Source organism: Cetorhinus maximus, chromosome 9 (assembly GCF_964194155.1).
Source record: "Cetorhinus maximus chromosome 9, sCetMax3.hap1.1, whole genome shotgun sequence".
Lineage (NCBI taxonomy): Eukaryota > Metazoa > Chordata > Chondrichthyes > Lamniformes > Cetorhinidae > Cetorhinus > Cetorhinus maximus.
Window position 1 is genome coordinate 72566057 of NC_135887.1, and position 144179 is coordinate 72710235.

Genomic DNA, 144179 nt, shown 5'->3' on the forward strand with positions numbered 1-144179 from the left:
ACTCAGCAGGTTTGGCAGCATCAGCGAAGAAGAACAAAGTTGACATTTTGAGTCCTCATGACCCTTCAACAGAACTAAGTAAAAATAGGAGAGGGGTGAAATATAAGCGGGTTTAAGGTGGGGGGTGGGGGGAGAGAAGTACCCTTAATTAGCACATTCCTTTAGATAATATCACCACCTTCAACAACTCTTTGTCCTTTTGTCTGTGACATCTTTTGGTTATCTCCATCTATTATTGGCTTCTTGTCCCAACAACCCCCACCCCCCCCCCCTCCACCTTAAACCAGCATATATTTCACCCCTGTCCTATTTTTACTTAGTTCTGTTGAAGGGTCATGAGGACTCGAAACGTCAACTTTGTTCTTCTCCGCCGATGCTGCCAGACCTGCTGAGTTTTTCCAGGTATTTCTGTTTTTGTTTTGGATTTCCAGCATCCGCAGTTTTTTGTTTTTATTACATTGTTTGGCTTCTTCTGCCTAACTATAATATTTTACCCATTCTTTTGAATGGTTTATTTAAAAGCACAAATTACCCTCTTGACACCCATGTTTCTAAACTTCCCTATGTTTACCTAATTAACATTTCAAACTTACTTCTCTCCTATACATCAAAGCTTCTAGACCAGCTGGCTTTAATCCAATTAAGACACAGACACATACACACACATAACTAGAACTCTATTTTAAAATAATTTCCAATAACATTACAGATAGTATTATATCTTCTTAACATACGTGATTTCACGTGGTCAGGGTGGACGTACACCCGCACAACCAACATATAATTCAGGCCTTAGTGTTTTTGGGACCAGAGGGATGGTTCATGTAAAGCATTCTTGGACAAGCTGCACTCTAAGCCCTTGGCAGCTGAAAACACTGGTGATTAATAACTCTTCCTCTCTTCTTCCTTATCATGTTAATCCTGCTTCTCCTGTTGCTTTCACTCCTCCAAAGGTCATTCAGCCCTCTGAGCCTATTCACTGACACCCCTTGTGATCATTGCTGATGTGTATCTCAACTCCATTTACTCACCTTTGATTCATATCCATTGATACTTTACCTAACAAATATTTCTCAATCTCAGAATTAAACATTCCAATTGACCCAGATGCTGCAGCCTTCTGGGGGAGAAACTTCCAGATTTCCACCAGTCTTTATGTGAAAATGTGCTTTCTGACATCACCCCTGAATGGCCAAACTCCAAGTTAATAAGATTAAGGCCCGTTAAGGCCCGTGTTCCAGAACTTGTTCCAGAGCAAATAGTTCTTCTGTATTTAACCTATTGGATCCTTTAATCATTCTAAATAACTCAATTAGATCACCCCTCATCCTGCTAAACCCAAGGATATAAAAGTCAAGTTTTTGCAACATACTCTCATGTTATAATCCTTTTAATCTTGGCATCATTCCAGTGAATCTGTGCAATACCCCTTCCAAGGTCAATATATACTTCCTGAGGTTTGGTAACCAAAACTGAACACAGTACCCCAGATGGGATCTGATGGGCCCTAATCACTGAAACATAACTCTGCCCCTTTATATTCCAATTCTATTGCGATAAAAACCAATGTGCCAGTAGCCTTTTGGTTATATTTTGTATCTGTGCACTAACTTTTAATGATTTGTGGACCTAGGCATCCAAATCCCTTTACTCTTCAATATCTCCTAGTTGCTTGTCATTAAGAAAACATTCCAAATTGTTTTTCACAGATGTAAGTGGATAACCTCACTTCCCCATGCAGAACTCCACCTGCCATTGTTTTATCCACTCAATTAGTCTATCTAAGTTTCTTTGTAACTTTTTCCTCCCATCCACACATTTCACTGTCACATCCTGCCAGTCAAAGAGGAAACTCAGTCTCTTACCTCCACCAACCCATGTCAAGAAATTACCTGCAAGTCTCTACACTTGCATGTTTTGCCAATCTGTGCAAAACTTCATTAAGTGCCTTCTGGACGTCCATATAGACAACATCCATAGACACTCCCCTATCCACCATGTTAGTGACCTCCTCAAAAAAAATTAATCAGCTTGGCCAGACAGGAGGTGGTGGTGGTGTGTCACAGTCCTGCTGTAGCAACATGCACTTTCACATGCATGTTATCATCTGGAACTATAGATAGTGATGGGAAAGTCTCCAATATTCTTTCCATCACATGGCTGACCATGAATTTCTCCTACACTTACCACCTGCCATTGGCACATATCAGAAGGATTTGCAGCTTAATGCTTAACCTGTTTGGCTACCTTATAAATGCACCTTCCTTAGCCATCAAACCCTGGGGTGGGACTTGAACCTCGAGCTCCTTGCTCAGAGATAGGGACACTACCAACTGCACCACAAGACCTCCCTGCAAACATGAGATACCTATCACAAATCAATGCCGACTCTTTGATCAACAGGTACTTCTGTCTCTAATGATGGAGTGCAGTCATTTTCACATATCTGATGCTAAAATAGCAGTGTCAAGGGTCACACCCGAAGAATTACCACTTATCCAAGTTAAGGGAAAACTCGCGAGCTGTCTGGATCCATGGAACTGTATCCAGCCAGTCACTGCTTCAGCAGAGAAAAGGGGATGGAGAAGTGAAGGAGGGATCTGAAATAGACTAAATCTATAAAACAGATTTTACTAACATATTTGGCCAATAAATAACGATCTGTTTTATACCATTGAATGGCCCTTAGATCCAGAAAAATATATTTACTTTATTGTATATTTAAATTCAAAGCCGGACAGTTTCCCCTCCAAGTGAGTGCTATTATCAATTTGTTTCGAGATTAGGGCGCTTTTTTTGTCCTCAGATTTCACAGGTCACCGAGATGCCGTCAAACCAGGAAGTTGTGCAGATATTTTTTTTGGTTAAAAACAAGCTGAGAGCGTGATCGTCTACCCTTCAGTATACTCAACCTTTCCGCTTCCTGTCGTGCCAGCTCCGTGATATAAAATAAAAGTCAGGATTATTTCTAACAAATCTACTGCCGGGGCCCCGAGGAGTGGAGCCTGGTTTTCATGGGCGATCGAGCTATCGAATTGGGAGTGAGGGAAGGGAAGGAGCAGGAGGATTGGAGCCGATACATTGTTGCCGCTGAGTCCTTTAATCTGATACTTTGTTGCGATTTTATTTTTGGAGCCGATACATTGTTGTATCCGCATCGCCGGCCTGAATGGCGAGCGACAGTAGCCTGAGATGCACGGAAGAGCCTGCTCCAGACGGCTCTTGCGATGTCTGTGAGCCGGACGAGGCACGGCCCGCCCTCCAGGTCTGCGATGACTGCCGCCTCTCCTTCTGCCAACAACACGCCCGGGAGCACGACGCCAAACCGAGCAAGCAGCAGCACCGGCTCCGGGACTTCGAGGCGGCCAGCAAAAGCCCGGAGCCGCAAGAGCAGAAAGAGGAGGCCGCCGGAAAACAGGAAGCAGCCGAGGGAGATGGAAAGCAAGGCGAGAGGAAGAAATGTGTGGATCACGATCAGGAGATCACACTCTACTGCAAAGACGACGAGAAGATCATCTGCGTGTTGTGCGCCCTCGGCCCCCACAGACAGCACCAGCTCATTACATTAGACGAAGCCTATCTCGCCCTGAGAGTAAGTTTCACGCCAGTCCACAGGGGGTGCGATTAAAGTGAAAGCGAAAGGCTTTCCGGAGGCCCACATACGCATTTTGTTACAAAACATTCCACCCTCGCACAGTGCATTCAAACATATACCCTGTGAAAATCATAGCACCGCTTCTTCAAACCTTCCTTCCCCCATCCCTACCAAATCCTTAAAAAAAACCGAATCAAACAGCTCCGCAAGTTTCCCTCCTCTACATCCTCCACACGCCACTTACCCAACACCAACAATTTATATTCATGAGCGCCTTCAGCATAATAAAACGTCTCAAGGTGCTTCATAGGAGCATTGTAAAATAAAGTATGACACCGAGCCACATAACGTGATATTCGGTCAGATAAAAGCAAAAAACTGCGGATGCTGGAAAACTAAAACAAAAATACCTGGAAAAACTCAGCAGGTCTGACAGCATCTGCGGAGAGGAACACAGTTAACGTTTTGAGTCCGTATGACTCTTCAACAGAACTAAGGAAAAATAGGTGAAATATAAGCTGGTTTAAGGGGGGGTGGGACAAGGATGACCTAGAATTTAGAGGTGGGTTCAAAGGAGCATCTTAAAGGAGGAATGGGGGGCTTAGAGAGGGAATCCCAGAGCTTAGAGCCTTGGCAACCGTGGCCACCAGTGGTGGAATGATTAAAATTGGCAGTGGTCAAGCAGCCACAATTGGAGGAGTGTTGATATCAAAGGTTATAGAGCTGGAGGAGATAACACAGATAGGGAAGGGTGAGGCCATAGAGGGATTTGAAAACATGGATGAGAATTTTAAAATCGAAATTGTTGCTTAACTAGGAGCCAATTGCAGATCAGTGAGCAGAGAAGCGATGGAGAAACTGCACTTGGTGCAAGTAGGGACAAGCCCAGCAGAGATTTGATTGATGTCAAGTTTACACAGGGTAGAATGGGGGAAGCTGGCTGAGAATGCGTTGAAATAATCAAATCTGGAGGTAACAAAGGCATGGATGAATAACATTATGGGAAATCATCCAGCATTGTATAGAATTGAAATAAAAACAAAAAACTACTGCGGATGCTGGAATCCAAAACAAAAACAGAATTACCTGGAAAAACTCAGCAGGTCTGGTAGCATTGGCAGAGAAGAAAAGAGTTGATGTTTCGAGTCCTCATGTCCCTTCAACAGAACTGAGTAATATTAGGAGAGGGGTGAAATATAAGCTGGTTTAAGGTGGGGGGGTGGTGGGGGGAGAGAAGTTGGGGTGGGGGGGGTTGTAGGGACAAGCAAGCAGTGATAGGAACAGATAATCAAAAGATGTCACAGACAAAGGAACAAAGAGGTGTTGAAGGCGGTGATATTATCTAAGAGAATGCTAATTAAGAATGGATGGCAGGACACTCAAGGTACAGCTCTAGTGGGGGTGGGGTGGAAAGGCTGACAGGGCATTACAGTATAGATTTAAAAATAATGGAAATAGGTGGGAAAAGAAAAATCTATATAAATTATTGGAAAAAACAAAAGGGAGGGGGAAGAAAAGGAAAGGGGGTGGGGATGGAGGAGGGAGTTCAAGATCTAAAGTTGTTGAATTCCGGACTGAATATTGAATTCAACAACTTTAGATCTTGAACTCCCTCCTCCATCCCCACCCCCTTTCCGTTTCTTCCCCCTCCCTTTTGTTTTTTCCAATAATTTATATAGATTTTTCTTTTCCCACCTATTTCCATTATTTTTAAATCTATACCTGTAATGCCCTGTCAGTCTTTCCACCCCACCCCCACTAGAGCTGTACCTTGAGTGTCCTGCCATCCATTCTTAATTAGCACATTCTCTTAGATAATATCACCATCTTCAACACCTCTTTGTTCCTTTGTCTGTGACATCTTTTGAATATCTGCTCCTATCACTGCTTGCTTGTCCCTACAACCACCACCACCCCCCTAACCTCTCTCCCCCCACCCGCCCCCCCCCACCTTAAACCAGCTTATATTTCACCCCTCTCTTAATATTACTCAGTTCTGTTGAAGGGTCGTGTGGACTCGAAACGTCAACTCTTTTCTTCTCCGCCGATGCTGCCTGACCTGCTGAGTTTTTCCAGGTAATTCTGTTTTTGTTTTATATAGAATTGAGTGGTTTTGAAGAATGTTAAGCCAGACCCTGAACTATAACAATGACTTGCATTCATAAAGTGACTTTTAGGTTATAATGTGACTCAAGGCACTTCATAGAAGTTTTATAAGGAGCCAAATGAGACATTAGGGCTGGTGACTAAAAGTTTGGGGAAATAGTTTTTTTAAAGTGGATTATAAAGGGGGAAAGAGAGAGTGAAAGGTAGAGAGAATTACATTTCAAAGCTTAGGGCCTCAGCAGCTGAAGGCTGCCAGTGGTGGAGTGATGCAAATGGTGATATTCCATAGACCATAATTGGAGGAGTGCAGATATCTTGGTGCACTGTGGGGCTGGGGGAAGCTGGAGGAGGGTACAGAGATGGTGAGTGGTTAGTCCATGGGGGGGTGGATTTGAAAAAAGGGGTGAGAGCTTTAAAGTTTGTGGCATTGCCAGACCAGGAGCCAAATTAGGTTAGTAAACACAGGGGTGATGGGTGAATAGGACTTTATTCAAGTAAGGATATGCACAGCAGAGTTTTAGATAAGCTCAAGTTTACTGAGGGTGCAAGAATGGAGGCTAGCCAGGAGAGCACTGGAATAGTCAAGTCCAAAGGAGCAAAGTTATGGCTGAAGACAGCAGGCGAGTTGAGGTAGGTGCAGAGAAATGTGATGTTACTTAGCATCTTAACAGGCCACGTGAACAAATTACAGCACACTACGGCCTTTGTGATACCTTGTGTATAGCCTACTGCAGCCTGTGGTTCCTGGTATGACCCACTGCTAGTTTTTTTGTAATCCTCTTTCTATAACTTTCTATCTCTATCTATATTGAATCACAAAAAGCTAGCATACAAGTTCTGCAGGTAATAGGGAAGGCAAATGGAATGGAGTATAAAAATAGGGAAGTCTTGCTAAAACTATACAAGGCACGAGTTAGACTACACCTAGAAAACTGTGAACAGTTTTTGTCCCCTTATCTAAGGAAAGATATACTGGCATTGGAGGCAGTCCAGAGAAGGTTCACTAGATTGATCCCTGCTATGGAGGGATTTTCTTATGAGGAGAGGTTGAGTAGGTTGGGTCTGTACTCATTGGAGTTTAGAAGAATGAGAGGTGACCTTATTGAAACATAGATTCTTATTACAATCTATATTAATGACTTGGATTCAGGGATAGAAGGTACTATGGCTAAATTTGTAGATGACACCAAAATAGGTGGGAAAGTAAGATGCAATGAAGAAATAAGAAATTTACAAATGGATATGGACAGGTTAGGCGAATGGACCACAATTTGGCAGATGGAGTTGAACGTGGATAAGTGTGAGGTTATCCATTTTGATCGGAGGAATAAAAAGGCGACATCATTTAAATGGAGAGAAACTTCAGAATGCTTCGGTGCAGAAGGATCTGGGTGTCCTCGTGTATGAATAGCTGAAAGCTAGTATACATGTACAGCAGGTAATAAGGAAGGCAAATGGAATTTTGGCATTTATGGCTAAAGGAATAGAGTATAAAAATAGGGAAGTGTTGTTGCAACTGTACAATTCATTGGTGAGACCGCACCTGGAGTATTGTGCACAGTTTTGATCCCCTTACTTGAGGAAGGTTGTAGTTGCACAGGAGGTGGTTCAGAAGAGGTTCACTAGATTGATTCCAGAGATGCGGGGCTTTTTCTATGAGGAGAGATTGAGCAGTTTAGGCCTATACTCACTAGAGTTTAGAAGGATGAGAGGAGATCTAGTTGAGGTGTATAAGATGCTAAAGGAGATAGACAAAGTAGACATGGAGCGGTCGTTTCCCCTTGTGAGGCATTCTAGAATGAGAGGCCATAGTTTTAGGCTAAGGGGTGGTAGATTTAAATCAGAGATGAGGGGAAATTACTTTTCTCAAAGGGTTGTGAATCTGTGGAATTCACTACCTCAGAGTGCAGTGGATGCCAGGATGCTGAATAAATTTAAGGAGGAGATAGACAGATTTTTAATTAGTAATGGGTTGAAAGGTTATGGGGAGAGGGCGGGAAATTGGAGTTGAGGCCAATGAGATCAGCCATGATCGTAATGAATGGCGGGGCAGGCTCGAGGGGCTGAATTGCCTACTCTTGTTCCTAGTTCTTATGTTCTTATGTTCTTAGGGAGCTTGACAGGGTAGATGCTGAGAGGTTGTTTTCCATTGTGAGAGAGTCTAGGACCAGAGGGCATAATCTCAGAATAAGGGATTGCCCATTTAAAACAGAGATGAGGAGGAATTTCTTCTCTCAGAGGGTAGTCAATCTGTGGAATTCTTTACTGCAGAGGGCTATCGAGGCTGGGTCATTAAGTATATTTAAGGCTGAGATAGACAGATTTATAATCAGTAAGGGAATCAAGGGTTATGGGGAAAAGGCAGGAAAACGGAGTTGAGGATTATCAGATCAGCCATGATCTCATTGAATGGCAGAGCAGACTTGATGGGCCGAATGGCCTACTTCTGCTCTGACGTCTTATGGTCTTATATAATCCATTGCAGCATGTGTGTTAGTTGCACATTACATGTTTGGCATGCAATTTTGTGTTTAAATTTCCCAAGCCTGCAAGTTATCCTGTGTGCATTGCATTCAGTCTACTTGTCATATAAAACGCACTAAGGGAAAAGTATTGCTACATATGGAAAAAAATTACAGCTTGTAATTTATCCTGTGTACAATGCATTCAGCCTGACTCAATTACCACTTTGTGGCAGTGTTGGAGGTCGAAAGTATTGGGACAGCAGGGCCTCAATTTAATTAAGATGAACAGAATAGGTAATTTTGTGGTGAAGTTGCAGTATTATCGACTCAGCAGGCAATGCTGACTAACAAAAGCATAGCACTGCTTAAAAAGAAAGGTTTTGAGCTGTGCTAGAATCGCAAAACAATGTTTGAATTTCAAACCCTTGCTATCGACTCAGGTTCTGTCCCCATCCATTCCTGGGCCTGTTTCACATAATGTTAGTGGAAAGATCAAAACATTTTTTTTTTAGCACAAAGAGACCTCTTTCCTGTTGCTGAAATAAGGCTGTTTTGGCAGCTGATCTTAGAGTCCTATTCTCATGCCTTGTACTTTGAAGGATGGTTATAAAAATTAGGAAGTCAGATACTGAAGGAAATAAGGAGTGAGGCAAACAAAGTGGCATTTTGTAGATTGCTCCTCTGCCAAAATCCTTTCCAAACAGAGGTTGGTCAGATATTTTTATGGAATATTGTGTGTGGTGGGTGGGGGATGCTGTTGTGTATGTGGGCTTTGTGTATGTGTGTGGGGGTTTGGTGTGTGTGTGGTTGTGGTGATGGTTGGAATAGGAATATCTGTGTATTCCTCTTGAAGGTACTTCTAGGCCTCAGAGCATGTGTAACTGCTCTCGACAAGTCTCTGCCCTCGTCATCCATTCGAACACGAAAGGGCCTGTGCTGAGCATCCCATCTCAGCTGGAGTAGTGGCAGGGGCACTATTTTAGGCACCTTCGGATTACGAGAGGAAAATAGTCCAAGAGTCCTGTTCCTGCTCAGTGTTCAGTGGCCTCTGTTAGAAGTGAATGAATGAGTATGTCGGATGAGGTCAGGTCAAACTCAGTTGTGAGATCTCTTTAGTCACTGTGAAGAATCACAATAACCACATATTATTTAATTGCACCTTTTAAAAAGTGTATTGAGGTTAATGTGAACTGCTCACATCAATGTTAAACTAGTTCCATAGAAATGTTTCCAGTATGTTATCCAGTATTCCGATACTTTTAGATTTAACCTCAATTGCAGTCTCATTTATATGTAAGGATTTTCTGCTTAACAACAACAGCTTACATTAGTATAGCACCTTTAGCATGGTAAAACAGCCCAAGGTGCTAAGGAGTGTTATCAGACAAAATTTGACTCTGAGTCACATAAGAAGATATTGGGACATATTAGGAAAACTTGGCCAAAGGGATTGGTATGTCTTAAGGAGGAGAAATAGATGGAGAAGTTTAGGGAGGAATTTTCGGAGCTTGGGGCCGAGGCAGCTGAGGGCATGGCCACAAATAGTGGAGCAAGGAAAACCACGGGTACACAAGAGGCCAAAATTGGAGGAGCACAGAGATTTTGTAGGATTGTAGGAGGAGATTACAGAGATAGGGTAGGTGAAGCTGTGGAGGGATTTGGAAACAAGAATGAGAATTTTAAACTTGTCAGACCAGGACCCAATGTAGGTCAGTGAGCACAGAACAGCAACCCCATCTCCCCCAGGTAGGGTAACAACAGCATGGAATCCAGGCCCATCGTTGGTTTCATCCCTCTCCAGTGAATTGCTCAGAGATGCCAGACCAGCTGATTAAACAGCTGCCATGATCTGCTGTGGGAGGAACCAGCTGAAAGATTGTCACCTCTGCTTTCTGAGATTTTATTTATTTCTCTTTACTGTTTGACAGAGTTTTGTACTTGGGGTGGGGGTGTGAGGGTGAAGAGTGATATGTGTCTGTGCTCATAAAGCAAAGTTTTCCTATTTTTATCACCCAAGTATCAGCATCAAACACTCCTAGATCCGGTAAAATGTAAGTTAATGAAGAGTAAATGGTTGAATGGCCCACCTACAATATGTGCCATGTACTTGACCCAAATAAAAGGCACTTGGGTGAGTTATACCAGGTGACCAGAGACTTAATAACCCCAGTAACGGGTCAACATCTTGAGGGGAACAAACTGGAGGTTGAAGGTGTTATGTTTAAAACAAATAAGTTAGGGACCTAGAGAAAACAATGAACAATGTTCCCCACAGCTGGAGCTGACTGGAGGCTGACAATCACTGTATGGGCCTCAGCCACATAAATGTAATTCTGTACTCATGGTTGGACATTCGTGGAGAATGATGTCAGCTAATTGCTGATCAAAGCCAATAAATTAAAGGAGACAATTAAATTGGACGAGTTTCAATCACCTGAGGGGGTAGGAAAGTCATTTTTTCCCTCCTATTGGCCCTGGGTTTTTCATCTTTTTGCCTCTCAGATGATTACATGGCTATAAGGATGAAGGGTTGTGGGTGGAGGATGTGTAGGAACTGTTCAGACATGATGTTCCAGTCAGCATGAGTGTGGGGTAATCTTGGTGGACCAGTTGGTCATTTTCCATCCTTCATTTCCTTATGTCAGGTGAGGTGTTCTCTATGTCTGTCTACCAATCTTATAAACTGCACTAACCCAGTCAGGGAAACGGTGACACCTTGCTACAGCTTTTTGGAGAGCTAAGGATTAGGCTGAGCACTAGTGGTTCAGTCCCTGCTGCTGGTCAGTTACTAAATAACTGATAGCTTAGAACCACCATCAGAGGCTAAAACAGGGCACCAATCCTGGACAGAAAGCAAAGCACTGCAGATTCTGGAGATCCAGATTAAAAATACTGGGAACTTTATAGGTCAGGCAGCATCAGTGGAGAGAGGAAGGGTAGGGTTAACTTTCAAGCTGATGACTTGTTGCCTGTTCTGTTGAAAAGTCATCAACTAGAAACACTGGGACTCCATTTGCCTACTGATCCTGTACATCAACTGTACCTCAGTGACTGTAATATTGTCCTTTAGTGGAGAGCGGGAACCATGGTAACATCACAGTAGCCAATGCTACTACACATTGTCTTTAAAGATGCAGCATGTTGTTATTAATGTTTTTTCCACAAATTTCTGTGGGGTGGAAAAGAGTCTTTAGTGCTGATCTCAGTTACACATCTACATGCAGATTGTAACAATAATCTCTCAGTAAGTGCTTGTTAATTTATGCAGGGTATTAAAAGCTAAATAATAGCTCCTTTTTTACAGGGTAAGTAGAGTCTTGCATATGAGTCTGCTTTTCTTGGGCCTGAGCCCATTAGCTGTGAGAGTTATTCTGGACCACAAAGTACTCTCTGAACTAGATAAGTGACTGAGGACAGTGGGATTTGGCAGCCATATTCAGCGAGGCCTAGAAGTCAGTGATGCCGTATCCGAGGAAAGCATGCAGAATGGGACCTTTTTTCTAAAAGTCAAAATTTCTAACAGGGCAGTCAGCATGGACTAACACTACAGTGTAATCCTTGACCTCTGTTTTAATTGCCTTTCCTCGAGCCCGTCATGTGTGATTGAGATCACAGACACTCATGGCTTTAAATGCTGATGTAGCACCCATTTGTTAACTGTCCTCCTGTATTCAGTAGTACCTGTGATCTGTGTTTTACATCAACATGCTGAATAAAGTAGAACTCTGTACGCTTTGCAACAAATGGTTAATCTTCACCTTTTTCACTAGGATGTTAAACTGACAGAGCAGATTACCCATCTGTTATATAATCCATCCGATGTTCATCTGTAAAAAACAGATCGATGATTTAATAGAAATGTTCAAAATTATAGGGGTTTTTTAATAAAGAGGAACTGTTTCCACTGGCAGGATGGTTGGTAATCAGAGGACGCAGAATTAAGATAATTGTCAGAAGAAGCAGAGGCAAGATAAGGTGAATTTCATGCCACAGTGCATTTTGATTTGGAGCGCACAGCTTGAAAGGGTGGTGGAAGCAGATTCAATGGTGACTTTCAGAAGAAAATTGGACGTAAATTTGAAAAGGAAACATTTGCAGGTCTATGTGAAAAAGAGTAGATGGGGCCAATTGGACAGCTCTTTCAAAGAGCTGGCAAAGGCACAATGGGCTGAATGGCCACCTTCTGTGCTGTAACATTCTATAATTCTAACCCTCTGGATATGACCAATTATTTGAAAGCTTTCACTGATGCTTTAAAGGAGCGTATGTCACTGGAAAAGAATGAATAATGTGTTTCAGTACAATGTATTACATCATAGAGAAATTGAATATTCATTTACCAAACACCTTTCATGAAGACCTTTAACCCTACGTTGTTGAATAAACAGGAATTGTACACAATTAGAAGAGAGGTTGAAACTAAGTTATTAAAAAGTAAACTTCACATTATTTGGATATTTTGAGAATGAGCTGTCAATTGTATATTGTATTTAATTGTTTGCAGATGGTGAGCATTAACTGGAGATTTACATGAATCCTTACAAATAGACACAGACTCTAACTGTGGTTGTTAGGCTAAGAGATGTATGCTTATAACTCTGTAAATAATTTTTTAAAAAAAGTGTGTTAAGATTGGCTCCAGTTCCACCTTCACCACTTGGCTTCCTTGAATATAACATAGTAGCAGAGGGTGCCTAATGGTGAAGGTTGGAAGCTGAGAAAAAAATAATTATACAGAAAACCATAATACTAGTAGCCATTGTGGAAACTGGCAGTGAGCAAGTGTAAATTGTTGGGATATGATTACCCTCTAATGTTTTCAAAGTCTGGATCATATGGCCAGTGGAAGAATGAAGTAGATATCTGGACACAAGTTACATTCCTACTAAAGAGGAAAGAAGGTATGGTTTTGACCGTGTTATTTCCTACAAGAAGTAAAGTCAGAAGTAAAGTATTTGGTGAGTTGGATGCTAATCAGTTGAATAATGTTGAAGGTTTGGATCTTTTATTGAAGTTTTTGGATGAGATTTACAAGAAAGATAATCTGTTAAATGGACTTTGATAGGTTTCGGAAAATAGATTGTTATTTCATGGAAGAATATATCATGAACTTGTAACAGGTTGTATAAAAGTTTGACAAAATTCAGGTTGAGGATCCCGAAATCAGTGTTAGTGTTTAAGTTGCTGGATTGTGCAAAGGTGTCTCTATGGTTCTAGCTGGTGTTCCCTTCTCGGAGAGGGATAACCTTGTTAGATCAGATAACTGCTACCTTGTAAAGATTCCTGAGGAATTAATCTCATCCCAGTTAGTTGTACTAGGTCATCACAGAAAGATGATGCTCGATTGGGCAGGTGAACTGTTTGTGTGTTCACTAGACCAGATGTTAGCTTTGATGTGTTGGAATTAACTACTACAATGAAACACTCTAAAGTTGAGAATGTTTTAAAGGCAAATTAAACATTTTTAAAAAATACTTAAGTTTGGAAAAAACGTGTACTTAGGTTCCCATCCTTACTGGACCCAAAGAATCTGAAACTGGCCATTTTTGGTGATGTTTCACGTGCTAATCTTCCTGATGGGTATTCTGGTGCAGCTGAATTCATAATATTTATAATGACTGAAAATGGGAAATTATGTCCCTTAGTTTGAGAAGCTAAGAAATTAGAAACGGTTGTTAAAAGTACTTTTATTGTTGAAACATGGAGGCAGTTGACATGGGATTCTAAAACAAAAACAGAATTACCTGGAAAAACTCAGCAGGTCTGGCAGCATCGGTGGAGAAGAAAAGAGTCGACGTTTCGGGTCCATACGACCCTTCAACAGAACTGAAGTATAGTTAGGAGAGGGGTGAAATATAAGCTGGTTTAAGGTGGGGGGCGGGGGGCGAGAAGTTGAGGGTGGGGTGGTTGTAGGGACAAGCAAGCAGTGATAGGAGCAGATAATCAAAAGATGTCACAGACAAAAGGATCAAAGAGGTGTTGAAGGTGGTGATATTATCTAAGAAAAGTGCTAATTAAGAATGGAAGGCAGGACACTCAAGGTACAGCTCTAGTGGGGGTGGGGTGGAAAAATTGACAAGGTATTAGTTGTAGATTTAAAAATAATGGAAATAGGTGGGAAAAGAAAAATCTATATAAATTATTGAAAACAAAAAAAAAAGGGAGGGGGAGGAAACGGGGTGGGGATGGGGGGAGGGGGAGTTTAAGATCTAAAGTTGTTGAATTCAATATTCAGCCCGGAAGGCTGTAAAGTGCCTAGTCGGAAGATGAGGTGCTGTTCCTCCAGTTTGCGTTCGGCTTCATTGGAACAATGCAGCAAGCCAAGGACAGACATATGGGCAAGAGAGCAGGGTGGAGTGTTAAAATGGGAAGCGACAGGGAGGTCCGGGTCTTTCTTGCGGACAGACCGCAGGTGTTCTGCAAAGCGGTCGCCCAGTTTGCGTTTGGTCTCTCCAATGTAGAGGAGACCGCATTGGGAGCAACGAATGCAGTAGACTAAGTTAGGGGAAATGCAAGTGAAATGCTGCTTCACTTGAAAGGAGTGTTTGGGCCCTTGGACGGTGAGGAGAGAGGAAGTGAAGGGGCAGGTGTTGCATCTTCTGCGTGGGCATGGGGAGGTGCCATAGGTGGGGGTTGAGGAGTAGTGGGTAATGGAGGAGTGGACCAGGGTGTCCCGGAGGGTACGATCCCTACAGAATTCCGCCGGGGGGGGGTGAAGGGAAGATGTGTTTGGTGGTGGCATCATGCTGGAGTTGGCGGAAATGGCGTAGGATGATCCTTTGAATGCGGAGGCTGGTGGGGTGATAAGTGAGGACAAGGGCGACCCTATCATGTTTCTGGGAGGGAGGAGAAGGCGTGAGGGTGGATGCGCGGGAGATGGGCTGGACACGGTTGAGGGCCCTGTCAACGACCGTGGGTGGAAAACCTCGGTTAAGGAAGAAGGAGGACATGTCAGAGGAACTGTTTTTGAAGGTAGCGTCATCAGAACAGATGCGACTAAAGCGAAGGAACTGAGAGAATGGGATGGAGTCCTTACAGGAAGCGGGGTGTGAGGAGCTGTAGTCGAGGTAGCTGTGGGAGTCGCTAGGCTTGTAATGGATATTGGTAGACAGTCTATCATCAGAAATTGAGACAGAGAGGCCAAGGAAGGGAAGAGTAGTGTCAGAGACGGACCATGTTGAAAATGATGGAGGGGTGGAGATTGGAAGCAAAATTAATAAATTTTTCCAGGTCCCGACGAGAGCATGAAGCAGCACCGAAGTAATCATCGATGTACCGAAGAAAGAGTTGTGGGAGGGGGCCGAAGTAGGACTGGAACAAGGAATGTTCCACATACCCCATAAAGAGACAGGCATAGCTGGGGCCCATGCGGGTACCCATAGCCACACCTTTTATTTGGAGGAAGTGAGAGGAGTTAAAGGAGAAATTGTTCAGTGTGAGAACAAGTTCAGCCAGACGGAGGAGAGTAGTGGTGGATGGGGATTGTTCGGGCCTCTGTTCAAGGAAGAAGCTAAGGGTCCTCAGACCATCCTGGTGGGGGATGGAGGTGTAGAGGGATTGGACATCCATGGTGAAGAGGAAGCGGTTGGGGCCAGGGAACTGGAAATTGTTGATGTGACGTAAGGTTTGAGAGGAATCTCGGATGTAGGTGGGAAGTGACTGGACAAGGGGAGAGAGAAGGGAGTCAAGATAACGAGAAATGAGTTCCGTGAGGCAGGAACAGGCTGACACGATCGGTCTGCCAGGACAGTTCCGTTTGTGGATTTTGGGTAGGAGGTAGCAGTGGGCCGTCCAAGGTTGGGCGACTGTCAGGTTGGAAGCTGTGGGAGGAAGATCTCCAGAGGAGATGAGGTCAGTGACAGTCCTGGAAACAATGGCCTGATGTTCAGTGGTGGGGTCATGGTCCAGGGAGAGGTAGGAGGAAGTGTCTGCAAGTTGACGCTCAGCCTCCGTGAGGTAGAGGTCAGTGCGCCAGACAACAACAGCACCACCCTTGTCAGCGGGTAGCCTGTTCTTGCCCCACGGAACTCATATCTCGTTATCTTGACTCCCTTCTCTCTCCCCTTGTCCAGTTCGAGTCAGATGACGAGCCTCTGGACTTGGTCATACCTCACTTGCTGAAGCTGCAAAGGCAAGCTCGGGAACATCAGGAATGGATGTGCCGCTGCGCTTCTCAGGTTGGAGGTGTCCATCCACCTTCAGGCTGAGGTGATAGCACAATGCTAATATACTGAGGTCAACATTGGTAGGATAGCGGCAGTCATGGAGACCTTGGTCCAGGACATCGGTTCTGCACGGCTGTATGGGCTGAACTCCATCACTGACGCCATGCGAGAGCTGTGCGGGGCAGCTCGCTCTCATTCCAGCTTCCCCTCCTCCTCATGGAGTCAGGCAGGGACCCTTGGACACCCGTGGGAGGACGGTCAGCAGGTGCACACCTCGGGGCCATCTGCCCAGGTGACTCCAGGAGTGTCCAGCCGATCTGAATCCCCTCTTCCTGTGATCCCAGCAGCTCCAGTTCCACGGGCTGGGAGGGGGCCACTGCCACACAGAAGGACCCCAAAAGCAGGCCAGGGCTCTCCAAGTCTCGGCCTTCCAGAGGATGTCCATCAAGGTCATTACAGATAGGGTGTAGCAGCCTCCACCTCCGCTGTGGATGTTGGGAGAGCACCAAGACGTAGCAGCAGGATTAGGAAGATTTTAGAAGATGTCATTGCACAGCCTGGACATGGGTGTTAATCACTATTATGACATAGCCAATGGTAAAGGCTGAGTTGTTCAAATCCCAGAGGGAAACTTGAAACAACTGTCATAACCCATTTTTGCAATTTGTATGTTTCAAGATGCAGGCTTTGAAATCAGTAGTAATAAGACCACCGAGTCTCAAGAGGTTTTTTTTATAACTTTAAATCTTCTAACAATAAAACCATTTCATAGTACCCACTTTACTAGTAAGCCTTGAGAAAAATAAACCCATTGTTTCCGAGCTTCACCTGGTTAGGTATAATATTTCACCCGCTCTTTTCAATGGTCTATTTCAAAATGCAAATTGCCCCCTTTACACCTCACCTTCTATTTCCCTAAAAGTATCTAATGACCATTTCAAACCTACTTCTCTTCTGTACATCAAAGCCTCTAGACCTTTAATTAGACTTTAATCCAATTAAGACACTCACATATACACACACGTAGACACCACTAAACTCTATTTTAAAATAATTTCCAATAACATTATAAACATTATTATATCTTTTTGACATCACTTGTACATAATGTTCACTTTGTTAATAAACTCCCAAGAATGTCTCCTTGCCTCTGGCTGCTTGTTCTGATGAGTAGTGCTTGTGTCACTCAGATGTGAAACTGTGTTCCCTGCACAAGATAAGGGGAGGTGACTCATTCTAAGACCTTTTCCTTGTGCTTTGTGCAACCTTCCCAGCACACTGATGGTGCGTCTTCACTGTCACTGGTCACATCAGTCTTGCCTGCACCTCAGTTGCTGCCAGAATGTCCTGGGCTGGCTGCACAAAGTTCCGTCATTCTCTCTGTGTGCTCCCAGCATCTTTGAGGTGCGGCTGGCCAGGCACCTCATCAGCATCTGGGTCCGGTGACAATGTGGTCCTGAAGGGTTCAGCTCATGAAGAACGCCATAAGATCAGGGTAAGCTAAAGTTTCCCAGCTGCATCTCAATGATATGACCCTGTTCACAGAGTGCAAGCGAGGTGCCATCAGCCAGACAGGAGTCAGACATTCACATAAACTATGTGAGGATCTATGGAGTGTCCCCACTGCATGTCGTCGTCATCCTCCTGGAATGTAGGATGGGCATCAGCTGCATCCCCATGACAGGAACCTTATCACAGAGCACTGTCATCAGCCAGACAGGAATCAAACGTCACAGATGCAACATGAGGATTTATGGCGTCTCCCCACTGCATGTTGTCATCATCCTCCATGAATCTAGTAGCTATGAGGGCCTCCCGAGCGCATTTGCCTCATTGGCCAGTGCAACGGCCTCATTGCCATCATCCTCGCCTTCGAGGACCTCTTCACCTTTATTGCTGTCGACGACGTCCTCATCGGAGGAGATGTGCAGCTCCTCCATCTCCTCCTCAGCCAGCCCCTCTCCCTGTTGCAGTACCAGGTTGTGAAGGGCGGAGCAGGTGATGATGATGTGTGACACCCTTTGTGGACTATATTGCAGGGCTCCACCAGACCAGTCCAAGCACCGGAACCACATTTTCAACATTCTGATGGTTTGTTCTACCAAATTGCGAGTTGCAGCATGAGCCTTGTACCTTCACTCTGCTGCACTCTGAGGCCGCCGCACCAGTGTCATCAGCCATATCCTCTGTGGGTAGCCCTGTTTTCCAAGGGCCATCCCTGCAGCCTCTGGACCCTGGAAGATGTCAGGGGTCTGAGACCTGCTGAGGATGTAGGAATTGTGCACACTCTCTGGGAACCGTGTGTAGACTTGCAGGATGCATTTATGGTGGTCGCACACCAGCTGCACATTCAATGATTGGAAGCCCTTGCAGTTGACGTAGTTGACCCTGCACCAGTGGGAAACCTGAGATCTGGGCAAATCCCAGTGCTCTTGCATCCTGGCTTTACTGATCCTGGGCGAAATGCACAAAGTTGTGTGCCTTCATGAAGATGGTGATGTGATCTCAGGGATGCATTTGTGTGTGGAAGCTTGCGATATCCCACAGAGTCATCTGTGGAGTCCTGAAAGGAGCCACTGGCGTAAAAATTGAGCGCCGCGGTCACTTTCACGGCCACTGGCAGTGGATGCCCTCCATGTTCCCATAGCGTCAATTCCTTTGGCGCTGGCAAATGTGACCGACTAGTTCCCTGGACATACAGTCTTCAGTGAGACTGGTTCTCGGCCATCTGCAAGAATGAAAAGCGGTGTCTATAGACCGTGGGTTAAGCTAGGTGCCAACCAGCAACGGCTCACTGTGGCTATTCAGCGGTGTGCACATGAGCTGTAGCCGTCCCTTCTTCCTCAGTGTACAGCTCCTCCTTCTGCCCAGCCAGGCACCTCCGTTGCTCTCTTCTCCTTCATCCTCACCCTCTGTAAGCCATGAGCAATATAGCTAGTTTATCAGGCTCCGTGAGCCTGATGTTGTACTCCTGCAGGCTGAAAGGTAGAGACACGTGGGTTAGCATGGGTGTTCTAAGAACCTCTCTTGGTTAAGTCTGAAAGCCTCTTAACACATCCCAGAGAGTTCTGACCACCACTTGGTTGGCCAGAGATTAGTGCGCTGCATTGCTGCCCGAAACCCCACCCACCTCCACCAACTCCACCTGACCGATTGGCAGCAGCTTTGCCCACTGGACTGCATGCTGTGCTGTCAGCTCAGGCACAGGCATTCTGCTAACCCGCACTGCAAAGCTGAGCTGTTAGCTTGAACCATGGGGGAGACTGGACCAAACCGGAATGATGACATTACAAGGGGCTGTGAGCACCTCCACCAGTGACTGCTCCATGGCCAGCTTTAGCAAGGAGATTGTACAATGTGCCCAGTCATCCAATTGTTCTGCAGTCCACTAAAACACTCATTAGTTTTCAGTCTGTGCTTGACAGGTCAAAAGCTCTGTAGCATTTGGTGGCACTTTCATGCCTCTGTGTTGCTTGAGTGGGCAGATAAGCTAGAAGCCAGATTCCACGCATGTCAGTGTGGCTGCACCTGAACTGTAGCAACCACACAGGAATGGTCACTTTATATAAGTTTTTTCTAAAGCATGGCCATTTCCCTCCCACTCCCCATCCCACACACATGCTTGTGCAGCCCTTGCCCCCTCCAAATCTCCTCAACCACAGTGCAACCCTTGCCCCCCCCCCAACTCTTCTTAACCGCACTGCAGCCCTTGCCCCCCCAACTCTTCTCAACCGCAGTGCAGCCCTTGCCCCCCCACCAACTCTTCTTAACTGCAGTGCAGCCCTTGCCCCCCCCCCCCAACTCTTCTTAACTGCAGAGCAGCCCTTGCCCCCTCCAAATCTCCTCAACCACCAGTGCAACCCTTGCCCCCCCAACTCTTCTCAACCACAGTGCAACCCTTGCCCCCCCAACTCTTCTCAACCACAGTGCAACCCTTGCCCCCCCCAACTCTTCTCAACCGCAGTGCAGCCCTTGCCCCCTCCAACTCTCCTCAACCACAGGGCAGTCCTTGCCCTAGCACCAGTCAGCCAGCCAGGAAAATGCGACGTGCCTGTGCCCTCACCTGAGTGTATGGTGCCTCAACCTTGAAGTCCAACAGGCGGCCCGCATGAGCGCTGCGCAGTGTTACTGTGCACTCACCCCTGAGTTCCCCTCAAAGTGCAGGCGCACGCCTTATAAATGCTGTTGTGAAACACGTTGACACACAATCACGCCGACGCGCTCGGATGATCCAACTTGGGGGGGATGATTCCGGCAAACTGGGCTTATAATGATATGCGGATATATTACAATGAAGTTCCTGACATGCGGCAGCAGGAAACACAGCCCACCATTGATGGGCGGAGCAGATGATTGCAACCTGATTTCATGACCATGAAACTGATTCTTGGCCTTTCTGCCATATTGCCTGCTTATGCCCACCATGACAACCGATGCCAGCAGGCACAGAAAATTCCGCCCATAGACTTAGACTGAAACTGTGTGGTTATTGCGTTAGGAGGTATCTGCTTGTAATGAGTAAATTCGTAAACAAATATATAAATACAAAGGTGTGTGTAAAGAATAAGGATAGAAGTAGAGCCAAACGCTTGACTTTCTGGGATATAACATTAGCTGTGTGATTACAAGCTTAGACCTACATTGACGTGCCTTCTGAATTGAAAGAGAAATGGGAGGAGTGAGAGAGAGGATGGTGAGTAAGAAAAAAAATGGTGGGAGTCTGGGCCAAAGGAGGAGGAGGGAGAGAGAGAGATGGACAAGAAAGAGAATCAATGTAGGCAGGAAGAAACTAGAAAGAAGGACAGGAGAAGCATGAGACTTGCCCTAGATGCCATTGATCTATCACATGTGCAAGTGACAGCTTGGCTCAATTTATAGCACTCACACCTCTGATTCAGAAGGTTGTGGATGTAAACCTCCCTCCAGCAACTGAACTTGTAATGTACACTGACAGTGCCGTGGAGAACTGAGAGAGTGCCGCATTGACCTTTGAGTAAGATGTTAAACCCAGGCTCTGCCTGCCTGTTCAGTGGGTCTGAAAAATCCCAGGCATTAATTGAAGAAGGGTAGTGAATTCTCCTCGTGTCCTGGCCAACATACATCCCTCAAGCAATATGACCAGAACTTCTCATGGCAACAATGAAATGAATGAGATATTTTTGGCCATTATGACCCACATAATAGTAGTGACTGTGCTGCAAAGTAATGAATTGTACATGAATCACTCTGAGATCTTTGTGAGATCTGATAAAGCTCTGTGTAAATTAAGGTCCCTTTATCTGAGCTGTTCCCTTTCTGCTAATAGTAGAGATTATAGACACTTCTAACCCTGCCAATTGGATGCAACTCTATTTCAATCTCATGATGTTCCAGAAATGATAGTTTCTCAGAGTCTGTGTGAAAGGGCACTAATCAATGCTAGTACTTTTGAATTATTTTACAGGACTGCAGGACAGCCCGGAGGGCTCGTCTACAGAGGCCATATGGGTGGAGCTGAGGAATAGGAAAGGTGTGACCACACTAATAGGGTTGTATTATAGACCGCCCAATAGTCAGAGAGAATTGGAGGAGCGAATCTGTAGAGAGATAGCAGACCAATGTAAGAAACAGAAAGTTGTGATAGTAGGAGATTTTAACTTTCCACATATTGACTGGGACTCCCATACTGTAAAAGGGCTGGATGGCTTGGAGTTTGTCAAATGTGTTCAGGAAAGTTTTCTAAATCAACATATAGAGGTACCAACGAGAGAGGATGCAATACTTGATCTCCTATTAGGGAACCAGACAGGTCAGGTGACAGAAGTATGTGTAGGCGAACATTTTGGGTTCAGTGACCACAATGTCATTAGTTTTAAGCTAATTATGGATAAGGATAGGTCTGGTTCTCGAGTTGAGATTCTAAATTGGAGAAAGGCCAATTTTGTGGAAATGAGAAAGGATCTAGGAAGAGTGGATTGGCATAAGTTGTTTTCTGGCAAGGATGTGTTCAGTAAGTGGAAGGCATTCAAAGGCGAAATTTTGAGAGTGCAGAGTTTGCATGTTCCTGTCAGGATTAAAGGCAAAGTTAACAGGCATAGGGAACCTTGGTTTTCAAGGGATATTGGCGATCTGGTTAAGAAGAAGAGAGAGGTGTATAGCAGGTATAGGCAACAAGAAGCAAATGAGGTACTTGTAGAGTATAGAAAATGTAAGAAAATACTAAAAAAGGAAATCAGGAAGGCAAAAAGAAGACATGAGGTTGCTTTGGCAGATAATGTGAAGGTAAATCCGAGGGGTTTCTACAAGTATATTAAGAGTAAAAGGATAGTAAGGGACACAATTGGTCCCCTTGAAGATCAGAGTGGCCGTCTATGTGTGGAGCCTCACAAGATGGGGGAGATCTTAAACAGTTTTTTTTGCATCAGTATTTACTCAGGAAACTGGCATAGTGTATAAGGAAGGAAGGGAAACAAGCAGTAGTTTCATGGAACATATAGAGATTAAAGAAGAGGAGGTGCTTGCTGCCTTACAGCGAATAAAGGTAGATAAATTCCCCCGGGCCTGACATGATATTCCCTCGGACCTTGAGGGAGACTAGTGTAGAAATTGCAGGGGCCCTGGCAGAAATATTTAAAATGTCCTTAGCCGCGGGTAAGGTGCCGGAGGATTGGAGGGTAGCTCATGTTGTTCCGTTGTTTAAAAAAGGCTCCAAAAGTAAACCAGGTAATTACAGGCCAGTGAGCCTGACGTCAGTAGTAGGTAAATTATTGGAAGGTGTTCTGAGAGATCGGATATATAATTATTTGGACAGCCAAAGGCTGATTAAGGATAGTCAGCATGGCTTTGTGCGTGGTAGGTCGTGTTTAACGAACCTTGTAGAATTTTTCGAGGAGGTTACCAAGAAAGTAGATGAAGGAAAGGCTGTGGATGTTGTCTACATGGACTTTAATAAGGCCTTTGACAAGGTCCCACATGGGAGGTTAGTTCAGAAGGTTCAGACACTTGGTATCCATGGAGAGGTTGTAAACTGGATTCGAAATTGGCTGTGTGGGAGAAGACAGAGAGTGGTAGTGGATGATTGCTTCTCAGGCTGGAGGTCTGTGACTAGTGGTGTGCTTCAGGGATCTGTACTGGGACCATTGTTGTTTGTTGTCTATATCAATGATTTGGATGATAATGTGGTGAATTGGATCAGCAAGTTTGCTGATGACACTAAGGTTGGAGGCGTTGTGGACAGCGAGGAAGGCTTTCAAAGCTTGCAGAGAGATCCGGACTAACTGGAAAAATGGGCCAGAAAATGGCAGATGGAATTTAATGCGGAAAAGTGTGAGGTGTATATTTTGGAAGATCAAACCAAGGTAGGACATACACAGTAAATGGTAGGGCACTGAGGAGTGCGGAGGAACAAAGGGATCTGGGAGTTCAGATACATAATTCCCTGAAAGTGGCGTCACAGATAGACAAGGTTGTAAAGAAAGCTTTTGACATACTGGCCTTCATAAATCAAAGTATTGAGTAAAGGAGTTGGGATGTTATGGTGAGGTTGTATAAGACATTGGTGAGGCCAACTTTGGAGTATTGTGTGCAGTTCTGGTCACCTAACTACAGGAAGGATATCAGTAAGCTTGAGAGAGTGCAGAGAAGATTTACTAGGATGTTGCCGGGTCTTAAGGAGTTGGGTTACAGGGAAAGATTAAACAGGTTAGGACTTTATTCCTTGGAGCGTAGAAGAATGAGGGGAGATTTGATAGAAGTTTACAAAATTGTGAGGGGTATAGACAGAGTAAATGCGAGTAGGCTCTTTCCACTTAGATTAGGAGAAATAAACACGAGAGGACATGGCTTTAGGGTGAAAGGGGAAAGGTTTAGGGGGAACATTAGGGGGAACTTCTTCACTCAGAGAGTGGTGAGTGTGTGGAATGAGCTACCATCTGACGTGGTAAATGCGGGCTCACTCTTAAGTTTTAAGAATAAATTAGATAGATACATGGATGGGAGAGGTCTGGAGGGTTATGGACTAGGTGCAGGTCAATGGGACTAGCGGAATAATATTTCGGCACAGACTAGAAGGGCTAGACTGTCTCCCCTCTACATTGTCCCCTCTCTACACGCTCCCCTGGCATCACTGCTGCCTCTCTATATTCAGTCCTATATACACTGTCTCCTCTCTGCACTGTCCATGCTCTATAGAGCCTCCTCTCTACGCTATCGCCTCTGCAGACTGTGCCATCCCTACACTGCCCCCTCTCTACACTGCCCCCTCTCTATACTGTCCCCTCTCTACACTGTCCGCTCTCTACACTTTCCCCTATCTACACTGTTCCATCTCTACACTGCCCCCTCTCTACACTGCCCCCTCTCTACCGTGCTGTGCTGTAGTGTTCTATGGTTCTATGGACTACCAACACTCTCTTTTGTTAACCATTTATCAGTTCTGCACTTAATGTACGTGCTTCACAAGGATAGAAGGGAGAGAGCAAAATTATCGCAAGTACTGGCAAGAATGACTTTTCTGATTGAAGTTGGAGAGTCTTATTATCGCTGTGACAGTCTACACAGAAAGATGGTGTTTTATCACAAAAAGGGGAAGATTTTCATTGATAAAGGATAGGTTTGTGATTCACTTACACCAGGTACACAGACTCGCTTGTGTGTGCTAATGTTATGATGTCCCAAAGTGAATAAAGTGACTTCTACTAGTCTCCGTTCCTGCCCCAAACAATATTCCCTTGATCCCAAAACAAAATGATCTGGATGTGAAATTGTCTCTTTTGTTTCTGCCAGCAAGAATAGAAGAAATCACCTTTTCTCAGCTTTCCAAGGCAAAAGCTGCTACTCATCAGGAACCCACCATCTTCCTCTTGTGACAGTGGTTAGACTTTCAGACTCGATGGCCAGAATTTTCCAACCCCCTCGTTGCGGGTTCTCCTGCATTGGGGGTGGCGAGCCATTGAAATCTCCGTTCACATTGGCGGGACCGGAAGATCCTTCTGGCGTGAGGGGCTGGAAAATTTTGGCTGACGTTTCCCTCTTTTCTTCCCCTGTTCATTTTACTCAACTCCATTTAGGGAACTATTTACCATTCAAAGGCATCAACATAAACCTCACTATTTTAAATCCGTCACAATATCTTTCTCATAGAACATAAAGGGTTTGTACATTTGAAAATTAAATGGCATTGGGATGCCCCTAATGTCTTGTACCTATGATATTAAAAGCTAGCGGAAAAGCAGGGGTGTGTTTGGAGCTCTTTGTAACCTCATTCCTTTCCTCTTTCTTAGAATCGACCTCCCATTGACCTGAAGGCTGCCATGCTGGAGATGGTGGACCAGCTGAAGATGAAAAGCTCTGACCCCAATGTAAGTGCCCTCTTCTCTGTGTCAGCACCACATTCATCCTTCATAGAGATTGGCTAATGAGCCAACATGAGGTGCCATTCTTCAGGTAACACATTCAGGTGGATATCCCATAGACAATTCAAAGAAAATAAAGGAGTTCTCCTGATGTTCTGGCTAATAATCCTCCCTCAATCAACACTACCAAAAACAGTTTAACTGATCTCCTATCTTCTTGCTGTTTGTGGGATCTTGTTATGTGCAACGATTGTCTACATAGCAACACTGATAGCATTTCAATGTAATTAGTTGTATGTCAAGCAATTTGAAATGTTCTTAAAAATGTCTCTGTACGTATCGATCTTTCAAGCTTGTTCTTTATTCAAAGTCACTATATTAATAAATATAGTGAGGGAGGTTTTTTAGTCCACCTTAGCTTTTTAATCTAGAATATAGTTCACACACAACACTTCCATAACAACATCCTATCAACCTTGGCTCAGTGTTAGCACTGATACCACAGAGGTTGTAGGCCCCTGTCCAACTCCAGTGAACTGAACATATAATCTAGTTGACACTCACAGTGCAGTAGTGAAGGAATGCTGCACTGTCTGAGGTGTGGTCTTTCAGATGAGGTGTTAAACCGATGCTGCATCTGGATGTAAAAGATCCCGTGGCACTATTCGAAGCAGAGCAGAGGGATTCTCTCCTGTGTCCTGGCCAATAGTTATCCTACAATGCACATCACAAAAACAGATTATCTGGTCATCACATTGCTAATTGGGGGACCTTGCTTTGCTCAATTTGACTGCTGTGTTTCCTACATTACAATAATGATTACACTTCAAAAGTACTTTGAGATGTCCTAAGGTCATGAAACAACAACAATAACAACAGCCTATATTTACATAGCACCTTTAATGTAATAAAACATCCCAAGACACTTCACAGGAACGTCATAAAATATGACACTGAGCCCATTAGGTATTGTGTCAGATGACCAAAAGCTTGGTCAAAGAGAGAGATTTTAAGGAACATCTTAAAGGAGGAAAGTGAGGTAGAGGCGGAGAGGTACAGGAAGGGAATTCCAGAGCTTAGGCCCTAGGCAACTAAAAGTGTGGCCACAATGATGGATCGAGTAAAATTGGGATAAATGCTCAAGAATTCAGAATTAGAGCAGCACTGATATCTCAGATGGTTGTGGAGCTGGAGGAGATTACAGAGATAGGGAGGAACAAGGCCTTGGAGGGATTTGAAAACATGGATGAGAATTTAAAGTAACACAGGGGTAATAGGTGAATGGGACTTGGTGAGAGCTTAGACATGGGCGGCAGACTTTTGGATGACCTCCAGTTTACAGAGGGTAGAGTGTGGGAGACCAGTCAGAAAGATGCTATATATTGTATATATCTTATATGAATGATACATCTTTACTGATGCACACTGGGTGGAGTTGGAGCAGAAGTTAACAGTAGTGGATGCAACACATGAGTTGCTAACCAAGGCCTCATCAAATTGGTAAAGATTCACCATCATTAATCACATTATATCGGGAGTGGTCAGTGTTTTGTCTCCAAAAGAAATCTTCCCAACCACCAGATCAGTGCTTCTCAAACTATTTTCCAATGTGACCCCATTTTAATACTTGAAAATTAAAATGACCCCAGACACCAGCAAAAACAAAACAGCAATAAAACAGCATAGTAACATTCAGTGTATAATTATTAAAGTCCACATATTATAGATCAACATCTAATAATATTATAGATCAACATCTAATAATACATCTTATAAGTATGAAAATCTGTGTTTTTGAAGAACTTTATAAAATTGTACTATTTTATGCACTCATTTAAGTTTCAACCAAGTACTCCATATTCCCTGGTTACAGAAGACTCGGGGAAGCCCATTTCCCCCCTCCCCTTCACACACATTATAATCAGTCCCTCTCCCTCATCACATACACACTCCCCTCTTCCAAACCCCTTCCACCCCGCCCACATACATACGGACCCATCATCGCCCCCACTCACTCACTCAGCAGCCCCTCGACCCAAATCCCCTCCATGCCCCACTCGCACAGCAGCCCCTCTTTCTAACCCCCTTCCACCTCACACACACTCACTTGCTTACCCATCCACCCACCTACCTACCTACCCACCCTTTGCGTCTAGCTGCCAATGCTTGTGAATCGGAGTGAGGGCATTGGATGATTATTTAAATGGAAACAATGTGCATGGTTATGGGGAAAAGGCGGGAGATTGGCACTAAGTTAAAATGCTCAGAGAGCCGGTGCAGACATGATGGGCTGAGTGGCCTCCTTCTACACCGTAACAATTCCATGAGAGTCGCTATCCTGAAGCTGCTACTTGCCTTCCAAGCTCAGCCACATAACCTCTCAGATTTTCCCGCACTCAGTCAGTGACTGAGTTGCAATTTCCAGCCTCTGCGCCAATTTGGCACACAAACATCCCGACCTGCACTCCTAAAGTTAAAGGGTGTTTTGGGCTCACCATCCACCCCTTGCTGTTTAGCAGCAGGGATCCAGTGAGTCCAGGACTGCCCTACCAAAGTGTCCTCTCCAAAGTCACCATTGCTGCCTCAGAGATGGGGGTGCTCTCAACCCCAAATGTGACCTCTGCGACCCCATCAGGGGTTGCGACCCACAATTTGGGAATCCCTGATTCTGACTGTACTCCCAATGTAAATGAGACCAGAGACTCATTGAGCTACAATTCAAATTGTTGCAAGGGATAGCTCAATTTGTAACTGAGCCACATGGACCAAAAGTATCAGGCTGGATTCTGGCTATGTGCGAGATAAGCTGATCTCAGCCAGGTTGGCAGGAATCTGCAGTTAGACTCAGTCTTCATGGTGAAATGAAATTCCCCAGGATTCCCTCTGCTGGTCATTTTCCAGTGAGGCTTCTTAGAAACTACAACAAAGTGGATTGGACTTGGTTACACTGCCTCTCACAGTTGAGTAACCTGCTGAAGTCAGTGTCTAGGTTCAGACATGAAGAATTGCTGATTGGGAGAGATGTTGGTGGGCCTGGAATCAATAACCCAGCAGAAGCCAATGCCTTCATTTCAATAGTGACTACATTTCAAAGGGACTTTGTTACTTTGGTACTCTGTTTAGCAGTTCTAATAGCTCATGGGCACCCTAGTGCTGTAGATTCCCCAAGCCAGGGGAAGCACTTTTTTCAGCTTCTACTCTGTCAAGCCCCTTAAGAATTTTATATGTTTCAATTAAATCAACTATTATACTTCTAAACTCCATGGAATATAGACCTAGTCTACTCAACCTTTCCTCATAGGACAATCCCCTCATCACAAAAACCAGTCTAGTGAATCTTTGTTGCACTCCCTCTAGGGAAAGTATGTCCTTCCTTAGAGAGGAGACAAAACTGTGCGCAATACTCCAGATGTGGCCTCACCAATGTTTGGTACAATTTTACTCTTATACTCTAATCCCTTAATAACAAAAGCTTTAATACCACATAATTTATCTTCCTAATCACTTGCTGTGCCTACATGTTACTTTTCTGTGTTTCAGGTACAAGGACATCTAGGTTCTTCTGAATGCACACATTTCCCAGGCTTGTACCATTCAAAAAAATTCTACTTTTTATTTTTCCTATCAAAGTGGATACACTTCACCACATTGTTTTCCGTCTGCCACGTTTTTAACCACTCGCCCAACCTGTCCATATCCCTCTGCAGCCTCTTTGTAACTTACTCACCTCTTACTTTCCCACCCAACTTTGTATTGTCAACAAACTTGGATATATTACACCCCTCAGCTAAGTCAATATATAGATTGTGAATAGCTGAGGGCCAAGTACTGACCCTTGTGGAACTCTACTAGTTACAGCCTGCCAACCTGAAAATGTCCCATTTATTCCTACTCTCTGTTTTCTGTCCATTAACCAATCCTCAATTCATGCTGAGGTATTACCCCCTATCACATGAGTCCTAATTCTGTGCAATAATTCTTGTGCAGCATCATATTGAATGCTTTTTGGAAATTCAAACACACTACATCCACTGGTTCCCCTTTATCCATCTTACTATTTACACCCTCAAAACACTCTTACAGATTTGTCAAACATGATTTCCTTGTCATCAATTTGTGTTGACTCTGCTGAATCATAGTATGTTAGCCCTACCATGATGTTAGGCTAACTGGCCTATGGTCCCCATTTTCACCTCCTTTCTTAAATGACAGGATAATGTTTGCTACCCTCCAACCCTTAGGAGCTGTTCTAGAATCTAAGAAATTCTGGAAGATCAAAACCAATCCATTCACTATCTCTGCAACTATCTGTTTTAAAACCCCAGGATGCAGGTTGTCATATCCTGGGGATTTGTTGCCATTTAGTCCCATTAATTTCTCCAGTACTAGTTCTTTACCTATACTGATTTATTTATGTTTTCATTCTTGCTAAACCCTTTGTTCCCCATTATTTCTATTTTTCTATTATTCTCCTGTGAAGACAGATACAAAGCATTTGTTTAACATCTCTGCCATTTCCTTATTCCCCATTATAATTTCAGCTGTCCCTGCCTCTCATGGGCCTACGTTTACTTTCACTAATCTCTTCCGATTTACCTTCCTATAGAAACATTAACAATCTGTGTTTATGTCTCTTGTTAGTTTATTCTTTTCTCTTATCAATTTCTTACTCCTCCTTTGCTGAACTCTAAAATCCTTCCCATTTTCAGAATTGCTACTCTGTTTGGCAACACAGTAAGCCACATTCTTTTTATTAATTCATGGGATGTGGGTGTCGCTGGCTGGGCCAGCATTTATTGCCCATCCCTAATTGCCTTTGAGAAGTTGGTGGTGAGCTGCCTTTTTGAACCGCTGCAGTCCATGTGGTGTACACCCTCAGTGCTGTTAGGGAGGGAGTTCCAGGATTTTGACCCAGTGACTGAAGGAACGGCAGTATATTTCCAAGTCAAGACGGTGAGTGGCTTGGAAGAGAACTTCCAGGTGGTGGCGTTCCCATGTGTCTCCTGCCCTTGTCCTTCTACATGGTGTTGGTTGTGGGTTTGGAAGGTGCTGTCTAAGGAACCTTAGTGAGTTCCTGCAGTGCATCTTCTAGATGGTATACCCTGCTGCCACTGTGCACCGATGGTGGAGGGAATGACTGCGGATGCAGTGCCAATCAAGTGGGTTGCTTTGTCCTGGATGGTGTCAAGCTTCTTGAGTGTTGTTGAAGCTGCACTCATCCAGGCAAGTGGAGAGTATTCCATCACACTCCTGACCTGTGCCTTGTAGATGGTGGACAGGCTTTGGGGAGTCAGGAGGTGAGTTATTTGCAGCAGAATTCCTAGCCTCTGACCTGCTCTTATAGCCACAGTATTTATATGGCTAGTCCAGTTCAATTTCTGGTTAATGGCAATCCCCAGGATATTGATGACTTGCTTTGATGTAATATTATCTTTAATTCCTCTTGTTAACCACGGTTGGACCACTTTGCCACTTGGCCTGTGGGATGAAAACAGCTATTTGGACAAGCCACTTCAGTAAGAGAAGGGTGTTCCAGAATTATAGTAACAAGGTTGAATTTAGGACATTGGACTCTGATCAGGATCCAATTAGTTGTTATGATTTTTGTGCTTTTAGGATAGAGATTTATTTTAACAAGGTAAGTGTCTCAAATTTACATTTTAAATTGTGTTTTAGTTGTCAGTTTACTTTTCAACTTCGCATTACACATATTCCACAACAGAGCCTGAAGTCAGTAATGTTGTACCTCCTACACACTGCCCCAAGCACCATCTAGCACGCTGCCATTGTTAAGCCACTTGCTGTGCCTGTGCTCATATTAGCTTCAGGGACTATAATTTCTCACTGTAGTGTATAAAATACAAATTAATGTAGAAAATATGTCCTTTATTCCAGAAATCTCATTTATCAGATGAGCTGTATCTGGTAGAAATCTGTCACTTTTTTATTGTTTGATTATTCCTGCAATTGTCAAGCTGTGGCCTGCCAGCACTTAGGAAAGGAGCACATTCCATGTTTTGTATCCAATATTGGTATCAAGTACTTCTAAATGAGGCGTAGCACAGTTTAGATGTGGAGTAAAGCTTCCTTGACACTCATCAAATGCCCCTAGAGCAGGTATAGCATGTGTTAGATGAAAGACAAAGCTTCCTTGACACTACCCTGTTAAGTACTTACAAGTTAGTTATTATGTCATAAAATTCAAGGTGGAGCTCTTTATCTTCTCTCCTGACAATGTGCCTTAATCCCAATCCCAAAACTGAATACCTTCTTGATCCCATCACTGCGAGACTCCTCATTCCCAAGTCAGTCATTTTGTGGTCAGTGCAGGTGATGTTGTGTTACTGCTGAAGCAGTTTTGTGCTGTGGGCTTGCAGGATGGCTTTGAGACCACCCAAACTCCTGGCTTCCATTCCATCTACCTGTGCTACTAACTGTGTTTAATTGAAAGCAGGTGGTGAGCATTAACTGGGGATTTACTTGCCCCGCTATAAATAGATGTTTGTTTGTAATCTGTAACTGTGTAAATAAATCCTCATAAAACTCTGTAAAGATTAACTCTAGTTATATCCTTCACCACGTGGCTTTCTGGAATATAACATGGAAACAGTGGATAGTTGCCTAAAGATGAAGGTTGAAAGCTAAGAAAAATAAATCAGACAGAAAACTGCTATCCTAGTGGCTATTGTAGAGAAAGCAAGCATAAATTGTTGGGGTATGATTACCCTCCAATGGCCTCGGAGTCTGAACCATATAACCAGTGGAAGAAGGAAGTAGATAGGTGGTCACGGCTTACATCCCTACCAAATAGGAACGAGGTATGCCTTGGCATTGTCACTTTCTACAAGAAATAATGTCAGAAGTAAAGTATTTTGCGAGATGGATGCCTGTCAGTTGGATAGTGATGAAGGGTTGGACCTTCTATTAAGGTTCTTGGATGAAATTTATAAGAAAGATGATTTATTTAATGCCTATGAGGCATCATCAGACTTTGATGGATTTTGGAGAACAGATGGTCATTCCATGGAAAAGTGTATCATGGACTTTAACATATTTTATAAAAGATTTTTGCAATTCAATTTGGGTATCCATGGATCAGTACCAATGTTTAAATTGCTGGATTGTGCAAGGGAGTGTCATATGGACAGGCTCCTGGTTCTGATTGCTGCTCGGTTCTAAGAGAGGGACACCCTGTTAGATCAGATGTCTGTTGCCTTCAAAATGTTCCTGCCAACATCTCCTTCAGCCTTTGGAACAAATGAAACATTCTGTGTTGACATCAATGATTGCCAAATTTCAAAATGGTCCAGATACTGGACGCAGATGTCAATATAACAGAAGGATTAAAGACATTCAGAATGAGGATGAAAGCACCTTTAGCACATAGGAACATAGGAGCAGGAGTAGGCTATTTAGCCCGTTAAGCCTGCTCCACCATTCAAGTCGATCGTGGCTGATCGTCTGCCTCGATACCTTTTTTCCTGTGCTACCCCATATCTCTTGATGTCATTAGTATCCAGAAATCCATCGATCTCTGTCTTGAACATATGAACTTCTACAGTCCTCTGGAGTACAGAGTTTCAAAGAATTACTACCTTCTGAGTGAAGGAATTCCCCCTCATCTCAGTCCTAAATGGATTGCACCTTATTCTGAGACTGTGTCCCCTGATTCTAGACACCCCAGCCAGGGGAAATAACCTTTTTACATCTACCTTGTCTAGCCCCTTAAGAATTTTATAAGTTTCAATAAGATCACCTCTCATTCATCTAGTCTCTAGAGAATACAGGCCCAGTCTCTTTAATCTCTCCTCATAATACAGTCCCACCATCCCAGAAATTAGTCTGTTAAACCTTTGTTGCACTCGCTCTATGAAAAGTATATCCTCTCTTAGGTAAGGGGACCAAAACTGTACACAGCACTCCAGGTGCAGTCTAGCCAAGGTTCTATACAATTGAAGCAAGATACCTTTACTCCTGTAAATCCTCTTGCCAAAATCCCATTTGCCTTCCTAATTGCTTGCTGAACTTGCATGTTAGCTTTCAGTGACTTATGAACAAGGGCACTCAGGTTCCTTTGGACATCAACACTTCCCAATCTCTCACCATTTAAGAAATACTCTGCATCTCGTTCCTGCTACCAAAGTGGATAGCCTCACATTTATCCACATTATATTCCACCTGCTATGTTCTTACCTACTCACTAAGCCTAGATCTGGCTATTACAGTAGAAGACAGAATTGTAACAGTAATAATAGACAAATGAATCCCAGGGACGCCCAAATAACAGTTAACAGATGCTTCAGGTGTGGCTTGGCAGTTCACTGCATAATGAACTTCAAAAATGGAGAGGCCGGGTCTTCAAAATGACACATGGCACACACACTTCTAAGGAGGAGGATGAAGATGATAATGAATCCAAATGAATTGGACTGGTCACAAGGAGCTATAGTCTTGCGATGAAGCGTTCATCACAGACTCATTTAACTGTGCAGTGTTAAATGGTGCTTGCACTTTGACAATATGTGGAACAGATTAGTTAAAATATTATCTTTGTTCACTAATTAAATAGGATTGATGCAAGGTTAAGGAGTATGAAAGCACTATGACCATGTGTTGAGATCACTTAAGAGAGTTGTAATTCCATGTAAAATAGCTAGAATAAGCCATTGTGTAAGTGGTGACTTTAATGAGGTAGCTGCGATGGATCTACAGGTATGGGACAAAGGCAGCAGCTTTTTCATTCCACATTTTGTAGACCTTGTGGTCAAATTTAGGCTTTCAGCAATAATATGTACAGCAACTGCAAAAGGGTTATGAAAGACAAAATCTTGGGGAAAAGGATGGGACTTGGGGACCCAGCAAAGTCTCTGTCTGATAATGGAGGGAAATTTGCCAATGATAAGTTCAAAAACATCTGTGAAAAATTAATATCATGGTTGTGAATACCACAGCTGAAAGTCCTTTCAGTAACGGACTTTGTAAAAGGAATCATGTGGTAATTGATGAAAGGTTGCATAAAATTTTAGCTAATCAACCAGACTACAAGTTGGCAACTACCCTGGCATGGGCGGTTCATGCAAAGAATCCCCTCATGATGGTTGGAGGATATAGACCCCCTCGGTTATTTTACGGCCAAAATCCCAAATTGCCTTCTGTGCTTTGTGATGGTCCTCCTACTCTAGAAGTTGCTACACTTGGTGCCATTTTGTCTGAATGATTTGCATGCGGGGGATGAGCTTTTATCAAGGCTGAGGGCTTGGAGGAAATTTGGAGAATGCCCAGGCATTGTATCAGACCATCTGAGACAGAGGCTGGGATTTTCCGTGCCTGCCGACATCGGGCATGATCGGTGGCGTGAGCAGACAATATGGCACGATCGGTTTCATGACGACGTGAAACCAGTTCGCAATTGTCTGCTCAGCCCGTTGATGGTGGGCCGCGTTCCCCACCATCGGACGTTGGGAACCTGATTGTAATACATCAGCGAATCATTATTAGGCCTACTCGGCGGAATCCACCCCCCTCCCCCGGATCATCTGTCCACATCGGTGGGAAAACACGCCGACATGTTTCACAACTGCACAGGCAGCACCACATCACTTTTAAGGGGGGCTGACGGCAGGTCTCTACCTGCCAGATAAGCCATATGTGGGTGGCTTTTCAATGGCTGCAGGGCTAGGGCTTGCTTGGGGAAGGGGGAGAAGTGGCCCCGGGCAAAGGAAGAAGCTGCAGAGCAAGGGCCGTACTGGGGAAGGAGGGTATCCCAGGGTGTGTGGGGGAGGCACATGTCGATCTGTGCAAGTGACCTCAAGATGGTGAGGGCTGAGGGGGCAGTCTTCAGAGCAGATGAGGCCAGATGGTCATGTGAGGGTATATGTGTGAGAATGGGTGATGATGTTCCTTGAGCTGGCAGTGAGTGAGATGCCAGTGAATGTGTGATGGGCTTGAGTGTGTGAGTTTAGAGTGATGAGATGGCTGCCATACCCTGGCTGCACGGATGAGATCATTCACCCTTAATCTGCACTGGATGGTCAACCTCTTCTGCGCAGCATTGACACTGGTCACCACTGCCATCACCTACCAAGCCGGAGTAGTAATGTTGCTGCCCTTCCTGCAGCCAGAGCGGAGGTAGAGGACATCACAGTGGGCCACCACAGCATCCAAAGGGCGCGCAAGGGCTGCATTCTTGCCTTTCAGGACCATGTCTTCTTTGCTGCAGTCCTGGGCTGGAAGCACTGAGCACGGCTGTACTTTAAATGTGGTGCCTGGCGTGATGAAGCAGCGAGATGGTGGCATCACAGGTGAATCAGAGCCTGCCCACCATCAAAATGGCACGTATCCCTGGAATGCATAATTAATGTGGTAGGGGTTTGGGACGATGTGGCGTGAAAAGCCACCGTTGCGGCCGGTGGGTAAAACGTCGTTTTGCCCGCTCACTACTGCACTTAGTGCAAATCTGGGACGATTCCGTCCAGAATTTAATTCAGGAGATTTGACCCAGTATAAAATAAAGGGTCATGGGAATGGAAAGGCTCTAGGAAGTTGTTAGGTTACGATAGTATGACGGTGCTTAATAAACATGGCAATGTTAAATATTAAGGCTCATTCTTCATGATTAATGAGAATTAATCAGACTCCAAACAGCTGATAGAAGTAAACAAGGCACCCTGTACTTCATATGCTCATTTTTTTATCTCCTGGGAACAGAATGTGATAAATCAAGGGCTGTGTAGTGGTAATGGTCATGACACAGGCCAATTGCCCAGCATGGGTGCTCAGGTGGTATATATTTCAGTGTGATCCAGTGAATGGAAAGATGTGATAATTGTGGGGTGCAGGAAAAGTTACTGGCAAGTTTAAACATTGGTTGAATGTTCAGGATGATGGCCAAGAAGTGAGGCACATTGACTGGCAGTATGCGTTGAAGGAGTGGAGAGTGCGAAAGTGTATTGCAAGTAATGACAGTGGGTCCAGAAGTGACTCCTGCATGTGAAAATGATTATGCACCAGAGAAAGACCATCATATAGTGAAAGAGGGCATTCTTATATTAATAGTCCAGATAGACATAAAAATGCAAGTAAAGGCCATAACTTTAATAAATTAGATGATGAAATAAAGGCTACAAAATATTTCTGTAATAAAACTAGAAGCAGAAATCCTCATGCTGGTGAGGTTTTGGAGGCTGCCAATAAACTTGCTGATGAACTAATAAAGGAGGCAAAACATAGTTGGAGAGAGTTTGGAGTTTATTCTGAGGTATCAGATTAGGAGCAACCAGCTTTGTCACAGAGGTGGATTTGCACTGAAAAAGTCCTTGCAGTGGAAGTTATGAGGCTAGGAGTTTTGAAAAGCAACTGGGTGATACAGATGTTAATATGGTCTGTCCCACAGCTGGCAAAGTAACCCTGAAAATCTTTTATAGCTTTTGGCCACTCATTCATAGGATTGAAAATCAATCTATATAAAATCCTCATTTATGCAATGTGCTACTTTTCAGAGAGAAATGTTTCTAAAACCATCCAAAGGGGCAGCAGATCACTGAAGGTAAACTATGGAAGCTAAACAAATGCATCCGTGGCCTGAATGATGCTTCCAGTACGTGGTATCTTTTGGTTAGATCTGTTTTGCAGAAAATTGATTGTGTTCAACTAAAAATAGATCCTGCAATATTTTATTGGTATTATAAAGGAAAACTTTCAGGCATCTTCATGATGCATGTTGAAGATTTGTTATGGGTTGGTACTGTGGCATTTGAGAAATGTGTTATTAATGAGATTAGAGTGGCATTTAAAATTTGGGGTCAAGGTTTTGAGGCTTTAAAGATGTTACTTTAGATTAGGTATGGAATAACTAGATCAACAGTCTGACTTAGAGAATGTACTCCCATCCTGGTCAATTGTGAAAGATCTTCACAGAAAAGGGTTGTTACTGTATATCAGAAGAGACAGAGCAATTGTGAAGCTTGATTGGTCAGTTGCTATGGCTGTGCACTCAGACTAGGCCAGATGTTAGCTTTGATGTATTGGCATTGACTACTATAATGAAAAACACTGAATTCAAGAATGTTTAAAGGGCAAATAAAACATGATACAATTAAATCTGAAAAAAATGTGTTGCCAAATTCCCATCCTTGGGTGATCCAAAGAACATGAAACTAGTCATGTTTAGCAATGCTTCACATGATAATCTTCCTGAAGGGTATTGTAGTGCAGTTGGTTTCATTATATGTATAATGGCTGTCAAATGGTTAATGGTGTCCCTTAGCTTGGGAAGCTTAGAAATTAGAAAGGGTTGTTAAAAGTACTTTGGCTTCCCACCAGACTCAGTGTTTTAGCAGTGGACGTGGGATTCTATTTGTCAAATATTTTAAGTAAAATTCTGTAAAAGGGGTGTACTAAAGATTCTATACCATTGAATACTATGCAAATTATCGTTCATTGTGGGATAATGTACTTTCTACGAATAGTGTGGGTGGTATTCATGGAGGGAATGGGGGCCTGGAGAGCCGGCGAAACCGCCATGTCACTTCCTTTAGGGAAGTCCTGCCAAATTAAGTTCCACTCGAGCATTAACTGGGTAGCAGAGAGCCTTCCCCAGGGTCAAGGACCTCGGGAGCAGAAATTCCACTCGCAGAGAGCTGCCAGCCAGCCAATCAGAGGCTGGCAGCTCTATTGATCGGTGGCACCATCTGGGAGACAGTGCCTGCTGCCAGTAAGACATTCACCTGAGGCCCAGGATCATCTCTGGGCCCCAGACCACAGGTGAGTAATGGTGGGAGAGGAGTCGCCGGAGAGTGGGATTGGCAGCAAAGGCAGGGGTGGCTCTCAGCGGCCCACTCCCCCCGTGGATATAAGGCACTAAGAGTCTTTGAATGAGGGATTTCCCTGGAAGCCAGAAAGCAATGCCCCATGGGTTTGGTTATCCTGCTTTCTATCTGGAGAGCCGTCTACCCACTGCTGGGTTAATACCACCGGCGACAGGATGAGACCCTTAAGTGGGTATTAATTGCCGCTTAAGGGCAGCGGGGTAGGAAGGCCACCCATGGACCTTCCACCACGGACTTAATTGGGATGGAAGGCGGTGAGATCATCGCTCGCCACCCTCTCACCTGATTGAATGCCCCCCCGCCCAGGCAGAGGACATTAAATTCCATCCTGTGAGTATGGATTTACCTTGCTGACTTGAAACAAATGCTGGAGAGAAAGGAAATCTCTAAAATTAAATGGGTGGATGCAAGTCACCAACTGTTTGATTGTTTACAAAAAGAAACGCAAGTACGGGGAAATTATTAGGAGTCCGAGAGGAGGACTCTCACAATGTAATACTTTGTGCAGATTATGGAAGCTTTTGATTTAATTTGTTTTGAAGTTTTGGTTGTACACATAAAGTCCAACTTTTATTTAAAGAGAGCGATTGTGTTTAATTGTAGGCAGGTGGTGGGAATTATTTAAGGATTCACTTGAGTCCTTATAAATAGACACTGGGCAGAATTTTACATTCGGTGTGCGGGCAGGCAGGTTGGCCACATATTCAAGAACCTCATTCACGAGTGGGACAAGAGGGGTGAGTGGGCTTGCTAATGCGAGTTGTCAGTACTTTAGCTTATAAGTTACTGCTTCTTGCTTGTGTGAACAGGGCATCTTCATTTCGCTTCAGAGCTGTTTTGACAGAAATAAGAGGCTTCAGATCAGGACTCGGGAGGAGTCATACCACTAGGGGCCTTCCAGGTATCAGACAGCCTTCCCCTACCCTGGGAACAGGGATTGTGGTCTCTGCTGGAGGCACCTCCTCTGAGGAGGAAGAGAGGGTAAGAAGGGGGAGGAGACCAGGTGTCCTATTCAGCCTCCAGGGAGCCACCTGTGGGAAGACAGGCGCAGGCACAAGGGGCGCAGGGCCAACAGGAAGTCCAAGGCAGAAGGCGCCACAGAAGACGTCACTATCCTGCTGCTGCAGCTACCTCAATATGTCTGAGGTGTAATGCCAAAGGAGGCTCCGCCTCTCAAGGGAGACAGTGACCTCCATCTGTCAGATGATCGGCTCCAACAGTGTGGGTGGACACCCCAGGCCAGTGGCGCTGATGGTCACAGTGACCCCCAACTTTTATGCCTCCGTTCTTTCCAGGGTCGGTGGGGGATCTGTGTGGAGTCTCCCAATCAGCTGTCCACAGTTGTGTCAAGCTGGTGACAGACTCTCTGTTCAGGTGTGCATTGACTTTCATTCGCTACCGTGTGGACAAGACCAGCTAGGCAGAGCGAGCCAGAGGCTTTGCCATGATTGCTGGGTTCCCCTGCATCCAGGGTGCAATTGACTGCACACATGTGGCCATCAAGGTGCCAGCGGGTGAGCCCAGTGCCTTCATCAATAGGAAGGGATTCCACTCCATGAATGTGCAGATAGTGTGTGACCAGAGGACACAGATTCTGCAAGTCTGTGCAAGGTACCCAGGCAGCTCCCATGATGCTTACATCCTGAGACACTCCCAGGTGCCCAGGCTCTTCAGTGCTCCAGCCTGGCTGGATGCTTGCCTGACTGAGAAGGTGTGATGCTGGTGCGTCCTATGGTTGCTGTCCTCTGGGGTGAGCGGTGGGCCTTCAGTCTCCTCACCCCGATGAGCCTTTGGTGAGCTTGAGAGGAAGAACAAGGATATGTCATTAGTTGAAGTCATTACACTGTTACTGTACAAGCCTGGCACCCGGATCAGGGGGCCCTCGTCTTTCTATTATTAATGGGGATTCCATGTTCGAGGCTCACAACAATATACAGACAACAGTGGAATGGTTGCTATTACAGACATTCTAACCTCAGTGCACTGCATTCTTACCTCCCTGTGGCACCCCACCCTCACCGTGGCCGGTTGACCTGGGCCCATGGCGCCTCTCCAGCTCCAGGACCTCCTGCTCGTATCTACTCAAGATTAGAAGGTGGGATGGTCCTCCGCCAGTCCGTAACCTCTCTGCATTGTTATGGGATGTCCTCTCCTGAAAGGACAGAGGAGCACTGATTAGTCCACCCTGTACTTGCATTGCCATTGCAGCCTGACTAACCCCACCTGAAGAACACCTCGCAGGGCTCAGCCAATTCGTAACTCTGGAGTCGCAAGACACTCATTCTAAGCAGCCAGGGCTCACCCCCTCGCCCAGATGCTGCCTCATTGACATCTGCCACTCATACTTTAAGAACTCTTGAGGCCCGGGGGGGATGGGGGTGGTGCTCCTAACTGCTGTGCTAAGTGACCCATGACCACTCGGTACTCACCCTTCCCAATCGCAGGAGATCATTGAATCGCTTACGACACTGCGCCCATGTGCACCTCACCACATCATGGAGCTCACCCTGGATGCCACCTCCTCCCAGGCATTTTTGGTGAGGTGGGGGGGGCCTCTTCCTCCAGTCCTTGGGGACAAGTATGTCTCTGCATGCCACCACCTCCTGCAGGAGGGCAGCAAGACACTCGGAAAAACGTGGGGCTGACTGCCCTGCCGACCTGCCCTCCCGCCTGCTGTGTTCAACACTGAGGTTCTCCATAGCGACGGTCCCTCCGAGTCACTGGCAGCCTTCGCATGGCTGCCTGCGCTGTTTTTGAATCGGTCGCTGGGTCGCCATTGGCCCCGGCGGACATTGAGCCCCCGCCCCCACCTGCCCCTTCTCGCTGATGCCGCTGTTGCGTATTACACTGGGTGGGCCTTAATTGGCCCGCCCGTGTAAAATGGCGGATCGCAGGTGACAGTCGGGTCCCTGACCACCCCCGCCTGCTCCCGCCGAGCCTGCCCGACAACTGGAAAATCCTGGCCACTGATTTAAACTGTGGTTGTGGGGTTAGGAGGTGCTTGCTAGGAATCTGTAACTGTGTGAATAAATGCTAATAAAAGTGCTGCAAAGATTGGCTGCAGCTATATCCTTCATTTAGCTGGCTTTTTGGAATATAACACCTTGGCCCGAGACCCCAAAAAGGCTGCATTACTATCATGGGCAGAACCATCTCGTCCTTTGGAAGCAATTAGCCTATAAAAGGAGAAAACTTGCAGTAGAGAGAGCACTGTTGCTATATTTTTTAGTGGTTTGAAGTGCAGTTATCTTTCAGAAAGCATTGAGTCAGTGCCCCAGTTGTTATCCTGATTGTGTTGACGCGTACTGGCAGACAGCACCTCAAATTTCAACCTGTCTCCATTCATTCTTGCTTCATCAGCAGTAGGTGCTGGTGCAGTTGACTGCACCTGCATTGGTGTATTTCATTCAAATTCCGCCACCACCCACTTCAGGTTTTACTGGGCTACCTCTTGCCCTTGACACAGTTGTGTTTGACAGCAGTAAGGAACTTGGAGGCAAGCAAGGCCTTTGTATAATTATGTCATCTGAAGGCTACAGTCTGATTAACAGAAAGCGCTACAAGGCATTCAATTAAAGCTTTTCTCCCAGAAGCTGTCAACCCTGACAGCCTCTCACGGTTTGTTGCTTTTTTATTGCTGCTCTGCTCACGGTCATTCTTTCCATTCACAGTCGATGCAATAATTGTAAAATTTTCTGCTGAAGCCTTTTATCAAAAAAAATTAATATTTCAAAATATCCAGGGTCACTCTCAAAATTCAGAAAGTGGCAGAAACACATTCCCACTGAAAAATCCTTGGAATATAATGGAATCTCTGAGGATAATGAATGGGATTTGTCAGATGATGTAAGAATATTTATTGTACTGACAACAATGTCCCTCTAGTTGTTCAACCTCAGTAGAGAATGAGGTCAAAGATGGGGGTGAACCACTCAGTTTATTTCTCATTGTGAACCTCGCGGCTCTGCATCTGTATTTGGAATGCACGCCCATTGACTACATTGACCCCGCAAGTACCAATTTATTTTAACCAGAAACCAAGTTATAGAAGCCCTTATCTGCTGCACTACTGTCTGATGTTTCAGAGTTCACATTCATTGCAATACTGCCTGCTACTCCTGCCTAATAAACCACAACTCCTCACTGTTTAGTATTCCAAACCTCATTCAGTGCAATATTGTCTGATATATCAGGCGCCTCATTCAGTGCAATATTGTCTGATATATCAGGTGCCTCATTCAGAGCAATATTGTCTGATATATCAGGTGCCTCACTCAGTGCAATATTGTCTGATATATCAGGCACCTCATTCAGTGCAATATTGTCTGATATATCAGGTGCCTCACTCAGTGCAATATTGTCTGATATATCAGGCGCATCATTCAGAGCAATATTGTCTGATATATCAGGCCATTCATGAAGTGCAGTAGTGCCTAAAATAGCACACCCCTCATTCAGAGCAATAGCAGAGCTCTCAATCATTTTGCTTCTGAGGCTCCTATCCCATGTTATAAATATTTCATGGACTCCCATAACACAACATGGGTACTTTTTTCTGTGCAGAAATTAGTCAAACAATTAAACGTACGTATTTATCTTTTTTGTTTTACTTACTTAATATGATGAGGAGATTGATTGCATCATCTCCATTGCCATACTGCGAGAGTGCTGCATGAGAGGGCTTAGAAGTTAGACCCAAGTAGTGAATGACAAGCTTTTATATCCTGCTACCAGGGTGAAGGAAGTCTTTAAAAAAAAGCCTGCCATAAAAAGCCTGCTGTTGGACACACTTGTGTAACAGAATTAAGAGATGCTCCTCTTTGCAGATACTCAGTTTGGGGATTTTACTGTACTTTTGATAGAGTCTGATTAATTTAACGTGGTAAGCAATTCAGGAAACAATGTTAGATAATACACCAGTGTTGGACATTCAATAAGGTGTTTCACGAGTGTGAGAGAACCACGCAATAGTTGTGATACATGGGGCTATATTTTCGAATGAACAAAACTACCTTAATATATTAAGTCATTAAGTCTATTTATTAGATGATTTAAAACCCAATAATAACCTCACTCTCTTTAATCGATAACTGGAAATTGGATACAGTTTTATTTTTCAACTACCATCAAGTCAGAGACAAGCTAACACAGAATATAACCAGAATCAGTCCCTAAACCCCAGCATTGCTGGCACCCATTGGAGTGAGTGGATGTAAAGAGGAAGCTCTCCTTCGGTGATTCTATTGTTCTAGCCGGTTACTTATTTTCACTTGCTGCTGCTCCTTATCAAATAGATTGAGGAAATCCCCAATCCTTTTGATGCTGTTGGTGATAATCTCAATGTTCTCCCTGTTGGCTAAGTCCTGGTGTATCCCTCTCTCTCTACCAGATCACCCTGCCCCGCCAAATCTAAAGCACAATGATGACCCCTAACCCAACCCAGCTGTAATCGCTGCACTGATTGGCTTTGCATTGCCTCGAATAAATTGAACAGCCAGACTGTCCACATCTAACCCAAAAGTGCAGATTAAGCAAGATTAATGATCAGGAGCAGAGCAGATTGAGGCGATGGATAAAATAGCTATTTCCAGTCGTCCCTTTAAAAACCTAAGGGGCCACGGACTCTCTGTTGAGATCTCCTATGATACAGCACATCCCTATTACATCAGTGTAATATTGTCTGTTGTAACACATCCCTCATTTAATCCAATATTGTCTGATATAACACAACCCTCATTCAGTGCAATATTGCCTGATATAGCAAACCGCTTATTCACTCTAACATCTGGTAACGCACCCCCAATCAATGTAGTTTCATCTGAGATAGCATGCCCCTTATTCCATGTAATACTGGCTTGATTTAGAATATCACTCATTTTGTGACTGCCCTTATTCACTGCACATTGTCAGATATTCTACATCCGTCCCCTATTTCAATACTCTCTGATATATTGTATCCTCACTCATTGCCACCCTGCCTATCTCATGTGCTTTCTCACTGACCCTTTATTGGTGCAGGTAACTCAGGGACAGATGGAGGACTGCATTAAGCAGGAATTTGCTAAAATGAGGCAGCTAGTGACCGAGGAAGAGCGCAAGGCCCTTCACCTCGTGGACCTGCAGGAGGCAGTGGCTACGGCGCATGTAGCTGAGCTGATTGCTGAGATTAATGTCACCATGGAGAAGCTTACAGAGGAGATGCAGGAGATCACAAGGCAGCTGGATGCCTTCAACCAGTTGGCTCTGCTGAAACCAAAGGTAGGTGATGCCCGCTGATCTAACTGTAGCTATGTGTGCAAAGACTGAATGAGCAAAACCCGTAAGGATGGTGCTGACTACTCTTATTGGAATTAAAGCTCCCACTCCATACCAATTGCACCATACCAGCACTGACTGTAGCACCAACTGCTGCTCAGGTGAAAGGCCAGATAGAAAATCTGGATTGACACCTCAGCCTCTGTTAACACTAGAAAGAAATTATAATTAATATTTTAGAATTACACAGTTGCAGAAATAAATTATTTTGTATTTTGAACATCCTGGCTGCCAGTTAGAATTTCTCGAAGTCCATTGATCTATCATACATTTATTGAAATCCTACCAATTCTGACTTCCTTGTTTTGCCGGAATGGTGTGTGTCAAACACTTGCTAACCACCCGTGGTTGCTGCTCATCTCGGATGCAGGTATTGAGCGTAGTTGTTGCTAGGTCCCACAGAAAGCTGGAACGGCCAATGCGCTTGAATCTGCGTGCTGAAGGACTTGTGCTTGTCTCAATGGATGCTGATGATGATTATTATTATTATATCAGCATTTCATTAAATTGGGTGCAGATCACAAGGGGGTGAAATAGGTCAATGACAGTTGCGCAAATTAAGCTCAAATCGAAATGGCAGCCATTTTACACCAATCCTGATTTTAATGCTGTACAAATGCAAGTCATTTTTTCCAACAGATGGGTAGCACAAAGTCTCATGTGTAAACTTATAGAACAGCATTCAATGTGATTGTAGTCAGTCAGGTGACTCAGACTGATTCTTTGTATTGTTTCTTTGCAGGTTATTGAAGATAAACCCAGGTACAGTGATTCATGTGGTCCTCGTTTTTAATGTCGTAACATTTTACTGTGTGCAACAAGAAACACAATCACCTAGACCTCTGATTCCCACACGTGGCTATTCTGTTATACAGAGACTGACGTGGTCACAGTGTGTTCTATAAAGACTGGCATGATCACTGTGTGTTATACAGGGACTGACATGGTCACTGTGTGTTACACAGGGACTGATACGGTCACTGTGTCTTATAGAGGGACTGATATGATCACCGTGTGTTATACAGAGACTGACGTGGTCACAGTGTGTTTTGTAAAGACTGACACGGTCACCGTGTGTTATACAGAGACTGACGTGGTCACAGTGTGTTTTATAAAGACTGACATGATCACTGTGTGTTATACAGGGACTGACATGGTCACTGCGTGTTACACAGGGACTGATATGGTCACTGTGTGTTGTAGAGGGACTGACATGGTCACTGTGTTATACAGAGACTGACACAATCATTGTGTGTTATACAGGGAATGACACGGTCACTGCATGTTATACAGGGACTGACATGGTCACTGTGTTATACAGAGACTGACACAAACATTGTGTGTTATACAGGGAATGACACGGTCACTGCGTGTTATACAGAGACTGACACAATCATTGTGTGTTATACAGGGAATGACAGGGTCACTGCTTGTTATACAGGGAATGACAGGGTCACTGCATGTTATACAGGGACTACACGGTCACTGTGTGTTATACAGGGAATGACACGGTCACTGTGTGTTATGCAGGGACTGACACAGTCACTGTGTGTTATACAGGGAATAACACGGTCACTGTGTGTTATACAGGGAATGACACGGTCACGTGTGTTATACAGGGAATGACACGGTCACTGTGTGTTATACAGGGACTGACACGGTCACTGTGTGCTATACAGGGAATGACACGGTCACTGTGTGTCGTACAGGGACTGACACAGTCACTGCATGTTATACAGGGAATGACACGGTCACTGCATGTTATACAGGGAATGACACAGTCACTGCATGTTATACAGGGAATGACACGGTCACTGTGTGTTATACAGGGAATGACACGGTCACTGTGTGTTATACAGGGAATGACACCTTCACTGTGTGTTATACAGGGAATGACACGGTCACTGTGTGTTATACAGGGACTGACATGGTCACTGTGTGTTATACAGGGACTGACACGGTCACTGTGTGTTATACAGGGAATGACACGGTCACTGCGTGTTATACAGGGACTAGCGTCATCACTGTGGGGGTATATCTAACCCACAAAATGGGGCGGGTTTGGGTCAGATGGAAAGTGAAAATTATATAAATTCCAAATGTGCTACAAACTCTCCTATTTCTGTTTTAAATGGAGGTGGATCTTGTGGGGACTGGTCACCAATCGCTTATTTAAACCTTTTAATGAGGCTACTTGCCTTCTATTTTTAACCTGTGTTTGCTCTTTGACATTCAGTGAGGTCCAGATTTTTGAGAGTCCCGCTCTTTTTCTTTATGGGAACATATTTGTTCTGACTCCTCTTTAGCCCCTCATTCAATGCCTCCCACTGCTCGACACTGATTTATTTTCAAGAAGCTGTTTCCAGTCCACTTTTGCCAAATCACATCTCCGCTTAATAAAATTGAACTTTTCCAATATTAGAAAGTTTATTCTTGGTCTGTCCTTGTCCTTTTCCATAATAACTCTAAATCTAACTGAATTATGGTCACTTCCATGAAAATGCTCTCCCACTTATATCCCTTTCATCTGCCCAGATTCATTCCCAAAAATGAAGTCCAGAACTTCCCATTTTCTCTTCTTGGACTTGCTACGTAACAAGATCATAAGAGTAGGAACAGGTGTGGGCCATTTGGCCCATCAAGCCTGCTCAGCCATTCAATAAAATTATGGCTGACCTGATTGTGGCCTTAGCTCTGCTTGCCTGCCTCCCATAACCCTTGAGTCCCTATATATCAGAAATCTGTCTAATTCAGCCTTGAACATATTCAATAACCCATCCTCCACAACTCTCTCTGGAAGAGAATTCCAAAGATTAATGGCCCTCTGAGAAAAGAAATTCCTCCTCATCTCTGTTTTAAATGGGAGACCTCTTATTTTGAAACTGTGCCCCCTAGTTCTAGATTCGCCCAAGAAACATCCTCAGCAGCATACTGGCTAAAAAAGGTTTTCCTTGCATTTTAAGAATTCTGCGTTCTCTATACCTTTCACACTGATTTTATCCCAGTTAATATTAAAGTAGTTGAAAAATCCTTACTATATCACTGGCCTATTGTTTCTGAACTTCTCCCTAATTCATCTACATAAATATTTGCTCTTCTATCTCCCTCTTCTGTAGCATACTTCCAGCATATGATTGCCTTTGTTTTATTCTTCAGTTCAGCTCATAGCTTCATTTGATGATCTTTCTAGTATATCATTCCTCCACGCATGTGGTTGTTTCTTTAAACAATATAGCAAACCCTCCCTCTGCCATCTGAAAATCTTGTAACCAGGGGTAGAATTTTCCCATCGGTGAGCGGGCACCGCTCACCAATTTGTAAAATGATGCATGGTGAGGTCAGGCGGGCGTCCCAATGTCACCGCGTGTCATTCAGATTGTTAGTTCGGCGCACTCCCACCGAACTGTCAAAGACCTATTAAGGCCATTAACAAAGTAATTAAAGCTGTTAAGAATGCTGCCAGTCCAACCTTAACCTTCGCACTTTTCATGAAACCTCATCCACAGGCGGGATGAGGTTTCATGAAGGGTTTATTAATTACATAAAATTTTTTGAAAAAATTAACAGACATGTCCCAGCTCATGTGACAGCTTCACATGAGGGGACATGTCCTTAAAATTTTTTTTTTTCACCTTTATTCCATTTTTCAAAACTTAAACTAATCTGTGCCTCAGGGAGATTTCTGCGCTCTTTCTCGTGCATGTGCGAACCAGTGAGAAATTGCAGAATGTGCAATTCAGGGAATCCCCCCCCCCTGCCTGCAAAGGGAACTCTCAGCGCTTCCAGGTGTGTGTCACGCTGGGCAGGCCTTAATTGGCCTGCCCACGTAAAATGGCGGTGCGGACCCGATCGAGGGCGCCAATCGGGTTCGCGCTCGCTCCTGCCCACCCCCGCGCAAACCCCCCGACGGGAAATTTCTGCCCCAGGAATATTTAGCTGCTATTCCTACCCTTCTTTCAGCCATTGTTCAATTATAACTATGCTTTCATACTTCCAAGTGTCTATCTCTGCCCTGAACGTATCTGTCTTATTCGCTAGACTGCTTGCATTGAAGCATATATCACTAATCACGAAACAATTCCTTTGTTGTCTATTTTCTAGCCTTTATTTTCCCTGCCTTTCATACTCACTAATTTTCTAATTTTACTAATGTTTAATTATTGGGCCTGTGTCTTACAATGATCATGTGAGTCTCAATATATGTTCAATAGAGACAGACATGGGCACTAATATTTATGTATAAGCTGTTTGAACCCCTTGATTAGATTCCTGTAACCGCCTCAGAATATTTTGCAAAATTCTTGTATTAATTTGGAATATCACTATGTTCTTACCTAGCTGTGGCAATGTTGCTCTCTTGAGAGGTTTGAAAGGGTTTGCAAATGTTCATGCCTTTCTGATCTTATTCTTTCCCAAAAGGAACCTGAGCTCTTATTGCTAAAAATTCCTCATTTTCAGAGTTGATGACAAATATTCCACTTTAGTTTTCCCTTGGCTCTCACTTACCAAAATATAATCATCATGAACATCAGAGCATTTGTGTTTTCCAGAATACTCCAGGGAAGGCTGCCTCAGATTGTACTGGCATCTAGTGTGTTTTCATTTCCTCCTGTTCTCGTGAAAGCTTGCAATTATTGTTGTCTGTGATTTCATCTTTCTTTGACTGGGATCTGTCCCAAATTTCAGAGATTTCCACAATGATGTTGGGTTACGTGGAACACTGGGATTTAAAGACAGAATCAACTGTATATTTTAAGTGCAGTGTGTTCTTAAAGTAAGACTTTAACTTTATTAGCCAGCTTCATTCAGAGAAACCATTTTCATATGCCAGATATAAGTACAGACAATGATGGGTGGAACAGCGTTTGTTGTAAGATGATCTCTAGCAACAGATACAACTAGCATTAAAGCTCATTTTAAGTTTAGCAAGTTATGGTTGATGTGGTTGAGCTCTGTTCGAGGATTATGTGAGTGAGGCCTACACTATACCTTTAATCAGAGAGTGCTAAAGGTTGCACCTTGGGCTGCTTTGCTTTTTTTTAAGCCTCTGCAGTACTTTGGGATATTCTTCTCAGTTAACAGCACAAGCTATTGCTGTGGTAAATACACAGCAGCTGTGAGCACCTCACACTTGCAGTGTGCTGTTCAACTTGGGAGTATAGTTGTGTCTGTCATACATAGTGCAATTGTTATGCCTCTCATATATATACAATATATGTGTACATTTTAAATGTATGTATTGCAATTCCTCATACCTCTCTCAGTATACATTATATGTGTGCATATACTGCAATTTCTCATACCTCTCTCAGGTGTACAGCATATGTATACATTTCATTTACATGTACAGTGAGCCTCATGCCTCCAATGGGTAGATAGTAATAGTAAAACAAAAACAAAATTACCTGGAAAAACTCAGCAGGTCTGGCAGCATCGGCGGAGAAGAAAAGAGTTGACGTTTCGAGTCCTCACGACCCTTCAACAGAACTGAGTATAGTTAGGAGAGGGGTGAAATATAAGCTGGTTTAAGATGGGGGTGGGGTGGGGTGGGGTGGGGGGAGAGAGAATTTGAAGGGGGGGTGGTTGTAGGGACAAGCAAGCAGTGATAGGAGCAGATAATCAAAAGATGTCACAGACAAAAGGATCAAAGAGGTGTTGAAGGTGGTGATATTATCTAAGAAAATGTGCTAATTAAGAATGGATGGCAGGACACTCAAGGCACAGCTCTAGTGGGGGTGGGGTGGAAAGACTGACAAGGTATTAGTTGTAGATTTAAAAATAATGGAAATAGGTGGGAAAAGATTTAGATAGTAATAGTAACATTGATTAAAGGTGTTGGATTAGCTGATTCAGTGAACATGAGCAATTACCTATATTGAAGCTTAGTTTGAAAAGAATGTGTCACAAAAACAATACCTCATGTCTGAAAAATGCCAGGATAAATGGAAGACTATTCTATAATGAACTGAAGCAGATGTAGGAAGACAGTTCACTGCTGCATGAACATCCCAAGCAGGAACAAACGCCAAGTGGCAAGTAAACAAAGCCATAAAAAAGGGAGATGAAGCACTGGGGTTAATTTCTAGAGGAATCGAATTTCAAAAGAAGGGAAATAGTGTTAAACTAGTAGAGAACCTAGGTCAGGCCTCAGAGAGTACTGTGCACAATTCTGGTCTCCATATTATAAAAAGCACTGGAGAATATATACATTTATATGTATAGAAGCTCTGGAGAAAATGCAAAGAAAAACTGCAATTATGATACCAGAATACAACTATCAGGTTAGATTGAACAGGCTACACCTCTTCTTCGTGAAAGTGAAAACTAATTGATGACCTGATAGAGTCTTTAAAATTATGAAGGGGTTTGACAGGGTGGACATAGAGAAATTGGTCCCACTTATAGGCAAATCCAAATCTAGGGTCAATAATTACATGATAGTCATTAATTTATCGAGTGAAGAATTTGGAAGAAACTTCTGTACCTCGAGAGTGGTTAGAATGTGGAACTTCACAGAATCACAGAATCTCACAGTGCAGAAGAGGCCCTTCGGCCCATCAGGTCTGCACCAACATGTGAGAAACACCTGACCTACCTGCCTAATCCCATTTACCAGCACTTGGCCCATAGCCTTGAATGTTATGACATGCCAAGTGCTCATCCAGGTACTTTTTAAAGGATGTGAGGCAACCCGCCTCCACCACCCTCCCAGGCAGCGCATTCCAGACTGTCACCACCCTCTGGGTAAAAAAGTTTTTCCTCACATCCCCCCTAAATCTCCTGCCCCTCACCTTGAACTTATGTCCCCTTGTGACTGACCCTTCAACTAAGGGGAACAGCTGCTCCCTATCCACCCTGTCCATGCCCCTCATAATCTTGTACACCTCGATCAGGTCGCCCCTCAGTCTTCTCTGCTCCAATGAAAACAACCCAAGTCTATCCAACCTCTCTTCATAACTTAAATGTTTTATCCCAGGCAACATCCTGGTGTTATAACTTGCTATAACATGGAATAATTAAGGTGAATAGCATAGATGCATTTAAGAGAAAGCTACCTTAATACATGAGGGAGGAAGGAATAGAAGGATAAGTTGATCAGGTTAGATGCAGAGAAGTGGGAGGAAGCTATATGGAGCATAAACACCAGCATAACCAGTTGGGCTGAATGGCCTGTGTCTGTGCTTTAAAATTTAATGTAGTTCAATGACTTGCCTCTTGCTGCATCCTCACAGCATTACTTCGCAATGTGCAGCAACATCTGGCCTTTCAAGTCCGTGACGTACGTGCTGCTTGGTAGGAATTGTAATGCTGTCTGCTTGGTGCATGGCCCTGCTGTATTTCTAGCTGTGCCATTGCTCCCTGTCTAGTTGTGTGCAGGGCATAAAGTATATTAGGGGGAGGCGGTGGCGTAGTGGTAATGCTCTGGGGACCCGGGTTCGAATCCCATCACAGCAGATGGTGGAATTTGAATTCAATAAATATAAATATAAAATAAAAGTCTAATGATAACCATTGTTGATTGTCATAAAAACCTATCTGGTTCACTAATGAAGGAAATCTGCTGTCCTCACCCCTAACATGTGACTCCAGACCCACAGAAATGTGGTTGGCTCTTAAAAATGCCCTCTGAACAAGGGCATTTAGGGATGGGCAATAAATGCTGGCCTGGCCAGCGATGCCCATATCCCATGAATGAATTTAAAAAAATACGTTCACAGACTTTCCCACTTTTATAATGATAAAGTAATGAGGTGGAAAATCCATGTTTTATATGGATTAGCTGTTGGCTGATCTGACAGATGGGGAGAAGGTAGCATGACTGCACGTATGCATGTTCTACTGTCTAGTCCATTAGTGCCTCGCCATGTCTTTGTAGTTCCAATATTGGTGGAACCCCAGTGTCTTCAGTTGAAAGGTTTGTTTAAAGGGCTTTGTTGTGTGGCTGCTAAACCCCAATGCCAATACAGATACTGTTGACCCTGGTTCTGTGAAAATGACATGAGCGGAATTATCTCTGGGGTCAAGGTTCATGGAATTGCATTGATTTTCCTATACTTGTGTCAGCTGTGGCTCTGAGAAGGTTATGGATTCAAGCCCCACTCCAGTGACCTGAGCACAAAACCTAGGCTGACACCGCAGTGCAATACTGAGGAATAGCTGAACTGTCAGCGGCAGCATCTTTTGGATGAGGTATTAAACTAGGTCCTAAATGCCTGCTTAGGAGGACATAAAAGATCTCATGCCATTATTTCATAGAAAAGCAGGGGAGTTGGTCTCGGTGCTCAGGCCAATATTTATCCCTCAACCAGCATCACCAAAACTAATGATCTGGTCATTATTTCATTGTTGTTTGTGGGAACTAGCTGTTTGCAGATTGACTGTAAAACTTTAGAATACAAGGCTCATCACTACTGAGGGTGATAATAGTGGACAGACATTTGGCACATTGATAGAACATTCTTTGTTCACTGTTCAATGGAGGTAGTAATCCATTTAATATAATGGGCAAAGGAGCATCTGTCGAATGCATTCAGCATTCAGCGGTTTTATTGTCAATAGTAATTTCTGGCCTATTTGTTCTCCTAGCTCTGTCAAAAATATATTTTTGGAGTGGAAATGAAAAATCGCACGCTGCAGCCATTAAAACAGCCTGGAGTGTGTGAAAAGATAGCTTGGAAGAATCGGCTGAATTTTAGGCTCTCTGGGGGATGTGACTGCCTACAGTATGAGGTTTACAATCTGTTATATTCTTATTCAACATGAACATCTCTCATTTCCCAGGGGAGTATCTAGTATAAGGAATAAAACAAGTGAATTAAAAGGGCAAATTCAACTTAAGAGTATGAGGTAGTGGCTGTAACTGAAAGCTGGTTACAAACTGGGCATGACTGGGAAATAAATATTCCAAGTTATTAGGTCTTTATCTAGGCAGGGAAATTGGAAAAGGAGGGGAAGTGACATTATTGACAAGAGACGCTATTACAGATATCAGTAAGGGTTAACAGGCAGTAGAAACTCTCTAGGTAAAATTGACGAAAAGAAATAGATGCAAGACTTTGTTAAGAGATGTCCAACAGACTTCCTGATAGTAGAGATGAAGCAACAGAATACATTAATACAGAGTTTGGAGAAGCTTGTTGCAAAAAGTGGTGGAAGACTTCAATTTTCATACAGACTTGGGAAAGCAGAACATCTCGACTCCCAAAGACTGCAAATTTCTTGAGTGTTTTAGAGGGAGTTTTCTGGAACAATAAGTCCTTGAGCTAACAAGCAAGCAGGCTTGGTGTTGAGTAATGAGCCAAAATCAGACAACAATCCAACAGTTAGGGAACATCTAGCTAATAGTGATGATAAGATGATTGAATTAAATATTAAGTTTGTTAGGGAGAAGGATAAGTCATAAGCCAAAATGTCGAAGGTGGGTAAGGATATCCTTGGAAGGCTGAGACAGGGATTGACTACAGTGAACTTGGAAGAACTATTAATGGATAAAATTGATGATGAGCAATGGGAGGTATTGAAGAAAGGGATTCAAAAGAATACAAGATCTGTACATACCTCCAAAGGGCAAGATCCCTGCTTGTGTAATAAGCAACAATGGTAAACAAAGCAAGTGATAGATAATGTGAAACTAAGTAAAGTGGTTTTTTGAATGCAAAGAACAGGACAGATCTGGAGGACAAAGAGAAATATAAAGAACAGCAAAGAAATACAAAGAAAATAGTTGGAGCTGTAGAAAGGGAATCAGAGAAAAAACTTGCGAGTGATATCAAGAATAGCACCCTGTGTTTTTACAAGTATATTAATTAAAAGTAGCTGACGAAAAGTGATGTGGGCTGCTTAATAACAGGTGATGTTGTTATTGAAAATTAGGAAACGGCACACTTTTAAAAATTCTTGTTATCCATCCAAATTCCCTGGGAAGGTAGTTGCAAACCCCCTTCTTAAACTGTTGCTGTGAAATAATTACTTCTGTATAGGTCTTCACAGTAAAGGGTGTCACAGAGTTCCAGAGATATGAGAAAAACTAAGATTAAATCAAGCAGAGGAACTTACTAGATTCAATATCAGTAAAATATTGGTAAAGGAGGAAATTATGAGACTGACGATTGACAACTCTTCAGGAACTAATGGTTTCCACACCCAGAAGTAGGTGAGGAAATTGCAGATAGTTTAGTCATGATCACCCAAAATTCTCTCGATTCAGGAATTTCCCTCTTGGATTGAAAAATTGCCAATGACACTCCATTATCTAAGAATAGGAGAGAGAAAACAGGAAATTATCGACCTATTAGTGTCACGTCAGTTGTGGGAAAATTACTAGAATCTGTTATTAAGGGCAGAGTGACTGAACACTTGGAAAGAATGAGCCAGCATGGAATTGTAAAGGTTAAGTCATGTCTAACAACAGTTGATTTTTTTGAGGAAGTAACTAACATGGTAGATAAGGGAATATCTTTGGATGTTATTAATATGAACTTTCAGAAGGCATTCACTGAGATTCCACACTAGTGATTATTGGCTAAGATGAAGACATTTGGAATTGGAGACAATCTACGTGACATGGATATGGAATGGGTTAGAAGGTAGAAGTCAGACAGCCGGATATGTACTCCAATTGGCAGGATGTATCTACCAGTGTCCTCCAGCAATCTGTACTGCAGCACTATATTTTTCAATCACTTAGGTGAAGTAATAGAAAGCTGTATATCCACATTTTATGATAGTATTAAGTTGGTTGGCAGAGTAAATACTGTAAGTAAAAGGAGAAAGTTGCAATGGTGTATTGATAGATTGAGTGAATGAGAAAAGCGGTGACAGATGGAGTTCAATGTGGAGAAGTATGAGTCTTCCGATTTGATCCTAAGAAAGATAGATCAGAGTGTTTTCTAAATGGTGAGAAGCTAGGAATTATGGAAGATCAGAGAGATTTAGTGGCCCATGTACATAAATCACTGAAGCTAGTGAACAGGTCATTCACTCATTCATGTGTTCTCTGCCCAAAGTCAGGTCCTGGACTCATCATCTGCTGATCCTTTATTCTGAGCTGTTTTCTTGCCAGCTTTTGTCAATATTGGTTTGCTATTGCCTTCTGCTCTCAGGGGCAGGGCAAGTCCCAAGTCCACTTCAGCCAGAACGGGAATTGAATCTGCACTGTTGACGTTATTCTGAACCACAAGCTAGCCATCTAGCCAACTGAGCTAACACGCCCCTTGTGAACAGGTACAGAAAATAATTTTAAAAGCTAATGAAATGGTGGCCTTCATTTCAAGGGGGCTGGAAACAATGGATGTATGTTATTCTGCAGTTGTTCAAGGCTCTAGTTAGACAGCATCTGGAGTACTTTATTCAGACCTGGGCACCGGATCTTGGGAAACATCTTGGTAGGGATACATCACACATTCAACAGAATTATGTCAAAGTTTAAAGAGTTAAATTAGGAGAATAGGTTAGAAAAACTTGCCTTATATTCCGTCAAGTTTGGAAGGTTGTAGGGTGATCTAATATAGATGTTTAAAGTGACTAAGTTGATTGTGCAGACCCAGCTGTAAAATATTTCTTCTGAGGGATTCCAGAGCAAATAGCACATAATCTTACAATTTTTTTTATTATTTGTCCATGGGACATGGGTGTCACTGGCTAGGCCAGCATTTATTGCCCATCCCTAAATGCCCTTGTAGAGAGGGCATTTTTAAGAGTCAACCATATTGCTGTGGGTCTGGAGTCACATGTAGGCCAGACCAGGTAGGGACAGCAGATTTACTTCCCTAAAGGACATTAGTGAACCAGATGGGTTTTTATGACAATCAGCAATGGTTTCATGGTTGTCATTAGACTCTTAATTCCAGATATTTATTGAATTCAAATTCTGCCATGGTGGAATTTGAACCTGGGTCCCCAGAGCATTACCCTGGGTCTCTAGATTACCAGTCCAGTGACAATACCACTATGCCATCACCTCCCCCACCAGCCATTTAGGAGTGAAATCAGAAAGCACATTTTCATACATTTTCATTGGGCCAATTAAACTTTCAAGTCAGATCAATTAATTTTTGTTCTGTAAGGGCATCATGAGATATGGAGCAATGGCAGGTATAAGAAGTTGAGATGCAGATCAGCTATGATCTGAATGAACAAGCTGAAGGGGCTAAATGGCCTGCTCCTCCTGATCCCATGTTTGCCACTTTAATCTGGATGGGCTCTTTTTGAATTGTAACAAAGGGACTTCAACTCTGAGTACATAAACTGAAAACACAGCCAGGCACTGCACCTTGCATACAAATAGGTCAACTGTCTTCATCGTACATTACTGTCATAAAATTCTAAATAGGACAGCTTGGTGTAATTTTTTACAGGCTGTGTATGCTGCCAGCACTGTGCATGCGCAGTTATACTGTTTTACTTCACTCTGTTATGTCATTGTGAGCGACAGAGTAGGCAGTTGCCAGGATCAAAGATGGCGCTGCTCAAATCATCACGGCCGAGTTTTAGGCAGCTTGGTATATCATATTGGCTTTTTTTTTTCTTTATTTTTGGACTCTTTATATTGGATTATTTCATTATTGTAAGATGCTGCAATGTGTCTTTGGTCTTTTGGCTTTCATCCTCATTTGTCACAATTCTCCCTTTTGATTTGTTGTTTATTAAACACAACTATTCTAATAAAAACAAAAAACTACTGCGGATGCTGGAAATCCAAAACAAAAACAGAATTACCTAGAAAAACTCAGCAGGTCTGGCGGCATCGGTGGAGAAGAAAAGAGTCGACGTTTCGGGTCCACACAACCCTTCAACAGAACTGAAGTATAGTTAGGAGAGGGGTGAAATATAAGCTGGTTTAAGGTGGGGGGCGGGGGGAGAGAAGTTGAGGGTGGGGTGGTTGTAGGGACAAACAAGCAGTGATAGGAGCAGATAATCAAAAGATGTCACAGACAAAAGGATCAAAGAGGTGTTGAAGGTGGTGATATTATCTAAGAAAAGTGCTAATTAAGAATGGATGGCAGGACACTCAAGGTACAGCTCTAGTGGGGGTGGGGTGGAAAGATTGACAAGGTATTAGTTGTAGATTTAAAAATAATGGAAATAGGTGGGAAAAGAAAAATCTATATAAATTATTTAAAAAAAACAAGAGGGAGGGGGAGGAAACGGGGTGGGGATGAGGGGAGGGGGAGTTTAAGATCTAAAGTTGTTGAATTCAATATTCAGCCCGGAAGGTTGTAAAGTGCCTAGTCGGAAGATGAGGTGCTGTTCCTCCAGTTTGCGTTGGGCTTCACTGGAACAATGCAGCAAGCCAAGGACAGACATGTGGGCAAGAGAGCAGGGTGGAGTGTTAAAATGGCAAGCGACAGGGAGGTTTGGGTCTTTCTTGCGGACAGACCGCAGGTGTTCTACAAAACGGTCGCCCTGTTTGCGTTTGGTCTCTCCAATGTAGAGGAGACCGCATTGGGAGCAACGAATGCAGTAGACTAAGTTAGGGGAAATGCAAGTGAAAAGCTGCTTCACTTGAAAGGAGTGTTTGGGCCCTTGGACGGTGAGGAGAGGGCCCAAACATTCCTTTCAAGTGAAGCAGCTTTTCACTTGCATTTCCCCTAACTTAGTCTACTGCATTCGTTGCTCCCAATGCGGTCTCCTCTACATTGGAGAGACCAAACGCAAACTGGGCGACCGTTTTGTAGAACACCTGCGGTCTGTCCGCAAGAAAGACCCAAACCTCCCTGTCGCTTGCCATTTTAACACTCCACCCTGCTCTCTTGCCCACATGTCTGTCCTTGGCTTGCTGCATTGTTCCAGTGAAGCCCAACGCAAACTGGAGGAACAGCACCTCATCTTCCGACTAGGCACTTTACAGCCTTCCGGACTGAATATTGAATTCAACAACTTTAGATCTTAAACTCCCCCTCCCGCCATCCCCACCCCGTTTCCTCCCCCTCCATTTTGTTTTTTTTTGTTTGTTTTTTCAATAATTTATATAGATTTTTCTTTTCCCACCTATTTCCATTATTTTTAAATCTACAACTAATACCTTGTCAATCTTTCCACCCCACCCCCACTAGAGCTGTACCTTGAGTGTCCTGCCATCCATTCTTAATTAGCACTTTTCTTAGATAATATCACCACCTTCAACACCTCTTTGATCCTTTTGTCTGTGACATCTTTTGATTATCTGCTCCTATCACTGCTTGTTTGTCCCTACAACCACCCCACCCTCAACTTCTCGCCCCCCGCCCCCCGCCCCCCACCTTAAACCAGCTTATATTTCACCCCTCTCGTAACTATACTTCAGTTCTGTTGAAGGGTTGTGTGGACCCGAAACGTCGACTCTTCTCCACCGATGCTGCCAGACCTGCTGAGTTTTTCCAGGTAATTCTGTTTTTGTTTTACTATTCTAATAAAGTCCATAATAGGACAAGATACCAAAGCTGGTGCAGTTTTTCAGTGTTTCTTTTTCTGTTCGCTGAATTAATACAAGTCATTGATGGACAGGGTTATGTGAAAAAAAAAGAGGAAATTTTTTGCAAATGCCCAAAATACGGTTATGTAATGGTGAAAAAGTATTGGCCAATTGTCTGGATCCAGTCTTTATAAAATCCATGAGCTACACCAATACTCCACTGAGAACTGCATTAGAAAATCAATTAGAGAACTTTTGCCCAAGTTGTGAAATGCTGAGGTGAGTTCAGAAAAGGAGATGAGCACACAGCACTTCCCAGGACACTGGCGGTGTTGGAATCAGACTGAGAATGAAGAATTGGACTGTTGGAATGAGAATGAACAAAACGGGGGCAACAAATGTGGTGACCAACACTTCTTTCTCTCTCACTCCAAGCACTGATGCATGTGCAATAGTACTGGCAGGCTGGGTACAGCAGAGTGACGTCAGTTGATTTCTGCACATGCGCGGACCAGAGCGAATGCGCAGAAGAGTATTGGCGACCATCTGTGTGGCCATTTTGCATTGGCAGGAGACAGTGTTTTTTATATTTAGGTAAATTCATCACCAGTGCATTTTTAAAACCTTAGCAGTACTGCAGTGGCAATGACAAGGATGCCATAGTGTGCTCTATGATGGGCCTGTTGGAGGCATGTGTCCCATTATGTCTGTGCTCAGCTGATATGCAACGTAATGTAAAGAGGATGCCTAGAAAGGAAGATAATTTTCTTCAGTAATGGTGGCATGGTGGACTAGCATAAAGTAAAGGCAATGTGAGGACAGTCTGGTAATCTGACAGTGAACAGCAGTATCCAGTAAAGATAGTCGCACACAAAGCTGAATGTTTACAGAATAACAACCCTTGTTACCTATAAGGCACTCTTGTTGACAGGAACACAAAAAAAAGACTACATGGGTGCTATTTATTGTTCCTGGATCTTTGGGAATCCTGCCATTTAAAAGAACCCTTAGAATTAATGTTGTTACTCCTTGGTGGCCATGGCGAGCATAACATTGTACATGCAGATTGACTTGTGTCGCTGCTGGCTCAAAAAAGATTAGTGATGGTAATCACTTTCACTCCAACTGGCTTACCCAGTTGTTCAATTCCTGCAGTATGTGTCATTGCTCAGATACTGCATTCCTGCCCAATCTTAACCTGAGAAGGCATGGCTTCTCAGTGAGGACCTGATAATATCTTGGGTTCCAATAAATTCCAGTGGCAGATTAATTGTAGATAAGTGCTCCTTCCTCTCTGCCATCTAATTACTTTGTTCCTTTGAGTAATTTAGTATCCAGCTATAGTGAATCGGACCCCTTGCATACAAACGTACATACAAATGAACGGACGAGTTAGGAGTTCTATCGGCCACTCGAGCCTGCTCTGCCATTTGATAAGGTCATGGCTGATATGATTATGGCCTCTACTTTCCTGTCTATCCCCTATACCCTTTGATTTCCTTGTCAGTCAAGAATACATCCAACTCAGCCTTAAAAATATTCAATGACCCTGCTTCCACTGCTCTCTGATGGAAAGAATTAACGACCCTCTGAAAGAAAAAACATCCCTCATCTTCGCTTTAAATAGGAGATGTTTTATTTTTAAATTGTTTCCAAATTCTAGATTCTCCCTTAAGGGAAAACATCCTTTCAGCATCCACCCTGCGAGTCCCCTCGGGATCTTATATGTTTCACTAATATCACGGCTTGTTATTCTAAACCCCAATGGATACAGGCCCAACCGGTCCAACCTTTCCTCAGAAGGTAGCCCCTTCATCCCAGGAATCAGTTGGATGAAACTTCTCTGCACTACTAATGTATTTATATCCTTTCGTAAGTAAGGAGACTAAAACTGTACACAGTACAACTGTAGCAAAACTTCCCTACTTTTATGTTCCATTCCCTTTGTAATAAACGACAACATTCCATATGCCTTCCTAATCACTTGCTGTACCTGTATACTAACTTTTTGCAACTCATGTACCAGGACATCCAGATCACTCTGTACCATAGAATTCTGCAATCTCTCTCCATTTAAATAATATACTGCTTTTCTACCTGCCAAAGTGAACAAGTTCACATTTTCCCACATTGTACTCCATCTGTCACACTTCTTCCTGCTCACTTAACCTATCTTTGCCCCTTTGCAGACTCCTTATGCCCTCTTCACAGTTTACTTTCCTACCTACCTTTGTGTCATCAGCAATTTTAGCAACCATACATTCGGTGCGTTCATCCAAATCATTGATATAGATTGTAAATCCACTACTAACATTTTTCTAATCCGAAAAAGACCCATTTATCCCTGTTCTCTGCTTCCTGTTAGCTAACCAACTCTATCCATGCTAGTTTGTTAAACACTACACCACGAGCTCTTATTTTGAGCGTAGCCTTTGCTGTGCACCTTATCAAATGCCTTCTGGAAATCCAAATACACCACATCAGGTTACCCTTTATCCATGTTACTTGTTACTTCCTCAAAGAATTCTTTTGAATTAGTCAAACACAATTTCCCTTTCACAAAACTATGTTGTCTCTTCCTGATTGCATTAAAGTTTTCCAAGTCCCCTCCTATAACCTTCTTAATAATAGATTCCAGCATTTTCCCTACGACAGATGTTAACTGGCCTGTAATTTCCTACTTTCTGCCTCCCCACCCCCTGCCTTTTCTTGAATAAAGGAGTTATATTTGCGGTTTTCCAATCTGAGGGAACATTTCCAGAATCTAGGGAATTTTGGAAAATTAAAATCAATGCATTTATTATCTCAGCAGCCACTTCTTTTAAAACCCTAGAATGAAGTCCATTAGGACCTGGGGGCTTGTCAGCCTTTAGTTCGAATAATTTTCTCAGTACCCTTTCCCTGGTGATTGCGATTGTTTTAAGTTCCTCCCTTTCACCTCTTGATTTACAGTTATTTCTGGGATATTATTTGTGTCTCTTGCAGTGAAGGCAGATACACAATATCTGTATTAACGTCATCCTTAATTAATAGAGCAACCCCACCATCTTATCCTAGCTTCTTGTCCTTCTGAAATGTCATGTACCCTTGAATATTCACTTCCCATCCTTCGGCATTACAGAGACTTGGCTGCAAGATGACAATTTCTGTTCATACATATTTAGTTCTATTTGAGCTGACAATCCATTCATTTTGTTACAAATGCTGCACACATTCAGATACAGAGCCTTTAGTTCTGTCTTTTACTGTTTTTGCAACCTCTAGCCTTATTTGCTGGCACGCTATTAACTTTGTAAGCTCTGTCCCTTCCTGCCACACTCTGGTTATCATTACCCATATTGCTACCTTGCCCTCTTGTCTTGTCCTTTCCCTTTAATTTATCACATCTTCCCTCATTTTGTCCCTTTTCCCTACTTTTTAATTTGAAGCCCTCTCTAAACTAAATAGTGGAGGCAAGGGATCAAGTGAGGGAAGATGTAATAAATTAAAGGGAGAGGTCAAGACAGCCAAGGAAATGGTAGGATCTCTCCTTAAAAGCTACAACCAATACCACATTTCAACACACATTTTCGGGATGTGGGTGACACTGAGAAACCTGCATTTTAGCCCATGCTTAGTTTCCGTTAGAAAGCCTTTCCGTGGTACAACTGCAGTTAATTGTAGTAATTCTGCTCCCACAATGGTATTAGGTAGAGAATTCCACATCCTTTTACTGGTGATACATGTACAAGTGAGGATAGTATGTGACTTGGAGTGAAACTGGCCACAGCTCACAGAGACAGCACTTTCAACTTCCTTTAAATAAAATGTCAACAGAAATGCCAGGGCAGTGGAGTGCAATCTTCCCCCACCCCATCTCACAACCAGCAGTGTAGGCGAAACACAAACAAAGCAGGGACTTGTCCTGAAAATAGACAAAACTGGAGAACAGCACAGCACAGAAAACAAAAGAAATTCAATTCATCACCATCATGTCTTTGTTTATCTCTACCTCTTCCACTTTCTCTGTTGTAGTTTCTTGCTCTGTCTCTCTTTGCTTCATTCATTCTGTTGCACTCATTTATTTTGCCTCTATTTTTGTCTCACGGTCTCCATCTCTCTTGTTCATTCATTCTAGCACAATTATTTACTTTGCCTTTGTTTATAATTTATTGCTCTCTCTCTCTCTCTCTGCTTCATTCATTCTCTGTACCAGTCTTATTTTTCTTCTTCTTAGGCAGTCCCTCAGGGTTGAGGGTGACTTGCTTCCACACTAAAAATGAGTTCTCAGGTAATTTAAGAGTCCAATGTGTGACCTACAGTCTCTGTCACAGGTGGGGCAGATGGTGGTAGGGGAAAGGGTGGGTGGGGTGCTCAGGTTGCCACGTACTCCTTTCGCTGTCAACGCTTGGCTTCCACTACCCCTTGGCAATGAGACTCGAGGTGTTCAACTCCTTCCCGGATGCTTTCCCTCTAGTTCAGGCAGTCTTGGGCCAGGGATTCCCAGATGTTGGTGGGGATGTTGGACTTTTTCAAGGAGGCTTTGAGGGTGTCCTTGAAGTATTTCCTCTGCCCTCCTGGAGCGCGCTTAGTGTGTCGAAGCTCTGAATAGAGCACGTGTTTCAGGAGTCTCGTGTCAAGCAATTGGACGATGCGACCCACCCTGCAGAGCTGTTCGAGCGTGGTCAATGCTTCCATGCTGGGGATGTTGGCCTGAGCGAGAACACTGATGTTGGTGCACCTATCCTGCCAATGGATTTTCAGAATCCTGCAAAAGCAGCGCTGGTGGTACTTCTCCAGAGTTTTGAGGTGCCTGGGGTACATAGTCCACGTCTCTGAGCCATATAGGAGGGCAGGTGTTATTACTGCTCTGTAGACCATGAGCTTGGTGCAGGGTTTGGAGGCTGCGTTGGCACACTGAAGGCAGTGTTGAAACTCGTTGTCGATGTCTGCCCTTGTTGACAGTAGGCTTCCACGGTATGGAAAGTAGTTCATGTTGTCCAAGGCCTCGTAGTGGATTTTGATAACCCGGTGTTGGGGGTGGGGGGTGGGGGGGGTGGGGGGGGGGTGGGCGGTGGGGCAGTGCAGCATGGAGGAGGCAGGCTGATAGAGGACCTTTGTCTTACAGATATTTAGTATAAGGTCCATGCTCTCATACACCTCGGTGAATGTGTTGACAATGGCTTGGAGCGTGGTATCTGAGTGTGCCAGTCATCGTGCCTCCCTCTACCCCTATCCCTTTATCTGCCTGTCTCACTTTGTGCCCCCTCCCTCTCTTGCTATGTCTTTCTGTAGCTGCTTGGCTCAGTGTTGCTATATTCCTCTCAATCTGCTTCTCTTGCTTAAAATAAACCATATCCGCGCTGCACGTTTTATTTGATATTAGATTTCTTTCTTTCATTTGTATACAATAATGCTATCAACCCTTGGAACACTCACACACGTGTACAGTACACACTTTATATTTGATTATAGTTGACTTCTGTTGTCTAGACACTAATGCTTTCCATCCTTGAGAAGATGCAATTTTGTTAGAGTTGTTATAAAATGGTGATCATAAAGTTAACCTAATTAAAGAGAATTCATGCCGGCTAATGAAAGTGATCCACTTAAATTCAGTTTGCTGTGTTTCCTCTCAGAGTGTAGGTGTTGCTGTGTATGTAAAATGCGCAGGAATGGATTCAACAGGCTGAACTTGGCAGTGCCGTTATGGGCATTAATTTTCCCTGAAGGATAAAAGAATTAAACCAAAGATATTCCAACAGGCCGAAAGCTGAAGGAAACAAAGAAGGCAAAAAATATGCTTGTGGGCTTTCTCCACAGACCAGCAGAGCTGTGCAATTATTGCTCATTTCCACCTTGTTTTAAGGACCTTGGGGGTCCAATTAATTCTCTGTGCAGATTTCACTCGGTCAGCGCAAGTCAAGCATAAAGCTGTGAGGTAGAGTGAGAGACGAAAACCCAAAGCAGTTATTTCCTTGCCCTTTCTCCAACGTCTTTGTTGTTTCTTTTTCTGCTTTCCTGCTGCTGCTTTGTGTACTTTCACACCTCTGCCAATCAGCCCATTACATTCTGCAGAAAAAACACAATTAAAAGATTTTGCTGCATGTTCTGATTCATACCCCCCTTCTTTGAAAGTAAAGCTTGCACACTTTTGGATGTTGTATTCAGGTGTGTCCTAAAGAATAGATTGACTTTTCGGTTTGCACTGGGCTCCTGTTTATACTTGGATAAACTGCACCCCCTAGTTGAGTGACTAGCCCCCTGCATTTTCCTGGCCACATTTCACTCAGGGGAAACCTGTGGCTGGTTTAGAACCTGGCAGCATGTCTACAATTGTGTCTTAGAGTTTCAAGGGCGGATCCAACATCACAGGACCCTGCAAGAGACTAACTGGCTCCACTGCAGGCGCAGGCTTCCTCCATTTTCACTTCAATAGCCCGGTAGATTAGCTGCATGGTTTAGCTGATTTACTTGTTCCTGTTTCCTTGTGCACCAGGTGCAGGGGATATACAGTTTCCATGACGACAAGCCAAATTGACTTGATTTGCCTTAATTTCTGGAATTATCATTAATTATTTTGATTACTGACGTGTGAGACCAGGAGGCATTAACACAGTGAAACATAGATTGAAACATGCCTTTGTGTAAATATTGTTTTTCTTGCAAACAATTCAATTGAATTTGTGGACTACGAAGTAATTTTTTTCTTCGATCCCCTTTCCCCATTGCACTGCCCTGATCAATCGATCTGCTGTGTTTGCTTATTAATGGGAAAGGAGCTGGTTGTAGAAAAGTTCAGTAACAATCTCATCTTCCAGTGCCCTTTGGGAACTTAGCTGTCAAGAGTTAGTGAGGCTGTACAAAGGAAATCTTGCATCAAGACCCAAAAGACCTTCTTTGTAGCCCTTTCTATCCTTTGAACCTGTTAAAAAAGAGTTTGAAGAAACGTGAAAGACAAATCATCTGAATATGGTGAAATTGAGTGCTACAGCTCAGTTTCCCACAGAACTGCTTGTCTCCCATAGCCAATAGGGAGTGGGCTTTACTGAAATGTATCAGAAAACCTGACTATTTATTGGAGGGAATACAGTTAGAACACACATATGAAATAATGAGGAGCAGACCCAGCAGCTGCATATCCTGAATTCCCCCTTTCCATTTTTGCCAATAACTAATAGAGGCCTCAGGTTGTTCATGGCACAGAGGTACAACAGTAAAATTATTTCCTTTGCTTCCACACGTGCATGGTGAATGATTCACTTTGTAGCTCAGGTCAGCTCTCTTTCCATACCCAATTTTCTCCATCCTTTCTTCATAGCTCAGAGCTGTAACATTATGTGTCAAGGGTTTGAATATCTCCCTTTGTTTCACAGTGAACCAGTACTATCAGTGGTGGTGTTCAAGAATCAGCTGATTTTAGGACCTATTGTTTCCAAAGCTGCCCAGCACCATTCCTCACATCATGTCCAGATCACTTGTTGACTAATTTTTTTTTATTTGTTCATGGTATGTGGGCATCGCTGGGTAGGCCAGCATTTATTGTCCATCCCTAATCAATATCCCTAACCTGGAGTCACTTGTAGGACAGACCAGGACATTTAGTTTACGACATTATTATCATTAGACTTTTAATTCCAGATTTTTGGATTGGATTCAAATTTGAACCCAGGTCCCCAGAGCATTACCCTGGGTCTCTGGACTACTAGCCCAGTGACAATACCACTACGCCATCGCCTCCCCCATAGAGATTTATTGCTATGATTAATCAATAATTCCATTATCAAATGCAACTATGCAGAAGATAGAAGACAAACTAGATGGACCTTTGCCTTTTCTCATCCAGTAATTTCTATGTTCCTTTGAAAATGAAGTTGTTTGGTGCTGTGATAGGACCACACCCAGTAAACCTGAATGTCCATGTAGTGTATTTCTCAACCACATGTAGCCAGGCAAAATTCTGACCCAGTCCTACAGAGGTGGAAGAGTGAAATCCCACATCACCCTGTGTCTTATTCATAGAGCAACAGTAACTGAAAGAGGGGAAGGGGGAGGGACCTAAGTGAAGTGCTGCCTGAGGGACGGAGGTAGGGTAGGGAGAAGAAGAATCCGAGTGAAGTGACCTGAAGGAGAGAGTAAGGGACAGACCTGTCTGAATGAATAACAAAAGAGGAGAGAAGAGACCTGAGTGAAATGGTAACTGAAGTTTTACTGAGGCTGTGAAGGATTTGTATTAACATTAACATACAAGATAACATAAAGGCAGAAACAGCAAGAGCTGTTGATTTACTTACTTGTAACTAATGGGGCGGATACAAGGCCAGGATTGTCCCTTTTAATCAAACCACCATCAAGAGATAATCAGCCAATGCACTTTGCTCAAGTAATTTTTAGACTCATCTTCTCAGTCGCTGTCCCATGTTGAGCTCCACAGGTCTTAAGGAAGAATAATGTACTACGTACAGTCCGAAGTGGGGGGCGGGGAGGGTGAATGCTGATACCTACCCTCCCCCTCAGAGGAACGCTAGGTTCCTCCCTGACTTGTAAAGCCCTCTCACCATGACAGGTGGCTCTTTGCTGAACAGCTCAGCTGTAGCGACCTTGATAAGACAGCAGTTATTCCAGATCAAGACTGCCAGGAGCGAACTTGGCATGCGGTGACTTGATAGGACGCAGGCCCAAGGATGTTTGTTGTTAAACCCTGCAGGCCTGAGTGTTTACAATGATGACAACAACAAATACTGCTTCTGCTGCTGGGACCATTTAAAAAAAAATGAATTCTGTCTGTATTGTAAGTTTAGGACTGCAAGTTGGGTGAGACTTCCTACCCTGGGATCTTGATTCCAGAGGAAGGCCTGCTGCTGGCCTTGTTACTCCCTGAGAGCAGAGCAGAAAAGGAGGTACAATCAGGTGGCAAAGCCCTTTCCCAACTCCAATTCCCTCTTGCTACACTCCTAACACCGCCCCTCATTCCCACTCCACAAGAAGGCAGAACAAATCCCTTCTCCATGACAAACCACATCTAAATAATGTCACCATTAGCACCTCCTTTAGCCAATATCATCACCATCAACACCCCTTCGACCTTTTGTTTATGACATCTTTTGCAATCTTTCCTTTGCCTCCACCTATCACTGGCCTTCTATCCAGCTTCACCTGTCCCATCCCCCTTAAACAGTATATATTTCACCACATTTCCACTTCTCTTTAGTTCTGAAGAAGAGTCATATGGACTCGAAACGTTAACCCTGTCTTTCTCACCACAGATGCTGTCAGGCCTACTGAGTTTTTCCAGCAATTTTTGTTTTTGTTTCAGATTTCCAGCATCTGCAGTATTTTGCTCTTATCTAAATAATGGAGACTGGGTGTGTTTTCAACCAGTTTTGCTTTGTCAGCCCTCCTGCCACTTACAGTAATCACCTAATGAATGGTACAGAGTGGTCACGTTGAAGAAAGGCATCTACTTGTAACAATCCCACACATCCAATAGTGCATTATGACCGTTGAAGAACTTTTGAAGTGTAGTCATTGTTATATTGTAAGAAAAACAAGAGCCAATTTGTGCAGAGCAAACTCCCACTAACAACAATGTGATAATGGCCAGATATTCTGTATTAATGCTGTTGGCTGGGGAAAATATATTGATAAAGCTATCTCCAATTTCAGTGCACATTGCTACTTTGAAACCCCTCAACAGATTTCTGCCTCATTTCACCCTTCCGCTTGTTGGTGGAGTGTGTAGGTTTGCTCAGGGTGTTGGTGGAGTGTGTAAGGTGTGCTCAGGGTGTTGGTGGAGTGTGTAAGGTGCGTTCAGGGTGTTGGTGGAATGTGTAAGGTGCGTTCAGGGTGTGGGTGGAATGTGTAAGGTGTGTTCAGGGTGTTGCTGGAGTGTGTAATGTACGTTCAGGGTGTTGGTGGAGTGTGTAAGGTGTGTTCAGGGTGTTGGTGGAGTGTGTAAGGTGCGTTCAGGGTGTTGGTGGAGTGTGTAAGGTGCGTTCAGGGTGTTGGTGGAGTGTGTAAGGTGTATTCAGGGTGTTGGTGGAGTGTGTAAGGTGCGTTCAGGGTGTTGGTGGAGTATGTAAGGTGTATTCAGGGTGTTGGTGGAATGTGTAAGGTATGTTCAGGGTGTTGGTGGAATGTGTAAGGTGTATTCAGGGTGTTGGTGGAATGTGTAAGGTACGTTCAGGGTGTTGGTGGTGTGTGTAAGGTGCATTCAGGGTGTTGGTGGAATGTGTAAGGTGCGTTCAGGGTATTGGTGGAATGTGTAAGGTGCCTTCAGGGTGTTGGTGGAGTGTGTAAGGTGCGTTCAGGGTGTTGGTGGAGTGTGTAAGGTGTGTTCAGGGTGTTGGCGGAGTGTGTAAGGTGTATTCAGGGTGTTGGTGGAGTGTGTAAGCTGCGTTCAGGGTGTTGGCGGAGTGTGTAAGGTGCGTTCAGGGTGTTGGTGGAGTGTGTAAGGTGCGTTCAGGGTGTTGGTGGAGTGTATAAGGTATGTTCAGGGTGCTGGTGGAGTGTGTAAGGTGTATTCAGGGTGTTGGTGGAATGTGTAAGGCGCGTTCAGGGTATTGGTGGAGTGTGTAAGGTCCGTTCAGGGTGTTGGTGAGTGTGTAAGGTGCGTTCAGGGTGTTGGTGGAGTGTGTAAGGTGTATTCAGGGTGTTGGTGGAGTGTGTAAGGCGCGTTCAGGGTATTGGTGGAATGTGTAAGGTGCGTTCAGGGTGTTGCTGGAGTGTGTAAGGTCCGTTCAGGGTGTTGGTGGAGTGTGTAAGGTGCGTTCAGGGTGTTGGTGGAGTGTGTAAGGTGCGTTCAGGGTGTTGCTGGAGTATGTAAGGTGCGTTCAGGGTGTTGGTGGAATGGGTAAGGTGCGTTCAGGGTGTTGGTGCAGTGTGTAAGGTACGTTCAGGTTGTTGGTGGAGTGTGTAAGGTGCGTTCAGGGTGTTGGTGGAGTGTGTAAGGTACGTTCAGGGTGTTGGTGGAGTGTGTAAGGTGTGTTCAGGGTGTTGGTGGAATGTGTAAGGTGTGTTCAGGGTGTTGGTGGAGTGTGTAAGGTGCGTTCAGGGTGTTGGTGGAATGTGTAAGGTACGTTCAGGGTGTTGGTGGATTGTGTAAGGTGTATTCAGGGTGTTGGTGGAGTGTGTAAGGTAAGTTCAGGGTGTTGGCGGAGTGTGTAAGGTGTATTCAGGGTGTTGGTGGAGTGTGTAAGGTACGTTCAGGGTGTTGGCAGAGTGTGTAAGGTACGTTCAGGGTATTGGTGGAGTGTGTAAGGTGCGTTCAGGGTGTTGGTGGAGTGTGTAAGGTGTGTTCAGGGTGTTGGTGGAGTGTGTAAGGTGTATTCAGGGTGTTGGAGTGTGTAAGGTGTATTCAGGGTGTTGGTGGAATGTGTCAGGTGAGTTCAGGGTGTTGGTGGAGTGTGTAAGGTGTGTTCAGGGTGTTGGTGGAGTGTGTAAGGTGCGTTCAGGATGTTGGTGGAGTGTGTAAGGTGCGTTCAGGGTGTTGGTGGAGTGTGTAAGGTGCGTTCAGGGTGTTGGTGGAGTGTATAAGGTATGTTCAGGGTGTTGGTGGAGTGTGTAAGGTGAATTCAGGGTGTTGGTGGAATGTGTAAGGCGCGTTCAGGGTATTGGTGGAGTGTGTAAGGTCCGTTCAGGGTGTTGGTGGAGTGTGTAAGGTGCGTTCAGGGTGTTGGTGGAGTGTGTAAGGTGTATTCAGGGTGTTGGTGGAGTGTGTAAGGCGCGTTCAGGGTATTGGTGGAATGTGTAAGGTGCGTTCAGGGTGTTGCTGGAGTGTGTAAGGTCCGTTCAGGGTGTTGGTGGAGTGTGTAAGGTGCGTTCAGGGTGTTGGTGGAGTGTGTAAGGTGCGTTCACGGTGTTGCTGGAGTATGTAAGGTGCGTTCAGGGTGTTGGTGGAATGGGTAAGGTGCGTTCAGGGTGTTGGTGGAGTGTGTAAGGTACGTTCAGGGTGTTGGTGGAATGTGTATTGTGCGTTCAGGGTGTTGCTGGAGTGTGTAAGGTGTGTTCAGGGTGTTGGTGGAATGTGTAAAGTGAGCTCAGGGTGTTGGTGGAGTGTGTAAGGTGTGTTCAGGGTGTTGGTGAAGTGTGTAAGGTGTATTCAGGGTGTTGGTGGAGTGTGTAAGGTGCGTTCAGGGTGTTGGTGGAATGTGTAAGGTGTATTCAGGGTGTTGGTGGAATATGTAAGGTGTATTCAGGGTGTAGGTGGAATATGTAAGGTGTATTCAGGGTGTTGGTGGAGTGTGTAAGGTGTATTCAGGGTGTTGGTGGAATATGTAAGGTGTATTCAGGGTGTTGGTGGAAAGTGTAAGGTACTTTCAGGGTTTTGGTGGAGTGTGTAAGGTGTGTTCAGGGTGTTGGTGGAATGTGTAAGGTGTATTAAGGCTGTTGGTGGAATGTGTAAGGTGAGTTCAGGGAATTGGTGGAATGTGTAAGGTGCGTTCAGGGTGTTGGTGGAGTGTGTAAGGTGTATTCAGGGTGTTGGTGGAATGTGTAAGGTGAGTTCAGGGTGTTGGCGGAGTGTGTAAGGTGTGTTAAGGGTGTTGGTGGAGTGTGTAAGGTGCGTTCAGGGTGTTGGTGGAGTGTGTAAGGTGCCTTCAGGGTGTTGGTGGAGTGTGTAAGGAGCGTTCAGGGTGTTGGTGGAGTGTATAAGGTATGTTCAGGGTGTTGGAGTGTGTAAGGTGCCTTCAGGGTGTTGGTGGAGTGTGTAAGGGGTGATCGGGTTGTTGGTGGAGTTGCGTGAGGTGCATATAGGGTGATGGTGGAGTCTGTAAGGTACGTTCAGGGTATTAGTGGCATGTGTGAGGAGTGTTCAGAGTGTTGGTGGAGTGTGTAAGGTGTGCTCAGGGTGTTGGTGGAGTGTGTAAGGTGCGTTCAGGGTGTTGGTGGAGTGTGTAAGGTGCATTCAGGGTGTTGGTGGAGTTTGTAAGGTGTGCTCAGGGTGTTGGTGGAGTGTGTAAGGTGCGTTCAGGGTGCTGGTGGAGTGTGTAAGGTGCATTCAGGGTGTTGGTGGAGTGTGTAAGGTATGTTCTGGGTATTGGTGGAGTGTGTAAGGTGCATTCAGGGTGTTGGTGGAGTGTGTAAGGTGCGTTCAGGGTGTTGGAATGTGTAATGTGAGTTCAGGGTGTTGGCGGAGTGTGTAAGCTGCGTTCAGGGTGTTGGCGGAGTGTGTAAGGTGCGTTCAGGGTGTTGGTGGAGTGTGTAATGTGCGTTCAGGGTGTGGGTGGAATGTGTAAGGTGCGTTCAGGATGTTGGTGGAGTGTGTAAGGTGTATTCAGGGTATTAGTGCAGTGTGTAAGGTGCGTTCAGGGTGTTGGTGGAGTGTGTAATGTGCGTTCAGGGTGTTGGTGGAGTGTGTAAGGTACGTTCAGGTTGTTGGTGGAGTGTGTAAGGTGCATTCAGGGTGTTGTCGGAGTGTGTAAGGTACGTTCAGGGTGTTGGTGGAGTGTGTAAGTTGCGTTCAGGGTGTTGTTGGAGTGTGTAAGGTATTTTCAGGGTATTGGCGGAGTGTGTAAGGTATGTTCAGGGTGTTGGTGGAGTTTTTAAGGTGCATTCAGGGTGTTGGTGGAGTGTGTAAGGTACTTTCAGGGTGTTGGTGGAGTGTGTAAGGTATGATTAGAGTGTTGGTGGAGTGTGTAAGGTGCGTTCAGGCTGTTGGTGGAGTGTGTAAGGTATGTTCAGGGTGTTGGAGTGTGTAAGGTGCCTTCAGGGTGTTGGTGGAGTGTGTAAGGGGTGATCGGGTTGTTGGTGGAGTTGCGTGAGGTGCATATAGGGTGATGGTGGAGTCTGTAAGGTACGTTCAGGGTATTAGTGGCATGTGTGAGGAGTGTTCAGAGTGTTGGTGGAGTGTGTAAGGTGTGCTCAGGGTGTTGGTGGAGTGTGTAAGGTGCGTTCAGGGTGTTGGTGGAGTGTGTAAGGTGCATTCAGGGTGTTGGTGGAGTTTGTAAGGTGTGCTCAGGGTGTTGGTGGAGTGTGTAAGGTGCGTTCAGGGTGTTGGTGGAGTGTGTAAGGTGCATTCAGGGTGTTGGTGGAGTGTGTAAGGTATGTTCTGGGTATTGGTGGAGTGTGTAAGGTGCATTCAGGGTGTTGGTGGAGTGTGTAAGGTGCGTTCAGGGTGTTGGAATGTGTAATGTGAGTTCAGGGTGTTGGCGGAGTGTGTAAGCTGCGTTCAGGGTGTTGGCGGAGTGTGTAAGGTGCGTTCAGGGTGTTGGTGGAGTGTGTAATGTGCGTTCAGGGTGTGGGTGGAATGTGTAAGGTGCGTTCAGGATGTTGGTGGAGTGTGTAAGGTGTATTCAGGGTATTAGTGCAGTGTGTAAGGTGCGTTCAGGGTGTTGGTGGAGTGTGTAATGTGCGTTCAGGGTGTTGGTGGAGTGTGTAAGGTACGTTCAAGTTGTTGGTGGAGTGTGTAAGGTGCATTCAGGGTGTTGTCGGAGTGTGTAAGGTACGTTCAGGGTGTTGGTGGAGTGTGTAAGTTGCGTTCAGGGTGTTGTTGGAGTGTGTAAGGTATTTTCAGGGTATTGGCGGAGTGTGTAAGGTATGTTCAGGGTGTTGGTGGAGTTTTTAAGGTGCATTCAGGGTGTTGGTGGAGTGTGTAAGGTACTTTCAGGGTGTTGGTGGAGTGTGTAAGGTATGATTAGAGTGTTGGTGGAGTGTGTAAGGTGCGTTCAGGCTGTTGGTGGAGTGTGTAAGGTGCATTCAGGGTGTTGGTGGAGTGTGTAAGGTGCATTCAGGGTGTTGGTGGAGTGTGTAAGGTATGTTCAGGGTGTTGGTGGAGTGTGTAAGGTGCTTTCAGGGTGTTGGCGGTGTGTGTAAGGTGTCTTCAGGGTCTTGGCCGACTGTGTAAGTTGCGTTCAGGGTGTTGGTGGAGTGTGTAAGGTGCATTCAGGGTGTTGGTGGAATGTGTAAGGTACGTTCAGGGTGTTGGTGGTTTGTGTAAGGTGTATTCAGGGTGTTGGCGGAGTGTGTAAGGTACGTTCAGGGTGTTGGTGGAGTGTGTAAGGTGCGTTCAGGGTGTTGGTGGACTGTTTAAGCTACGTTCAGGGTGTTGGTGGAGTGTGTAAGGTGCGTTCAGGGTGTTGGTGGAGTGTGTAAGGTTCGTTCAGGGTGTTGGTGGAGTGTGTAAGGTGCGTTCATGGTGTTGGTGGAATGTGTAAGGTGCGTTCAGGGTGTTGGTGGAGTGTGTAAGGTGTGTCCAGGGTGTTGGTAGAGTGTGTAAGGTGCGTTCAGGGTGTTGGTGGAGTGTATAAGGTATGTTCAGGGTGTTGGTGGAGTGTGTAAGGTGCGTTCAGGGTGTTGGTGGACTGTTTAAGGTACGTTCAGGGTGTTGGTGGAGTGTGTAAGGTGCGTTCAGGGTGTTGGTGGAGTGTGTAAGGTGTGTCCAGGGTGTTGGTAGAGTGTGTAAGGTGCGTTCAGGGTGTTGGTGGAGTGTATAAGGTATGTTCAGGGTGTTGGTGGAGTGTGTAAGGTGTATTCAGGGTGTTGGTGGAATGTGTAAGGCGCGTTCAGGGTATTGGTGGAATGTGTAAGGTGTGTTCAGGGTGTTGGTGGAGTGTATAAGGTATGTTCAGGGTGTTGGTGGAGTGTGTAAGGTGTATTCAGGGTGTTGGTGGAGTGTGTTAGGCGCGTTCAGGGTATTGGTTGAATGTGTAAGGTGCTTTCAGTGTGTTGCTGGAGTGTGTAAGGTATATTCAGGGTGTTGGTGGAGTGTGTAAGGTCCGTTCACGGTGTTGGTGGAGTGTGTAAGGTGCGTTCAGGGTGTTGGTGGAGTGTGTAAGGTGCGTTCAGGGTGTTGGTGGCATGTGTAAGGTGCGTTCAGGGTGTTGGTGGAGTGTGTAAGGTGTGTTCAGGGTGTTGGTGGATTGAGTAAGGTGCGTTCAGGGTGTGGGTGGAATGTGTAAGGTGTGTTCAGGCAGTTGGTGGAATGTGTAAAGTGAGCTCAGGGTGTTGGTGGAGTGTGTAAGGTGTGTTCAGGGTGTTGGTGGAGTGTGTAAGGTGTATTCAGGGTGTTGGTGGAGTGTGTAAGGTGCGTTCGGGGTGTTGGTGGAATGTGTAAGGTGTGTTCAGGGTGTTGGTGGAGTGTGTAAGGTGCGTTCAGGGTATTGGTGGAGTGTGTAAGGTGCGTTCAGGGTGTTGGTGGAGTGTGTCAGGTGTATTCAGGATGTTGGTGGAAAGTGTAAGGTACGTTCAGGGTGTTGGTGGACTGTGTAAGGTGCGTTCAGGGAATTGGTGGAATGTTTAAGGTACGTTCAGGGTGTTGGTGGATTGTGTAAGGTGTATTCAGGGTGTTGGTGGAATGTGTAAGGTGAGTTCAGGGTGTTGAAGGAGTGTGTAAGGTGTGTTCAGGGTGTTGGTGGAGTGTGTAAGGTACGTTCAGGGTGTTGGTGGAGTGTGTAAGGTGCCTTCAGGGTTTTGGTGGAGTGTGTAAAGTGCATTCAGGGTGTTGGTGGAGTGTGTAAGGTGCGTTCAGGGTGTTGGTGGAGTGTATAACGTATGTTCAGGGTGTTGGAGTGTGTAAGGTGCCTTCAGGGTGTTGGTGGAGTGTGTAAGGGGTGATCGGGTTGTTGGTGCAGTGTGTAAGGGGTGATCGGGTTGTTGGTGGAGTTGTGTGAGGTGCATATTGGGTTATGGTGGAATCTGTAAGGTACGTTCAGGGTATTAGTGGCATGTGTGAGGAGTGTTCAAGGTGTTGGTGGAGTGTGTAAGGAGTGTTCAGGGTGTTGGTGGAGTGTGTAAAGAGTGTTCAGGGTGTTGGTGGAGTGTGTGACGAGTGTTTAGGGCGTTGGTGGAGTGTGTAAGGAGTGTTCAGGATGTTTGTGGAGTGTGTAAGGAGTGTTCAGGGTTTTGGTAGAGTGTGTGAGGAGTGTTCAGGGTGTTGTTAGAGTGTGTAAGGAGTGTTCAGGGTGTTGGTGGAGTGTGTAAGGAGTGTTTAGGGTGTTGGTGGAGTGTGTAAGAAGTGTTTAGGGTGTTGGTACGAAAACAGAAAATGCTGGATAAACACAGCAGGTTTAGCAGCATCTGTGGAGAGAGAAACAGAGTTCACATTTCAAGTCTGTCTAACCCTTCTTCAGAGCTGAAGAGAAGTGGAAATGTGATGAAATTTATACTGTACAAGGGGGGGTGGGGTGGGGTGGGGCAGGTGGAGCTGTATAGAAGGCCAGCGATAGGTGGGGACAAAGGAGGAATTGACAAAGATGTCATGAACTAAACGACAAAGGGAGTGGTAATGGTCGTGGTTAGTGCTAAAAAAAAGATGATGATAGTGGCGTAAAGGTAAGAAAGCAGAATGTGATAATAGCAGAACAAGGGTAAAATCGCGTGAAAGAACAACATGGAACAAGTAACAGATAGCCCTGTAGGGGATGGGTGGAAGGAGATGGCAGTGGTGGGGAAAAAAAGAACAGAAAATGGGACAGGAGTGGGGATAAAAAAAGGGGATAAAACCACGGATAAGTGAATAAAAATAAAATTAAGTGGATAAAAAAATGAATGTAGAAAAAAGAGGGTTAAAAAAGGGGTGAGGATGGAGGAGAGAGCTCATGATCGGAAGTTGTTGAACTCAATGTTAAGTCCGGAAGGCTATAAAGTGCCTAGTCAGAAGATGAGGTGCTGTTGCTCCAGTTTGCGTTGGGCTTCACTGGAACAATGCAGCAGGCCAAGGACGGACATGTGGGCAAGAGAGCAGGGTGGAGTGTTGAAATGGCAAGCGACAGGGAGGTCTGGGTCATGCTTGCGGACAGACCGGAGGTGTTCCGTAAAGCAGTCACCCAGTCTGCGTTTGGTCTCCCCAGTGTAGAGGAGACCACATTGGGAGCAGGGGATGCAGTAGACTAAATTGAAGGAAGTGCAAGTGAAGCGCTGCTTCACCTGAAAGGAGTGTTTGGGCCCTTGGACGGTGGGGAGGGAGGAGGTAAAGGGGCAGGTGTTGCACCTTCTGCGATTGCATAGGAAGGTGCTGTGGGAAGAGGATGAGGTGTTGGGGGTGATGGAGGAGTGGGCCAGGGTGTCCCGGAGGGAATGGTCCCTATGGAATGCTAACAGGGGAGGTGAGGGGAAGATGTGTTTGGTGGTGGCATCATGCTGGAGTTGGCGGAAATGGCAGGGGATAATCCTTTGAATGTGGAGGCTGGTGGGGTGAAAGGTGAGGACAAGGGGGAATCTATCATGGTTCTGGGAGGGAGGGGAAGGTGTGAGGGCGGAGGCACGGGAGATGAATCAGACATGGCTGAGGGCCCTGTCAACCACGGTGTGGGGAGGGGAATACTCGGTTAGGGAAGAAGGAAGACATGTCAGAAGCGCAGTTTTGAAAAGTGGCATCACCAGAACAAATGCGACGGAGGCAAAGGAACTGAGAGAATGGGATGGAGTCCTCACAGGAAGCGGGGTGTGTCGTCAAGGTAGTTGCGGGAGTCAGTGGGCTTGTAATGAATATTGGTGAACCGTCTATCACCAGAAATGGAGACCGAGAGGTCAAGGAAGGGAAGGGAAGTGTCAGAGATGGACCATGTGAAGGTGATAGAGGGGTGGAAATTGGAAGCAAAATTGATAAAAATTTTCCAGGTGTAGACGAGAACAGAAACAGTCATCGATGTACCGAAGAAATTGTGGGACGGGGCCTGAGTAGGACCAGAACAAGGAATGTTACACATACCCCAAAGAGACAGGCATAACTGGGACCCATGCGGGTACCCATAGCCACACCTTTTATTTGGAAGAAGTGAGACAAGTTTAAGGAGAAATTGTTCAGTGAGAGAACTAGTTCAGCCAGGTGGAGGAGAGTGGTGGTGGATGGTGATTGTTCGGGACTCTGTTCAAGGAAGAAGCGGAGAGCCCTCAGACCATCCTGGTGGGGATAGAGGCATGGAGGGATTGGACGTCCATGGTGAAGAGGAGGTGATTGGGGCCAGGGAATTGGAAATTGTTAAAATGATGTGGGGCATCAGAGGAATCGTGGATATAGGTGGGAAGAGACTGGACAAGGGGAGAGAGAACGGAGTCAAGATAGGAAGAAATGAGTTCTGTGGGGCAGGAACAGGTTGACATGATCGGTCTACTGGGACAGTCCTGTTTGTGGATTTTGGGAAGGAGGTAGAAGCGGGCCGTCCGAGGTTGGGAGACTTTGAGGTTGGAAGCTGTGGAGGGAAGATCTCCAGAGGCGATAAGGTCACTGACAGTCCTGGAAACATTGACTTGATGTTCAGTGATGGAGTCATGGTCCAGTTTTCAGGGTGTTGGTGGCTGTGTAAGGAGTGCACAGGGTGTTGGGGGAGTGTGTAAGGAGTGTTCAGGGTGTTGGTAGAGTGTTTACGCAGTGCTCTGGGTGTTGGAGTGTGTAAGGAGTGTTCAGGGTGTTGGGGGAGTGTGTAAGGAGTGCTCAGGGTGATGGTGGCTGTATAAGTGGGGTCAGAGTGTTGTTGGAGTGTGTAAGGAGTCTTCAGGGTGTTGGTGGAATCGTGTAAGGAGTGCCCAGGGTGTTGGTGGAGTTGTCTAAAGTGTATTCAGGGTGTTGGTGGAGTGTGTGCAGTGTGTTTGGATTGCAATCGTAGTTTGTTTGATTTTTCTGTAGTTTCCTTTTCCCCTCTGTGTAGCCAAGATTGATTTGGGGGAAGCAGTGAAGTGGAGCCAAGGCTGTTTCCATTTCATGAATAAGTAAAATCAAAATGCCTAATCATTTTTAATTGCAGGGAGTGTCCTTATTATCCTATTATGCTGTTAGCAACAACATAACCATTAAGTATGTAAATTAGTCACCATTTCCAAATGCAATTTGCATTAATATTGGATTGAACTCAAAATATGTTCTAGCTAATTGGTTCTTGAACAGTATCGTCGATGCCTTGTTTGGAACAGAATATTAATGAATTAATCCTAATATTCATGTGCAAATTAGGTTATACAGACACATTACTCAGCAACTACATCTTGCCATGAGTATTGAGAGAGCAAGCGAGAGAGAGAGAGAGATGTGCACTTCTATAGTGCCTTCCTTGACTTCAGGGCACCCCAACGAGCTTTGCATTCAATCGAATACTTTTGTGGTGAAATCACTGTTGTAATGTAGCACATTTTTTAACAGAGAGATGTGTGCATTCAGATATGTATGTTGTACTGGATGATAATAGTAATGGGAAGAAGATACACTGCAAGAGATCCACTTTAAAAGAGACAAGGAGTTTGGGGACAAAGAGAGTTTTGAGAATCTGGCAGAGAAATACAGAGCACCAGATAAGAGCCCAGCTGGAGGGAAAAGAGGAAACAAGAGGCCTAAAACAGATCAAGTGATGGCAGGAGATAGATAACAGACCCATGAGGGAAAGAGAGAGAGTGAAAAGAGCCAGAGAGAAAGAAGAAGAGGACATAAACATAGAGAGGAAAGGATATAGAGAGAAAAAAAGGGAGAGAACAGAGCTGTGAGGGAAGGAAAATGAAATTATCATTGGAAGAGAGATGGAAAGTAGAGCCAGAGAGAAAGGGAATATGAGAATAGAGAGAGAAGGGACGGAGAACATTCATATCCCAGCCATGAATGTAAATGCTGGGGCATCCACAACTCTCTGGCATTTAGAATTCTACAGAGTCACAACACCCTTAGTAAGAATTTTCTCCTTATATCAGTCCTAAATGATTGATTCTTTATTTTGAGACTGTGGCCTCACATTCTGGATGTCCCAGCTGGGGGGAAAGAATTTCTCAGTATCTGCCCTGCCAAGCCCCTTCAAACTCTTCTAGATTTTGATGAGATTACCTCTTAATCTTCTAAACTCCAGAGAGTATTGGCTCAATTTACTCAGCCTCTCATCATAGGACAAGCCTATTATAGTGTGTGTGTATGTTTGTAACAAGAATAGGGAGGCTGATAGTAGAGTCAGTGAGATCATGGATAGGGAGGAAGGGATAGGGAGCTGAAAGATGGTAAGTGAGAACAGGGATAGGGAGAATGAAGGGAGGAGAGGACCCTAGTGTCCATGCGTCGTCACTCTCACTGTAACAATTCAAGAGATGTCCAAGCTGCGCTGGCTGGGACATTTTGTGTTATTGTAAAAGTAATTGTATTCAGCAACAACAACAACTTGTATTTGTATAGCACCTTTAACATGATAAAACATTCCAAGGAGCTTTACAAGAGTATTAACATACAATGAAGGGACAGTTATAGGAAATCATCCTTCCAGCAGGAACCCTTACCCACAGTGAGTATTGATGGGAAATGAAGGCCGTATCTTCCATGATTTTCCATCTGGTCAACAAATATTGTAAGTAACGCAGCCATCTTTTTCCAATACATGCTTTTGGTAGGTGAATCTCCTACTGGCAATGTAAATTTATAGGATCCATCCTTCAGTGTAGCCTTGGTTAGAAATACTGGCCAATGGTAGTTAAGCAATTTTTTTCCCCAATGGGTTTTCAGGTTTTTACAATGATTGCTGAGCCAAACAGACCAGGAAGATCAATCTCCCAAGTGTGCTGAGTTAGTTGAGCTGTCAGAGGAACACTGCTTATGTTAGAATTGATCTCACTGTGGCTGGGTTGGGTTGAGTTGGGTGAGAGAGGAATTGGTTTCATCACTTTCTCATGACCCCTGCTGAAACTGGATGTCAAGGCGAGGACAGAATTAGACTGTCCACCCCCACACTGTGCTGTCCCCACAATAGACTAGCTTGCCATCGCTCATTCGTGAGGCTTATGTGCAAGGTACGAGAGGCCATGCAACAGCCACGTGTGCAGATCCCAGTGAGAAAATAGAGCTGTCACAGAGATTTTAAAAAGGAAGAGAAAAACTTTTAAATGAAAAGGTTAAAAACCTGATTTTAATATAAGATCCATTAGCAGAAATGGAAATAGTGCTAGCTAGTTTTAGGTGGGGATTTTGGCTTTAACAATGAGGAGTGTTGACAATTGAGCAAAGAATTCGCAAAAGAAGATTGAAGGGTGGGAGGAAAAAGAAAGAGATATGTCTTGCAAATGGCAGAAATGATTAAAAGTGGCTGAGCAATAAATGCAGCAATGTGCAGGATAGAGTGATAACTGTGGAGAGTGCTGGATGGAGAGGGGCTGCTCCCACCAGACTGATTAGTATGCTGCTCAGCCTAGGTACCTTGGTTACAATAGCACATCATTTTCTCACTCTTGAGTTTTGCATTACACTTGTAAATACATTAGAGAGAGCTCATTTTTACTGCCTGTGTAATGGTCTGGTATTGGTATTAATCCCTCTCTAATTAGGCTGCTAAAGGTCAGGGTAGATTACTAGTTAAAGGGATTGTTTTTTCTTCCCATCACTGATAAATCAGATGGGTTTTAAAAACCAGGATGCTGTGAGCTGCTTCTATAAGGTGCAGGACAATTGGAATGAGAATTAACCCTGTCAGAACCAGTTTTTCCCCAATGAAAGCTGACCTCCAACTCTTCTTGGACCAGCGACAGAGGATTTAACCCCCAGGACATCAATAAATTTGCCAGTGTCTCTGCCAGGATGGGACTGGTCCTTTGGCTGATCATGTCTGTCACTTCCATCCATATCCACAGCTGTAGATGAGGTCATCTGGCATTGCCCCAGGACCAAAGGCTATATTGGCAATGAGCCAAGGGGCCTCGTCAGTGGTAGTTCCTGTGAAGAGCGCTTGTGTACTTTGATTTAGCAGTAAAATACATGCTTTTTATTCATCTCATGCATCTCACTTCAAGTAATTTTAATCATGTTGGATATAGATGAAGGAGGCCGTTCGGCCCATCTCTATTTCTCTAGCCAGACAAAAGGCCTATTTTGTCCTCATCTGCTGGACTAAGTAGTATTTCCCTCCACTGCCTTTGCTAACCCTGTACAAAAGTTGCATTGTTTCCAGTGTTACCTTTTATTTACTCTTTGGGAGCAGGGGAAGAGAAAACCTGGGGAAAATGCCTTATCATTCATTTGGAAATAAATGACCATTCTTTGAGGCGAAGTAGCCCTTTTTCATGAGAGGCATTATCAAACTTCCAGAGAGAATTAGAGAAAATAGGCAAAGAAATAACAGGAAGATAGGAATTGCTGGACAAGTAAAGACCAGGATCGACTTCTACCATCTTGGCAGTTGCATGATACAATGATAATAATGTTATTGATTATTCATAAAAATCAATCTCTATCACTTAGGCCTGAATTTTCACGCAGACGGAGAGGCTTTCCATCGTAGTAAAAATGGTGCTAGAAGCCTGAATCCAGAAGTCCTGCCCCTGAGCCTGGCTGCCACCATTTTTGCAGGGAAGGAGTGAGGGCTGGTTTGCACTTTGCACATCCATGGTTCATGGGGGCAAATGCACATGTTAAAGTGCAGTTGCCCTCAGAACCAATTTTCACTAGTGGGATGCCCAAAACACAACTTGTGCACATTGGATCTATCAGGAGAAGGTCTAAAATTAGAGGTGTTCTTTGGAGAAGTAGGATAACCTTTTGGAGAGTAAGATACCCTTTTGGATATGGTCCTAGGACACCTTTGGGAGAGGTAAGATATCCTTTGGGAGAGGTCAAATGCCCTTTGGGATTGTTTGAAGTAGACATGAATGTGCATATAAAGTGGATAAACACATTGGAACTATCAAGCTTAATGGAACTGTCAAGGGAACTCTCAAGGGAGTGGTGAAGTTGGCAAGGCATTTAAAACTCCCACTCTTTAAATATTTTTTTAAATCTGCAGTGTTTAAAAAAAAATCAGTATTTGCTATTTTACTATCTCTGTTTACATGGACATAAGGGTTATCATTATAGGAATAGTGCTGCATGACTGATTTCACAACCTATCACAATGGGGTGCCTGTCACTTCACAGTTTTATTTGACAGCTCCAAGCATCTATAAGGTCTTTGAAGTGGGACTATGAATACAAAGGCTTCTTGTTATAAGGGATTATAAGTTGAAGTGATTTAAATGTTTGTTTACTAGTACAGAACTTGAGTATTGTTGACAAAAGAGACATGCTGTTGAGGCTTTTCATCTTGCACTCAAGACAGATTTGCAAAATTTCCATTTGAAATTTGGTATTCTTGAGAATCTATCCTGATAAGTGCAAGACAAAAAGCTTCAGCAGCATGTCTTATTTTAGCAATAATTTAAATGTAATGAATAGGTTTTTACAATGAGAATGTTTTTTTTTAAACAGTGAATTCGTTAATAGACATGTAAAATTTTATTTTATTTCCTCTCAGCATGGGTCCTGAAGCCTGCCCTTGGTAGATACTAGATGAGTTGGCATGGGGGTTGTAAGAGTAAAGGTGGGAAGGCGGCATGTGTTGACCTGAGTTGACACTAAATTGGTATAGGGGCTATAAAGGGCATTGGGGCATTGGGTAGAATAGGTTGGCATGGAGGGTCTAAAGTGCCATGGGGATGGGTATAGGTATAGGGTGGCATGGAGGGCCATGGGGTGGGAAGAGGTATAGGATGGCATGGAGGGTGTAAGGGGTCATGGTGGATGGTTGGGGGCATAGGTTGGCATTGAGGGTATGAGGGATCATGGGGGATGGTGGGGGGCATAGGTTGGCATGGAGGGTATGAGGGGAGTGGCTCTCAGATCCTTCTTTCCGATGTCAGGTCCCTCAGTCAGGCACTGAGTTCCTTTGAAAGAGGGATCCTCCAAAAGCCTGCAAACAACCCTGACGGGATTTGCTTTTCGGGCTTCCCAATGGTGACTCCCCTGCCCCCAACTGTGGCGGGATGTGACCCTTGCGTGGCTAATATTGGCCTAATTGTGGCAGAGGCAGGAAGGTGGCATGGTCCCCACCCGTCACCTTCCAGCCCGATTAAATGCCCCTCCGTCACCAAACTTGTCTCATTGGGGCATTAAATTCCGCTGACAGAGAGAAAAATGAGAGTGCTTTAGCAGAAACCAAAGAGTCAGAGAGGCACAAATTAAGGGAGAAAGGCCAGATGCCATGATAGAGAGAGAGAGACAGAAACCACAAGAGCTAACGATAAGCGGGGAGGAAGTTTTAGAGATAATGGCCCATAACATCTGAGCTCCAGGGCTGTATTTGGGTGGTGTCCTAAAGATGCGCTGGGGAATTCCCCTCCCTCAGAAGTTCTCAGGTAAGGATTGCACAGCAATTGCCCAGGAAGTTCAAACTTCTGAACAGCAATTTCCCTGCTCTGGGAACCATCCAAAAATGTGATTTAAATCGCAAACGTCGGATGGTTCCCAGCAAAGTTACCCAGAATGAGTTAGAATTGAAACCACTTCTAACTTCCGGGTATCTATGTACTGACACCCTCGACAGCTCCCTCCCCCCCCCCCCACATGGGACCCCTAAGTGCCTCCTGCCCCCCCATGGGACACCTGTATACACACACCCCCAATCAACAGCCTCCCCTCCCCACCACTGACTGCACACCCCACCAGACCAACCAACCAACACCCCCTCCCCAATCCGACTGCATAACCCCACTGGAGTGTCCAAGCACGCCCCCTGCCCCCCCCACCCCACCAAACACACACATACCCTGCGCATCCTACTGGATGCCCCGCCTGGCCCAAACTATTTAACCCCTGGACTGCCCTCCCCATATCTCTGTCTCCCCCTACACCCCCCCCCATCCCACCCAGACTACCTGGCCCCCACCACCCCACTGCTGGCCCAAAAAAAACCCCACCTTCCATCCCGACTGACTATACATTTCCCCCCCACCCCTCCCCAGACCAACCGCCTATCCCCCACTCCCTTCCCCGTCCCCCGACCACCTGACCAACCCCCCCCACCCCACCACAGGAAGAGCAAAGAGGGTAGCTGGTCAGATGAATTGATTAACAATCAGAGAGAAGGCATAAATATGTGGGTATAGAAAAGGTAGATAGACCAACTGAAAACTGGGATGACAAAAAGAGCTAGATGAGCATATCAATAAATGGACAGTTAGAATGGAGGATATGATGCACGTGTACTGAGGTAGATAGATTGAACTTTGGCAGATGTAAAATTTGATTCCATTTTATGTATTTTTGATAATGAAATTAAGTTTGAGCAGAGCTAAAGTATGTCCGTGAAAGTGTTTCATGGCTTTCCATGAGAAGAGCCTTCAGGTTGGGTGAGGATGAATAAGATGTACTGCAACAGCTTGTAGAATGCTGACAGGACCGAACAGAAACAGAACAAAACATCTATGGGCTACAGTCCCTTTTCCAGTAAGCAGCACTGACACCACTGACAACTATTATCGAGTGATTAAAGTGATATGGTTAGAATAAGTATCCCAGTGTGTTTGATGCCAGGACTGGGGCCATCAGGCTGATTGCTTTTGTCAGATATAGGTCCCATATTTCCACATAATCATTGAATTATTTATTGTGAGTATAGCCATGTAAATTGCAGCATGAGACTGCTTTCTGCCACAAAGGATGGTATTGAATGCTCACGTTTCTCTCAACCAATCAAAGCACTTGTTTGCGATCACCTGTAACTGTTTGGTACTCAAAACCAGTCCTAAAGGAATTGGACCAGTGCTTTTTTTTCCTTTGATGCCTCTTTCATATCCAGCTAGCTTATAAACCCCCAGCTTTAACCAGGAATTGAATGGGTAAGACAAGGTTAGAACATCATCACTGAGACCCTGGTCATGCCCACTCAGCCTGGAATCAAACACACTGGAATGCTCATTTAGTCATATCACTTTAATCACTGGACGATAGTTATCAGTGCTGCTTACAGGCAAAGGGACTGTGACCCCTATTAAATGTTTTGCTGTATTTCTGTTTGATCCTGTCAGCATTGTTCAGGCTGCTGCAGTATACCTGATGAGTAACTGGCTGTGGTAGGTTATTCATCTCAAGGACTTGGGCCATTTTCAGAGAAAAGCAGAATGCGCCCATTTCCTTCCTTTGATATTGGGAGATAGTACTGTGTGTTGCGCTCTTGGGACCAGCACATCCAGAACAAAAACAGAATTACCTGGAAAAACTCAGCAGGTCTGGCTGGCAGCATCGGCGGAGAAGAAAAGAGTTGACGTTTTGAGTCCTCATGACCCTTCAGCAGAACTGAGTAAAGTTAGGAGAGGGGTGAAATATAAGCTGGTTTAAGATGGGGGGAGAGAAGTTGGGGGGGTGGGTGGTAGTAGGGACAAGCAAGCAGTGATAGGAGCAGATAATCAAAAGATGTCACAGACAAAGGAACAAAGACGTGTTAAAGGTGGTGATATTATCTAAGAGAATGTGCTAATTAAGAATGGATGGCATGACACTCAAGGTACAGCTCTAGTGGGGGTGGGGTGGAAAGATTGACAGGGCATTACAGATTTAAAAATAATGGAAATAGGTGGGAAAAGAAAAATCTATATAAATTATTGGAAAAAACAAAAGGGAGGGGGAAGAAACGGAAAGGGGGTGGGGATCGGGGAGGGAGTTCAAGATCTAAAGTTGTTGAATTCAATATTCAGTCCAGAAGGCTGTAAAGTGCCTAGTCGGAAGATGAGGTGCTGTTCCTCCAGTTTGCGTTGGGCTTCACTGGAACAATGCAGCAAGCCAAGGACAGACATGTGGGCAAGAGAGCAGGGTGGAGTGTTAAAATGGCAAGCGACAGGGAGGTTTGGGTCTTTCTTGCGGACATCCAGAAGCTGTCTGTGATAGTGACCATTGTCTTTTTTCTGGATAGTTTCCTGAATCAAGAGGAAACACTCAATCACCTTTTGGAGATTTTGGTGTGATAGTCAATTAGAGACTTGTAGTCTGTTACCTGACCTGAGTATTTTCAGTATTTTTCTGCTTTAGTTTGAGATTTCCAGCATCTGCTGGGGTTTTTTTGTTTGTTTATTCAGTGCAAATATAGGGCTGGGTTTCACCCATTCACAGGGAATGGGCACAAAACCTAGTTCCACAAAGAATGGTCACACTCAGTTAGCAGAAAGTTTACTGTGTACACTGACCAAACAGCCTGTTTGAAGATTGATACAGGCTTGCTGATGTTTCCATTTGATGTTGTCTAATTAGGGGTAACACACTGATTAACATCCAAATTACCCTCCACAAGGATACTCACCCAGCACCAGTCACCCTAGGGTGACAGGGCAGATGTTTCATAACAGCCCTTATATAACAAAGATGTCTAAACAATGCTGTTAACTGGGATTCAAGCCAGTTCAAAAAAAAGACAGTGAAGGAACAGTTTCCCCTCAGCTTTCAGAATTGGTGGACATACCAGATGGAGAACACATGCAAAGTATTGCAATGTCTCTGGAGCAACATAACACTATTCAGGAAGACAGTTATGGGAGTTTAGTACAGACACAAAATTCCATTTTTCAATACATGAACCCATTGCCATTCATTTTAAACTTCTCAAGGTACTGAGGTAGTGTTGCCTTGTTGGAGATGCTCTTTCAGAGGAGATGTTAAACTGAGGCCCCACCTTCTCAGCTGAAAGTAAAATATTCCATAGCACTAGTTTAATATCAAGCAGGGGAGTTCTCCCTGGTTTCCTGGCCAATATTTATCCCTCAGCCAACACCAAATAACAAATTATATGGTTATTATTGCATCGCTGCTTGTGGGAGCTTGCTGTACACATTTTTGGCTGCTGTGTTTCTGAAATTACAACATTTTAAAAGGACTTCATTGGCTTTAAAACAAGAACAAAGACGCACTGACTGAACTTAGAGTGCCTGCAAATCACCCACAAGGTCAGACACCGAGGTTGCAATTCATAATGAAAGGTGCCATAGAAATTTAAGTCTCTCTTCGTTATTTCTGCCTTCCTGTGATATTGGCTATCTACCCTGTACAGAATAGCAGGAACTCTAAGCAGCAGGACCACATATACTGAAGAAAATGGATAGGCTCACTTTAAATTGCTCAGCACACAGCAGAAGAGGTCAGTTTTTCCTGCAGGAACAGTTACAAGGACATTTTACTTTCCCCAAACTCAATTGCAGTCATTGTGTGGTGCTCTTGTGAATTTTTAATCAGTACCTCTAATGGCAGCTTGGCACCAGATATCATGTTGTTAGAATCCATTATGAAATGCAACCTCAGTGTCTGACCTTGTGGGTGATTTATAGGCACTCTTAAGTTCAGCCAGCGCATCTTTGGTCTCTCTCTACATGTGGTAATATGTAAACTTCTCCATCTCTCCATCTTTAACTCTTCCTTCAAGTCGCTCCTTAAAACCTACCTCACCTGCCTTAATGTCTCCTTTGATTTGGTGTCAATTTTTACCTGATTTGTGACCTGTGCTTTGGGATATTTTGCTACCTTAAAGGTGCTATATAAATGTAAGTTGTTGAAGGGGACCGCACTGCCCTGTTGCAGCTGTAGTGGAGGGTTTACTCTGCTGTGTAAGAAAGGATGTATTTATCTTTTGGCCGTAAACGACATTTACCTCACTGACTTTGTATTCTGAAAATTGATACTGTTCTCTGTCAGGGTCTGTTCATGGACAAAGGAAAATGCTGCAGATTCTGGAAATGTAAACAAAGTGCTAGAAATACTCAGCAGTCAGGCAATATCTGTGGAGAGAGAAACAGAATTAATGTTTCTGATGAAAGGCGACAGAACTAAAACATTAGCCCAAAATCTTCTGATCGGCATCAGAACCACTGTGTCCCACGCTGATCAGACAGAAAACTACCCACTTACCTAGATACAATTTTTCTGGCCAAACTTCCGATCCATGCTGCAGAAGAACTTCCTCAGTGTAGGAATCCATGGAGGAAGCAGCGAAGAGAATCAGTGTAGAAGCATGTCCCCTTTTTACGACACTAGCTACCGTATTCTGGTAAGTTTAAAGCTTTCAGTGTGTTAGTGATTGGGTGAGTGAATGGATAAGTGGGTAGGATGTGTGAGGTAAGTGGGTAAGAGCGAGTAAGGTAATGAGTAGGGTAGCATGTGATTGAGTTAGCAGGTGGGAAGGGTGGAAGATGGGTGAGTGAGTAGGTGGTTTGGGGATTAGATGTGGCATGCCCGGAGTTGAACAGGCGGTAGGAGCTAGTCAGATCAGGTCGGGAGGGGAAGTCGGATCGGGTTGGAGGATAGTCAGTGGGGGTTGGGGCTGCTGGGGTGTTAACGGGGGTGTCAGGAGGGGTCGAGAGGGGAGTCAGAGAGGTCAGTTTGTGTGATTAGGGGGTCCATTCTGTAGCTACCCAGGAGTTAGACTAGGATTTTTCAGTCTAACGTTCATGTAAGTAAATCAGAACTGTCTGAAGTTCCGACTCTAGCTCAGATTCGGAGACATTTTTGAAGGACCTGGGGAGCAAGTGAATTGTCCGTCGGAAGTTGAGACTTCCCAAGCAATTCCCACAAGGTTAGTGCATCGACTACCACAGGGCCCCAATGTGAATCTTGGGTCATACGTGCGGCCTCTGATGATTTAGAGACTGGAAGATCTGGCTGTTGTTAACTTTGTTTCTCTCTCCACAGATGCCACCTGACCAACATTTTCTTTATATATTACTGGCACAAACTGGTTGGGCAGAATGGCTTGTTTTTGTGTTGTGATTTCAGTGTCTTTCTAAATGTGTCTTATAGAATTATGCACTGGAGAGCTGAAAGAGAGGACAACCTCCACCCCATCCTCCCACCTGAGAATAAAACGACCCTTTAACAGTGAAATATAGTATTGTCAGGGTCCTCAGCAACTACAGAGTTTGAGTCAGTGGATCATACGCAAGATGTAGCAGTCAGACTTCAAGGTTTTATCTTGCTAGCAAATGTTTTATATTTTGTAGAAAGTATCAGAGACTGAGTTTAAAACAGTCATAATATTGCCACACCAAGCTGAGTGTTTGTTCAACCACCACCACTAAGAGTTCTGACAATCCAATTTGGAAACCAACCAATGCTGCACTCTCAGTGGGGCTACTCCTCATCCTGCTTCTAATCCAGCACCTCCACTGACATGGCATAGCTGCTGGTCGGAACTCTGCAATGTGTGCAGCGTGTCTGGAAGCACACTGTCAACCTTAGCCAGCACCTTCTATTAACTGCAGAGCTGATCAAACAAAGAGGGTCATGGCTGCCCTTTGAGGTAAAGAAAAGGAAATTAAAACAAACAGAGGAGATTAAAGTTTTGACAGTTTAAAAATTACATTTATAATCCCACACTGAAGATGTCAATTACTTTTACCGTGTAATGGAAATGTCAAGATCATTACCAAGGCAGCAATACTGCTTTAACTTTTCAACCTCTGAAGATTTGCTGTGCCAAGTCTTTTCGTATCCCATATTTCTATCCATTTCAAGCTGGTGACTTGAGCTTCATTTCGTTCACAGTCAGTGCCTGCTGCTGGGTCCAATTCACTATCAGTGACAAGGGAAGATATGCGGGTGATGTTAATAATAATGATGATTTTTGCTCAAATAAATAGAGGAAGCCCACTTCCACTGGTTGGTGAATCAATAACTAAGGAGCATTAATTTAAGATCATCACTAGAAGAATGAATGGAGAGATGAAAATTTTTTTTTGCACAAGAGTGGGTTACGTTAGGACCAGCAACAGTGATGGGAGCAGAATCCATGGACACTTCTAAAAGGGAAGGGCATAAGTATCTGAAAAAAAGTTAAAAGGATTTGGGAAAATGGGATTAAATGGGGATTATCTTTCAGAGTGAGCACATGTGCAATGGACTGGGTTGTGTTCCTGTGCTGCAAAGCTCTATGGCCCTCAGATTTTCTGCTGCCACAGTGTTTCCCTTCACACTCCTGACAAAGTTATGGCAGCAAAACACCAGAGGGCCTGAGGAAATTGAGAGGCATACTATTGAATTAATACGATTGAATTAATTTCTCTTGCAAAGCAATATACGAAACAGTGGTACTCCCACACTGGGGCAGTGAGTGACACCATGCTGCTAACGCACCACTAGCCACACCACTGAGGTCTCAGTGAATACTTGAGTGAGTAGCCGAAGTGTACAGTTCAGGGACCTCCCATTTTAAATCCATAGTCTATGCTGAGTTAGCATGGGACTCAGGCGGGATGATAGGGATTGATGGTGGTGAGGGCACTGTGCTCTTAGGATGGGGAAGATTCACATGGAATTCCTGTTCCTGGTCTCAATCGAGTGAGTCACACTGGCAAGCACAATTTTTAAAAATAATCATTCATCGGCATGTAGATGTCGCTGGCAAGGCCGACATTGTGTGCCTGGCACCAATTGTCCTTGAGACCCCAGTCATGGGCCGCCTTATCGAATCATTGGTGGAAGTGCTCCCATGTTGCTGTTTGTTGAGGAGTTCCAAGATTTTGACCCAGTGGGGATGAAGGCAAGTTGAGATCAGATTGAGGAGAGGCTCAGTTTTGGTTGGCCCTTACTGTCTCAGTGAGCAGATACAGAATGGTCACTTGGCCTAGATTCCCTGACAATAGCCTGCATCCATGGTACAGTAAGAGTCAGAGCCTTCAGGAGGGGACAAAGAGGAAAAATTATCATTTATTTTTGAAATTACAGCAGATATAAATTTCATTAAACTTTTTTTGGAGCCTTTATCCCACTCTTGGAGAGTTGGCAAGGATTAACTGCCTTCTGCTGTGTTGCAGCAACTTCCTGGAGATTCCGCAGGTAATTGCTTGCTGTAAATTATACTCGTTGCCATGGAGATGGTGTTGTATGCACTGAAGCGTGAAATGCTTTAGAGCTGAAAATGGGAAAGATTCATGGTCCTGTCATGTTTTATTTTTTCATATGTGGCACCTCTGAAAGGCTGATAAAGTACCGTATTTTCCTGAATAATTGCAGGTCCTAAACCACCACCTTTGGCCTATATCATTGTAATGTAAAAGCTTTGGTCCAGATGGTAAGAGAGTTACCTGCTGCTTCATAACATTTCTGACTCTTCAATTAACAGGCCAACTGACAGCTGAATGAAGTTGTTGTAGAATGGGTCCTTTCCTTGCTTCCATGAAAGACAGATGATATCAGATACCTGACCTACATGGCCATTCTTCATTGTGGGCCAAGCCCACTTCATCACAGAGGTGCGGCTGCATTCAATGGAGTTTGTAGCAATGGGTGTGTCCTCTCCCTGCTGCATATCAATGACCTACCTGAAATAACTGTGGAACAGTCTCCAGCCAAGTCTGTTCTACGTAATCGTGACAGCCGTACCGGGTCTGTCTTAAAATTCATGAAAACTGGCACTAAATAATCGATCTCACCAAGTGAGGTGTGTCATCAGCATGAGAAATCTTTTTGTGCAGTGAGGTAGCTTTCCTGAGGTTGAGTAAAGGCCCACTTTGGGACAACATGGAGAGAGGTTTAATCTGACTCAAACAGTGTTAGGATCTGAGAATTCCTGGTAATCATATTTGTGGGCAAAGTATTGATGAAAATATTCCAGTGGATGGGAACTGCCATCTTGACTTGCGGCTGTCATCCTATTATTCTGGGCTGAACTTGCAATAGCGCTAACCCACTGCACTACCCAGATTACAATGATATTTTCTTGTTCTCAATACGTAACACAAGGATGTAAGTTGTAGCTGTATGGAATCCATAGGGTCCCTTAAGCAACCCCAGAGATGACACAAAAAGGGATTCTAGGTTAAGTTGACATGTAGATCCCAAGCCAACCATATGTCACAAGTTATTTTTTAATGCATGGAGCTTGAGGAATAAGACAGATGATAGGCACATGAGAGTGTGTTATCATAGCTATGACCGAGACTTGGCTAAAAGGACAGGATTAGCAGCTCAACATTCCTGGTTATAGGATATTCAGATGAGATTGAGGGGTATAGAAGAGGAGGGGGTCGCAATATTGATCAAGAGATCAATTATAACAGTGGGGAGGGATGATATCCTGGAAGGATCATCAAATGAGGCCATATGGGTAGAAGTAAAAAACACAAAAGGGGAAAACACGCTGTTGGGTGTGTACTAAAGGCCCCAAACATTCGGGGAGAGATAGAGGATCAGATATGTAATCAAATTTCAGAGAAGTGTAAGAATAATAGGGCAGTAGTAGTGGGGATATTAACTACTCAAATATTAACTGAGATAGTTTTAGTGTGCAAGATAAGGAGGGAGCAAAATTCTTAAGTTGCATCCAGGAGAACGTTTTTAGCCAGTTTGTAGAAAGCCCAACAAGGGAGGGGGCAGTTCTGGACCTAATATTCGGAAATGAGCCCGGGCAGGTGGAAGACGTACCAATAGGGGAGCATTTTGAAGATAGTGATCATAATTCAATTAGATTTAGGATAGTTATGGAAAAGGATAAGGTTGGGCCGGAAATAAAAGTCCTAAACCGGGGGAAGACTCATTTTACTAAGATGAGATACGACTTGGCCCAAGTGGACTGGGAGCAGCTACTTGCAGATAAAATTGTGTCAGAGCATTGGGAGGCATTCAAGGAGGAAATAGAGAGAGTACAGGGCAAAAATGTTCCTGTAAACACAAAGTGGGGGATCAAGTCTGGAGAATTTTGGATGTCGAGGGACATAAAGGTTAGGTTTAAGAAAAAAGAGATACCGAGGGCTCAAAATGGCACAGTCCCTAGAGGACTATAAAAAGTGCAGGGGGGAACTTAAAAAGGAAGTTAGGAAAGCTAAGAGAGTTCATGAGAAAGCATTGGTGGGTAGAATAAAGGAAAACCCAAAGGGTTTTTGTAAATATATAAAGAGCAAGAGAATAACTAGGGAAAGAGTAGGACCAATTAGGGACCATAGCAATAGTCTGTGTGTGGACCCGGAAGACGTGGATACAGTACTTAATGAATACTTTGTGTCAGTCTTCACATGGTAAAGGATGACACAGATGTAGGCATCAGGGTGGAGGCCTGTGAAATATTAGAGGAAATTAAGATAGAGAGAGTAGGTACTCGTGGGTTTAGCGGCCTTAAAAGTGGTTAAATCTGCAGGTCCAGATGAGATGTATCCAAGGCTGTTGGGGGAGGCAAGGGAAGGGATATCAGGGACCCTGGCAGTAATTTTCAAATCCTCTCGGGCTGCAGGTGAGGCGCCAGAGGACTGGAGGACTGCTAACGTTGCCACATTATTAAAAAAGGGTGGAAGGGATAGACCAGGAAATTACAGGCCAGTTAGTCTAACCTCAGTGGTGGGGAAGTTACTAGAAAGAATTCTGAGGGACAGAATATATCTGTACATGGAGAGGCACAGATTAATCAGGGATAGTCAGCATGGATTTGTTAAGGGAAGGTTGTGTTTGACAAATTTGATCGAATTTTTTGAGGAAGTAACTAGGAGTGTTGATGAGTGTAATGCATTAGATGTGGTCTACATGGACTTTAGCAAGGCTTTTGACAAGGTCCCTCATGGCAGACTGGTCAAGAAAGTAAGAGCCCATGGGATCCAAGGCAAAGTGGCACGTTGGATCCAAAATTGGCTGAGGGGCAGGAAGCAGAGGGTGGTGGTAGAGGGATGTTTCTGTGACTGGACGTCTGTTTCCAGTGGGGTTCCACAGGGCTCAGTGCTGGGCCCCTTGCTGTTTGTGGTGTACATAAATGACATAAACGATTTGGACTTAAATGTAGGGGGTATGATCAAGAAGTTCGCGGATGACAAGAAACTTGGTAGGGTGGTAAATAGTGAGGAGGATAGCCATAAACTGCAGGAGGATATTAATAGACTGGTCAGGTGGGCAGAGCAGTGGCAAATGGAATTCCACCCGGAAAAGTGAGGTAATGCACTTCAGGAGAGCTAACAAGGCAAGAGATTACACTATGAATGGTAGGACCCTGGAAAGTACTGAATATCAGAGAGACCTCGGTGTGCATATCCACAGATGCCTGAAGGTAGATAGAAAAGGTGTTTAAGAAGGCTTATGGGATACTTGCCTTTATTAGCCGAGGCATCAAATACAAGAGCAGGGAGGTTATGTTGCAACTGTATAAAACGCTGCTTAGGCCTCAACTGGAGTACTGTGTGCAGTTCTGGTCACCACATTATAGGAAGGATGTGATTGCACTGGAGAGGGTGCAGAGGAGATTTACTAGGATGCTGCCTGGGCTGGAGGGTCTGAGCGATGAGGAAAGATTGGATAGGCTGGGGTTGTTTTCCTTGGAGCAGCAAAGGTTGAGAGGGGACCTGATAGAGGTGTTTAAGATTATGAGGGACATAGATAGGGTGGATAGGAAGGCACATTTTCCATTAATAGAAGGGTTAATAACCAGGGGGCATAGATTTAAGATAAGAGGTAGAAGGCTAAAAGGGGAGTTGAAGTGAAATTTTTTCACCCAGAGGGTGGTGGGAGTCTGGAACTCACTGCTTGAAAGGGTGGTTGAGTCAGAATCTCTCGTAACGTTTAAGAAGTATTTATATATTCACTTGCGTTGCATAGCCTCCAGGGCTATGGGCCAAGCACTGGAAAATGGGATTAATGTAGTCAGATCTTTGTTGACAGGCGTGGGCACGATGGGCCGAATGGCCTCCTTCTGTGCTGTAAACATATATGAGTCTATGAGAGCTTTCATTTTCAAAGCATTGTGGATATTTTTGCAGCCCATAAGGTGACACTCCTCGCAAGTGTAAATCAGATGAATTGTCTTGGGTGGACTCATTTAAAGCACAGCCTGTCCATGTCCAGAAAATAAATATACCATCCTAAGCTAAAGCTGCATCTTTTTGCACACGTCCCAATTAGACTGCTACTCATCATCTCTGGTCTTGTTTCCCACCAATATTGTTGATTACTAACACATGTACGTGTCTGGAAAAACAATCACCAAACACACACAAATGCCAGAAACAATTAATGTGCTTCACCGAGCTATTAAGCAATGTCATAATCTAATCAGGATAGCATTGACATAGGCAGTCCTTGTCAGACACCACAGGGTACTATTGACATGCCCTCGTGTGTATGTGTTGGAAGCAAATTCAGTTTATTGAAAATTAGAAACACACCTAGTTTAAATAATATGGTTTAGTGGTGATTACAGAGACTTGGCAATAAACTGCATATGAGTATGAGTTAAATAATTCAATCTTTGGAATCTACAACAGAGAGGGAAATTGGGAAAGAGGGAGGGGTAGCAATATTGATAAAATGCACAATTACAGTGAGACAAGGAATTATAGTTAGAATGATCAGGCATTGGAAACACAATGAGTAGAATTAAGGATAGCAAAGGAATCACAATTACTTAGATTCTAGAACAGTTCCCAAGGAATGGAAGGTAGCAAACATAGCTCAGCTAATTAAGAAAGGGGAAAGAGAGAAAACTGAGAAGTATAGGCCAATTATCCTTACATCAGTAGAAGGCAAAATGCTGGAATCTATTATTAGAGGTTTGGTGATAGGGTACTTAGAAAATCATAATACAATTAAGCAGAGTCACAGATTTGTGAAAGGGAAATCATTTTTAATGAATCCGTTAGAGCTCAGGATGTAATTAGTAAGATGAATAAGGGGGAAACAGTGGATGTAGTGAATTTGCAATTTCAAAAAAGCATTTGATAAGGTGCTGCAGAAGAGGTTATGACACAAAATTAAGATTTATGGGGTGATATTTAGTATGAATTGAGGATTGGTTAATGGACAAAACACAGAGGGTAGGAATAAACAGGACATTGTCAGGCTGGCAGAATGTAATTAGTGGGACACTGCAAGGAGATCAGTATTTGGGCCTCAGCTATTTACAATCCATGTCAGTAAGTTAGATGAGGGGACTGAGTGTAACGTATCCAGGTTTGCTGACAGTACAAAATTAGATGGAAAAGTAAGTGGTGATGAAGACACAAAGAGGCTGCTGAAGGATATAGACAGGTTGAGTGAGTGGACAAGAACATGGCGGATGGAACAGAATATGGTGCATTGTGAAGTTGTCCACTTTGGCAGAAAAAATAAAAGAAGCAGAGTATTTTTCAAATGGTAAAAACAAAAAGCTAAAAGCTACTGCGGATGCTGGAAATCCAAAACAAAAACAGAATTACCTGGAAAAACTCAGCAGGTCTGGCAGCATTGGCGGAGAAGAAATCAGTTAACGTTTCGAGCCTTCATGGCCCTTCGGCAGAACTGAAGCATACTATGCTTCAGTTCTGCCGAAGGGCCATGAAGGCTCGAAACGTTAACTGATTTCTTCTCCGCCGATGCTGCCAGACCTGCTGAGTTTTTCCAGGTAATTCTGTTTTTATTTTTCAAATGGTGTGGAAGTGAGAAATGTTTGCATTTAGAGGAACTTCTGGGTGTCCTTGTACATGAATCACAGAAAGTCAACATGCAGGTACAACAGGCAATTAGGAAGACAAATGGTATGATAGTTTTGTCACAAAGGGATTAATGGGTAAGAGTAAAGAAGTCTTACTACAATGACACAGGGCATTGGTGAGACTAAACCTAAAGTATTGTATAAAAGCACAAAGCTGCGGATGCTGGAAATTTAAAACAAAAATAAAAATAAAAATACCTGGAAAAACTCAGCAGGTCTGGCAGCATCTGCAGAGAGGAGCACAGTTAACGTTTCGAGCGGTCACCCAGTCTGCGTGAAAAACACCTTCGGTCTGTCCGCAAGCATTACCCAGACCTCCCTGTCTCTTGCTATTTCAACACTCCACCCTGTTCTCATGCCCACATGTCCGTCCTTGGCCTGCTGCATTGTTCCAGTGAAGCTCAACGCAAACTGGAGGAACAGCACCTCATCTTCCAACTAGGCACTTTACAGCCTTCAGGACTGAATATTGAGTTCAACAATTTTAGATCATGAACTCTCTCCTCCATCCCCACCCCCTTTCCAATCCCCCCTTTTTTGTCCCCAATAATTTATATAGATTTTTCTTTCCCCACCTATTTCCATTATTTTTAAATGTATTTCCATCCATTGTTTTATCTCTACCTTTTAGCCTTTTTCGATTCCTTCACCCCACCCCAACCCCACTAGGGCTATCTGTACCTTGCTTGTCCTGCTTTCTACCCTTAATTAGCACATTCCTTAGATAATATCATCACCTTCAACACCTCTTTGTCCTTTTGTCTATGACATCTTTTGGTTATCTCCACCTATCACTGGCCCTCTATCCAGCTCTACTTGTCCCACCCCCCCCACCTCTTAAACCAGCTTATATTTCACCTCTCTTCCATTTTTACTTAGTTCTGTTGAACAGTCAAACGGACTCGAAACGTTAACTGTGTTCCTCTCTGCAGATGCTGCCGCACCTGCTGAGTTTTTCCAGGTATTTTTATTTTTATTTTTGTTCTAAAGTATTGTATGTAGTTTTGGCCTCCTTACCAAAGGAAGGATATGCTTGCCCTAGAGAGAGTGCAGTGACGGTTTCCTGGGATGAGGGGATTGTCCTATGAGGAGAGATTGAATAGACTATGCTTATATTCCCTGGAGTTTCAAAAAATGAAAGGTGATATAATTGAAACATAAAATTACTAAGGGGTTTCACAGGTTAGATGCTGAGAAAATGTTTCCTCTCGCTGAGGAATCTAGGACACAGGGTCACAGTTTCAGAATAAGGGGCCATTTAGGACTGGGTTGAGGAGAAATTACTTCACTCAGAGTTATGAATCTTTGGAATTCTCTATCCCAGAGAGCTGTGCACTGTGGTTATAATGGAAGATTTTAATTTTCACATGGACTGGGAGAAGCAAAATAGCTTATGTAGTAGAAAACAATGAGTATTTGGGATAGTTTTCTAAAACAATTGGCTAGAAATTGGGTTGCCCAGGCTTTTTGGGTGCAGGGGTTACGATGTGCAACCTGCCCATGTTCATTCAAATCAAGATGGATGGAATGCAATTTTCGTTACCCACCTCATTTGACTGGTAGTAACATTGGGCCAAGTAGAGGCAGGAGCAATAAGAAGGACAGCAGCATCCTGACAACAGTGATAAGGATGCATCATCACTTGATTTTACATTCGCAGACACTAGCTCAGATACTGCAAGGATGTAAGAGGGTAGTATAGAATTTTTTTTTCATTCACTCATGGGATGTGGGCGTTGCTGGCTGGGCCAGCATTTATTGCCCATCCCTAATTGCCCTTGGAAAGGTGGCAGTGAGCTGCCTTCTTGAGCTGCTGCAGTCCATGTGGCGTAGGTACACCCATAGTGCTGCTAGGGAGGGAGTTCCAGGATTTTGACCCAGTGACAGTGAAGGGACGGCGATATATTTCCAAGTCAGGATAGTGTGTGGCTTGAAGGGGAACTTTCAGGTGGTGGTTTTCCCGTGTGTCTGTTGCCCTTGTCCTTCTAGGTGGTAGCAGTCCTGGGTTTGGAAGGTGCTGTCTACGGAGCCTTAGTGAGTTCCTGCAGTCCATCTTGTAGATGGTACACACTGCTGCTAATTTGCGTCGGTGGTGGAGGGAGTGAATGTTTGTGGATGTGGTGCCAATCAAGCGGGCTGCTTTGTCCTGGATGGTGTCAAGCTTCTTGAGTGTTGTTGGAGCTACACTCATCCAGGCAAATGGGGAGTATTCCATCACACTCCTGACTTGTGCCTTGTGGATGGTGCACAGGCTTTGGGGAGTCAGGAGGTGAGTTACTCACTACAGGATTCCTAACCTCTGACCTGCCCTTGTAGCCACAGTATTTATATGGCTAGTCCAAATCAGTTTCTGGTCAATGGTAACCCCCAGAATATTGATAGTGGAGGATTCAGTGATAATACTGCCTCTTGATATCAAGGGGCGATGGTTAGATTCTCTCTTGTTAGAGATGGGCATTGCTTGACATTTGTGTGGCATGAATGTTACTTGCCACTTGTCGGTTTGCATGTGGGCATGAGTGGGTTGCAGCCAGACCAGGCAAAGGGTGACTCATGTGCCAGCTCCACAGTGGCAAGGTCACAGAAGTGTTCTGCTGCAGGGGAATCGGGCTTTGATGAGGCAGAGAACAAGAGAACGCTGAGGACAATACACACCATGTTGCCTGGGGCATTGACAGACCTGCCAGACACCCTCCTGTCACTGTCATGGAACAAGGAGGAGTCCAGCTCCAATGCAGAGGACAAGAAGTAGAGATTGAAGCCTAACCTTTCTAGCATGAATTGATTGCCAACTCCATGAGAACGCTGCTGGACCAAACCATTATGTAGTGTCTGCTGGCTGTTGTCTTAGCTTTCGCTGCAGCACAGGTAGAATCCTCATGACATCTCAGTGCTGCTGAGTGGAATCTCAAATGGAGGTCATGAGATCCATGCTTACTGCCATGCAGGCACAGACTGCTACCCTCATGTTTGTGGACCTCAGTGCTCCAAGGGGCATTCAGGCTCATACAGCAGTCCGCAGCAGATTACAAGGATTGTTGAGGCACTTCCCCCTCAGAGTGCCAATGGCTTTGTGGAACATTAATCTGCTGACTTTGTGCGATGACAGCATTTGTGCTCCCAACATTGCCACTCTACCAGGGCACTTACTGGTGCCCCTCAGCCAGCCAGTCCATACTGCTGCCCCTTGTCCAAAGGTGTGATGCAGTCAGAAGCCAGGCTGTCAAGTCCCAGAGCTTTTCAAGAGGCTCCTAAAAGGCCATTTGCAGGATCCCCCAATGAAGGTCAGAATTCTTCTTCCAACCATGCGACAGCAGGCATTGGGGTAGCACCCTGTAGGAACACTAGACCAAGCAAAGGCACCACAAGTGAAACACTAAGAGTTGCACAAAGTGATTAGTTCATTGCCTAAAGATATTTTGTAAATGTTCTTGTTGGTGTCCTTTATTGCTGGATGTTAAGCAAGGGAATATTGTGATGGGGAGTGTAAAATGGATGTGAGGATGGTGATTGTCGGGTCCAGGTTGGATTCATGAAGTTGTTTGATTTGGAAGTGGAGTCTCACAGTCCAGTTCCAAAGAAGAGTCATGTTCAAAACGGTAACTCTGCTTCTTTCTCCAAGATGCTGCCAGACTTGCCTGCGTTTTTCCAACATTTTCTGTTTTTATTTCACAATCTACTGTCTGACAGTCCAAACAGGGTCTTCTCCCTGTCTCCCCTTCCTCCTCCTCCCTCCGTCCATTTTGCAGAGCTATCCCTCTCTGCCTTCTCCATCTTCTCCATCCCATTTCATGTTTGCAGGCCAGGAGGCAATGAAAGAAGTTCCCCCATGACCTGGGTCAGGTCATCATCTCTGCTCCCTGACTGTATTTCTATAACTAGAAAAAAAACACTTTTGAAGAATAATCTAATTGGTCCCACTCCTTAGCCCCTTCTCCATATCTCCTTCAAGTATTTATCCAATTCTCTTCTGAAGGCTGCTGTTGAATTTGTATCCACCCTCTATCAGGCAGTGCATTCCAAATCCTAAAAATGGTCATTATGTAAAGAAGTTATTTCCTCATGTCACCTCTGGTTCTTTTGCTAGTTACATTAAATTTGTGTGCTCTGGTTCTTGACCTTTCAGCCATTGGAAACAGTTTCTCTTTATTTATTCTATCTAAACCTTGATGATTTTAATTGCCTCTATTAAATCTCCTCTTAACCTTTTCTCCTCGGAGCAAAACATCCCCAGTTTCTCCAGACAACTGCAATCCCTAATTCCTGGAACCATTCTAGTATTTTATTTTTCTGTACACTCTCCAAATCTTTCAGTTCTCCCTAAAATGTAGTGCCCAGAACTGGATACAATACTCCAACTATTTTGAAAGTAATCCAAGTTGTCAGAAGTAACAAGCGATAAAACTCAAAAAGAAAAAAAAACTCATGAAAACTGACAACCAAGGCAGAAAAAGTGGTGTTGAGCGAAGCTCATTCAGTTTTAGCATGTTATCCCCTGTTAATGCACTAATTCATTCATGGAAGAAGAGAACAAAATACCACTGGTACATGAATGGGGAGGAATGGAGAAAATGACAGGACTTACGGTAGGCAAACCTCTGGGACCTAATGGTTTTCACCTCAAAGCATGAAGAGGAAATAGATGAGGACATTGCAGATGCATTAGTCATAATTTTCCAAAGCTCTCTAGGTCCTGGAATTGTGTCTTTGGATTAGAAAATTACAGATGTCACTCCACTATTTAAGAAGGAATGGAAGGACAAAGCAGATAACTACCAATCCATTAGTTTAATGTTTGTTTGGAAATAACAGGAATTATCAGTAAAGAGAGAGAGTTTGAGCATTTGGACAAGTATAAGCTGATGAAAGAGAGTCAGCATGGATATGTGAAGGGTAGATCATGTCCGACTAATCCAGTGGAATTTTTTGATGTGATCACTAGCATGGTGGTAGGGGACTGTCTGTAGATGTTGTCTATTTAGCTTCCTGAAAGCATCTGATAAGGTTCCAGATTATTAGCTAGAATTGAAGGTAACTTTTCAACATGGCTTGGAAATTGATTGGGAGGTGGGCATTAGGGAGAAGGGATAAAGGGAATATTCTCTGATTGATGGAATACGACAAGTGATGTTCCTCAGGGATTTCTACTGCAGCTTCAGTTTTTCAACATCAATATCAATGACTTGGATGAAGAAATAAAGAGTTATATATGCAAGTTTTCACAGTACATTTTGTAGATTATGACGTAGCAGATGATGTGTGGCAGGCAGACCAAATCCACAAGGAAAACTTGGCCACGCTATCACAACGGTTTTGCAATTTGTATTTATTACGAGAAGATGTGTACATTGAATTCAGAAGTAATGAGTCCACCAAGACCTTTAGAGCTTTTAAAAATGAAATTAAAATATTTATTAACAAAACAAAAGATTTCAAGCACATACATAAGACTACACTTACTTAATACTATAACAAATCCTAAAATTCCTAATTAACCTGACTCCCAGTTACACACCCACTTTAAGGCAACAGTTAAAAATAGATTTTAGATTTTTTTTAAACCAGCAAGTTAACATGGTACCTACTTGACTGGAATTCCAAATGGCTTTATCCAACTTTAGTTACTGGACACAACAGACTTGTGCACAAATGGTTGGAGACTTCTTCAAGGCTGTTTCACACACACCTGTTAGATCTTACATGGCCGCTGACATCCTTTCATTCTCCTTTGTATCTGTTTCTCTCTCTTTAATATGTAAATTCCATTTTTCCAATGTCTTTGAAACTGTACCTTCCCCATAATATAAAAACTTTCATGTCGCCAAATATTGTCAGTAATCTTTGGGGAAAAATAAACATACCCCTTAGCCTTGCTTATCAGGCTAGTTGTAAACGGACACCATCCCTTTGAAATCCAAACAATCCTTTCACTTATCTAAAAATGCAAATTCCCTTCACACCTTACATGCTAAGACAGCAACCATGTTTACTCATTTGCATTTCAAGTACATTTCTACACCTAGCTTTGTTTGATCATTTCAAGCTTGCAGTCTACCTGACTCCAAATGTAATTAAATCACACAGACCCATCTACACTCACACCCATAAACCTAATTTACAACAAACCTGAAAAATGTTATGAAAATGACTATACTTTTGTGACAAGATGGAAGCAGAAAGTTACAAGTGGACATAGACAGACAATGATAGCTGGAGTCAATATGTGGAAGTGTGAGATCATCCACTTTGAATCTGAGAAAAACAACTCCAAATATATTCTTAATGGTAAGAGACCAGGGACTGTGAAGAAAAGGGAGCTGAGTGTTCCTGTGCACAGATCTCTAAAAGCTAGTGTACAGATCAAAAAAAAAATCAAAATGGTGAATAGAATGTTGACTTTCTCAAGGGGAGTGAAATAAAAAGTGAGGAAGGATGTTTCAGTCATTCAGAGCCTTGGCCAGATCCTATCTGGAGCACTGAGTTTTGTTTTGTAAGTACTAAACATCAGAAAAGTTGTATTGGCCTTGGAGGGGGTACAATGCAGATTCACCAGCATGATACAAATAGATAAAGGGCTTAATTTTGAGAATAGTTTGCATTAACTTGGTTTACATTGCCTTATATGTAGAAGATTGAGGGATAAAGTAATTATGATGTTTAAAATGATAAAGGGGCTTGATAGATGCAGAGGAACTTTTTTCTGTGGTGGGAGAAATACAGAACAAGGGGTGGTATTTTTAAAATTAGAGCCAGGTCATCAGGAAGGAAACCAGGAAGCACTTTTTCATAGAGTGGAAATCTGGAACTTGAGCCTGAATTTTTGCTTCCAGGTCGGGAGCACAGAGTCGGTCCTGGTTTTGCACATCTGAATCGAGAGAAAATGACCCAGATGGTCTAATTTTTTATTCCAGGGAGTTGTTGGGGGGTGGGGGTTAGGGAAGGGAGAGCAGGTGATAACGGGAATTGGGTGCACTGCACCCGGAAACAGTTTGGAGGCAGCCACAGGGACTGCTGGGTGCGGAGGTGGGCTGGGCAAAAGGCCTGCCTCAGTGATCTGGAACTACATCACAGCTGTAAAAAAGCGCAGTCAAACAAAAACAGCCCTCATCCCACCCCCCCACAAACTCCCCATGTTCCACCCATGCCAACCCATACCAGCTCACACCCCCACCCACCCCCATGGCCCCTTATATCCTCCATGTCACCTATCCCTCTCTGCCCATCTCCATGACCCTTTATAGCCCTGATGTCAGCCTCTGGCCCTTTACCCACCCCCTTGGCCCTTTATAACCCCTGTGCCAACTTAGTGACCCCCACCCAACACCCTTTTTCCTTACACCCTCCATGCCAACTCACCCAGTATCCACCATGGGCAGATCTCAGGACCCATGCTGAGATGAAATAAAGTTCCAAGTGTCTATTTCAAACTTTATTTTTATATATAAAAATATTCATTCATAAAAAACCCATTTGTTACATTTAGATTCTTTCAACTACATAATTTTTTTATTAAAACAAACATTTCATTCAAGTGCTTCATCCCTTATAAAAACAAGCATTTGTACTCATAGCCCCATGTCAAGACCTTACAACCACTTGGAGCTGGTAATCAAAATATGAGCTGACAGGTGTCCCAGTTGATAATGATAAGTTGTGAAATCAGTCATGCAGCACAAATCCCATAATGATAACCCTCAGGCTTCTAGCAACATACAGAGTAAAATGGCAAGCACTTTTTAAAGTGCAGCATGTGATTTTAATTTAAAGGCCAGGAGATTTAAATGCCTTGAAGCTTGACAGTTCCAACCAGTTTGATAATTCTAATGAGTTTATCTACAGGCCCACTTTTAACAATCCCAAAGGGCACCTGACCTCTCCCAATGATGTCTGTGGGCTTATTCAAAAGGATACCTTACCTCTCCAAAGAACTCTGGCAGCTTTTCCTATCCCTGAAAGCTCCAAAGCCCACAAGTCATGTTCCAGACATTCCAGTTATGAAAATTGGATCTGTTGGAACACTCTAACATGTGCAGCTGCCTCCATGAACCATGGATGTGCAAACTGCAACCCGCCCCTGTGTCCCCCCAACTCCACCCGCACACCCCCCCCCCCCCCCCCCAAGTCAACCATCCCCCACCACAGTGCAAATGATAGGTTCTGAATTTGGGGGTGGGACTTTCAGAATTCCCTGGCACCATTTTGGTGAGGTTGGAGATCCTCTCCATCTTTACAAAAATTCAAGCCTTGCTTCCCCCAGGAGACTGTGAATGCTGAGTCAACTGGAATTTTCAAGAATGAGTTTTGTTGTGTAGAGTATCAGGGAGTATGGAGCAATGGCAACCAAATGGAGTTGAGGTATAAATCAGCCATTATCTAATTGAATGGTGGAACAGGCTTGAAGTACTGAATGACCTATTCTTGTTTCTGTGTTCCTGTTTATTGTGGAGCTAACTTATTCAAGTAAAGTGCCCAGTCTCACAGATTGACTTCCGAAAGATGATACTGTTCTTCAAGGAGTTTTAGGGATTTAGGGATTAGACAATTTTAATTTACCAACTACTTACAAAGAAACTACATTTGCTGATGCCGCAACAGCAGAGGGAGCACTCCCCGCACATGAAGTTTCAGTGCCCAGGGCGTCATTGACAGTGACATCCCAGGCAGCTGCCTGTGTCAAAAATGGCACATTTTTAACAAAGACAGAAAAGAACACACAACACTGTTCTTGATCCCTCCCACTCACCGTATTCCTGCCCCCCCCGCCCCCACCATTGTCCACCCCGCTCAGCCAAACCCTCACTGCCCTGCTCACCACCTCGCTCCTGGCCTCTTGCTGCCTGGATGACTGGAGTGATGTGGGGCCGGAACAAAAGCGAGAAGGAGTTGGCAAGGGGCTGGGAGGGCAGCAGCGCATGTGCAGGCAGATGGAGTGGGTGCCAAGTGGGCATGCGCAACTGTTGCTGTGCAACAGCAGGAGTTACAGTGAAGTAAGAAAGATGTGCATTTATACAGAGCCTTTCACAACATCCAAATGCCTTTTATAGCCAATGAAATGCTTTTGAAGTGCAGTTACTTGCAATGTAGTTACAGTAGTGATTCAATTGCAACAAATGTGGAAGCAAGAAATGACAGAATGGCTAGCATACTGTTGTAATTCTAAGGACTGTAACCCTTAGGAATTGGGCAGGTTTACCTCCTCCCATGTTTGTTTCAAAATTCTACAAAGAAAGCCTTGCTATGTGAACACAGTTGACGGGTTTATCTGTTGAACTTTTCTTTGATCTGGTTCAGAGCTTTGTGTTAATTGAATACTTCATCAACTTGCTATTGCTGCTTCTTTGAGTGAATAACTGTACCAATTAATGAGCTTGTTTATCAGGTTAGTCCTTTATGCAAAGGTTTGTGGTGACTGATATTGCTCCCACGCTCTTTGTGGAAATTCGGAAACAATCAACTCATTTCAGTTTATAGATGTTGGGGACTTGCCATTAAGAACCAGATGTGCCAGATTTTGTGACTTTATCTCGAGAGATGCAACCGCTCAGTAAAATTAAGCTTCTTTCACTGTCTTGGGAGAGGGCTTTGATATGGTGAGCAGACATATCAGTTTTGCCGGGACAGTCCTGTTTTCTCGCTAAACGCCCTGGTGTCCCAACAGTTTGCACAAAATAGCTCAAATGTCCCGGTTTGTAACTTTTCCAACTTACATCAACCATATCAGAGACTTCTGTCAGCACTTCACCTTTGGCGCAACATCAGCATCTCCTCTCTCCTCCCCTTTATATTGTGTTTCATTTACTGTCTGTAAACCTCAAAAAACTCTTGTGCTGCGATGCACCCTGGGAATTGAATGCCACCAACCTGCCGACCTTGAAGCGGCTGCACTGGGACATTCCCACATGTGCAGAAATCCTTCTCACCAGCATGGAGAGCATGGAGTGATTTTTTTCCCCCCAATATGGTCCTCAATGGGACAACTCTAATTGTGAAACTTTTGTGTTCTTCTGTCTGTTTTCCAGCACTGTCTTCAGCTGCATTATCTTCATCTGCACCCCACCTCTTATGTATTCCACCCCAAGAAAAAAGCAATTTCTCAAATTGCTTTTCCTCCATCCCAAAAACAGCACCCAATGACCATCATCCAACCCACTTGGTGAATACCTGGCTCCAATTGGTCGGTCAGATTCTGCTGGCGTGTTCTGTGTGGTGCTGTGACTAGTCAGTCACTTGCTGGAAGTAAAGGGTGCAGTTGAACTTGTTAGCCAAAGCAGGTCAAGTTTGATCTCTGGACAATTCAAATTCTCCTAACACTTACACTGTTATCCTGTTTAATAGGCAGTGATGATAGATCTGGCTTGTTCAGATAAACACCATTTTCAGTGCTTTAACTATTAGAGGCCACATTGTCTCTTTGAGGAGGTGGGTGGATGTAAGAGCAATTGTCAGCGCGAAGGGACATTCACAAAGGCCCAAGTGGAGCACAGCGCAATGACAGACAGCTAGGCAACCAATGAGATTCAAGAACCAAGGGGCACGTACAACCAATGCCTTACTAGAGTTGGCAACTCAGGCTGGACATATTCTGGGAGATACCATCACATGACCTCCCACGTTAAACTGCCCCTTCCCCTTCACTCTGCCATTGGTCACCCAACATGTTCATTATCATGGAGCCCGGCCTTCCAAAGGCTTTTCTATGTGTCCCAGTTTGGATTTTGAAAATGTTGTAACCCTAGGATTTGAAGTCTTGGGATTTTTCACATGCTGCAACACCCTTGGGAAGTTGTTATCAACTGTTAAACCCTTAATTTGTTTGATTGACTCCAGCGCACTCTCTGTGTCTTTTCATTGGGTGAGAATTGAAATGAAAACAAGCCACTAGTTAATACTCTGCATTTTCCTTTCAATTGCTGCTCGGGGAGCCAGTTGGAACTGAGTTACTGACTCCATCTGCTGTTCGGTGATTTGGTCACAGAGAGCAGCTCTTCAAGGCCCCAAAGCTGCCTCTGCTTTCTTTTAAATATTGTGCTCAGCTCCCAACCCTTTCTACAAAACAACACCTTTAAAGAGGCAAGTTATTATTAAATGCATAGCACACACTATTGTGACATTAAAATTACTGAATAGTTTATACATTTTCCGACACTCAATTTTTGCATAAAATGTGCATTGTATAACAGCACATGGGCAGAATGTTATGCTCAGCGTGTGGGCGTGTGCACAACACATGCGAGCGTAAAATGACGCATGATGACATTGGGCGTGCATTCCAACAACTTCACGCAGTCTTGCGATATTTTGTTCGGCGGGCGTGCACCAGAGTCAGCTGAGTGCCCGCTGATTATTAAAAGGCCTATTAAGGTCATTAAAAATCTAATTAAATTCAAATTTACGTTGCCTGTCCAACCTTATGGTTGGTGGGCAGGCAAAAAGGCCAAGTGGCCATTACATTTTTTAGGAAACCTCATCCACGAGCAGGATGAGATTTCCTAAAGCAAATAAACATTAAATAAAAACTTTAGTTTTGAATTAAAAACATGCCCCAGCTCGTGTGACAGAGTCACATGAGGGGACATGTTTTATTAAACTTTTATTCTCTTTATTTTTTTTTAATGCAGCGCTTCAATCTCCCTGAGGCAGCCCTATGTCTCAGGGAGATTGAAGCACTTTCTCATGCATGCACGAACTGCGCGCTAGGCCCGGCTCTCCCTCCTGCCCCCCCCACCCCGCCTGCACAGGCAGCACTCAGCGCTGCTGCTCGTGACCCACGCAGGGCGGGCCTTAATTGGCCTGCCCACGTGAAATCGCGGTGCGGAGCTAATCGCGGGCTTCCTAACTGCCCCTGCCGTGCACCCCCGCCATGGGCAAAATCCTGCCCCCTGTTGCATAAGAACACAAGAAATAGGAGCAGGAGTAGACCATATAGCCTTTCGAGCCTTCTCTGCCATTCAATATGATCATGGCTGATCTTGGTCTTCAACTCCATTTTCCCACCCATTTCCCATATCCCTTGATGCCCTGAGAGGCCAAAAACTTGTCTATCCCCGCCTTAAATATATTCAATAATGGAGCGTCCACAACCCTCTTGGGTAGGGAATTCCAAAGATTCACAATCCTTTGAGTGAAGTAATTTCTCCTCATCTCTGTCCTAATACTGAGACTGTGCCCCCGTGTTTTAGATTCTCCGACTAGTGGACACAACCTCTGTGTCTACCCCATCAAGCCCCTTCAGAATTTTGTAGGTTTCAATGAATGGCCTCTTTTTTCTAAACTCCAGTGAATATAAGCCCAATTTACTCAGCCTAGCATTCACATTAAAATGAAGCATATATAACATAATAGATTTCATAGGGAAAAATTTTTCCCCCGTTGGGGAGGTTGTGCGGGGGTGGGCGGGGGCAGGCGCGAACCTGATTGGGGCCACAATTTTACGTGGGCGGGCCAATTAAGGCCCGCCAATCATGACACTTGCCCGGAAGCATTGTGAGCTCCCGATGCGGGCGGGGGGGGGGGGATATTCCCTGAGTCGTTTCCTGCGCTCTTTCCCGTATGCATGCGGAAGAGCGCAGGAATCTCCCTGGGGAGATTAGTTTGACATGTGTAAATTTAAATAAAGGAGAAAAAAGAGTTTTAAAACATATCCCCTCATGTGACACTCACATGAGCTGGGGCATGTCAAAGAATTAATGTCAAAATTTTAATTAGATTTTAAAACACTTCATGAAACCTCATCCTGCCCATGGATGAGGTTTCATGAAAAATGTGAAGGCCGCCTGAGCTCTTCTCCTGCCCACCAACCTTAAGGTTAGACGGGCAGCTCATTTAATTGAATTAATTAGATTTCAAATGGCTATAATAGGCCTTTGACAGTTCTGCGGGAATGCAGCCGACTCGGAGAATTCAGTCCATAGTATAGATCAATTTATAATCCATTTTTTATGCTGAAGTGAATTTAATTTGACTCTACTTCTGTAATTTAAAATGGTAAAATACTGAATATGATTTTCCCACAAAGATATTCATCTAAAGGAAAATGACTACCTTAGAACCTCGATAATTAGGTGCTGAAGGATGGTCATGTTAATGTTATTTCTATCTTATATGGCTTCCTGCTGCTAGGATGATTAATATTGATGAGAAAGAAATGCCACTCATGGCATTTTCAAGTAAGTGATCCATAGCCTGGAGACCCAATAGGACTGGAGACCTAGTCCTGAGTCTGGATGTTGTCATCACCTTGCCAGTTACAACTAAACATGCTTTTATATTTGGTGCTTTTGCAGTTCTTATGATAAGGAACATCATTTGTACCTTGGTTTCCTGTGTTTTCATTGTTGTTATGACCACAGCCAATGTTATTGCCTGAGCAAGCCAAATCCCAGAGGGAACCTTGTCTCACTGATGATAACCTTTTCTTTGCATTTTGAAAATGAGGGAAAAAATACTGATCTCAGATGCATAGAATCCCAGTAACACTTTTAGGATTTTAACATTAAAAGGTTTATTAACAAGAAGAAAAAAAACTTAAGCACACACGATTAAAGTTACACAGTTAAAACAGTCTTACAAAACATCCCTCAAAAAAAACCACTTGGTCAGAACTACTTGGCAAAAGTTCCTTTATAGATTTTTAACCATAAAAGTCCAGTAATATTATCCTAAGACAACGCTGCTGTTGCTTTAGTAAAGGTATACCACACAATTCCTCAAACACTTGCATTCTGCCGTGGAAATCCAAGAAATTCAGAACACAAACTTCTTTCTGAAACAAAGATATTTCTGGTTTGACTGGATGGCTGTTTCAGATTTCGCACCTTTTCTCAGCACAGAGCTGGGCTCAGGACATCTCCCACACACAGCCACCTTAACTCAGCTCAACACCTTTCCTTAACTATCCTTTTCCTCTTTCATCTCCGATTCCATTGTCCTAAGCACCTCTTTGAGCTCAACTTTTCCAAAACATAAAAATCTTTCATGTTTTCCTATTGCCTCCACTTTTTCATCAAATAAAATTTAATAACCTTCCCATATTTACTTATGAAACTTTAGCAAGTTGTAAAAGTCCCCTTAAACTTCCCTTTGAAATTCAACAGCTGAAAAATCAAGTCCCTATTTATCTCATAATGCAAATTTCAAACCCAGCCTATTTACTGGTAAATCCAATTTCACCATAGCCTCTCATTACAAATGCATGCATCTAGCCCTTTACCCTTTTATATCTCAATTCTCATAGACAAGCTAACTCTGTGAACCTTCCCCCCCGCCCAGATTAATTAATCAGGGACACACACACACACAGACACATATCCTTCTTTACAGAATATTACCATATTCCCAAAATATTAAAAATAATAACATTCCACTTCACAGTTGTAAAATCTGCTATTGTATCAGCTATAAAAACCTGGGCCCACAAAAATCAGTGAGTCTACTAATCAGCTGAAAGGTTTAGCAATGTTGACCCACGGAACCAGTGCAGAAAGTTCACTCCCCAAAGACCACAACTGCCAAATAGATAAATATAAAAGCATTGAACCCGCTTTCCTTCCTTGTGGGAATGGTAATCAGCCTTATCATCAGCAAATTGTGACATTTTTTGACCTTATGTCAGATGAGTGATGCATTGCTTGAGTAAATTACCTGTATTACAATGATGAGCAAATTATTTAGGCTGCAACAGAACTGTTGCAAACATCACAAACCGAATTTAAGTAACAATAAAACCTGAGAGTAATGCCGTGAGAGGCCTACTGTTATTATTATAATACACTGTGTGTTACTAAGTATAACATTTCTGTTCATAAATGATATAATAATGCACTATATTATTCACACTGAAGTACAGCATTCCTCCGCATGTTTTTATACAACATTATTGACTTGGAATTTCCTGTTCTTCAGCCAGGATTTTGCTGGAAGTACGATGCTAATGGGGTTTCTTCTGTATTTCTGCCAATGTTAGAGCAGCGGAGTGGAAGCAGCTCTGAGAAAATTTTGAGCCATTGTGCATTTGCTTTAAATGATGTTCTTGTTCTTTTTCCAAAAGAGAAAACTCCCATAGAGATGATTCCCCTCCTCCAGGGAGAGGGGGAGGTTTTATCGAGCCTCCCTGTGCTAATGGACCTTGGTGAAGTAAGCAAGATGTAGGTAAGCTGGCACCGGAATTCAATTATTAATGTAAAGTATCACCATCTGGGTCTTGGTTAAGTTTGGCTGGTTGTGGACTGGATAGTGTAGTGGAGTTTGCACACTTTGTTGCATCTCTGTAACTTGAGGTTAAATTCATCTTGGGCTGATTGAACAAAAGCCTTTTTTCTCATAACTACAGTAAAATTGACACTAATTTTCAACCCGCATCTTTAAAATTATGAAGAGTTGGAATAATGTAAATGGGAATAGATAGTTTTCAGTAATTGAGGGGTCAAGAATATGGAAACGTATATAGCTTTCTTACACTATTCAGTTTGGATCAAAATTAAATGAATTTATTAACTGTTGATTAGGCTACCATTAATCTGCTGAGTTAATTAACTTTTTTCTGTCAAATTATCAAGGAACAAGTCAGAACATAAGTTGTAAATTAAATTATTAAATAAAAAATTAAATTTATTAGTTATAAATCATAACTTAAAATTGGGTACACAAATACAGTATACATGCATAAGTGTCAAAGTTAACCAATAATTGAGTAGTTAAGTTAGTTAACAAGACCAGTGGCATAGCCTTCACAGGCATTGCAGTGTATCACTAGAAATCAGTACTAATGTATGTTGAATATTAATTATAACAATGACCAGAGTCTCAGGCTAAAAACTGGTGAGTTTACTTAAGCCTAATTCCTTAAATAGCTGTCAAAATAGCATCTTTAAATAACCAGTCGATCAAATAGCTCAAGTAATCAAGGGTGATTAACAACGTTCAGAGTTTACATCACCTCATCCTCACCAACGGCGTGGTTAGGTCAATCTCCTTTCTTCCCTGGAAAGCAAGCATTAGCTTCCAGAATGTTAAATTGAGGAAACCCTTTGTGGCAGGATTAACTGTTCTGCTTGGATCTTCAGTTCCAACTGAACCCACCTAACAAAGAAGTGATAATTGCTAAACTGACTCCCCTCTCACATTTCTCAATCTCAGACTACTCTTAGCACTACCTATTACTGAACTATATACAATTCACCTTCTAACCTGAACAGTGTACTCATAAGGATATGTTATACAGCAATTTGATAAAAGTTCTTAGAAAAGATGTATAGAGGAAATAAGGTCTTCCTTTGATTAACATGGAAGCTAAGACATAAAAAGAGAAAGAAAAGCTCTCCGTTTGGGTGACCCCTGAATTATAGTGGCTCACTACATTTCTAGTATCACTTATCTGTAAAATTCAGCATTGAAGCAATGAGTTGCATGCAGATTGGCTCCACTTTTGCAACTCACTCCCTTACCTAAACTAACTATTCAACTCTCTTCCTAGTTTGACAGTTGAACACCCCCACTGATAAACGGGTATGAGAGTCTCTCCCTGCTCCCATTGATGTACTTGTGTGACAGTCTCTCCCCTCCCCAATTGGTGTACAAGGATGACAGTCTTTCTCCTCCCCCATTGATGTATGGGTGTAATGGTCCCTCTTTCACCCAGTGGTGAGGAGATGTGGTGCCTTCTTTACCATTCCCTACATCTTATAATATTGGAACCACAGGGTCTGGATGGCACAAATTGAAAGAAATCTATGACTTTCAGGAATGAATGATGAAAAACAAACCTCACACACACGCACACACACACACAGCAGAGAACCACTGCCTTCTTTGTTAGAGCATAAGACATAGGAGCAGAAATTAGGCCATTCGGCCCATTGAGTCTGCTCCGCCATTCAATCATGGTTGATAAGTTTCTCCACCCCATTCTCCCGCCTTCTCCCCGTAACCTTTGATCCCCTTACCAATCAAGAACCTATCTATCTCGGTCTTAAATACATTCAATGGCCTGGCCACCACAGCCTTCTGTGGCAATGAAGTCCATTGATTCACCACTCTCTGGCTAAAGAAGTTTCTCCTCATCTCTGTTCTAAAAGGTCTTCCCTTTACTCTGAGGCTGTGCCCTCGGGTCCTAGTCTCTCCTACTAATGGAAACATCTTCCCCAAGTCCACTCTATCCAGGCCTTTCAGTATTCTGTAAATTTCAATCAGATCCCCCCTCATCCTTCTAAACTCCATCGAGTATAGACCCAGAGTCCTCAAACGTTCCTCGTATGTTAAGCCTTTCATTCCTGAGATCATTCTTGTGAACCTCCTCTGGCCCCTCTCCAGGGCCAGCACATCCTTCCTGAGATACGGGGCCCAAAATTGCTCACAATATTCTAAATGTGGTCTGACCAGAGCCTTATAAAGCCTCAGCAGCACATCCCTGCTTTTATATTCTAGTCCTCTCGAAATAAATGCCAACATTGCATTTGCCTTCCTAACTACCGACTCAACCTGCAAGTTAACCTTAAGAGAATCCTGGACTAGGACTCCCAAGTCCCTTTGCACTCCAGATTTCTGAATTCTCTCCCCATTTAGAAAATAGTCTATGCCTCTATTCTTCCTACCAAAGTGCATGACCTCACACTTCCCCACGTTATATTCCATCTGCCACTTCTTTGCCCATTCTCCTAACCTGTCCAAATCCTTCTGCAGCCTCCCCGCCTCCTCAATACTACCTGTCCCTCCACCTATCTTTGTATCATCTGCAATATATGTTGCACAATAACAGTGGTCTTCCTTCTTATACTGATTGCCTTCCAGATATTGCTGATTTTCTTCCAACTGGTATTCGCCACTTTTACACACTGACGTGCTTGGATCCTCCACATAGGATTTAATCAAATTTTTTTTACGTGTTGACCTAACGAATATTGAAATTTGAAACTGCTGAATGAATGAGCAAAGTTTTTAATCACTGGACACCGCTAACTCTGTGCTGGAAATAGAGTACAACTCAGTCGTCAGGAGCAAGAGACGATAATTGTTCGTGGAGGTAAGGCCTGAATGGAAGACCCGACTGTAAAGTGCATCCCAAGCAACCTCACCATACTTATTGTATCTTGCTACTGACCAGGATGTGTTCAATTTATACACAGGTCTAAAAGATTTTTTTTTAATTCCTGTTTTCTATAACTTTGTTGTTCTGATAGTATGAAAAGCACCTCCTTTCACCCCTTTAACTGCACCTGAAATAGATTAGTTGGTCAACAAGTGACTGCCCAGAAAAATCCTAGGAGGTAGAATTATACCATCACCTTGTATTGTCAACCTTCGAGGATTGTTCTGGAGTCTCCTGAATTGAAGATTAATCTCTGCGACATAGCAGGAGAAAAATCAAAGAGGTATGAAAGAAACAAATCATTTTCTTTCAACACCTCTTTATCAGTTTTAAAAATGTGGGAATTGGGCAAGTAAGTAGTTGGGCTCATCCAATTGGGTCACAAAGAGACTGTTCACTATCCAATTGCACTGGGAAGGCTTGGGGACATGAGAATGGACATATCAGACAACCAATGTGGAGACTGTAGGGATGGTCCAGGTGGAGGGAGGAGGTTATGTGATGAAACCTTCAGAAATGCAACCAGAGGTGACAGTCCTACCATCACTGGCACTCAAACAAGAGATTGCACAGCTCCAAGACTGCCCACTGGGTACGCACCTTTTAATCGCACCCCCACCCCGTCCCCAATCCAATCTGTAATCTTGATTTGTTCTTGCCCTTCGACCAACACGGATTTATTGCTTTTTAAAGGATCTTGATGGTCTCCCCATTTGGTGCGCAAAAACAACCACTCTGCTTGCAAGTAACTCATTGGGGGTGATTCTGACTTTGGCCAATAGTATAAAAGCCTTCATTTCTCTTGAAATCATTGAACATGTAAATCTGACAAGCAGCTGATCCAATTTCAGCCAAAATCAATATTATCACTTTGTGTGGAAAGCACTTTAAGATGTTTCTGAAAGACTTGTCCCTTTTTTGATGTGACGGACATCATTTGTAAATCTGTCAGAAATATCAAAACCACTGAAAATGTTCACTGGGTCATATCCTTTTATTGCACTGCTGGAACCACTATTCAGAGGAATGGAGAATGGTGGTGATTTTTTTTCTGGCTGTCCCCAAAGATGCAGCATAGTGCGCTCAACTGGACCAGCCATATTAAGACCAAGGTGAGGGATTGTGCCAGTCATGGTTCAACTGTCCACCTTTCTCATTGAAACATGGCATCATCCTGTGAGTCCAGATGCCCCATCTCATCTGCTTTATGACTGCACAATATATAGCAGAGCAGTCTACAAGGCAACAGAATCTTATTCCGAGCATACATTCAAGCAGGTACATGCCACATGTATGAAGTATACACTGTTCAGACATTAAAACCAATTACTCATTACAGCAGACCATTATAATCTTACTCAAACAGAATGACCATTAGCACTCCATGCAGGGGATAGCATATGGTCACTGATCACAATCCCTTCAATTTTTTTTTAGATGAATGTGTTATCCTGTTACCCACCCCCACAGAATTATAAGCAGCCAGTGTACAATGCAGTCTTTTTTGTAATAGTGTCCTTGTTTAACATGCTGTCTATCTGTTACTCCTCAATACCATATATTAATGCAAATTGCTGAGGGGATAGTGCTCAATAATGTGTTCTGTATGGGTGAAGGGATGGTTAAGGGAGGTCTGCACTACTGGAAAAGGGTCAGACATTACAGATTTAAATAAATATGTTATAGAGTAGCTCTCTGCAGCGTTCTATTCAGAACATGTATGTTTCTTGTTCATATCTGTAATAAAAAGTTTTTTTTATAATTTAAAATTGTATTGCTAATTTATTATAACTGGGAATTGGAGACTCAGCTCAAGGTGATGTGATGACTTCATTCTGTATTCTCCTCAGCAGCAGCTAGTTGATAGAAGGTGGGATATTGAAATTTATGAAAACGGATTGAAAATTAGAATAGGCCAGAATTTGCTGAAAAAATAACAGCTTGCGAACAATGCACTCCATTATTAATGTGCAAACTGGTGAGCAACTTCTGACAAGGAAGAGATATCCCATGAATTGCAAATCACTACAAGTTGCTGAACTGTACGAGCAGTTCCTTTGTTAGTTTTGCAAAAACTGCATTTTGTACTTAACTTTCCCGTGATTGTTATGAAGTCGCTGCAATTGCACATTAATTGTCCATTAAACTCACGACAAAAAGCGTTTTGAATTAATAGCGTAAGTACCCTTATCTTGTTCCATACAAATGGCCAGGGCTTAGGTATTTGGAGTGCAATTTTGAAGTTTGCAGATGATATAAAACTTCACAGTGTAGTAAATAGTGAGCAGGGTGGTTCAGACTTCAAGAGGGTATAGGCAGACTAATAAAAAGAGCAGACACACGGCAGATGCAATTTAATGGAAATACATGTGAAGTGATGGAGAAGCAATGGAGAGGCAATATCTAATTGGTACAATTTGAGAGGGGTGCATGAGCAGACGGATCTGTGGGTGCATATTCACAGATCTTTGAAGGTGGCATCAAGTTGATGAGGTGGTTAAGAAAGTTAATGGGATACTTGGCCTTGTTAATAGGAGCATTGAATACAAAAACAAGGAAGGCATGCTAAGCCTTTACAAATCACTCGTTAGGCATCAGCTGGTGTATAATTCTTGTCACCACACTTCAGGCAGGATGTCAGTGCACTGGGGACAGTAGAGAAGAGTTTATATCTGGCAGGAGATACTTGTTATATTGGAAGATTAGAGAAGCTAAAAGTGTTCCCCTTAGAGCAAAGAAAGCGAAGGGGAGATCTGATAATGGTGGTCAAAACTATGTGAGGTTTTGATAGAGCAAGTAGGGACAATGTGTTTCTTCTGGCAATTGAGTTGGTAACCAGAGGTCATAGATTTTAGATAATTGACAAAATAATAAGAGGGGAAATTGGGAAAACTTTTTCACATAGAGGGCTATTAAAGTCTGGAAGGCAATATCTGAAAGGGTGGTAGAATCATAGAAACTTTCAAACGACAATTGGGCATGTACTTGAACAGAACTAAATTGCAGGCTTCTGGGGAAAAAGCTAGGGGTGGGACTAAAAATGACAGCTCCTTCAAAGAGCTGGCATAAGCATGTCAGACTGCGTGGCCTCCTTCTGTGCTGTAAGATTCGATAATTCTAAGTGCATGCCTATAACATTTGGCACAGGGGGTTTTTAGGTGAGGATTCTTTTTGATGTAATATTGAATGAAGTTCTCCACCTCGCATTGAATTTCAGATTGATGCTCAAGTACGGACTTCAGAGAGTTCATTCCCAAATGAATTCTGCAAACCTGGTGATTTAGAAGCTTCTCATTATAAATACATGTTTGATCCAGACAGACAAAGAAAGTGGACCAAACTCCTTTCATGGACTCCAATTATATAATCTTCCACCATAACAGACCCAATTCCAACATAACAGAACCAATCCCAATATTCTATATGCAATTCTATCATACCAGACTGAATTCCATCATAGCTGATCCATCTCAGACTCTCTTGCATTTGCAGTTATTGAATTTTAAGGTACTAAATCTTTTCACATTGACTGCCGCTGTATAGAATTCCAATTCACCCCACTTTTCATCCCTACAGAAGAATTAACAGTAAAGAGCTCTTCTGCTAAAATTGACTTGCTTATAGTAGAATCACCACTAGAGGTTTTATTATATATAAATGTATCTGATATTAAAGTTATAATTTTTCAATCTTGCGTATTTGAGGGCAAATGTGAAGGGTTATTGTTTCATGCTTCAGTCTCTTGCTAATTGACTGATACAATTTTCCCACTTTCCTGGATGAGTGCAGCTCCAACAACACTCAAGAAACTTGACACCATCCAGGACAAAGCAGCCTGCTTGATTGGTAGCCTATCCACCACCTTAAACATTCACCCTCTCCACCACCAGCCCATACTGGCAGTAATGTAATCATTTACAAGATGCACTGCAGCAAATCACTAAGGCTCCTTCCAAGTCCACAACTTCTACCACCTAGAAGGACAATAAAAGCAGATGCATGGGAACACCACCACCTCTGTGACTAAAATCATAAGAAATAGGAGCAGGAGTAGACCATTTAGTCCATCGAACCTGCTCCACCTTTCAATAAGATCGTGGCTGATCTGATTGTGGCCTTGACACCACTTTCCTGCCTGCTCCCCATAACCCTTGACTCCCTTGTCAATCACAAATCTAACATCCCTCTTTATTATTTTTGTAGTCATCCTTTGCTGGTTTCTAAAATATTCCCAACCTTTTAGCCTGCCACTAATCTTTGCAACCTTGTATAACTTTTCTTTCAATTTGATACCATTCTTAACTTCTTTAGTTAGCCACGGATGATGCACCCTTCTCATAGATTTTTTCTGCGACTATGGTACGCTACCCATCCTCAAAACCCTGTGATTGAATGCAATTGATTATGGACCCAAACTCCACAATCACTGAGTTCTTGACAAATTATGATGATTACCAACTGTTCCACTTGACAAAATTCTACTCGGACAGGCTAGAACAGGCGATTGAAGAAGGAGCGGATGGATTCGGTACGTTGTTAACATACGAGAGGATTTTCAGTGGACGGGAGCATCGGGTAAGTGGGAGGGGCACAGGTTGAGTTTCAATTATTTAAGTATTATAAAACTAACAGAATACTGACAAAGGAAATGCTTGATGAAGAAAAAAGATCAAAATCCTAACGTCCTGGGAGTCGCATGGTGTTAAAATTAATATGAATTAATTTTGGAGTTATTAACTAATCTTAGCAATTAATTACTCCAGAAGGGACCCAGTCATGAAGCCAGGAAAACTCCAGCTGTGCAGAGTTTTTAGTACCACAAAAAGAAGTCACCTGTTCATCATAAGCATGTTACACATGTCATACACCACAATCACCCTAGGAAGCCTGTTCCATAGATTGACTGAAATATTAATGGACCCAATCTTAGCTCTGTGCAAGTGAATAGGTTTTAAAGGAGATACAACTTAGTCCAGTGTTTTCTAAAGTTAGGTTTGAATTTACACTACAGGAGTGTGGTGAAATACTCTCCGCTTCCCTGGACAAGTACAACACGTGAGGAAAAAAGTTAACACACAGCAAGTGGTTAGGGTTTGGAATGCACTACCTGGAAGTGTGGTGGAGGCAGGTTCAATTGAAGCATTCAAGAGGGTATTGGATGATTAACTAAATAGAAACAATGTGCAAGGTTATGGGGAAAAGGCAGAAGATTGGCACTAAGTTAAAATGCTCAGAGAGCTGGTGCAGACACGATGGGCCGAATGGCCTCCTTCTACACTGTAACAATTCTGATCCTTGACGTCTCTACAGCCTTTGACATAGTCAACCATAATATCCTCTCCTAATGTCTTTTCTCTGTTGTTCAGCTGAGTGAGACTACCTTTCTTTGGTTTCATTTTTATCATCTACAATCATAGCTCATCTCCAACAGTGTTTTTCCCACCTGCTCACAGTATTAACTGTGGAGCTTGCTAAGGACCTGTCCTTGATGCTCTCCATCACCCATCACCTCTATGTTGTCAGGTTGCTTGTCCAACATACAGTTTTGACTGAACATCAATTACTTCCAATTTAACATTAGAAAAACTGAAGCCATCACCTTCAGCCCAAAAACACAAACTCTGTTCCCTCGCCATCAATTCTACACCCATCTTGGGTCACTATCTCAGATTGAAACAGATGGTTTGCAATCCTGTTCAACCTTTGGCTGAGCTTCTGATCCTATAACCTCTGCTTTCTTCCAGCTCTGTAACATTACTTGCCTCCTCACTACCTATTCCAATCAGCTCTCCTGGCTGACCTTCCATCCTTCATAAATTTCAGCTCACCCAAAACTCTGCTGCCCGCATCCTATCCCACATCTAGTCCTTCTCACCAATCAGCCCTCTGTTCAGTCCCTACAATTTAAAATTCTCACCTTGTTTAAATCCCTTCATGATATTTCCCTCCCAATTTCTGAAATCTCCTCCAGGCCTACTAACCCCCACTCCCTGAACCCTGCATTCCTCATCTCCTGACCTCTTGTGCATCTCACCCCACCATTGGTGACCATACTTTCAGCCGCCTAGATCTCTTGTTCTGGAATTCCTTCTCAAACCTCCATGTCTGTCTACCTCTCTCTCCTCATTTGAGTGCCTTAAAATCCTTCTCTTTGACCAAACTTTGGATCACTCCTCCTAATATCTCCTTTGATAACTTGATATAAATTTTTTTTACTACCCCTCTGTGTAGAACCTTGAGGAGGTTTTTTCCTATGTTAATGATGGTACATAAATTGCCATAGCCCTCGCTGTCACTGTTGCTGTTGCTTCCTTCCTGACCCCTAAGTCCAGCGATATATTTGAGGGTGTACCACCCTTGTATGTTGCTAAGAATATAAGAAATAGGAGTAGGAGGTCATTCAGCCCTTCGAATATCTCAAGGGAGATACCAATTGTGGAAGGACATCTAGGGAATATTCAGAAGTCTACTGGAAAAGAAACCTCTTTGCAACTGAACCAGTTCTAGCCTTGGTGTGGAAATAGTGGTACCTTTTCACTGGAGTGTTGGGTCTGTAAGGGTGTTCCTGGAATAGCGTGAGTTTGAATCATTTTTTTCCCTTTGTATCTCTGTTGAAATCTTTCCAACCTTTTTGTTGTCTAGTATAATATAGTTAATGTTTCTTATTTAATAAATGTTTTACCTTTTTGTTAAAAAAAATCAACAGTAGATTGCTGTGAATCTGTTTCAGTAAGTACCCTCCACGGTTTATTTAAAAAAAACTTATGGTCTGTCCAGCCAGGTTCCATTCTGGGACCTGACTTGTCCAGTAATAACATCAGCTGGGATCATCATAAAGAGGGGGCTCTTGCAGGATTAAAAATCCTTGAATTTAAGTGCGACCTTTAAATCCTTAAAGAAACAAGGACGTGGAGTTACTGTGCATAGGAATAAGATTTACTGTGAATTAATACACGGGTTGGAATTCAAAATTGGCTTTGACTGTTGCTAAGACTTTTTTGGGATTAGAAGATGGAACAGTAGATTATTTGAAATCCTTGACTAAGCCTAAACTGAGAGAGCTAGCAGATAAAGTTAAGGTGGAAATAAAAGCAGAATTTTGTTAGGATAAGCTGTTGACTTAAATTGTTTTATCCCCAAACTGTTCATTACTTCTTTTAACAGCTGTGACATAAAATTTGAACTCTGATCAGATTGTATTTCCTTAGGTAAACCATACCTTGTAAAAAATTTAGTTAACTCTTCCACAATCTTCTTTGTTGTAAAGTTTCTCAAAGGTATTGCTCCAGGAAATCTGGTAGACACATCAATTATTGTCAGTAAATACTGATTTCCACTTTTAGTCTTAGAGAGGGGTCCTACACAATCAATAATGACCCTTGTAAAAGGCTCTTCAAATGCTGGAATTGGAATTAAAGGTGCCAGCTTAATCATTGCTTGTGGTTTCCCTATCGCCTGACATGTATGACATGTTCTACAGAATTTGACTACATTCCTATGCAATCCAGGCCAATAAAAATGTTTCTGTATCTTCGCCTGTCCCTTTTTAATTCCTAAATGTCTCCCATTGGAATTTCATGAGCAATCCTCAGAATCTCATTTCTATACCCAACTGGGATAACAATCTGATGTACCTCCCTCCAGCTTTCATTTGTTGAAACATGATACGGCCTATGTTTTCTCATTAAAATATTACCCTTAAGGTAATAACATTCTGGAATATATTTTGCCTTTGTTTTTGAGTAAGCTGTCTAATATAAATGTTGTATTTGCAAATCTTTTTTCTGTAACTCCACTAACCTCCTTGAGTTAAACACTGCAGCTGAATTGTTCTGTAGCCTTTCTCCTTGAACATTGTTATCAAGCACATTGTCAGCTAATTGAATTTCAACACCTTCTTCCTGCCTTTGAACTGCCTGTCCTTCCTGTTTTTCTTGTTTCAACCTATGAGCCTGTGATCTTGTTATTACACCACAATCTGGAAACAATCCAGGATGCTCTCTCTGTAACAATTCTGTTGAAGATACCTCTACAGGCTGCTCAACCACCATAGGGTATCACCCACATTTGTGATCCTGCTATATCATTACCCAGAATAAATTGAACCCCTGCAATGGGCAATTTTTCCACCACTCCAACTATAACTTTGCCTGTTTTCCACTTACTCTTTAAATTTACCTTCCACAATGGAATAGGTTTAGCATCTCCATGAACCCCACTTATTATCACCTGTTCCTGCAATATTCCCTCTGAATAACAAATGTCACTGTCCCACAACATTAAGGATTGACTAGCCCCTGTTTCTCTTAAATTTTAACATCTTTACCTACTCCACCCTGTACACATGGAAAGACTTCCCTTCAAATACAAAATCTATAAACATTTCAGCAACCTGCTCCTCCGAATTCTCTTGGGTAAATTGTGAACATATTCCCACTTCTTTACGTATCACTGATTCTTCCTGTTTTATCTGTACACAAACCATTGTTTTTTCCTGTGCCTGAACCTCAGAACCCACAGTATTCTTCCTTCCAGAACTTTTCTGCACCCCTATAATTCCAACAGATTTTCCCTGCAATCTCCAACACATTGGCTTTGTGTGTCCAACTTTATTACAATGAAAACACTTCAATTTTTGAATGTCACTTCTACTCTCAGCTCCTTCCTTTTTATTCTGAGAAAAAATTTCCTGGGAATTTCCTCCTACTCCATCCCTTTGACTACCCATCTTCTTTTCGCCATCCCACTTTCTATCCTTTTCCGATTTGAAAGGGTGATTAAGAAAGGTTTAGCTCTCTGAACTAACTCATGGGGCAGAATTTTACATTCAGCGTGCGGGTGCACGCCCGACACACCGGAACATAAAATGATGCACAATGACGTCAAGCTTGTGTCCTGATGTCATCGCGAACTCACGCAATATTTCATTCGGCGGGCACATGCCAGAGTCGGCTGCATGCCCGCCGATAATTGAAAGGCCTATTAAAGCCATTAATTAGGTAATTGAATTTTACACTGCCAATCCAACCTTACAGTTGGCGGGTAGGTGAAAAGGCCAAGCGGCCTTTATGTTTTTTAGGAAACCTCATCCACAAGCAGTTTGAGATTTCCTAAAGCTAATACTAATGAAATAAAAATTTTATTTTGAAAATAAAAACATGTCCCATCTCATGTGACACAGTCACATGAGGGAGATTGAAGCGCTCTGCAAAAGAGCGTTGGACCCAACTCTCCTTCCTCCCCCCACCCGAATACTTAGCACTCAGCGCTACTGCTCGCGATCCATGCAGGGTGGGCCTTAATTGGCCTGCCCGTGTGAAATCACGGTGTGGAGCCGACCTCGGGCGGCTCTGCGACCACCTGCTCCCATCAAGAGCTGCATATGTTGCCTCTATTTTTAATGCCCGTATCCACCAGTCAAAATTACTTTGTTTTATGCTTTCAAACTCAATATAAGTTTGCCCAGGCTGTTTTCTCATACTCCTAAATTTCCGCCTGTATGCCTCTGGAACCAACTTGTATGCACTCAAAATAGCCTTTTTTACCACATCATAATTCACCGACATTTCTTCTGACAGCGAAGCATAAACCTCATGTGCTTTACCCACCGACCTGGATTGTAACAACAATGACCAGTTTTCCTGTGGCCATTTCATCTGTTTAGCTCTCTTTTCATATGAAAAAAAGAATGCTGAATCTTTTTCCTCAAACTTTGGAAGAACTTGTACAAATTTAAACATCTCCCCACTGGGTTTTAGGTTAAAGGTTTTTTATCATCAGAGCTTTCCTCAGAATCCGAGGTCTCTTTTTTAACTTCCAGCCTTTTAAGCCAGTACTCTCTGTCTCTTTCCTTCATTCTCTTTTCCGTTGCTAACTTTTCCCTCTGGAGATCACATTTCCATTTCTTTTTGAAATAATCTCTCTTTTCCCTTTCTTTTTCTGCTGCCTCTAGTTTCAGTTTTCTCATTTCCAATTCTTTTTCTTTTTCGTTTGCCTCCAATTCAAGTTTTCTCAGTTCCTTTGCTTGTTCAAATTCAAGCCTCTTAATTTCTAACTGAAGTCTCATTACCTCCAGCTGTGATTCACTAGTGTCAGGTATCACTTCCAACTTTAAATGCTGTGCTATACCTTCAATTATATCTGCTTTCTTAGCCCTTGCAGGTAACCCCAATTGAAATTTATCTACCAATTCCAGTAACTTAACTTTAGTTATCTTTTGTAAACCTGCCAAAGTTACAAGTTCAACTCCCAAACAAATCTGAGCAACTGCCAAAGCCATATTGCAGTCCCTCCACTTCAAAAAACCTGACACCAACTCCTGAATTCAAAGTGCTTCTCATACTCGTAACTTTAAGATTCACCAACTCTAAAAAAAATCAAGGAATTTTAAATATATCCCACAAAGAGCCCCGAACTATGTTATGGCACAGCTGATAGTAAATGCTGAGTTGTTCAAAATCCCAAAGAGAAACTTGAAATAACTGCCACAACTTGTTTTGCAATTTGTACACATTTTGAGACGTGTGCCTTGAATTTAGTAATAATAAGACCACCGAGTCTTATAGGTTTTTACAAAACTGGATTAAACATGTATTATTAGAAGAAATGACTTTAAAATACACACATAGATCTACAAATTACTACTATGATAACTTCCAACAGTTAAGGCAACAGTAAGACAGATAGATTTTAAAAGACCCAGGCAAAGAAACATGATACCCTGAACAAGTCGACTTCCAAGTGAGTTTTCTTAACTTCAGTCCTTTGAAAACAGCAGCTTGAGATATAGATGCTGAAGGCTCTGTCACACACTTGTAAGATCTTAAAAATGCCTGCCCTTACACATAGCCCTTGCTCATTCTTTATACATATCTTTCTCTTTGAATGCAAATTCCCATTGTTTCACTATGTCTTTGGACTTTATCTTCCTGATAATAAAACCCTCTCATATCACTAAGCTTTACCAGTAATCTTTGGGAAAAATAAACGCACTATTTTTAAACTTCACCTGGCTAGGTGACACATTTCACCCCTCCTTTGAAAACAGTCTAACCTGGTTTATTTCAAAATGCAAATGTTCCCTTGACGCCTATGCTTATAAACTTCCCCATGTTTATCTAATTAACAACATTTCAAACTTAACCTCCCTTCTTAGATCAAAGCACCCAGACTAGCTGCCTCTAATTCAATTAAATCTCACACACACAGATATATATAGACACATAGACACATCCCACTATTACTCTATTTTACAATAAATTCCAATAACATTGAGAATTATTAAATCTTCTTGACAATAGGCCAGGGAAAATGTCTTTGGCCATGCATGATGTTAATGTGGAGAATGTGTCACCCATAAAGCAACATCCTTACAGACTCAGTCCAGAGAAGTTAGCCCAAGCAAGGGAAAAGATCAAGTTCATAATGGAGAATGACGCTATTGAACCAAGTCACAGCAGCTGGAGCTTGCCTATTGTAATGGTACCAAAACCAGATGGGTCACAATAATTGTGTATAGACTATCGCAAAGTTAATATGGTCACAAAAGCAGATTCATTTCTGATTCTATGATTAGAAGACTGTATTGAGAAGATCGGACAAGCAAGGTTCATTACAAAAATTCACTTATTCAAGTTCTATTGACCGATACAGCCAAAGAAGTATCAGCTTTCATAGCTCCAGATGGATCTCTTCAATGTAAAGTCATGTCTTTTGGAATGAAAAATGCACCAGCAATTTTTCAAAGATTAACCAACAAGGACATTGAAGGATTATGCAACTGTGTTGTATATTTTGATGATTTAGTTGTGTTCAACCACACGTGGGAAGGACATTTACAACTCTTGAACAAGTTGTTTGATTGATTACAAAGAGCTAAATTGGTCATAAACTTGGCAAAGAGCAAATTTTCCAAAGCAAAAGTAACTTATTTGGCCCACATTGTGTGACAAGGGCAAGTAACACCTAGAAAAGCAAAAATAAGGGCTACCTTGGATTTTTCAGTGTCTAAGACAATACGAGAAATTTTGCAGTATGTAGGCATGAGTGGATTTTATCGTAAGTTCATTCCAAATTTCAGTACTGTAATAGCTCTCTGACACGCTTGTTAAAGAAAGGCAAAAGATTTGAATAGACAGAGGAGTGTCACCTTTGACAGCTTTAAAGCTGTGCTGATTACTGCACCAGTTTTAGCAGTACCAAATTATGCTAAGCCATTTAAACAGGCTGTTGATGCCAGTGACCTGGGTGTTGGTGCTACAGGAGGACAAGATGGGGATTGAACAACCAGTCAGTTACTTCCTTCAGAAGTTAAGTTTGTGTCAGAAGAAATACTCAACTATGGCAATGGAGACATTGAGTTTAGTATTGGCTCTACAACATTTTGAAGTTTACATATCCAAAAACTGTGCAGAGACTGTTATTTATACTGACCATAATCCTTTAATCTTTTTAGCAAAGTTTCATAACAAGAATCTGAGACTATTTTGGTGGGGTTTAATGCTACAATCATACAATTTGAAAATCACTCTTGTAGCAGGAAGAGACTATATAATAGCAGATGCAGAAACTCACATGTATTGCTCTAAAGTTAAACTAATAGTTAATTTGGAGTGAGATCTCAAGGGAGTCACCAACTGTGGAAGGACTTCTAGTGAATGTTCAGACTTCTACTGGAAAAGAAACCACTTTGCAACTAGACCAGCTCTTGCCTTAATGTGGAAATGGTGGTACCTTTTCACTAGAATGTTGGGCCTGTATGGGTATTGTTGGGATAAAAGAGATATTGTGAGTTTGAATCATTTTTTCTCTTTGTGCAGATGTTGAAATCTTTCCAACCTTTTTTGTTGTCTAGTGTAATGCATTTAATTTTTTTTTTTGTTTAATAAATGTTTTATCTTTTTTGTTAAAAAAAATCAACAGCAGACTCCTGTAAATCTGTTTAAGTAAGTACTCTCCACAGGTTTAAAAAAAAAGAGGTCTGTCGAGCCAGGTTCCATTCTGGGATTTGACTTGTTCGGTAATAACATAGGCTGGGATCATAATAGTTAACAATAAACAGTTTATGTTTAACCATACAAGCCTCCAGACCTCTCCGTGAAACACCAAACAGGCTCTACAGCAGTGATGTCAGATCACATGTCAGCGGAGCTCAGGCAGAGATGCTTCTGGAAGGAGCCTCATGCTTATCTATTCCTATACATGGTGGTATATAGTTAATGGACTTTTGGAAGTTTTTGGATGCCTTTTTTCCATTAGTATCTGTTAAACACACCCTCGGACCATTTATGACGATACTCCATGATGGCAGCAGTGAACTTATCGAATACCAAGGATCCCCAATAAAACTGTCAGTGTTTTTTTTATCCATTCATGGGATATGAGCATCGCTGGCTGGGCCAGCATTTATTGCCCGTCCCTAATTTTGCTTGAGAACTTTCAGAGGGCATTTAAGAGTCAAACACATTGCCGTGGGTCTGGAGTCACATGTAGGCCAGACCAGATAAGCACAGCAGATTTCCTTCTCTAAAGGGGCATTAGTGAACCAGAAGGGTTTTTGTGACAATCGACACTGGTTTCATGGTCATCATTAGACTTTTAATTCCAGATTTTCATCGGAAGCCTGATAAAGAACAGGTCAACACAATCCTCTATTCCATTGGCAGCAGCACAGACAACAGTTTAATAAGACAGGATGTTAATGAGCACACAGCAACCTATGAAGAGATCATTAAAGCTTTCATTTCGTACTTCAGCCGTTGAAGCAACACTACTATAGACTGGGTGAGGTTTGAGAGGCACACTCAGGAATCCGGTGAACATATTGACTTTTTCTATTAATGACCTGTATGGTTTAGCTGGTAGTTATGAATATGGGGCTATAAAGGATGAACTCATCTGAGACTGTATTGCGGTGGGCATGCTTAATGACACCTTATCTGATTTTCTGCCAACCAGGGAAGAGCTAACATTGCCCAAAGCTGTTCAATTAGTGAGGCAGGCTGAACTACAGAAGCAGGGCCAAGTTTTAATCCAGGGTAATAGAGAAACTTTGTGGAGTCAGACCACTGACTCGGTCCAGTGTCACCAGCGCACCCACTAAAAAGCAGATCCAGAACAAAGGTCGCTGCCATTATCCAGTGCACCAATTGCGGCGCGAAAAATCTCCATCGGTGTAAAGACTGTCTCGCCATAAACACAGAGTGTCATTCCTGCAGGAGGCAGGGCCATTTTAAAGTTTTATTCTGCTACAGAAAGCCTCCTACTCCAAAATTAAAAGGGAGACCAATCATATCAAGTAGTATCCAGGAAATAGAAGATACAGAGGCATGGGCACAAAAGTGTTAATAAGCCTTGCAACAGCAACCTATACATTGTTGTTATACAACGGATAGTGTAGTTTATCTGTCAGTAAATGAAGAGTATAATATCTGTAACAACCACTGACTTTTGCAATATAGAGATAGAACCAGATCACAATCAAATTGTCAGAATGGAACTTGCCCAGCATTTGCTATTACAGATGTCAGTATTTTGGTACTGATATTTTTGTAGTTTGTTTCTTTGATTCACATTTTTGAAACCATTTATGTACTGGTTCTCTTTGTAGAAGTGGTAGCAAACGTAATATTAGAGATTGAACAATGTATTTTTAATATAACACAAAATGGTTGCTTGGTGGACTGAGAGCTGGCAAGAGAGCGTTAGGTTGTGGACAGACATTGACCAGAAGAAAGAGAACACTCCCAGACATGTAGGAAGAAACAAATCAAACTGTATCTACACACACACAATCCTGGAACAAAGGACTAGCCTAGCGTGCATTGAATGCTGCAATCAGGATGCAGCAGTTGTGATGACTCCATGGACCCATCATCTCATTGGGGAGCAACTTAGGCTGAAAGCCCTGTGCCAATGAGAAAGTGACATCACTGCAAGTGTAGTATGCAGGTCTGACAGAAGGATATATGAACCGGATGTTCAGGAGACTTGTGGCTGCAGTCGGAAGAGGGTATAGTCTGGCCAGATATCAACGTAAGTTACAGAACAGGATGGTTTGACTACCCGATCTTGTCTGTCTCTCAAAAACCAAGCAACCAGATTGTCAGTATACATTAGCAGATGTTTGTATCGGTATTTTTTATATTGGTATTGATTTATGTGCTAAGAGATTTGGGTTAATAAAGGTGTTGCTTGTAACGCAAGTAAAGTGTACATTGAGTCATTGGTATCCAGCGTAGACCTCCAAACCACAAGGGTTAAGTAGCTGATCCAGGGAAAGGAGTAGACAGATATTGGTGAACCAGGTAGGAGGTTGAAGACAAAGAAATGGTTATGTACACGATGGATGTTATTCTCCAAGAATGGAATGGAGAAATTACCTCTAAAGGAGAGGTGGGTGCAGGCAATCTTCGAGGGAGAGGATCTGGTGATCGAGGCAAATCAGTGGATTTAGGAATCCACGTGTAAACCTGCCTTCACAAAGGCTTGTGACATACCAGCAGGACCATTTGACAAAACAACAGGGAATAGAAAAATTAAGGAAAATGGTGGAAGACAGGGATGCCGTTACTAATGGCTTGATGAAACAGTTAGAGGAGGAGAGACAGGGTAGGAAGGACGAGGTCGAAAAACATGAGGCAGAAAAGGAAAAGTGGTGTAGTCAACTACAGTTCGTAGGAAGTCAGCATGTGAATAATCAGAGACAGTGTGACTCATGGGCAGATGAGGAAGCGTCTCAAAGGCAGAGAGCAGAGGAAACGGAGAGGCAGTGTGCACATTTAAAGGCTGCGTAGCAATGTCTGGTGGACGAACGCCACCACACCAGACAGGAACTATCTGATCACACAGAATGTAGGGAGGAAGAAAGCGAGAATAAAGAGGAAGCTGCAAGTGGAGAAGGGAATTGTATGCACAATGGGAGGAAGCATAGGGGAGACAGTGGGAACATCAGGAGATAATGAGGGGGAAGGTGAAATGGGGATGGACAAGATAGAGGAGGGTCTGTGAGATGACCACCCTGGTTCAGGTAAACCCCCATCCGATTCCGCCTATGGCTGCCATACGACAGCAACATCTGATTCCGGTGATTGGAAACAAGCCCCACAATTAGGTCAGGAATTTACAGTGCCCTATATCCCTAACCAGTTGAGACGGACGGCCGAGAAGGTTCCCAAACTTGAAATGGGAAAGAACCCGTATGGACATTTTCTTGAGATAGATCATTGGCTGTTTTACATGGACTAGATGATGAGGAAAAGAGTAAGGTATTGTTGTTTACCTTAGGAAGTCGCCTTTTTGCTGCTCTCCCGCCAGAGGGGAAGAGGGGCAGGGAAACTGGGGAAATATGAAACCCCGCCCCCACCCCTGGGATGTTAGAGATGGTCAAACGGGGCTACCAAAACACCGACCGCCTACGCAGACCGATTATGGGCTGAGTATGAGGCATCCCACAGGGGAGCCCCGAGAGATAGGAATCAGCTACAGGGAGAGAGCCGCTGAATCATTGGCTGAGGACTCTGATTGCCCACTCCCCACCCTACTTGCAGGCAGCTTTTGAGGATTTTGATTCTGAACGGCTAATAACACTGAGGCAGGAGTTTTGGGGAAAATGACCTTGAGGTTTGAGCGGCGACAGCAGTAAAAGGGTACGGGGGCAAACCCAAAGCCAAAAGGGAAGGGAACAGCCATGAAGTCGTAGAAACAAGAGGGGAAATTTAAAGACAACAACCGCGGCAGTCTCAAGTGCTAGAAGTGCAGGCAAAAGGGACATTTTAAAAGGGAATGTAAGAAATCACTTAAGGAGATGAAGCTCCAATGGAAAAGGAGGGAGGCTCAAATATCCTTGAAGAAAAAAGGAAGGAACTTGGGGAGGACATAAGGAGAGAGATGGCTGAATTAAGGGCGCAGTTGGGAAAGGTGCACTCCCATAAGGAGCTGCACTTATCCCGAGTACCTGTTCCCCTTCATTTATGACAAGTGGGGGAGGCCATGTGTAAGTATGTTTGTAAGGGGGAATACTATTTGGTGGACCGTGAGTCCTGTCGGACAGTGATCCAATCACCCCTCTCGAGTGGGGTAGCTTTCCAATTAAGGGGAGTCACAGGCCACTCAGCGATGGGTGCAGTATCGTAACCATTGGGTCTAAGGATGGGGCCCCTGGAAACTCAATGGGAATGCATATTAGCTAAATGGAGTGAAGTGGGAAAGAGGGCTTGATAAGCAAATTGGATGACTACGCACTGTGTGGCAATAGACATGGCCAATAACTGCTTGTGGGGAGGGGTCATGGTGGAACCATGAATACTGGTGACCCTGCCCAACAACAGAGGGGCAGTCTGGTGGCTGCTCTGAAATCATGTGACTTGCAAAAATTATTGATGAAGGTGCCAGAATTATACCGGAGAATTATACAGCAAAATATGCCAGTGTGTACAAAGCACAAACCCGATTGTGGGAGGATGCAGTGTAGGGAGTTTCAGCTAGACGGGGACCCCATGAGTAAACCGCAAAAGCAATATCCATTTCTTAAAGAGGTGGAACAAGATTTAGCGGCAAGGTCTTTAGTAGAACAAGAAGAACTATGCCCCGTCACCATCAATGTAAATTCACCCATATGGCCAATCAGAAACCAGACGGATCCGGTCAAGTGATGGTAGACTTAAACAAGAATATACTAGCCTGCACTCCCACAGTAGTCACAGTGGCAGACCTGATAGATTTTGGTCAATCCTGATCCATAAGGAGGACCAGTATAAGTTTGCGTTCACTTTCAAGGGACAACGGTATATGTGGACTTGCCTGCCACAAGGGTTCCACAACAGCCCCTCAACATTCCACCAATGCATGGCACAGGGTTTGGAAGGCTTTAGTTCCCCAGACCAGCTTGTGCAATATGTGGATGATTTGTTGCTGTTCTCTGGAACGGAGAAACAGCGCCTGAGTCCACTAATTGAGTTGTTACAACTACTGAACAACATGGGTCTGAAAATAAACCCCAAAAATGCACAGATAGGTCAGGAGGAAGTCTGATTCTTGCACCTCACTATACGGCCAGGCGAGAGCGCCATAGAGGAGGGAAAAAGGAGAGCTGTACAAGAACTTAAGCGGCCAAGCGATGTTTCGAAGTTGCGCTCATTTCTAGGATTCAGGGTATTGCCAAGAGCTTATAGAAGGATATGCTGCCATACCAGCCCCCCTCCTGAGTCTGCCGCGGAAGGGAATTGAGTGGGAATGGACGGAGGCATAGGAAAATGCCTTTATAAAATTGAAGGTGAATTTGCAAACTGTCCCCCGCCCTTGGGGCCATAAACCCCAAGAAAGATTTCACTCAGGGGATGCCCTCCAGGGACTTGTGCATGAGTGCAGTCCTACTGCAGGAAGTACACGGACAGTCTAGGCAAGTGATGTATACCTCCAGGGTACTGTCAAATGTCAAAAAGGCATGCTCAACCTGTGAGTGACACCTGCTGGCCACTTTCTGGGCCCTGCAACACTTCACGGTGTATACAGGTATCCAAAGCATCACCTTAACTACCCACCATACCCCAATTAGGTTACTTTCAGAAGGAAGAATTAAGGATGGGACCGTCAGTAATGCAGGGGTGGCGAGGTGAACCCTGTTATTGAATGGGATGAACCTGAAAGCGAAACCACTGGCAGAGCCCAAGTTGGACCATGAAGGGGAGACTCATATTTGCACAGTAGGAGGTGTTTGGGACACTGAAGGGGGCATGCATGTGGGTATACATCACGAGGGAAGGGATGTGCATGTGGATGGGCCTAGCTCGGTGGCAGAGGGAGAGAGGAGGACTGGTTGCGGGATTTACGACTCCGATGGAGGGGTTGAATTGGTTTTGAAATTACTATTTACCATAAGCAGGTCAAGTTGGCAACAGTAACATATGTGGTCACCCACCCCCAAAAGTTTCCAATGCCGTATACCATTTGTTCGGATTCAATGTTCGCCCATAACTCCTGCACAGCTATCTGGACCAGGAGAGCTTTTATCTCAGCAGAAAGGAAGCCTCTGGTCACTGCACACATGTTGAGAACAATAGTGGAAGTGGTGAACAAGGATCCGGAACAACAATATTATACCCATAAGGTGAAGGCCCACTCAAAACCAGAAATTGGGTGGGAAGATGTAGTAATTATAGTTTTGATAAACGTAGGACTGTAGCTTTAAGAATAATCCTGTGTTGTAAGATCACATGATCTGTGTAAACTAATGAGTTAGCAGCGGAGGGAACCTCCAGGGGAGAGTTCTTCTTTAGTTATAGAGTTTGATGCACACATGTAGCTGCTGCTGCTGTTTTGTAAATAAAGTTTAATGTGCCCACCAAGAAAAGTTGCCGGCAAAATCAACTCTATAACAAACTGGCGACGAGGATAAATCAGATCTGGCACTGTCCCTCGCCCAGCGATGATGAATATCTAAGATAATTAAGAAGAAAGGAAGATGTACTCATCCGAGATGCCACAATTTGGCAGAATTGATCCCTTTGAGCCAGCCACGGATGATTGGCCTCAATATATAGAATGTCTTGCATTTTACTTTCAAGCCAACGAAATGACAGGGGAGAAAAAGAGGAGAGCGACTCTCCTGAGTATTTGTGGGAGCAAGACCTATAGTTCAATTCAAAGCTTGACAGCCCCCAGTGCCCCAGATTCAAAGTCTTTCAGTGAATTAGTCGACCTTGTTAAGGGACATTTTCAGCCCAAGCCCTCAGTCACAATGCAGAGGCTCAGGTTCAATTCACGGAATAGAGACCCTGGATAGACCATTGCTACCTACGTGGCAAAATTAAAATAGCTAACAGAATATAGTGATTTTGGTGAAACCCTGAATGACATGCTCAGGGATTGTTTAGTATGTGGCATGCAGGAGGATGCCAGAAAGATCGCTGGCTGAAGAGAATCTTGATTTTAAGAAAGCGTTAGAGATAGCGCTTGCGATGGAAAGCACTGAAAGGGATTCACAAGCGATTCAAAGGGGACAAAATGGCACCGTTCTCCTAGTTGGGCGGGAACAGTCAACCGAAAGTGGCACAAAAAGCCAGGGCTCCGTTGCGAAGTGGGAAACAGCCCCCACTAACCGAAAACTTAGAACAAACAGCAGCAAAGTCAAAAACTAATGTTTTTCGACGTGGAAACAATCATACTCCTAATGATTGGCAATTTAAAAAGGCAGAGTGTTATTTTTGTCACAGAAGTGGACACATATTGAAACATTGCAAAGTGAGATTTAAATAGGCTTCCAGGCAACAATCGAGATCCAATGAATTATATAGTTAGAAGAACCTGAAACAACCAACTCTGAAGAAGGGTCATACAGACTTGAAGGGTTAACTCTGTTTCTCTCTCCACAGATGCTGCTAGACCTGCTGAGTTTTTCCAGCATTTTCTGTTTTTGTTTCAGATTTCCAGCATCCACAGAATTTTGCTTTTATCAGTTCTGACATTTATTCCTTATCCAACATGAAAGTTGGGAAGACAGAGCCAATTATTTTCACAGTACAAGTCAATGATAAACCCTTAAAAATGGAAGTAGACATGGTGGCTTCTACCACTGTAATAGAAGAACACATTTTCAGACATTTAAATAAAGGTGATCAACAATTAAATTTGGAACAAACATCTGCCAAGTTGAAAGCGTACACAGGCGAAGAAATCCAGGTAAAAGGTATCACTAGAGTATCTGTTTATCATAGACACCAATCAGCACAGCTACCGGTGATGGTGGTAGAAGGTGAAGGACCAAGCCTTCTAGGTCGTGATTGATTGAGAGAGGTTAAATTAAACTGGTCCGAAATCTTCTAGTTGCGAGCAGGGGTACTGCCAGAGCTACTAAAGAAATATGACACCGTCTTCAAGGATGAACTGGGAAAAATCCAAGGCCTACAGGCCAAGGTTTACATGGACCCAGAAGCAACTTCTCGCTTCTTGAAAGCAAGACCGGTGCCATACACCCTGAGAGAGAAGGTTGACACTGAGCTGAACTGGCTAGAGAGTCTGGGTGTCATAAAAGTGGTTCAGTTCTCAGAGTGGGCAGCACCCTAGTCCAGACCAGACCGTCCAGATCTGTGGGGACTATAAACTAACAGTCAACAAAGCAACCAAACTGGACAGGTACCCTATTCCCAAGATCGAAGACCTCTATGCCAAACTAGCAGGAAGGACAAGGTATACTATACAAAGCTTGACATGAGTCACGCATATCAGCAACTGGAACTGGATGATGTGTCCTGAGAATTTGTGACCATAAATACCCACAAAGGGTTATATCAATACACACACCTGCCCTTCAGTGTTTCCTGGGCCTATGTCATTTTTCAAAGGACAATGGAGAGCTTGCTACAAGGACTACCTCAAGTTGTGGTCTACCTGGATGATATACAAATAACTGGATTCACGGAAAAGGAACACTTGGCTAATCTAGAGGAAGTCCTGAAACGATCTTTTGAAGCAGGAGTGTGCCTAAAGAAAGAAAAATGCACTTTTCAGGCAAATTAAGTCATTTATTTGGGCCACCGGGTAGATGCCCAAAGGTTGCACCCTGCTGAAGAGAAGGTTAAAGCAATCAGAGAGGCACCTGCACTTATGAACATCCCTGAATCTAAATCATTTTTAGGGATGGGAAATTATTATGGCCAATTTCTATCAAATTTATCAACGGTTCTAGCCCTTCTACATTCAATGCTAAAGAAAAACCTGTGTTGGATTTGGGAGTCACCCCAAGAAGAAGCCTTCATGAAAGTAAAACAGCTCTTGCACTTTTCAAATTTGTTAGTGCACTATGACCCAACAAAGAAATTGGTGCTAACCTGCGATGCATCCCCCTATGGAGTGAGAGCAGTACTATCTCACTAGATGGATGATGGTACAGAGAGGCCGATAGGCTTTGTATCCAGAACACTTCACGCTGAAAAAGGATATTCTCAGATTGAAAAGGAAGATCTGTTGAGTGATTTTGGTGAAAAAAATTCCACCAGTACGTGAATGGGTGACATTTCACGATAGTATCAGACCACAAACCACTCTTGGGTCTGTTTAGCGAGGAAAAGGCTAAACTTCCCATAGCTTCTGTATGAATTCAAAGATAGGCCCAATTTTAACAGCATATGAATACACCTTTGTGCATAGACCAGGGATTCATAGAGCAAATGCCGATGCCCTAAGTCGCCTTCCTTAGCAAGAGAACAATGACCACATCCCAGTTCCACAAGAGCTCGTATTAGTGTTGAATTTCCTGAATTCAAAGATAGGCCCAATTTTAACAGCATATGAATACACCTTTGTGCATAGACCAGGGATTCATAGAGCAAATGCCGATGCCCTAAGTCGCCTTCCTTAGCAAGAGAACAATGACCACATCCCAGTTCCACAAGAGCTCGTATTAGTGTTGAATTTCCTGTATTCCTCACCAGTCTGTGCCAGGCAGGTAAGAAACTGGATGAATCATGATCCAGTCCTTTCTCGAGTGAGAGATCAAATGTTACATGGTTGGTCCCAGGAACCAATCTCTAATGAATTGAAGCCATTTTTCAACCGAAGACACGAGATGAGCAGTCAAGATGGTATTCCATTATGGGGTGCATGAATAGTAGTTCCTTCACAAGAAAGGGAACCACTCTTAGTAGAGCTACACAGTGCCCATCCAGGGATCTCACGAATGGAGACGATAGCGCAATAGCGCACCATCTTTGGTGGCCGGAGATGGACGGCAATATTGAGAAGGTGGTAAAACATTGTGTGCAATGTCAACAGCTACAAAAGTTGCCGGTGGCAGCCCCATTACATCCATGGGAGTGGCCTGGTAGACCCTGGGTGAGATTGCACATTAATTACATCAGTCCCTTCCTTGGAACCATGTTTCTACTGATTATAGATGCTCATTCCAAGTGGTTAGACATTTATGAGGTAAAGTCGCCAACATCAGGCACTACTATAGAAAAACTACACCAAAGTTCACCATCCATGGATTGCCAGAGGTAATCGTCTCAGACAATGGTACTGCGTTTACGAGCGCTGAGTTTCAACGATTTGTCAGCTTCAATGGTATCAACCATGTGAAGACTGCACCATACCATCTGTCATCAAACGGACTGGCAGAAAGAGCAGTACAAACTTTTAAGGCGGGAATGAAAAAGTTAATAGGCGAGTCATTGGAAACTAGACTTCCCCGTTTCCTATTTCACTACAGAACAACCCCCCACACTACGACAGGAGTAACGCCTGCAGAATTTTTGATGGGGCACTGTCTTCGCACAAGAGTAAGCCTAATATTTCCCAATTTGGAAGGGAAGGTGGAGAAAAGTCAAGGGAACCAAAAAGTGACTCATGATTTGCATAGTCATGAGCGACAATTTACTGTTGGAGAAGCAGTATATGTAATGAATTTCGGTGGAGGACAAAAGTGGTTACTGGTAAAATGAGTTCTGTGACCAGACCATTGCTGTACCACGTGGAAGTGGAGGGCCAGATCACCCATTAGCATGTAGATCATTTAAGAAAAAGGGAGGTACCCCAACAAAATGATGTTCCACCTGTAACCATGCTGAACCTGTGGTTCCTGTTGAAGTTACTCAACCAAGGATAGATATGCCCGATGTCTCTGTTGGAGTGGAAGACACTGAACTGCCTGTGCCTAATGAGGTATCTGATATTAATTCAGTTCCAGAGAATGTGGTTCCTGAGGAAGAATCTGAAGCCGTGGAGCTATAACGTTCCCCACGGATCAGGAAACCACCTGAAAGACTGAACTTGTAATTTCATGACCTGTGTAAATATTGTAATGTCATGAGATAAATGTCCTTGTAAATACAAAACGTACAGAAAAGTCAAAGGGGGAGGAATGTATTAATTATAGTTTTGATAAATGTAGGACTGTAACTTTAAGAATAATTCTGTGTTGTAAGATCACCTGATCTGTGTAAACCAATGAGTTAACAGTGCAGGGAACCTCTAGGGGAGAGTTCTTCTTTAGTTATAGAGTTTGTTGCACACATGTAGCTGCTGCTGCTGTCTTATAAATAAAGTTAAATGTGTCCACCAAGAAAAGTTGCCTGGAAAATCAACTCTATAACAGAAGTCAACAAAAGAACAGATGGATTGGCAAAGGAAGGGGCAGGAAAAGGTAATCCTTGGGACCCTTATGAATGACAAATTGTGGCAGCTATTACAGATAAAACAGTACCAGTTTCTGTGTCGCTGCCACCTGACTTAAAGGAGGTACAGTATAAAGACCCAACCATTAAGGCAGTAATTCAGACCAAGGAGAAAGGAGAAGAACTGGAAGGGCCATGGCAAGCAAGTGATATAGTGGTTAGAGAGGGAATGTTGTTTAAGGATGACAAGTGGGTAGTATCAGAAGGATATTGGCAGGAAGTAATGCAACTAGCACACGGGGGCTTGGAGCAGGATACCCAGGAAGTGAAGGTACTGGGAAAGAATAAAACAGGTCAGATGGTGGCCGGGAATGAGACAAGACGTAGAGGATTATGGGAAAGGATGTCTGGTGTGCCTGGCGAACAATCCAGACCCCAGAAAAAGAAGGCCAAGTTAGGAGTGACCCCAAAAGGTGGAGGGATCATGGCGGTCAATCCAGATTGATTTCATTGCACCCTTACCCACCACCAAAAAGGGGACTAAGAACTGTCTGGTATTAATGGATAACTTCACAAAGTGGGTGGAAGCATTTCCATGTAAGTCAGCCACAGCTTTGTGGACCACCAGGACCTAAGTGAAGGAAGCACTTTCTCATTGGGGACTGCCAGACATATTGAAATCCAATCGGGGAGCCACTTTACGGAGCAAGTAATGCAAGCAACCCTGAAATTACTGGGGATAGAGGGAAAATGGCATGTGTCCTATAATCCCCGTCATCAGGGATAGTTGAGAAGATGAATCAAACCATTAAAACAGCTTTAAGGAAAGAACTAGAGGGCCAATCTCAAAGGTAGACGATGTATTACCCCTGCTGCTAATGAACATCCAAGGTCAGAAGTCGAAGGGGACCGGGTATTCCCCGTATGAACTGGTAACAGGCAGATCCGTGAAATCGACAAACCAATTATTTATCCCCACCCTGTATGAACAACAGATACAGGAGGTGACTAAACATAAGTTCACCCGAGACCTGTGGGATCAGTTGCAACTGCTGCATGAAAAGGCAGCAAACAACATTGGGAAGTGGCACGGTCAGAACAAATTGCTCTTGATGCCTGGGAAACCTCAAGAATGGGATGTGGGAGACCAGGTAATGGTTCGAAATGACGCGAGGGTGGGGGTGTTTGAACTGCTGTACAAAGGCCCTTACAACATTGTGGACATAGCAAGTCCGATGGTGTATGCCATTCAGTTACTCAAAAAGGTTAAATGGTTCCATATTGATCAAATGCACCCACCGCAGATACTCCTCAGGGAAAGGCCTCCTTAGAGGGAATGGCGTTACCATGTTTTTGGGATGGTATAGATCGCCCATGGCAAGCAGATGGCAGCAGGACAGGGAGGAGAAGAGTAAAATTCAAATCAAGCCCCTACTGGGACCCCGGCCCAGGACCCTGGGGTTTAGAAGAAAACTAAGGCAACCTGATTTTGCACATTTCTAACTATGTGCCTGTGAACCAAGAAGGCGCTCAGAGCGGTTTACATTTGTTACTTATGTCTTACAGGGATAAGGACCGAAAAATCTGCATGCGCTTGCTGTTCACAGAATGATCGCCTTGAGGGTACTGTTACTCGCTGCAGCCCACAGACTGCTCCACGGGTACTCAGAATCAAACGCATCAATACGGACACGGACGATTCCCCACGTCTGATATATTCCGCGACAAAACACGATCCATGCAAACAGGGATACCTGAATGCAACAGAGGGAGTGCAGATATGTATGAGCTGCACCGTAGGTACCACGTTGTTCCAATTGCATGGATGGCACCAGTGGTGCCAAAGAGTGCGTGGCTGTTCTGTGTGTCATGAGAGGTCATAACATCCAACATCCGACGGGTACGCCAACAGGCTCAGACCTGACCTGACCCAATGTGAGATACATTGGAGGGTTTATTCCGAATTAACCCACATGGGTAGTGTGCTAGGATAAGAAGCCCACAACTATTACTCAACCAGGCCCCCGAGCATCACCACCATCCCCGCAGAACTGAAATGTCCCCAAACATCACCAGGACCGGACAATGATCTGACCCTAGTAAAGGATGATCAAGTTTTCTATGACAATGGTACCCATGTTATTGAATGTATCAGACATTAGCACCCTCTTAGTGTTCAACCAAGACACAAAAATTACACTCAGACCTGTTGAGGTGAGTGCTAAAACAGGCAGCCTAATTTAATGGTGGGAAGAAACATAAAATCTACCCTCAGAAAGGAGAGTGAAGAAAGCGCAGTGTAGTAAACGATGCTGCCATGATATTTAACACAGGGACATCTGTGGTAAATTAAATTAATTTGGCTTCATTGGACAGGAAGATCTGCAAACTGAGTAAACAATTTAAGGAAATACTCAAACAAGAGCAAGAGGTCCAGGGCGGGCAGCTCCGCACTAACCAAAATCTGACTCAAGTGGTTCAGGGCTTGGCTACTCTATTGGAAAGTCACGCTAAGACCATTAATGAGTTAAATAAAGAGGGAGATAATGCCTCGAAACAAGCATCTCAAAATGATTTCTGTACCACCAATGGGTCGTGGGTGCTTGAACAGACTAGGAGGCAGCTGCAGAACGGCATGCTACCAACCAGGAAAATGGGATTTGATACCAGGTCAGGGGTTTAGTTTGTGTGTACTGCACAAATACCGAATGTGTTGTGCGGAATGGAATGTTAATTTGTATGGTCTTAGCTATTACAATCTTGACAGACTCAACCCCCGAGAGAAGATCATATAGAGTAGAAAACATAGGTATTATTATGGAAGATTATTATACATGATACCATAATGTAGCGCCTTATGCAGTCAAGACAGGGGAGAACATGTTTGGTATGGCCTTAGAGGGAAGTACGATAGGGTCATCAATGGTAGCATGTCCACAATCAATCTACATGACGGAGGAAGCCAAATGTGGGTTCAAAGCCACAGCTAACTGTGCCATGGAGACCATACTGGCTAAAATGGAACAGACACAAGTGGCATACATGGGACAAGGGAGATATAGCATTACCACCACCAGCCAGGAATTTCAGTATGGGAGTCACATGCCCACTGAACGATCACACTCTGTGCTTGCACCCACAAATCCCAGCCTGGGTGTGGGAGGTAGAATTGTTGGATATCTACAAGCACAAAGCAGCTTATATACAGGTGGAGGAGAATATAAAAGATAACAGCACAATATGTCAACCAATTCTTTTACCCGATACACTCATTACCCGAGCACCTAACGGCCAGAAAGAGCTTGAGAGGGTACTCAGGACATATTACAATAGACAAAGACATTGATCGGATAGTCCATTAGTTTATTAGTTCATTAGTTTACAGTCTGTGCCCGAGGGATGAAAAGCTCTGGAGCACTTGGTGGCACTTTCATGCCTCTGCGTTGCTTGAGTGGGTAGATAAACTAGAGACCCGGCTCCAAGCATGTCAATGTGGCTGCGTCTGAACTGTCTCCGCTGTAGCACTTCGTACAAGGTTTTCCTAATGCATGGCCCTCCCCCCAACCCAACACGCTCTTGTGCACTAACTTCAACCGCAGGGCAACCCTTGCAGGCCCCCCAACCAAATGCACCTCAACTGCAGGGCTGCCCTCCCACCCCCCCCAACCCCCCAGTGCACCTCAACCACAGGGCAGCCCTTGGCCGCCGCCCAACCGACCTTAACATTGAAGTCCAACAGGCAACCCTCATGAACGCTGTACAATGTTACTGTGCACTCCCCTCTGAGCCCGCCAAGTGCACACCTTATATATGCTGTTGTGAAACAAGTCAGTGTGCAATCACGGCGACATGGGCGAACGATCCAGCAATGGCGGGGGTGATTCCGGCGGGCTGACCTTATAATGATAGGCCTTACAATGAGGTCCCCGTCGTCCGATGGCGGGAAACGCGGCCCACCATCGACGGGCTGAGCTAACGATTGCAAACTGGTTTCACAACATCATGAAACCAATTTCTGGCCACCTCGCCATATTGTCCGATCACACCACCGAACATGCCCAACGCCAGTGGGCACGGAAAATACCACTCTTTGTCTGCTGAATGAAAAGACTAGGACATACGCCACCATTGTGAGAGGTGGGGGGGGTGGGGGAGGGGTTTGGCAGGGGGTGGGGGAGGGGTTTGGCGGGGGTTGCTGAATGGGGTGCCAGATGGAGCTATGCAGTGAACACATGCAAACAGAGTTTACTAGGTAGCATTGCTTCATTGAGTTAATGTTTGGAAGGGTTTCTGCAAAGAATCAATAATAATTGGGGAAAGCAGTTTCAGAGGAAGAACAGTGGAGCTTCCCAACTCAGTCTGTACTGAGTGGGATTTTTTCACAAGAAGTGTTCAGGTTGGCACAGCTCTTTTGTAAAGAGGGTGGGGGACCTTAATAGAAAGGGTGCTGAGTGGGAACCATTCAGAGAAAGGCTGGTTATAAAGAGGATTATTTTTTATTTCCATCAACAATTTTCAGGAAATGAGCATCACTGGCGAGGTCGGTATGGTGAAGGTCCTCCCATTGTGCTTGTAGGTTGGAAACTTTAGGACTTTGACCGAGCGACAATAAACGAGCAATGATATATGTCCATGTTGAGTTTATGTGTGACTTCGAAAGGAATTTGGAGGCTGAGGTGGGGTTCCTATGCAACTGCTGC

General features: G+C 43.6%; 1 protein-coding gene across 2 annotated transcripts; it reads left to right on the forward strand.

Annotated features, from left to right (window-relative positions):
* Positions 1-2452: 2452 nt before the first annotated feature.
* Positions 2453-117141, forward strand: trim44 (tripartite motif containing 44). Of its 2 annotated transcripts, none has more exons than XM_078548860.1 (6): positions 2453-3592; positions 25592-25669; positions 44509-44748; positions 45548-45567; positions 112337-112433; positions 115075-117141. In XM_078548860.1, exons 1-5 carry the CDS (start codon positions 3170-3172, stop codon positions 112419-112421), a joined length of 846 nt encoding a protein of 281 aa, XP_078404986.1. In that variant the 5' UTR covers positions 2453-3169; the 3' UTR covers positions 112422-112433; positions 115075-117141. The 2 variants fall into 2 exon arrangements, with proteins under 2 accessions (XP_078404986.1, XP_078404984.1); XM_078548858.1 differs by having other exon boundaries at positions 2454-3592; positions 112337-112437.
* Positions 117142-144179: the final 27038 nt, after the last annotated feature.

Excerpts from the sequence above, each read along its gene's own strand:
- trim44 (XM_078548860.1), top strand. The coding sequence starts at position 3,170 with ATGGCGAGCGACAGTAGCCTGAGATGCACGGAAGAGCCTGCTCCAGAC. Across the intron at positions 3,593-25,591 it reads AAGCCTATCTCGCCCTGAGA|AATCGACCTCCCATTGACCT; the intron begins GTAAGTTTCACG and ends CCTCTTTCTTAG. Across the intron at positions 45,568-112,336 it reads GTTATTGAAGATAAACCCAG|AGAAAACTCCCATAGAGATG; the intron begins GTACAGTGATTC and ends TTTTTCCAAAAG.